The 138,196-nt window shown below is 51.8% G+C and overlaps 5 protein-coding genes across 10 annotated transcripts; 3 read left to right on the top strand and 2 right to left on the bottom strand.

Annotated features, from left to right (window-relative positions):
- The first annotated feature begins 17,012 nt into the window (after positions 1 to 17,012).
- On the top strand, positions 17,013 to 71,930 carry DAGLA (diacylglycerol lipase alpha). 6 transcript variants are annotated; one of them, XM_041410879.1, is made up of 21 exons: positions 17,022 to 17,128; positions 19,526 to 19,615; positions 40,982 to 41,120; positions 41,739 to 41,950; positions 43,899 to 44,000; positions 44,455 to 44,593; positions 47,842 to 47,929; positions 51,430 to 51,564; positions 52,231 to 52,308; positions 53,140 to 53,264; positions 54,197 to 54,353; positions 54,552 to 54,635; positions 54,748 to 54,825; positions 58,732 to 58,812; positions 60,087 to 60,229; positions 61,494 to 61,562; positions 62,514 to 62,586; positions 63,380 to 63,576; positions 64,395 to 64,524; positions 64,944 to 65,125; positions 65,768 to 71,930. In XM_041410879.1, exons 3-21 carry the CDS (start codon positions 41,026 to 41,028, stop codon positions 66,693 to 66,695), a joined length of 3,096 nt encoding a protein of 1,031 aa, XP_041266813.1. In that variant the 5' UTR covers positions 17,022 to 17,128; positions 19,526 to 19,615; positions 40,982 to 41,025; the 3' UTR covers positions 66,696 to 71,930. The 6 variants fall into 6 exon arrangements, with proteins under 6 accessions (XP_041266796.1, XP_041266813.1, XP_041266776.1 ...); XM_041410842.1 differs by having other exon boundaries at positions 54,194 to 54,353; XM_041410851.1 differs by lacking the exon at positions 17,022 to 17,128 and adding an exon at positions 17,631 to 17,653 and having other exon boundaries at positions 54,194 to 54,353.
- An 8,879-nt stretch (positions 71,931 to 80,809) lies between these two features.
- Positions 80,810 to 122,778, top strand: MYRF (myelin regulatory factor). Its single transcript, XM_041410829.1, is given in 28 exon segments — positions 80,810 to 80,986; positions 98,464 to 98,551; positions 99,296 to 99,622; positions 102,189 to 102,250; positions 104,836 to 104,956; positions 104,958 to 105,110; positions 105,469 to 105,641; positions 105,866 to 105,989; positions 110,919 to 111,114; positions 111,721 to 111,797; positions 112,275 to 112,385; positions 112,657 to 112,747; positions 113,576 to 113,776; positions 114,391 to 114,499; positions 114,908 to 115,017; positions 115,471 to 115,631; positions 116,053 to 116,125; positions 116,694 to 116,782; positions 117,120 to 117,188; positions 117,694 to 117,774; positions 118,902 to 118,987; positions 119,089 to 119,250; positions 119,936 to 120,214; positions 120,301 to 120,388; positions 120,677 to 120,751; positions 120,865 to 120,967; positions 121,482 to 121,556; positions 121,767 to 122,778. Coding segments are annotated over 28 exon segments (3,417 nt in total). The 5' UTR covers positions 80,810 to 80,940; the 3' UTR covers positions 121,854 to 122,778.
- Positions 122,779 to 126,357: 3,579 nt separating this feature from the next.
- On the bottom strand, positions 126,358 to 127,090 carry TMEM258 (transmembrane protein 258). The gene is made up of 3 exons (XM_041412599.1): positions 126,965 to 127,090; positions 126,780 to 126,889; positions 126,358 to 126,627 (listed from the first exon to the last, which is right to left on the bottom strand). The coding sequence occupies exons 1-3, from the start codon at positions 127,088 to 127,090 to the stop codon at positions 126,501 to 126,503; spliced, it is 363 nt and encodes a 120-aa protein (XP_041268533.1). The 3' UTR covers positions 126,358 to 126,500.
- Positions 127,091 to 127,103: 13 nt separating this feature from the next.
- On the top strand, positions 127,104 to 130,414 carry FEN1 (flap structure-specific endonuclease 1). The gene is made up of 2 exons (XM_041412586.1): positions 127,104 to 127,156; positions 128,549 to 130,414. Exon 2 carries the CDS (start codon positions 128,550 to 128,552, stop codon positions 129,708 to 129,710), a length of 1,161 nt encoding a protein of 386 aa, XP_041268520.1. The 5' UTR covers positions 127,104 to 127,156; position 128,549; the 3' UTR covers positions 129,711 to 130,414.
- A 3,580-nt stretch (positions 130,415 to 133,994) lies between these two features.
- LOC121339819 (cobalamin binding intrinsic factor-like) lies at positions 133,995 to 136,283 on the bottom strand. Its single transcript, XM_041411928.1, has 9 exons — positions 135,888 to 136,283; positions 135,624 to 135,806; positions 135,374 to 135,517; positions 135,142 to 135,285; positions 134,888 to 135,063; positions 134,564 to 134,801; positions 134,346 to 134,487; positions 134,150 to 134,268; positions 133,995 to 134,074 (listed from the first exon to the last, which is right to left on the bottom strand). Exons 1-9 carry the CDS (start codon positions 135,955 to 135,957, stop codon positions 134,013 to 134,015), a joined length of 1,278 nt encoding a protein of 425 aa, XP_041267862.1. The 5' UTR covers positions 135,958 to 136,283; the 3' UTR covers positions 133,995 to 134,012.
- Between the last annotated feature and the right edge of the window lie 1,913 nt (positions 136,284 to 138,196).

Below are 138,196 nucleotides of genomic sequence, written 5' to 3'. Positions count from 1 at the left end.
AAAACAAGGAATGCTGGGAATTCATGGCAAGCCGGGGGTGGAGGAGAACAGGAAGGCGATGGCACAGGGATGATGATCCACGGCCAGCGCTGCCACATCCGCTTGCTATCCAAACATCTCTGTCCCGCCGCAGGCGCCGGAGCAAAGTCCAGCCCCACGAGTGCTGCAGCAAATCCGGCTGGAAAAGCCTCCAGCACCTGCCTGTGATGGATGCAGAAAGGCAGGATCGGAGGGGCAGCAGGAGCAGGGAGGAGGGAGGCTGATCCCATGCCAGCTACAGGAAGAGCCAAGGTGGGAACCCACCTGACATCCCAGCCTGGAGATAAACAGATGCTTGTGGAGGCACTTAATGGCTGGAAGAAGGGATTTAATGGCCAGGGATTGTTGGGAATAGCTTGTGCCAAACCCCTCTAACGGCTCCCATGTAATCAGGGACAGAGATGAGTCTTAAGGTCGCTTCCAACCCCAACCATTCCGGGATTCTGGAATCTTCAGCTGCTTGGGAAGGGGCCAGTTTCTCAGTGTGAGTACCACAGCTGAAGATCACGGAATCCTGGAAAGGTTGGGGTGGAGAAGGTCTTAAACCTCATCTCATTCCAGCCCCCTGCCACGGACAGGGACACCTTCCACTTGCTCCAAGCCCAATCCAAGCTGTCCTGGAATGCTTCCAGGGATGGGGCAGCCACAGCTTCTCAGGGCACACTGTGCCAGGACCTCCCACAACCTCACAAGGCAACAGAAACTTCATCCCATCCTCTCCGCCAAAAAGATGTTACCCAGCAATCCCAATCCCATCTGATCCCTCCTCAAGACCATCACCAGAGCCTCTGGCACCCGATTTAGTGGGATGGGAGGAATTGTGTCCTGCAGTGAGAAAGGGGACACTGGAAAAGGCTCCTCAGGACGGGCTGGTCCTGCTCCATACCGAGTCCCCAGTGCTGAGCCCTGATCCAAACACAGCAGCCATCCCAGGAATGCTGTGTTGGATAGGGAGAGCTCTGGCTCCGGCTCCGGCTCCGTGCCAGCTGCTGACAGATGTTGGGACTATCAGCTCCCTGCACGCTTCCAGCAGCCCGCGGCTCCGGAGTCACGCACCGCTGCCGGTCCCCTCCTGCTCCCGCGCTCCCTGAGGCCGGGAGCAGATGTCCGGCACCGGCCACCTCCGGCACGCTCCACAAATTCCCAGCTCCTGGCACGGAGAGCGCCAGATGGGCTTCCCGATGCTCCAGCGCAGTGCGGGAAAGCAATTCCTGCCGCGGCAGGGAGCGCCGGGATGATGAACCCGCTCTCCTGCTCCTACCCGTTATTCCCACATGGATATGGAGACGTTCCATGGCACAGCAGGCTGTCTGAATTCCCAAAAAGGATTTGGAAGGCAGCAGGATCCCGCCAGCGCTGTCGAGCACCTGCTGCCTTCCCTGGATGTGAGATCCTTGTGGGTATTTTGGGAACGGGCCATTTCGTTGCCTGGATGAGGACTTGCAGCGCTCCAGCAGTGCCTGTCGCTCTTCCTGATTCCTCTCCAAGAGCTGGGAAGGAGAGGGAGGTCCTGGTGTTCCAGAGGCTCCAGAGCCGTCCCTGTGGCTGGGGTGTGTCTGTGATGTTCCATGGGGGCTTTATTGGATAGTGAAGACAAGGGCTGGAGGAGGAAATTGGGAGGGATTAGACTAGTGGGAGAATTTGCTCTTCCCTGCTTTCCTGCAGGGAATTCTCTGGGCATGGAGGCACTCCAGGCTCAGATGGGAGGAGATGGGACAGTGCCAGCACTTAATTGGGCTCCACTGGGTCTTGCCCTTGTTAGTGGCCTCTGCCCATACTTGGAGGGAATACTTCCCAGGGGAATGGGAAAGGGATGGGATGGGATAAGGGACAAGAATAGGGTGGGATAGGTTAGGAACAGATGGAAATGGATGAGGTGGGATGGGAATAAACGGGAAGGAATGCGATGGAATGGAATGAGGTGTGAAAGATGTGGGAAACAGATGAGAAGTAATGGGAAAGAATGGGATGGGATAGGATGAGAAAAGAATGGGATGGGATGGGATGGGATGGGATGGGATGGGATGGGATGGGATGGGATGGGATGGGATGTCTGTGCCCATCTAAGGAGCTCCAAACAGGGTTTTCCCATCCACTGCTGATGTTTTGGGGTTCCAAGTGTGGATGAGCTCCCAGTCCTTCGTGTCCAGCAGGAACACACCCAGGGCAGGTTTTTCCAATTGGGAAGTGCAGAGGGAAGCACTGATGCTGAGCTCAGCCCTGCTGGGCTCCAGGGAGTCTCCCCATCCCAGGGGGCTACAGGAAGGAGGCAGGAGAATGACACATCCCAGAATCCCAGCCTGACTTTCCTCCAGGAACAGGAAAGGCTCCTCTTCCCCTTCCTTCCAAGCTCATCCTGAGTGTCTCAGCCCTTCTGGGCCCCATCCTGCTCCGGGGAACTCCTCCCCGCGTGATTCATCCCGCCGGGATCCCCCTCCTCAGCCGAGTGTCACCGGCTGACGCAAATCCTCCCACCCCAATCCCAGGTGCCGGATTTAGAACTCCACCGGCGCTGCCAGGGAGGATCCGACAACCCGGCTGCCAGCAGGAACGGGATGGGGATCCATCCTGGAGGAGCTGGAAGTGCAAATCCCAGGGAGGGGTGGGATGGTTGGGGCTAGACAGGAGCGGGAATGCGGGCGCCCATCTTGGAGATGCTCCCACTTCCCTCATGCCAACACTCTCACCAGGGATGAGATGGGATATGGGGTGGGATGGGAAGGGAAAGGATGAGAAAGGATAAGATAGGATGAGAAGGAGTGGGAAAGAATGGGATGGGCCACTATCCCAGCACACAGGAGACATCCGTGTGGAAGCCCCAGGGCAGCGGCACAAGGCAGGAGCTGGAGCAGCTTCTGGAGAACTGTGGTAAAATCCCATTCTGAATCCAGCCCTTCCTGACTGGTTTTCCACAGGGATGAGATGTGGGTCCCGAGGTGGGAGAATAGAGCTGGGGAATGGAATTCCTGGAATGCAGCCCTGGGAATGGCTGTGAAGGGCCAAGGAGAACCAATGGCACCAGGAGCACTGGGACTGCTGGGATGGGAGCATGAGGAACTCCGGGTGCACTGGGAGGGACTATGGGGATGCACTAGAAACATCAGGATCCCAGGGAAGAGCACCAGGATACACCGGGAGCACTGGGAGCACTGGAAATGGTGGGAGCACTGGAATGCACCAGGAGCGCTGGGATGCACCAGGAGCATGAAGAGCCCTGGGAACAGAGGGGTTTACTGGGAGCACTGGGAGCATGAGGATCCATGAGAGGGATGCTCCAGGAGCATTGGGAGTTCTGGGAACAGAAGGAACACTGGAATGCGCTGCGAGCATTGGGATGCATTGGAATTGGGTCTCTTTGAAGAACAGGGATGCTCCAGGAACACCGGGAACCCTGAGAACAGATGGGATGACTGGGAGTTCTGGGAGCATCAGGATCCTTGGGGGTCCAGGGATGCTCCAGGAGCACTGGGATGCCTGGGAAGAGGGAGCACTGGGATGCAGCGGGATGCGCCGGGAGCCCCGGGATGCGGCGGTGCGGTCTGAAAGCTCCTCCTCGTGGCTCCCGGGGAGAACTACCGGGAGAGGCCCGGGATACACGGGAGAGCCCCGGGGCACGGGCTGGGCCTGGGCGCCGGGACACGGAGCGTGCCAGCATCCCGGGAAACATGGGACGACGGGAATTCCGGGATGGAACGGATGTCTCCGCTCCCGCAACCGGCCGGGATGGGACGGGGCCGCATCCCGGCTCACCTGCCATGGGAACACCAGCATTGGGGACCACTCTCCGCACCACCATCCCGGAAAATCCCGGAGCGCCACCGGCATGGGGGGATTCTGGGAAGGCTTGATGTTAATGCATGGGATGTGATTTCAGGCCACGGTCCTGGCTGATCCAAGTGTGGGAGAGGCGGGAGTGGAAAATCACTTCTGCTGCGAGCAGCAATTCCTTTATTTTTCCTTTTGCTGGCAAAGGTATTGAAAATGAGAGGGAGAGAGGAGGAATGGGAACATCCAGGACCCTCAGGGCAGCTGCAGCTGCGCTTCCAGACAGCTTTCCATGGATGGTCAAAAGGATTGCACCATGTTCCCAGCCCAGCAGCTTGCTGCTCCTCCATGGGAGATGTCCCTAAAGGGGTGGGAATATCCAGGAGTCCCTCTTAGGGAGCAGGGCCTGGCAGTATCACAGGAATGTCTGGGAAGGAGGGAGCAGGTGTGGGAGTGGGGTCGTTTCTGGAGCCAGTGGTGGTGTTGTGCTTTGCTCATCACCTCTTGCACCTGATCCAAGTGGGATGTGCCACCACTGGGATCACTCCCAGCTCTGTTATTCGGGAAAGGGTCCCACCCCCATTCCATGCTGTGCCCTCCAGTCAGAGCGCCACAAGGAAAAATCAATACCTGACTTCCAAAAAAAGCAGCTGCTGGTGGCTTTTTATAGCAACCTGTCCCATTTGCATCCTCCCTCAGCCCAGGCCCAGGGAGCCCGACCTCTGGCTAAATTAGCTGTGAATTCCCAAGGGAAACAGCCTTGGAAAAGCAGGAAGAGAGCTTGGTTGTGCTGGAATGTTCTACCGCAGTCACCCCATCCTTTGTTCCTTGCTGGATGTGGTTTCCACAGGAGGAAACTCCCTGATGGGATTGTCCTGCTCCTGGAGCACTGCTGGGCAGTGGGATGGGGTGGCTGCCAGCAGTGCCAGCCCCTCCTTCCCTTGGGATTACTTCCCAGAGGGAAAAAGGGATGTGGGAAGGAGAAGAATCTGGGGCTGCCCCAGAGTGGGAGCTCATGCAGGCAGCAGAGAGAGGGATGGCCAGGAAAACCCTGGGATGGGGAGATGCTGACCCTCTTCCCCTGCAGAAACGCCACTCCTGCTCCGTGGATGCCGGAGGTGCCGAGGCAGGCGAGCAGAGCACAGGGAATATTTAGGTCACGGTAAATGAGCTCCGTCATTAGAGCCTCTGGAGCTGCACCTACGCGGGGCTGGGGCACGGAAATCAGGAAGGGGATTTGGACACCCCTGAGTGGGAGGGGAGGATGGATGGGCCCATCATCCCCAGGAAACTGAGGAGGTGGAAGGCATGGCATTGTCAGGTTTGGATGGACAGGCCAGAAACAGTGGGAGGCTCCCAAAATACTTTTAATTCCTGAGAGGTTGGGGTTCTGCCCTTGGTAAAAGCTTTTCCTGTTTTCCCTCCCTGCTCATCCCAGGTGCTGCCCATCAGCCTCACAGCTGCAGCAGAAGCGGGATAAAAGGGGAATTAAGGGGTGCTGCCACCCCTTTGGAAGTCCTGGTGGGATCCTTGCTGTGCTGGTGGGATGGATGTGGGCTGGGGCTCTGGAGCTGCTGGAAGTGCTTTGGGAGAAGGTGAGTTACTTCCCAGATTGTGTCTGGAGCATGGGGGGGCTGGGGATGGACTGGGATTTTTCCTCCTTTTTCTTCCCACACAAATTTTTCCCTGGTGTGGCCAGCAGGTTCAGGGAGGGGATTTTCCCCCTCTCTCCTGCTCTGGTGAGATCCCACGTGGAATGCTGTATCCAGCTCTGGGTGCCTCACTATAAGAAGGATGTGGAGCTGCTGGAGAGAGGCCAGAGGAGGCCATGGAGGTGCCAGAGGGATGGACATAGGCTGGGAGAGCTGGGGGGGTCCAGCCTGGAGAAGGGAAGGCTCAAGGGAGGCCATGGAACCCCTTCCAGTGCCTAAAGTGTCTCCAAGAGCTGGAGAGGGACTTTGCAGTGACAGGACAAGGGGGAATGTGTTCCACAGCCAGAGCACCTGTCTAGATTGGAGATGGGGAAGGAATCTTTCTCTGTGAGGGTGGTGAGACAATGGAATGGATTTCCCAGAGGAGCTGTGGCTGCCCCATCCCTGGAAGTGTCTAAGGCCAGGCTGGACAGCAAGGCTTGGAGCAACCTGGCATAGTGGAAGGTGTCCCTGCCCATGGCAGAGGGTGGCACTGGATCGGCTTTAAGGTCCCTTCCAACCCAAACCACTCCATGATTTCCTGATTCTGGGTATCCCAGTTGGCCTCTGTCAAGGAGAAGAATCCAGCCAGCAGATTCAGGGATGCTCCCCCATAGCTGGGAGGTGTGTCAGGAATTGCTGCCTGATCCGGAGTGCAACCAGCAGCAAGAGCACTCCTGAGGATGAGTCAGTGTCCCTGAAAACCGGGCTGGTGATCCAGCAAAAAACATTTCAAGGAGAGACTCCTGTAAAGCTCTGCTCTGCGTCGGTGACGCGATTCCCTGGAGCTGCCTGCTCCAGCCCAGCCTCCCCCTGGTCCGTGGCTGCTCCAGGGGGCTCCAAGGTGTGTACTCACCGTGTCCAGCAGTGGAGAGAGCTGGAGCTCTCCCCGTTTCTCTTGTCACCTCGTGCCCATTCCATGTCCCAGGCTGGTGGCACTTCTGCTGGAAGAATCCTGGAATGGTTTGGGTGGGAAGGGACCTTAAAGATCACCTCCTTCCACCCCCTGCCACGGACAGGGACACCTTCCCCTATCCCAGGTTGCTCCAAGCCCCATCCAACCTGGCCTTGGATACTTCCAGGGATCCAGGGACAGGCACAGCTTCTCTGGGGCACCCTGTGCCAGGGCCTCTGTACCCTCACAGGGAGGGATTTCTTCCCAGTAACCCATCTAAATCCACATTTTTTTTGGTTTAACATAATTCCTGCTTGACTTTCCACTGCTCCATGCCTTAGGAATGCCCGTAGTAGGGATGAGTGGGAAGCAGCACCGGGCAGTGACTGCGCGTAATTGGTGTCACCGCGAGCAGCTGATGCTGCTGATTTTGGGATGAGTAATTCCAGCAGCTTAATTTGGGAAATCAGGCTCTTTTGTGTCTTGCCGGGCTCATTTGCAGGACAGCCCTGGCGCAGCCGGAGTCACTGTGCCGGCAGCCGGACATCTGGAACGCCGGCGTGTCCCTGGCTCTGTGCCTGCCAGGGGTGGACTCGCACAAATCCTTGGCTCTCTTCCCCCAAAAAGGGGGATTTGCTGCCTGAGGGGAAGGGAAACCCTCATTAGCACCTGGCAGGAGGGACAGAGGGTATGGAATTCCTTGTGGATGCAGAGGAAAGCAAAGGGTTTAAAAAGTTTGGGAGAGCATCCTTGGGTTTTTTAGGGTCTGTGTTTAGTGTTGTCCATGTGTGTGGGATCAGCTCTTCTGGAATACTTCCCTTGAATCTTAAGGCAGTTTTGTTCCTGGGAGATGTTCAGTGTCAGTGTCCCGGGATGAGGGACTTCAGCTTTGTGTCCTACTTGGAAGTGGCCTGGGTGACACAAATCCATCTGGCCTTGCTCCCACAGATTCCGTGTGGGGATGGGACAAGGATGTGTCCATGGGGTTTGTGTTCCCTTGGCTCCAGGAGAGCTGGAATTCAGAGGTGGATGCTCCTCTTCAAGCTCTACCACCCAATCCCTGGGCATTCCCACTGCATGGGAATTGAATTGGAGCTGCTGGCAAAGAGAAGGGGGTATGACCCCCTGGAAAACTCCTTGTTGCTCTGAGGGTCTGGGACAATCTGTGCTTGGTGACATCTCTGAATACTGGGATCACTGGGAGGGACAAGCTGGAGAGCGGCCAGCCTTGGGACAGCCCATCCATGCTGCTGTATTCCCTATCTCCCTGGCTTCTCCAGGCATCTGTTTGTTTCTGTGGGTTTATCTCAACAGCAGCCAGTGGCACCTTGGCACAGAATCCAGGAACTGCTGCTCCGAGCAGCTCCTTGGAATGTGGCTGCAAGATGGAGCTGCCCACACAGCCAGTGGAATGGGCTGGAAGAGCAACTCCCAGCTGGCACTGGCACTTCTCCTCGTCTTCTTCCCTTCCTGGGAATCTCTGGAGGCCCAAAGGAAGTCCAGAGGGTGATGGTGGCATGTCCAGTGTCCTTCCATCCTCGTGTGGAGCATCAGCTGCCTTATAAAGTTTCCCAGAGAAGCTGTGGGTGCTCCATTCCTGGAAGTGCTCTAGGCCAGGTTGAACAGGGCTTGGAGCAAACTGGGATAGTGGAAGGTGTCCCTGCCCCTGGCAGGGAGCTGGAATTCCGTCATTTTTAAGGTCCCTTCCAACACTAACTGTTTTGTGATGCTCAGATTCCATAGTACCCAGGCGTTTCCATGTTTTCCATGGCACTGGCTGCTCCTGGCAGGGCTTTGGAGGTGCTCTGTGGCTGGAGCAGTGAGGTGCCGAGGTGGCCAGAGCAAATTCCTCCTCCTCTTGGCAGCAGGAGCAGAGCAATCCCCAGGAGTGGATGATCCTGTCCTTGCTGCTCAGGACTTCCCTCAGTTTGTGTAGGATGCGGGATTGCTGGGAATGAGTGCCCAGTGAAGGTTCCCTGTGGGCTCTTGGTCACTGAATTTTGGGATCTGCAGCTCCTTTTTGGACTGCAGTGGCCTGTTTTGGGGTGATTTCAATCCAAGAGATGCCTGTGAACAGGTGGGACGGGGGAAACATAATTGCTGCTTCCAGAGCTTTCCCTTCAGAGAATCCCACAATAGTTTGGGTTGGAAGGGCAGGGACATCTTCCACTATCCCAGGTTGCTCCAAACCCCAGCCAACCTGGCCTTGGACACTTCTAGGGATGGAGCAGCCACAGCTCCTTTGGGAAATGCATTCCAGGGCCTCACTCCCCTTACAGGGAAGGATTTTTTCCCAGTATCCCATCTAAGCCGGCCCTCTGGCAGTGGGAAGCCATTCCTGTTGTCCTGTCTTTCCAGTTTGTCCAGAGTTCCTCTCCAGCTCTCTTGGAGACCTTTCAGGTGCTTCCTTCCCAAGTCCCTCTGTTTTATGCCCACAGAGGTGGCAGTGCCTGGGGACAGCCCGAGGTGGGCAGAGGTTCCCCAAACCCCCAGTTCTTCCCGTTGGATCCCTGAAATCCCAGCCCGGATGAGCACACAGTGCCTCAGCTTTGGAGCTCCACCACTTTTGCTGCCAAGGGATTTTCTCCCCTCTTTTCTTCCCAGCTGCAGCTTTCAGAGCCTTGTTTGTGGCCGTCAGGATTTGACACTCTTGGCACGTCTCCCGCCCCCACGGCAGCAGCGATTCCCGCCTTCTCCCCCTTTTCCCTTGCCCTGCCGCCGCTGTTGGAGACCTGTTGGGAGGGCTGAGTTTGCCGGGAAATCAACTCCCAGCCTTTTTTTAGAGTCAGAAAAGCCCTGGCACAGGGATGACAGCAGCAGAAGCCAAAAGGCTCAGATGGTTTTAAATGTCAGGGAGAGGTGTAAACGGATCTGGGAGACAGCATGTCCAGGAGCCATGAGATTTCACAGACAGCCGCTCCAGAGCCAGATCCTGCGGTTTTCCCTCTCTGGGAGCCCGGTCACTGTCCCGGGGCCTGCTGGGATTTGCCTGTGGGATGGTGCCGGTGGCCTCTGGAGAAGGAGAGGACGGAGGGCTGGCGGGGGGAGAGCTGCTGATGAGCAGAAGGGCAAATGCGCCTTGGCTCCCGCTGCCTCCGTGACCTTTTCCGCTCCGACGTGATCCGTCCTGACACTCGGAGCGGGGGGAAAGGGGAAGTGGTCATCTGGGCTTGGCCGCTGTGTGTTCGCCTGCTCGGCCCTGCCACTTCCCAAAAAAGAGTTTGGAGTCTCCGAGAGTCAGCAAGTTGCCGGTGCCAGCCATCTGTCCCATTTCCCTTAGCAACCATCCGTCCTTTTCTCCTTCATTAAGTGTCTGAGGCGGATCCTGCCTGGCACACCCTCTCTCGCTTCCCTTTTTGCCTCTCTGGCTCGTTCCCATCTCCTGTCACTGTGGCACAGAGTCCTGACATCAGAGCATGCTCCTCTCCCAGGAATTCTTGGACAAAGCTTGGACAGGGGTGGTTTGCTCACATTCCTGCCTGCTTCATTTTTTTTTTTTTTCCCCAGACTGATCTTTTCCAGTTCCTCTCCTTCAGGAGTTGTTCAGGCTGGAAAAGACCTCCAAGACAGAATTCAGCCACCCAGCTCTGCCATGGCCACCATTAATCCATGTCCCCAGATGCCACATGCATTCAGCTTTTAAATACCTCCAGGAATGGGGGACTCCACCACTGCCCTGGACAGCCTGATTCAACCTTTCCATGAAGGAATTTTCCCTAAAATCCCAAAGAAAAATTCCCCATAGGCAACTTGAGTCTTGTCCCTTGTTCCCTGGGAGCAGAGCTGACCCCCACCAGGCTCCACCCTCCCATCAGGGAATCATGGAGAGGGAGAAGGTCCTCCTGAGGCTCCTCTTCTCTGGGTAAAGATACAATTCCCTGCTATACTTCATGGACTTGTAGAGAAGAGAGCTGGGAACTTCTCCTTAGGATAATTATTCCCCGTTACTGGTCTCCAGCCTCTGCTTTGCTCTGAGGTCCCTCTCCTGTCTGCCTGCTGGGCTGTGATCCCAAGGTCTCTGCCAGGGCTTTGTGGAGGAGCTGTGCTGCAATTTAGGATTTGGGATCTCCACGGGCAGCGGTGTCTCCTGGTGAGAGCTGAGCTTCCCCCTCCGGCAGTTCAGAGCTGGGATGAAGCCAAGTGGGTTAGACAAGGCTTTGAGGTCCGGGAGAAGTGGGGAATGGCTCTGCAGCCCAGTGTGAGGAGCGGGAAAGGAGCCAGGAGCAGAGCCAGGACGTAATCCTTAATGGGAAACCTCTTGGTTCAGTCCACCTGCCTCCAGAAGCAGGAGCAGGATCCTGAGGAAGCAGAGGAGGGAGGGGTTTGACCTAATGAAATTATCCAAGTGCCTTGGCTCCAGCTGCTGCTCTCCAGTCGCATCCGACTGATGTCCAGAGACGTGGCCCGCGGGGAGGGATCGGATCGTCCGCGGAGCATCCGCATCCTCCATGCCGTGCCCGCGTGTGACAGCAGCATTCCAGGCTGCCCAGAGAGCCTGGGAGGCTGCAGGTGCTGCCTGGTGAGGGAGAGCTCTCCGGCACTGCTTCCCTGGAGCGCTGACAGGAACAACACAGCTGATCTGTAAATTTCCCTGTCCTGCCGCAGCCATTCCCAGCACAGGAGCTGAGCAGGCTCCTGGAAATCGGGGAGCAGCTCGTCCTCCGGGTAAATTCCTGTGCTTTGGAGTTTCGGCTGGGGAAGTTGTGCTCATGCCACAGGGCCCTGGGAAAAGGCCAGCGCTCCTGCTTGTGGGGGTGAAGGCATCCCACATCCCTAAAGCTCCTGCTAAAATCCTGATTCATTCCTGGGCTGGAGCTCTCCTCCCGAAGGAGGATGGAGCCAAGGGCATTCAAAAGGTGGGCGGGCAGGAGGAATAACATGAAGGAATTTTGGCGGGGGTGAAGCAGATGAGGAAAATGACACGTTGTTATTGCACCTGGATTAGCCAGGGCTGGGATGGAGCCGGGAATTCCAGTGGCTGCCAGTGCTGCAAGCACATCCCTGTGACTCAGGGGAGCTCGGGGGATTGCATTTTCCTCCCCTTGAAGCCTTTAGGGTTCATTTCCACATTTTTTCTGTTTTTAATTCCCTTCAGAACAACGAGGCTTTTACAACCCGAGGCGAAAAAGCTTTGGAAAGATGGGTTTGTCCAAGGGGGAGTGTGGAGGATGCTGGCAAATATCCTGACAGCCTGGAGCACTGCTTTATCCTCTCATTTTTCCCAAAGGAAAAGCCACCTGGAGCTGCCAGGCAGGAAGATGCCCTGAGCTTTGCTGAGCAGTGGTGAGAAACTCCAGTGAACTGTTATTTAATGGTCCTTTTCCATGGCAATGGCTCCTTCCCGGGGAGAAATTTCTGGGCTGAGGAGTCACAGCTTGGATAATGCTGGATAATGTCCTTGGGAGGGGGAAGTGCTGGCGGGATTGATAGCAAGTCTCCGAGGCTTGGCTTCCAGAGTTAGATCTGGCACCAATTTAGCAAAGCAGCTGGAAAGAGGAGTTTGTGCTTGGAATTGTGAGCAGCGAGGGATGTGCCGAATTCCAGGATGCAACCTGTGGGAGAAATCCTCTCCAGGCTTTTTCTGTGGAGTCGAACCCAGCCATGTGCGCACGGGCGTGTTTACTACGTGCCAAGAGTGAGCCCACGGCGTGGGAACCTCTGGGAAAAGGGAGGGATCCCGCTAGGAAAGCGGCTTTGAGGCTGGAAAGGGGGCTCCTAAGGAGGGGACAGGTCACCACCCTCTGCAGGTGGGAATGGGAAGAGCTGTGCCCGAGGGAAGGAGCTGGGAATGTGCCAGCCTTGCTCTGCAATTCTTACCTGCAGTGGGACCTGGCGCTGCCCACACCTTGGGAATTTGTGGAAGAAATTTTTCCCTGTGAGGGTGGGGAGGCACTGGAGTGGATTTCCCAAACAAGCTGTGGCTGCCCCATCCCTGGAAGTGTTCAAGACTAGGTTGGATGGGCCTTGGAGCAATCTGGCATGGTGGGAGATGTCCTTGCCCATGGCAGGGGGTGGAATGGGATGATCTTTAGGGCCCTTTCCAACCCAAACCATTCCAGAATTCCATGTCTGATCCCTTCAGGTGCCTGACGGAGGTTTCCCAATTCCTCTTCCTTTGGCTGGCATTCCAGCCTCCAGTGTACCAGTCTGAGCCTGAATTTAGGCTTCCAGCTTATCACTGGACCAGCTCTCCCTAGGTTTGGCTCTGACTGGGATGTCTCCCTTCTGAATTAAGTGCTTTTTAGGGATTCAGGCTCAGGGGTGGGGCAGCAGCTTGGGCCCCCCAAATCCTTTCCCGGTGCTGGAGGAGCCATGGAAAGCTGAGGCAGCTGGAGGGGGAGATTTTTCCGAACATCCAGAGTGCAGGAGAAGCCTCTCCATTAGGGAATGATTTTTAGTGAAGGTTTGAGTGATGCTGTTTCTCTGCAGAGCTGCAGCAGCTGCTCCTGCTGGGGGGACACTGCCAGCTGCTCATCCCTGCTTTGGGAGCTTCCCAGGGGCTGGGAATGACATGGAGGGTTGAGCCAGGAGGTGTTGGCTTGGGGGACATGGGGGAAGAGCAGGTTTCTGAGGAGTCCTGCTGGGATAATGAAGGATTTGAGGAGCTGGAACAGTCTGGAGGCACTGGATTAGCAGCGCTTTGGTAGGAGGTGATGGAGGCTGATGCCTCCAGAGAGTCGCGGGCGGGAATCATGCTGGGAAGGGAGGGAGGGAGAGAGGGAGGGAGGGCTGGGAAGGCACTGCCACCATGGGGATGGAAGCAAACACAGGCACTTCCTGCTTGGTGACATGGGGATGGGGGACAGGGATGCCTGTTGGTGTGGTTTTTAAAAGCGCTTCCCAAATTCTGGAGGGGAAATGTGTGGAATTACGGTCGGCTGCACAGAGGGAGCAGCCTTGGCTTGTGCCAGGGAAGGTTTAGATAGGGTATGGAGGCAAACTCCTTCATGGAAAGGGTTGTCAGGCATTGGAACAGGCTCCAGGGATGGAGTCCCCATCCCTTCAGGGGTTTAAAACCCATGTGGATGAGGCACTTGGGGACGTGGGTTAGTGGTGACCTTGGAACAGTTGGATTCCATAATCTTGGAGGGTTTTTTCCAACCTCAATTCTTCAGTAATTGATATTCCCTAGAGAGTGAGAGACAGTGAGTGAGGTGCTGGAATTTTTTGCCCTGGAGGAAATGTCGGGATAACGCTGTTGTCCACCTTTCCCTGGTGGCCTGTCCCCTTTGAGAAAGACAAAAGCACCTTCCCAAGACACTTGTTGCTGTCTCTCCTTGGAATTCAGCCAGCTGGAACAGCCTGTGCCTGCTCCAGGGGTGATGGAGCCCAGCCTGGTGTTTGCAGGGGTTGAGGAGAGAGGAGGTGGTTTGGATAACCTGGATGCTGGAATCCCTGCGCCAGGGAGACTGCTGCACTCCCAGCCTTGTTCCAGCTATTTCCCTATGATTTATTGTAATCCTAATGGAGCAGCTGAGGGAAATTGGCAGGGTTGGGATGGAGGAGGAGAGGGGCTCGTTACCCTGGGAGTAACGGAGCGTCTGACTCCGACTGGGAGCCCAACAGGAGCAGGATTTCGGAGCAGCGGGATTGGATGTGCTGCGCCTGGGGGCGGTGGCAATGACAACAAACTGAATAATAATAAAAAGCTTCCCATGTTCCCAGCTATTCCTGGAGCCTTGTTCCCTGTCCAAATTCCCTGGAGGAGGGGTTGGTTTGCTTTTCGGTTTAGGAGAATCCTTAACCCTGGAATCTGTTGGCTTTTTTTCAGGACACCCAGCTGGATGGGCTCTTTGTTGATGGAATCCTTCCTGGCACATTCCAGGGATCTCCAGAGCTCCAAGGCTGCCTACAGTGGTCTGGAGTCTTCCTGGGAGCTGATATGTAGAATTCCAAGCCTGTGGTGTGGAACAGCCCCGTGCCATATCCATGTGTTGAGGAATGATGCTCCAGCTGGAAGAACACCACAGAATTCCCTCTCCCTCATATTCCCAGGTCATTCCTGCACAAAGAGCACAGATCCACCCAGAGGTGAGTAGGGAATAACAATTCCTTAAGCCACTGGGGCCTTTGGAGGTTTCCTTGTGAAATGGCTGCTGATGCCCTGATGGAGATGCTGCATCTGAGTTATCCAGAGGGATAACCCAGCTGGTGGATGCCTGGGATGCTCTAACTCTCCCTTACATCCCTGTAAAGGTGTAGGATTCCCAGGAATGTGTGTACATCACCACACCATTTCCCCAGGCGTTTAAACCCAAACTCAACCCTTTCCCACAGGCTGGGAAGCTCTGAAATGAATGGATTTGCTCCAGAGGTTGGAGGTGGGGACAGATCCATGCGAAAATCATGGAAAATTATGTCTTTTGTGACAGGCTCAAATTAATTCCTTAATTCCCTTAAATGCTTCGCCACCCGCCCTCCGTGTCATGACAGCGGGGAAAAAAAATGGGATTTCTGAGGGCATTAATCCTCCCCTTAATGCTTTGGAAGGCATCCAGTTTATCCAAAACATTCCAAAATTTCCTGTAAAGGTGTCAGTGCCATACAGGAGTCAGGCAGCGGAGCCCTGGGGATCACTGGGAAGAATCCCGACCCTGGAGCTGGGCTATGAATGCAGTCTGGCCCTTGCAATTCGGTGGAGCCAGGCTGGAAACGGGCAGCTGGAGCTGCTGGAAGGCAGAAATCCTGAGCTGTATCGGATTAATCGCCTTGTGTCCCTTAATTGGCAGGATCAGGGCTGGGATGTGCTCTATACCGCGCCTTGGAAAGCCTCAGACGGCTTCCGATTGTATTTTCCTGAATAAAAGAGTAATTTCCAGTCTTCCTGAGCTTCTTCCCTCTGTCTGCTCCAGGTTTTGGGGCTTCCAGGGGTGCCTGCCTGGCCGGGAGCGGATCGTGAGGAAGGGAGACCTTGGAAGAGCCACAGGCTGGATGAAACGATTTGTTGGAATGCTAAATTTGGCAGCAGCTTTTCATCCAAACCGGAGCCACTTTGCACCTGTCTGGGAAGATAAAGGGACTCGGAATGAGCGTGAGGGGGATTTTTCTGCCTGAACAGGATACAAAGGCCTCGGCACAAATGAATTCCGGAGCTTCAAAGCCTTTCCTGAATGTTTTTCCACCCCTGTCAGGCTGTTTTATTTCCCAGGTAGGGTGATATCACCCAGCAGACCATTCGAAGGCTGCTCCACTTGCTTTAAGGAGGAATGTGCTGCTATTCCCTGCTGGATCAGCTTTTCTGGGACAGAGATTTTTTTTTTTTTTTTTTTTTTTTTTAATGCCTTTTTTTTTTTTTTTTTTTTTTTTTTTTTTGCAGTAGGAGCATCTAAGTTGTGTCCTTGGATGATGGCAGCCGCCGTGTTCAATGGGAATCGCTGTCCTTCCTCCCAGACGGGATTGTTGTTGTGGTGTGTCCATCCTCGCCAGGGTTTTTTTGGGAAGAGGGCGATTGGTTGGAAGGGACCTTCCAGCTCATCCAGTTCCAGCCCCCCCTGCCATGGGCAGGGACACCTTCCACTATCCCAGGTTTCTCCAGGGCTGGTCCAACCTGGCCTGGGACTCTTCCAGGGATGGGGCAGCCACAACTTCCCAGCAAAATCCATTCCAGGGTCTAACAATTTCTTCCCAGTATCCCATCTAACCCTGCCCTCTGGCAGTTTAAAACCTTTCCCCCTTGCCTTGGCACTCCAGGCCCTTGTAAATAGTCTCTTCTCCATCTTTCTTATAGGCTCCCAGCGAAATCCATTCCAGGGTCTAACAATTTCTTCCCAGTATCCCATCTAACCCTGTTCTCTGGCAGTGGGAAGCCATTCCCTCTTTTCCTGTCACTCCATACCCTCGTGAACAGGCTCTCTCCATCTTTATTGGGAACATTTTTTCCTGAGAGGAAAGCATTGCTTGAAAGCAGCGTGCCAGACCCGTCTCCATGAGGGAGACCGCAGTGCTGTGCTGGGAAGTTTTCCAGAGGGAAGGGATGTTGGGAGAGCCCCAGGTGTGGCTGAGGGGAGATTTTATTGCTCCCTGAATTCCCTGATTGCGGGGGAGGCAGGTTGGAGCCGGGCTGTGCTCCCAGAGAACAAGGCATGGGACAAGAGGAAATGGCCCCAACTTGTGCCATGGGAAGTTCAGGTTGGACACCAGAAGGAATTCCTTCATGGAAAGGATGATGAGACACTGGAAGGGGCTGCCCAGGTAGGTGGTGGAGTCCCCATCCCCGGAGGTGTTTAAGGAGTGACTGGATGTGGCACTCAGTGCTCTCTGGGTGGTGACAAGGTGGGGACTGTCACAGGCTGGACTCGGTGCTCCTGGACGTCTTTTCCAAGGGAACTGGTTCCTGTGGGACCCTTCCGTCATTCCAGTGGGATTTTTCCATGATGATATCGGTAGGGCAGGTGAGCACCGGCCCAGGAGAGGCCCCTGCCCGCAGCAGGCGGCGTTCCCTGGATCCCAGCGACAATTCCCCGCTGGAATCCGCGGCCGGCCCGGGATTGCCCCGCCCCGTGGCGCTACCGCCGGGCGCCACCAGGCGGCGCCGCCGCGCCCCGCACCCCTCGTTGCCGTGGCGACCGCAGGTTGCGTAGCGGCCCTTACGCAGTTGACGCAGTGGGCGGCCCCGGCGAGGCGGGGGCGGCCCCGGCAGGGCGGAGGCGGCGTTGGAGAATCGGGGGCCGCAGGGCCCCCGGCATGGAGGAGGCGGCGGCGGCCGAGGCGCTCCCGAGGCGGCGGCGGCGGGAGCGAGGTGAGGGACGGCGATGGGAACGGCGCGGCAGCGGGGGCCGGCGCTGCGGCAGGTGCGGGGGAGCCGGGAGGGCGCTGGCAGGGCCGGGGGTGCGCCCGCCGCCGACCCCCGCCCCGCTGGGCTGCAGGCCCGTGCCGCCCGAGGGGTCTGGATCCCGCAGGAAGCGCGGCGTTCCCGCCGGGAGGGCCCCGCTCCATGTGGCCTGCGCCCCCTGGGAAGCGGTGGGCTTCCACCTGCGCCTCTGGCAAGGCGCCATCCTGCCCCGGGCAGGTGCGAGGCGTGAAGGTGATCCCGCCGTTTGGGATTCGGGATCGTGCGGCGGGAGGCGGGAGCGGTGCTGCTGGATGTCCAGGGAGAAGAAGCTTCGGTGTGGGTGTGACACAGGGATTCTTGCTCCCAGCTTTTATTACTTCCCGCAGGGAATGGTACCTGACTTGAGCAACGCGGGCGGATGCTGAGCCGTGGCCGTAAAATTCCCAAATTTAGGATCGCAGGCAGCTGCAGAAGCGAGATATCCTTATAAAAGTAAGGGAGATGTCGCTCCGAGATCTTGGAGCTGGGATGCTGCCAGGCTGCTCAGCCAGAATTCCCGCTGTGCCCAATTCTGGGAATTAGTACCTGCTGGTGTATTTGGGACAGGCTTCAGTTGGCACTGGGAGTATGGGAATGGAGATTGCCGAGCCTGGTGCACGCCGTGGTCCTTAGAGCCTGCTCCAGGTGGGAAATCACACAGTGATTCACCAAGGTGGGATATAGAAGCCCGGGACATGAAAACAGCAAAACTCTGGGGAATGGTTTTAAAGGAAAGGAGTATTCCAAGGTGGGAATATTCATCTCCCCCTGGATGAAACTTAGTGGGGATGAGTTGCTGCAGCCTTCTGGCTGGAGAGGGAGAAGCATCCGAGTTTTTGTGGTCAGGCTGAGTGTTCTTAAATGGGAGATAATGAAATTGTGGGAAGTGGCTCTTGGAAAGCTTCGGACTCTCCGTGATTCTGGCATTGGCTTGGCTGAAGTGTGTATCCTGTGGACGCTGCTGGAAGAAGCTTTCCAAGTTGGAAACCTGAGCTGGGGGAAGGTGTTTGTTGTGCCAGGTGTTGGTTTTCAGGGTCATAAAAGTTGCACGGGGGTCTTAAAACTGCTGGGGAAATTCCAGCCGTGCCAGCTTGGAGTGGGAATGGCTGAGGGGGTTGGGAATGCCCAACAGGGACAAGAGACTTGGAAAAGCATCGGTTACGTGGTAAATGATACAAATAACCTGGAATTTCTGCAGCCAAAACCCTTCAGCAAGGAGCAGGATAAAATTCCCCCTTTAAATGGGAATTTAAATTGGAAATTTGGGAGTTGGCAGCTCTGCTCTCCAAAATTTTACTCTGGAGGGTCAAAATCAGGGATTTAAGGATATGGACTATGTACTGCAGGTACTGACTTTGTCAGTGCTGACCTAAAAATATCCTGATTTGACCCGAATTCCCATTTAAATTAAGGCACTGGGCACTTTTTGCCTGCTACCTGCAAAGCCAGATCCAAATCCTGGAGACAGGGAATGCTGTAAATCCCTCTGTGGTTGCTGGGAAAAGGGTGGTGAGAAAGGGAAACTTCTCTGGGCTGTGTCCACCCGTTCCCTTTCCAGAGGGCTGGGAAGGAGCAGTTGTGCAATGATGGGATTTAAGGGAAGTGCTGTGCCAGGAGGGAAAGTGAGAAGGGTGGAAATGCTCCTCCCAATGACCAAAAATGTGAGGAATAAAAAAAAAATCCTACGTTTTGGAAACTTTGTTAAAATTCCCTGGACAAAGAATTACAGCAACCAAAAAAACCCCACTGCTTGGGGGTTGTTTTTTTTTTTTTTTGAACTTTGTGTGGGAATCTCAGTCCTGCTCCTTCTGCTCTCCCTCCCCTTGGAAGTTAATTAATTGAGAGCTGGCTGCTCCAAATGAGGTCACTTGGATTTCGGAGCTGCCGTATCATTGTATGGATTTGCAAAATCAGGATTTGCAGCTTGTGTGCCTTAGAAATTTTTCCTTAAAGTGGCATAATCTTGGTTTTTGGGAGTCTTTTCCAGGCAGCTGGAAGCATGGTAGGGAGGAGAAGTGTTCAGATTGGAGGGTGTAAAGCTTGGGAAGCTGCTCAGTTTTGGATGGAGAAGAGTTTGGAGAAGCTTCCAGTCATTCCCAGGCCTGGCTGTCTTTTATGAAACTTCCTTGGACTAAACCAGCAGGAATTCTCTTCTGTCCCAAACATCCCTATCCTGTCTGAAGACTTTCTTTTGGGGAATTAAGCCTTCATACCTCCCCTCGACCACGCAGCTTTTTTCTGGGGAGCCTGCAGCCTGCTTTTCCTCCCCTCCCATTCCATCTTTCCCAAATAAATGACCCTTGGTTCCACCTCTGCTCCCAACAGTGATCCAGCTGATGAATAAGAACATCCCAAGCTCGATTGAGCCCTGGAGTTTGAGGAATTTCCAGTTAAAGACACAGCAGTTGAGATGGGGTGAGTGAAACCATTTTAATCTGCTCTTGGAGCTGCAGGGCTGGAGTTTTTCAGGAGCTGGGAGCAGATGAAAGTGGCCTTTGTGCCATGGGAAGTGTGACAAATGGACTTTTGTGGGATCTGCGGAGAGCGACGGGATGTTTATTCCTGCTGGGATAGATAGGAGTCAATCAGGCTCTTCATTCCAGGCTAGTTGGAGCTGATATTTTTGTTATTTCATGCGTGATATTGTTGATTTAGGTGTGTTTCTATACATTATTGTGTGGATTTTTAAGGAGAAATCAGGGAAAAAATCCTGGAAAATTTGCCAGGTGCAGCACCTGCCCAGCTTGGAACTTTGAAAATGGAAGAAATTAGAATATTCTTCCAGGCTTTGGTAAAAAATGGGAAAGTTTGCCCTACTGAGGAATATCCTGCCCTGGAATATGGACAAAAATGCTGCTGGACCCTAGCAGGGATTTTGGATACAGGAAGTAATTCCCACAGAGTTTCAGGAAAAATGTGCCCTGGACCTTCAGGCATTCCTTCTTTCTCCTTTCCTTGCTTCCACTCTTTCCAGTGGAAGGCACATGGATCCCTTACCTCTGGATTTCTTTGGAAAGATGAAATAAAAAAGCTTTGGATTATTTTCCTTTTCATTGCAGCAGGAGCTGGAAATCTGCACGGCAGGCAGAGGCTGTCAGGAATTCTGTCCTGGGCTCTTAATCCAGGAGTTTCTTCTTTAATTCAAATCCTTCCTTAACTGCCCTTGTCCCTGAAAATCCTCATCCTGCCCCATCCATTGGCATTTCTCCCTCTCTTTGAGGAGCCTTCTGAGCTCCTCTTCAAAGATCTGTGGCAATTCCTGGCTTTACATTCCCTTCCAGCTGAGATTTTGGTTCCTGCCTGTTCCCTTGGTGTGGAATTAAAACAAGTGGGTTCTTCAGGGCTGGCTTTGAGCTCAGTAGGAATCTTCCCCTGAAAACAGGATACAAGATGTAATTTAGAACCTTCAATTCCAAGTTTTCCTGGTGTTTTTCACTTGCCATTTCAGGAGTCAGAGGCAGATATCCCAGTGCAATTCACTCATAGCCATCAGTAGATATGGGAATGCCACCTTAAATGAGCATTTTCCACGACTTTTTTTCCTCTGGAACATGTTTCCTTGGGATTTCTTGGCCTGGAGGTTTTACTATCCCCACAGATCTGAGTGATCTTGATTTTACATCCAGGCAGGCTGCAGGACAGGATCCTTATCCTTGTTCTTTTGGAATAAAATGCTGAATCCCTCAGGCCACCTTAAAACATTTGAACTGGATAATGGGAAGAAACAGGAAAATTCAGGACATTCCTATTATAGTTCATTGCACCAAATAGAAAATGGGGAGGTTGGGATGGAATTCAGCCCTTTCTTTCCTGAAAGGTGCTTTTCTTCCCTGGAAGGTTCCCATTTGGATGTGTCCTGCTGCTCCATGTCTGTTGGAATTTGGAATTTTCACAGTTCTGCATTCTTTGGGGTGAAATTTATTATTCTGTCATGGCTTGTCTTTGCAGCCCATATCCCTGGTGTTGACACAGCCTGGATGTATTTTTGGAATATGGATGTCAGCTCCAAACTGGGAGCCTCTGGAGGCTTGGCTTTTCCCATTGGGTCTGCTAAACGATCCTGCAAATTGGTGCTGTTTTCTCCTGTGGGAAATGAACTGTTCCACCTCCCAGAAAATCAGAACAAGGCAGGTGCTGCTTAGGAGCTTCCAGCATCTCAGTCAGCTGGGGGTTGTCCTGAAAAAAAGTTTATCCTGCTCTGCTTGGATCTCATTATTAGAATCCTGGAACAGTTTGGGTTGGAAGGGGCCTTAAAACTCACCCACTATCCCAGGTAACTCCAAGCCCCATCCAACCTGGCCTTGGACACTTCCATGGATCCACAGCTTCCCTGGGCACCCTATTTCTTGGTGATATCCAGATCCTATAAATGTTCTTCATTTACCTCTGGGCCACGTTTAACCTTTGGAAGCACATTCCCCTTTTTGTGACTCCGGGTTTTTTCCGTCTGATTCAGTTGTTTGTCACCATCTCCATGGCACCAGAGCATCCGCTAATGACAACCAGCATTTCCCTAAATGAGAGCATTCAGGGATGAACTGGATTTTTCCTTGGAGAGGGGAAAACATATGCCCTGTCAGAGGAAGAAGAAAAACTTCCCATAAAAACAGGAATTTGTGATTTGTGCTGCTCATTTTCTTCCCTGGATAGAGTAGGGAATAAGGGAAAATTTCATGGAGAGATTCTGTGCTCTGTGAGATTGCTGTTCCCTCTACCTTTGTCAGTTCTCCCTTATTTTCTAGTGGAAAAAGAGGCATCCATATTCCAAAACTGGAAGGATTAGAGCTTTCCTCAAAATTCACTGATAAATCCAGGGGCAAAATTCCCTTTGTGGAATTGTGGTGTTAAAACTTCTGCGGGAAGCCACAGGCTGCTTTGTCTGGAAAACCTTCTTCCCTCTAAATTTTGTGGCTATTCCTGGATCAATTTGTTGCTTTTGGAAAAGAGTCTTTTGGCCCTTAAAAAAAAAGAAGGGATGCCATTTTCTCCCTGAGCTTGTTTGAATACCTCCAGTGCCATAATCAAATTTAGCTCAGTAGGAAATGGGCAAATCCCCAAATCCAGTGTTATCCATGGTTATTCCAAGGCCTGATAGAGCCTGAGATAAAGGAATTTGTTGCATGTAACTGTTTGCCTTATGGAATCCCAGCTGGCAAGGAGAATTTTGGAACTCTCTGGGGCCTTGCTCTGACTTTGTGTTCCCCTTGGATGAGGGCGGAGGAATGAGGAGAGGCGAGCTGGGAGGTGGGAAAAGCACGTGGGAAGCTGCAGAAAATGCTCGGGAATGGGCGGCTGAGTAAGTGTGGAGCCTCCTGGGAATACTGGCAGAGTTGGTGAAATTCCCTTGTGAGGTGGGGAGCAGGAATTTGGGGAGGGAAATCAGGAGCATGCCGATGTTGGAAGTTTCTCTGTTATCTAACGTGTGAGTTTGCAGGATGTGTTTTATTCTGGAGAAAAAGGAGGACTGGGGGAACTTCTCATTCCCTACAGCTCCATGCCTGGATGGGGGAGCCAGGTGGGATTGGGCTCTTCTTCCAGGGAACAAATGACAGGACAGGAGGGAGCGGCCTCAAGTTGCATCAGGGGAGGTTTAGGTTGGATATTGGGAATAATTATTTGTGGAATCAGTTGTAAAGCACTGGAAGATGCTGCCCAGGGCAGCAGGGACTGGTGGAGTCCCCATTCCTGGGGATTTAAAATCCTTGTGAATGTGACACTTTGGGGCATGGGGCAATCGGTTGTAAAGCACTGGAAGATGTTGCCCAGGGCAGCAGGGACTGTTGGGAGTCCCCATTCCTGGGGATTTAAAATCCTTGTGAATGTGACACTTTGGGGCATGGGGCATGGGGTAGTGGGTTGGATTTGGTGATCCTAGAAGTCTTTTCCAATCTTAACAATTCCGTGATTCTCTATGTGCAGGCCAGGCACTCCTGAGGGATTTGATGTTCCCAACTTTTCCCATGTCCTTCATACCATAACCCATGTTTTGTGTCCATGTCCTCCTTGCATGTTTGCTCCCTGGAACGGCCTGGAACCCTGCTTTCCAGCCATTTCTGGGTAGGAACTCCAAGGATTTTCACATTTAGCCTTTATTCCTTGAGACACACGAGGTTTAGTTTGGTTCTCAGGGGGATAATCCTGCCAGATTTTCCTTCTCTTGGAGGGTGACAGGACAGGGAAGTGAACTTTTGGAATCGCAACATCCACGAGCCCAGTAAGGACCCACGGTTCCGGGTTTTTGGGATACACTGAGGGGAATTCAGGCAGCGGAACTGATCCGAGGTGGCTTTTAATGACTCCGGGCTCACCCAAATCCTTCTGGCTCAGGAGAGCGGAAGGGAATGCGCTGTGTTTGTTCACTGGATGCTCATCCCAAGGGTCGGATTAGTTCAGCGTTCCGTGGCAGCTCCAACCGGGTGGACGAGGTGCTGGGGAGGTGTCACCTGGGCAGGCTGAGGAAAAGGCGGAGTCGCCCAAGGGAACGTGGGAATCTCTCCAACACTGAGGATCCTGGACTGTCCTCAGCCAATTATCCTCTTAAAACCGTGGGATGTTGCGCAATGGACAAGTCAATCATCGGATATCCCAAGTTGGATGGAACCCACAGGGATCACTGGAATCCAGCTCCTGTTGTCCTTGGTGTTCCCAGCTGCCATTGTATTTATCTGTTGTTTTCCAGGTGCTCTCCTAATTTTTCTTTCCGTGTTAACTCTTAATTGAACAACACTTGGAAGCAGGATGTGTATTGAGGAGAATGAGGGGCACTTCCCACTGCTAAGAAATGAGGCTTCTCATTACAGAAAAGCCTAGCTGGGGTGGGGGTTTGGAAGACCAGATGGAATGGGAAGAACTCATCCTGGTTCCTGTTCCTGTAGCTGCAGGATTTTGCCTTTTGTGTGCCAGAGCTGGGAAATGCTGCCCTTTGGAGTGCAAAAAGCGTGGAAGGGTGTGGTCGGAGCAATCCGGAACCTTTTCACCTGAAAGCACCTGATTTATGACACCAAAATCCCAATGTTAACGTGGATTTGTTTGGCGAACTGCTCGGCTCTGAGTTCCCTGGGGCTGGGCCAAAACACTCCCTCCTGCCTGGCATGGAGAACACAGCCCTGGAGCCTCTGCTCTGGAGCACGGGGGCTCAACATTCCTGAAAAACAGTGAGTTGGCCTTTCCGTTCTTCCAGCAGGTGCTGTTTTGTTAATATTTAGGGAAGTTTGTTAGGTGGAGAGTGGGAGCAAATCCCCTTTTCCTTCTGGAATGCTTTCACCATTCCAGTGTGTCAGGGCCTGGAAGTTTTACATGGCTAGGATGAAAGCAGATGGATCTGCTGCCTCAGTGTCCAGAGGTAAAAGGTGCTGGGCCAGAGGGTGTGATACTGGAATTCCTGGTTGTCCAGGCCTGGAGAAGCAGATCCTGTTCCCAGACAACGTGACCGTTTGTTGCTCTGTACTTTAGACAGCTGTCCTGGTGTTTGCTCAGCTCCTAACACCTGACTACAAGGCTTGTCCAAGGAATTTGCATTTCAAATTGAAGTTTTTGTTGAAACTCTGGCTTTTTTTGGGGAGAAAATGTGACAAATCCCATTAGGGGAGAGGAAAAGGAAGGAATTTAGGACTTGGTGGCCCCTGGGGCTGTGGCTGCTGCTCCCTTTTTGGAGGAGAAATAAGAGAAGTGTTCTTTTACCTTTCCCAGTATTTATAATATTCCAGCTGCCGAGGCTCCATTAGGCATTGCTGCTCTTGGAAAAGGAGATGAGGTTGGAAGTTCTCATGTTCCTATGGGAACAGGGAGTTGCAAGGCTTGGAGTTCTCATTTATAAGAAGATTTGTCAAGAAAGGTAGGAAAGGGATTTGATTTCTGACTTAAGTGGGAAACCAAGATTCCTTCTCTCCCAGTTGGGTCCTGACTCCGAGTTTTTCCATTCCAGGCTGCTCCGTGACCTCGGAGTTAATTACAAGTTGGATAAGGAGATGCCCGAATCCACCCTGCTGTTGTTTTGCTGACTCAGCAGCTCAGAGCTCCTTTTTTTAGGGAGGGGGGCAGCAAAAAGACCACCCTGGATTCTGGATGCTTGTGGAGCAGGGTTAGGAACCCCCTTAGGATGAGTTTTCCAAGCTGAGCTGTTCCTGAATCTGCTTTTCCCACCTCCTTGGAAGTAGGTAAGATATTCAGGAGAGAGAAATCTGGTTTCTATTTCCCCAGTGCAGCTGTTGTTTAAGTAGCTCCCAAGGAATATGGGACTTTGCCCAGTCCTGTCTGCATGCCTCTTCCTGGGAATATTGCCCCATGTGTGCTCAGAAAGGCTGGGGGTGGGTGAAATTCAGGAAAACCGCTGCGTTGTGTGAGGGAAGAGGAATTGCAGTCCCAAAGTTCACTTACAAAATCGAAACGGGAAAAAGATGAGAGGTCAATTAAGGAAGAACTGTGGTTTTTAAATGAGTTTCCAGCCAAATCCAATGGAAAACAGGCACCTGCCATGGGACAGGGCCTGGGTTTTGGTGTGTTGGGATCCTGACTGAAGCAGCTGTGCAGGTTTTTCCCTGTGGGAGCTTCCCTAGGGCTCTGCCACTGCACCATGGCTGGGTTGTGGTCAGTGCATCTGGGACTCTTGCCTGAGGGATCCAATCCCTTAATTTGTCATAAATCTGGGATTTGGGACTTCTGCCTGAAGGTTGTCATCGCTTATTTTATATTAATGGGGTTGTCTTTTTTTCCCCCTAAATTTGGATTTTCCATTAATTAGTGGCTGTTATTAATTATGACTTGGTACTTTAATACTTCAGTTTTCCATGTTTCCAGTGCTGCAGAATGGAATTTGAATTCATCTGTCCCTTTGGAGGGCAGGGAAGTTTCAGCTCTCCTGTTAAAGGGGAGCTCTCTCTTCCTTGGAGCCTTTTTCCTTGGAACTATTTTGGGAGCATGACTTCATCTTCCTCCTGGAGCGGGGGAAAAGCCCACCCCAGAAACGTGGGGGATTCAGAGCTTCTGTTCTTCCCTGCAGAAAATCACAGAATTGTGCCTCAGATTTCCCTGAAATGGGGGTGTTGGATCATTGTAGGAGGGAAAAGGGGTGAGTTGTGTGCTGCTGGTGGACGGATCTGTGTTCTCCAGAGGTCAGCCTGCTGGCAGCCCGGAGCAGGAATGGGATTCCTGGGTGCTGACAGCTGAGGGAGGGGTGTTAAAGAGGCAGCTCCTACTGGTCTCTTCCAGTGATTCCAATCCCTTCCCTCCTTGTTTTCTCTTGGATGTTTACCTCTGGATTCTTTGGCTCCCATCCTAGTAATGCTAAACCCTGTGGTGGACTTGGGAAGAGCTGGATGAGGGCAGAGGTGAGGTTTTATCCCAACACATTTCAGAGCCTGGATTGTCCCTCCCCCTCCCCCTGCTGATTTCCTGGTGGAAACACTGAATTTTCCCATTTTGCTGTGTTGTCTCCTTCCTGGCTTATCAGGGAGAGAGGGAAGAAGAGAGGGAAGAAGGGATGTGTGGGCTGCTGGTGCTGGAATTTAAAACTTCCTCATGGAAAGGGACGGGGTCATCCCTTTTTACCTTTTCCAGCTTCATGCTGGGAGCTGGAACACCTTGAAAATTCTGGCCAGGAAATCATGTAACTGAGGGAGGAATTATTCCTAGTGTCATTCCATAACCTTATTCCCTTACTCCAGAGGGATCATTTGGGCTTTTTTGCTGGACACCGATCCCAACTGGGAGCAAAAATATGGTGGAGGGAGGAAGAAACCTGTGGACCTGGAGTTTTTCCAGCTTAAGGAATGCTTGGTTCATCCTGTGCTGGACAATTCCAGGCTGGATGCTGGAGCTGGATATTCCCTGGGTCTGTGTTTCCCTCTTTGCAGTGAAAATAAAATTATTCAATATCCATGGGATCTTCATAAATCCTTAAATATCCATGGGAGGTTGCAAAAATGGACATGTCAGCAGTTGGGAGACGTTGATTGATTTCTTTTTTCCCCACTGGAGAGGGTGTGTTGTATGTGGAATGTGGGAAAGACTGTCAGGAACCTGGCTGGAAAGGTGTGTGAGCTCCTGGAATTCTGGGAGCTGTTAGGAGCACTCAAGAGATCCCTTCTCCAAGAGACCTTTGGAATTCTCATGGTATTTTGAAAAAAAAATCAGAGCCATCTGACAAGGCAGGTGGCAAGTGACACTTGAGTTGTGCCAGGGGAAGTTTTAGGTTGGATACTAGGGAAAATTCCTTCATGGAAGGGGTTGCAAAGCATTGGAACAGGCTCCAGTGGTGGAATCCCCATTCCTGGAAGGATTGAAAATCTGCATGGATGTGGCGCTTGGGATAGTGGTGGTGGCCTTTGCAGTACTGGGGAATTTTAGATGATCTTGGAGGGCTTTTCCAACCTGAACAATTCCATGATCCATTTGTCTGTGCTGTTGGACACACAGAAATCTCAGACTGGCATTTGAGGACAATTTATCTCTCCCGTGGGCTGTGCGATCCCAAAACATCTCCACAAGGATGCAGGCAAAATTCCTGTTATTCCTTATCAAAAAGACTGGGAATATTTTCCCTTGCTGCCCAGAAGAGAACTGTAGGAGATCTCAGCTTGTGCCTGTGCTCAGAATTTAAGGCTGAGGGAAGGAACTGAGGCAAAAAGAGGCACAGGATTGGGATGGAGAAGAGTCGGACCTGGGCAGGGATAATTCCTGATCCTTCAGAGCTTGATTATTATTCTTTAATGAACTGTGTTAATTACAATATCATATTGCTCCCAGCTGAGCTCTGATCAGGAATGAGGATGTGAAGTGAAAAAGATGGAATAAAGGAATTTTTTCTGTCTTTGGAAGTTCACTTGTCCTGGCAATAACGGAATGAGTCACCAAACCCCAACTCGGGTGCCTGTGATCTCTTCCCAGCTGATTACAACATTCCCACCAAGAGCTCTTCCAGGCATTTCCTTTTGAAGCTTAATTGAAAAAGCTCTGGATGATTGGATGCTTCATGGTTAATTATAAGATAATTAAAGGAAAGCAGGAAAAATCCACACCTGGACAAATCCTGCCGAAGGAATCTCTGCAAAGGCACTCCATTTAATTACCAGGATGGCCACGCGTTGCCTCGGGAATGAGAGGAAAAAGGAATTTCTTTTCCAGCAGCTTCAGACTGGTTGGGCTCAGAGCCAGGAGCTTGTCCTGAAGTAGATCCCAATGAACAGCTTTTTTTCCTTATAATCCTGTTAGGATTATAAATTCGAGTGTGAAATTCGTTTGGAATTTGTGTCTGCTGGAGGAGGGGAAATCAATTGCAAAATGCGTCCCTGCACTGTTGGAGCAGGGATCCTCCCCATTTTCTGAGGATTGCCAACTTCCCTGGACAAGATTTGAGCTCAGTTTGTCTTTGGAAAAATGGAATTGCTTTCCTTTGCTTTCCAAAAGCTGCGGAGGTGTTGAGTTCAGTAGAGAGGGATTGGGATCACCTGGCCATGATCCAGGATGTCCAGCAGCCAGGTGGGAAATCCAGGTACAGCCCTGAAGATGATCCTGCTGGGATGTGCTGCAGGAAAGGTGATGTTTTTCCTGTTCAATTCAGACATGGATTGAGTACAGGCTGGGATTGTGGGAATGTTCAGCCTGGACAAGAGAAGGCTCCAGGGAGACCTTAGAGCCTCTTCCAGAGCCTAAAGGGGTTCCAGGAGAGCTGAAGAGGGACTTGGGACAAGGGCCTGGGTGACAGGACAATGGCAATGACTTCCCGCTGCCAGAGGGCTGGGATAGATGGGATATTGGGAAGAGATGCTTCCCAGTGGGAACAGCAAGGCCCTGTAATGGATTTCCCAGAGAAGCTGTGGCTGCCCCATCCCTGGAAGCGTCCAAGGCCAGGTTGGACAAGGTTTGGAACAACCTGGGATAGTACAAGGTGTCTTTGCCCGTGGCAGGGGCTGGCTGGAATGGGGTGAGCTTAAGGTCCCTTGCTACCCAAGCCATCTGGAATTAGGGATAGTTTTACGAGGAACATTAATTTCATTTTTTTGGATCCTCCTATCTGTATTTTAGGAATCAAATGGTTGATTTAGGTTCTGGATCATCTCCTGCTGCTTCTGGTTACCTCCTGCCATAGTCTGGCATTCCCCAGCTCCAGAACTGGTGCATTCCCACATGTGGCCAGTTCATCTGTCCTGCTCCCTGTTTGCTTGGGAAGGATTGTTCCTGGTTTTCTGTGGTATAACCAATTGTTAGGAACAGTCAGTTCCAATCTGTGCCATTCACTTTGTGCCTGCACAGCTGCTTGGAGCCAAGGAATGCTTTTCCAGGGATTTCTTCAGCTGCAGCTCTGCTCTTGTCACGTGGGGTCTCTGCTTCTGCCTCACCTCCTTTCACCTCCCTCTTGTCCAGCTTATCCAAATGAATTCTGGCTCTGGAGCTGGTGGCTGAGAGGCAGGGACAGTGTCCCTGGAGTGACAACTCTCCAAACTCCTTCCAGGCTCTGCTGAAGGACTCCCCTGTAACAAGGGAAAGCAAGGAGGGTATGGAAACATGGAGAGTGGTGGTAACAGGGAGAAAAATCCCAGAATAGTTTGGAATGGAAGGGATCTGGAATGTGGTCCAGTTCCATCCCCCTGCCATGGGCAGGGACACCTTCTACTAGCCCAGGTTCCTCCAAGCCTCAGCCAAGCTGGCCTTGGACGCTTCCAGGGATGGTGCAGCCACAGCTTCTCTGGGAAATTCATGGTCTCATCACCCTGACAGGGAAGAATTTCTTGCCAATATCCCATCTAATTCCACCCTGTGGCAGTGGGAAGCCATTCCCATTGTCCTGTCACTTCATGCCTTTATCTGAAGTCCCTCTCCGGCAATCTTGGAATCTCTTCAGGTGCTAGAAAGAGCTCCAAGGTCTCCCTGGAGCCTTCCCTTCTCCGGGCTGAGCAAGGTCAGTGTATCAAGGAGACACCAGGAGTGTCAATTAGGGAATAAGCATGGAAGCAGGAGGAGATTCCTTGTGCCATGGCTGCAGCAAGGAATGTGTGGCTGTGCTTCCTGTGGCACCAAGTTTGCCGGGTATTGGAGAGTAGAGATGGCAGTTCCAGCTCCAGGATCTGTAGTGATGAATCCACAGGGAGAAGCAGGCACAAGGAATCTGTGTCAGCAGGAAAAACTTGGAGTAAATATGTATGAGTAATTCCAGGAGTCAGAGCTGGAAAACCTGTGGAAATGAAGGAGATGTAAAACTGCCTTATGGAATTAAATCATTCCTGAGCTTGAAACTAAATCCCTGTCTCCTGGGTGTCCCTGGGGAGCAGTGGGCAGGGCTGGATCCCTGCTGGGGAGGGATGGGTGTTGTGGCTGCCAGGAGAGCGCAGATCCCGAGGGCCTGGAGAAACTGCGGATCAGCTCCACGTGCAGGCTGTAGGTGGTGAGGAGGAGGGATGTGTATGCTGGGATTTGGAAATGCAGCTCCTGGAGTGTCCAAGGAGAAGGGAATGTGGAAAAATAAATATATTTAAGGCTTAAATATGACACAGGATCAGGGAAGCCTGGGCTTGATTCGTCCTTGCTTACATAAGCAAAAGGAAAAGAGGATTCCTGCTTTCCGTCACAAATCTGAGATTCAGAAAGTGTCTGGAGAGTTCAGCTTGGCAGGATTCAGCTCAGGATTGCAGTTCTAGGTTGCTTGGTTGTCATTAGGGAAGCGCTGGATGGGTAAGAATTCCTAGGAAAAGGAGAAGGAAGCATTTGGTCCATTGGTCCTGGTGGTTTGGAGAGGTGTGGGACCAGTGCTTTTTGTTCCCTGTGGTGATTCCAACATCTTTATCCCAAGCACCAGGTGGAGGAAAAGCAGGCTGGTAAGTCCCAGGATTTGATTTCCACGGGGTGGGAATTTGGGACTTAATTCCATAAACTTGGGAGAGAGCTGGAGCTGCATGTGCTGGACTGTTGGTGGTTTTCCATGTGCTCTTCCTCAGTGAGCTCCATGTTCCCAATGGACAAATGGGCCTTTTTGGGATAGGATGAGAGAGGAGCTGTTGCGGTATGGAAGGAGGGAACTGCTCCAAAGGGTCCCCGGGGGGCTGGAATTCTGGGGTCCTGCAGCCCTGGAAGGGGTGATTTATTCTTAGGAGCAAGCACTGAGGCAGGAAAAGTTTTCTCAAGCTGTCATTTGGGTGAGCTGGAGACCTGGAATCTGCCTCTCCCTTTCTCATTCCCTTCTTCCTTCCCTGCTCCTACTTTCTTTGGATTTGCACTGAAATTAGCAGTTTTACAGGAGCTGGGGCAGAACTGGCAGCTTCCTTTAGAAGTCTGTTCTCCAGGTGGGAATAAAGCAGGATTCTTCTACTGGGAATGCTCAGCCTGATGGTTTCTTTTCCTACCAGGGCTATTCCCATGTGGCGAGGTGGAAGGCACAGGATAGGAGGGGCAGAAGCACATTTCTTGGGAAGTTGCAGCTGGAAATCCAGAGTTAGCCTTGAAATGTTCCCTGTGAGCTTGGGAAAGAGGATGTTGTCCATGTCCATATCTGAGCCAAGAACATTTCTGGGCTGAAATTCCCACTTCTCTGCTGTTGTGCATTTAAAATTCCCACCTATAGAGGTGTTCCTGTCCTGGCCCTTCCCCAGACAGGATTTTTGTGTTTGATCCTTGCTTCCAGGGTAAAGAGGGAAGTGAAAGTGGGAAGTGTGGAAAGGAGCCCTTGGATAGCAGCAATCCTTTGGATGCTGATGATTAGTTCACAGGATCTTGCTGGAAAAACATCAATTCAGGATTGGTTTTTTAATCCATAAATATTCCTGTAGGTTGTGGTTTATCAAATGAGCTTGCAGAAATAACTGATTCCAGTTATCAGACAAACTGATTCCAGGGTATCCTGATGTTGGTTTTCACTGGAGGCTGGGAAAAATCTGGAATTGGGGCCAAGAAGCAGATTCTGCTTAATCAGGTGCAAGATTAATGCTTTCCAAGATATTGGAAAGTGGGACTATGGGTGGCTGTGGGGAGTTACAGGAAAAGACAAAGCACAGAAATGGCATTTTCAGGGAATTCATAGCATTCAGGAATGTTCCCTCTTGAACATACTCCCACAGGATGAGGTCCTCAAATAGGCTGTTGGTGGCTTCCACTGGAAGTTTCACTTAGACTTTGGGAAGTGTGACCTCCATGACCTCTTTCCAGGCTGATTTCTAGGAATGTGGGGTACAGGCATGTCCTCAGCCAAGGAAACAAGCAGGGACGCGGTAAGGGAAATAAACAGGCAGCATCAGGAAAATGGGAATAGGTCATGTCCAGGTCAGGTTTAGGCTGTTTGAAGCCATTCCCAAGGTTTTTGAGCCTGGAAATGTCACAAATCCAGGATCCCTGTTTAATGAGGACAAATTCTATTGAGAAAAGATGCATTTGGGTTTAGATTCCCAAAAAAACTTCCCAGATGGCCCTGATTCCCAGCATTTTAGACTTGCAGCTAGGTATGTACCTGCCTAACCACTTAGTAGTGGAATATGAGAAGGGCAAAACTCCTGAGATAAGCTGTGGGACGTGATACAGAAAAAAGGCCAAACTGGAAATGCTGGTGATCAGGAAGTAGAGTAAGAAGCTGGAGACCCTGAAATTCCACGTGTGTCTCTCTTTCCCCCTCGGTGCTGGGAGGGAGGGAAATAATCACTACTTTAAATTCCTTAGGATCATTCCTGGGAGATGAGCAGAGCCAGCCTTCCCTCCTATGCTGGCAATGCACGTGGAGGGAACCTCTCCCTGACGATTCCTGCGGCTCCAGAGCCTGGAGCCGCCTCTCCGGATGCGCTTCTCCTCTCCAGCACATTTGTGGGGAGGGGGAGCAGGGAAGGAGTGCCAAGGAATGGTGTTGACCACACAGTTTTCCCGAGTTTGGCAGGGATTTTGTGTTCTCCCACTTCTTTCGCTCTCCTCGTGTTGGCAGCGGTGGTCCCGGCACCGCTCCCGGTGGCTTTCCCTGCATGTGACTCATCCCCAGGGAATTCCTGAAGCAATGAGTCAAGTTATTGGGAAAACTGTTTGCCCACTAGTGTAAACTAGGGAGCCAAGAAGCTGCTTGCAGGAGGGGAGAGAGGCAATTCCTTTTTGGAATGACTGGGCTTCTCCTCTCTTTTCCCGAAGGCATCGCTTCCAGATGTGCCAGAGCAGGGATGTGCCTCTGAATTCAATATCTCTCCTGGATATTTGCTCCTTCTGCTTTTTTTCTGGCTTTTTGAAAATTAGGCTGAGCTGATAAGCATTCCAGGGTGGAGTAAAACTGTCAGGAATTTGCCAGGATTGTAGTGGAAAATAGCTTTTCCTAAAGAAATGAGGCTCTATCCAAAATGCTCCTTGTGTAATTACTGGTCACCTCTTGGATTTGCCCTGGCTGGCTTCATCCAGCCCTTGGAGTTTTGGCTATAAATAACTCAGAGGCCGTGTGCTTTCCAACCAGGAATTACCAAGTTCTGTGTGTAGCTGTGGGATATTCCAGCAAAACCAAGGATCGGTGATTCCCAGTAAATATATCCAGGGAGCTGTTGTTCCACACCTGGGAGCAGATTTGGGATGCTGGCAGCATTTATTGCTGTACCCATCACCTCATCCAGGTATTTCTTTTGCATTCCCTACCCCATTCCAGCCAAGCTTTCCTTGTTGTAGAGGATTTTATTCCCCTGTAGAACGTGGGGTTCTATTTCAAATCCCAAATTAATTGGAATTTATTACATTTTCCCCCGTGGCAACTTGGCCGTTATTTTTGCCGGAGCTTGGAGCGGTCGGGAAGCTGCCCGTGGGCTCTGCTGGCACAAACTGTGGGTGGAATTGCGGAGCTGCCGGCATCGAGACAAGGATTGGGGGTTGTTTTTAACTCAGTTCCTGGCAGCATACTGGGATTGTGTGTGACAGTTCCTTCTCCCCTCCCAGATTCCTGAAAAAGTGGCGGCTTCCCGTGTTTCTCAGCCAGGTGTTTGTGCACGCTTTGGATTTTCCATAAGCTGATGAGTCTGGAGCTCTGGAGTTAAGGTGTGCTTTTGTCAAGGTCAAGGAGAAAAGTCGTGGGAATCTCAGAGGTGTGTGAGTGAGGCTTTTCTATCCCTTTCCAAGCATTATCCTCCCTTTCATTTGGGAGGCTGGAATGTCTCACAGTGATCCCTGTCTCGATGGACTTATCCCTACAAACCTCTTCCTTTATGCCCAGGGATGGTTGCTGAGGTCTGGAATTAATGAAGCCCTGTGGATCCTTCACCAAGGGGGACATGGAAGTGCTGGACCGTGTCCAGGGAAGGGTTTGGATCACAAGGAGCAGCTGGGGGAGTCAGCGTGCAAAAAATGAGGATCAGGAGGGATCTTCTCACTCTCCATAAATCCCTGACAAGAGGGTGGAGTCAGATGGGATTGGGCTCTGCTCTCAGGGAATAAGTGGCAGGATGAGAGGAAATGGCCTCAAATTGCACTAGGGGAGGTTTAGGTTGGATATTAGAGAAAATTCCTCAATGGAAAAAGTTAAAGCATTGGAGCAGGCTCCAGTGGTGGAATCCTCATCCCCAGAGGGATTTAAAAGCCATGTGGATGTGGCACTTGGGGACATGGGATAGAGGTGGCCTTGGAAGTGCTGGAGAAATGGTTGGAGTCAATCTTGAAGGGCTGTTCCAGCCTTAATAGTGATGCTATGGACGAATCCTGACCCATGGGGTGGTGCATGGATGTGACTGGAAAGCCAGTGGGAAAAACCATTGGGATGTGCTGTGTCACTGGTTTGTTGGACTGGGATCTCTGGGCACAGTCTGAGAACTGGTCCCAGTTGTTTGGAGGAGGTTCATTCCAAAGTGGAGAATTTTCTTGTTTCTGTTTGATTCAGTGAATCCCTTATCCTGCTTCTAACTGAGAATAAGTGCTGGGAGTGGCACCTTTGGGATTTGCCCATCCTCTTGCACTAAATCCATTAGGGTTTGCAAGACAGTCCCATTTTTCCTGAAAACGCCACTGTCAAGTCCATGCCAAGGAGATGCTTTCCGGAGTCTCCTTGATTAAAAATTAATAATTTCCAATGTAACAGAAAGGAGATGTCGTGCATGTTTGGGGGAAATGTGGGATTCATGAGACCTGTTTCTACCCAAGGCAGGAGAGTTTGGAGTTTAGGAAAAAGGGGATGGATTTAACCAAGGAGAACATGCACCTTGATGTGTTTTTGGCAAAGGGGCTTTGGGAAGGAGTCTGAGGTAGGAACGAGGTGGGATGGAGATAGATCAGTGCTGGGCCAACTGGGAAGTGGTTACACCAATCCTGTGTCCATCACCATTGCAGTTACAAGGAATTTATTCCGGGGTTTCAGGGCTAAACTGGTGGGCCAACCATGTAAGTTCTTGTTCCCTGTGTTTTGAAGGTCAGTTGTTGACACTGCGAGATTATTTTGGGAATTTGTGTCAGTGGGCAGTGCTGGAGTTCCAGATCCAAGCTGATCCCATTAGCTGTGTCCCAATGACATTGCAGAGGTGATTGTGGTGCCATGGCCTTATCCCGAGGGAGCCACATCCAAAGTGTGCCAAGCCACAGGAGGCTCTTTGAACCTTTCCTGTCTCCAAGCTTCCTTCCCTGGCTCTGCCGCTGACTGATTTTATTCCATTCTCCTTGGAAAATGGGAGATTATCAAGGAGAATTTTCAAAGCAACCATGAAGATATCCCAAAATTGTAAACCCACTGATTTTTGCCAGTGATCTCTGCCTGGGATTTGCTTATAAATATGGCTCTTAAATGTTCCATGAATCCATGGAATATTCCTTAAAGTAGGGGTCTGTTCCCTTAATCACCTCCGGTGAGGGCAGAGCTCTCCTCACAAGCTTCCGGCAGCTGCTGTGCCTTCTTCCCCCTGGGAAGAGCTTTCCCTGCAATTCCTGCAGGCACTGCTTGCAGCAGATACTTCCTGCCTCTTGGAAAAGGCAGAAAGGACTCGCCTTCCTTTGGTGCGGTGGAATTTGTCCCCTCTTGTATACAATCCTGGAATGGTTTGGTTTAGAAAGGACATGGAATGCTCATCCCATTCTACCCCCTGCTGTGGACAAGGACACCTCCCGCTATCCCAGGTTGCTCCAAGCTGGGATTTGTCACTTCCAGGCTTGAGGCAGCCAAAGCTTCTCTGGAAAATCCATTCCAGGGCCTCACCACTGTCACAGGGAAGGATTTCTTCCCAATATCTAATCCAAACTCACACCATGTGAGTGGGAAGCCGTTCCATGCCTCCTCCCTCCCTTAGGCACTGGAAGAGGCTCTAAGGCTCCCTGGAGCCTTCTCCTCGCTGGGCTGAGCCATCCCAGCTCTCCCAGCCTGGCTTCAGAGCAGAGCTGCTCCATGCAAATTCCTCTGGCCAGCTTCAGGACATTCTGTGTGGATATAACCCACCCCCTTCTCCCTGGAAGGCGAGAACAATTCCCAGATTGTGAGAAACCAACTCAGAAACAGAAAGAGCCTCATTTAAAACCCTTCAGAACAGCTGGATGGGGCCTGGTGGGGTTGGATCCAAGCTGGAATTGATGATTTCCGTCAAGTCCAGTAAGTGCTTGGTGGGAACGAAAGGGTTCTGGGAGCTGCAAGGGAATGATCCAGCCTGGAGTGGGAAGCCCGTATTCCATGTGGGACATGTTGGTGAGGAAAGGAAGTATTTTGGGGTGATTGATGGGGCGACAATTCTGTTGGTTAGGGAAGTGAACTGTCTGTTATCCTGCAGAGTGAAAAAGCAGGATGCAGCATCCATGCTGTGACCTAGATCCGATTTCAGCCTGGGTTTGGCCTCCCATCTTTTGCTCTGAACAGCAGGAGGCTGGGAACCAGGGGAGGTTTTGGGGTGATCGAAGTGCGTATCCTGAGTTAGCCTGTGGATGCAGGGATGGGGAATTGCAGGGGGTTGTGAACCTGTGGGTGCAGGGATAGGGAATTGTAGGTGGTTGTATGTATGTGGATGCAGGACTGGGAATTTGGAGTGGGTTGTGAGCCTGTGGATACAGGAATGGAGAATTGCAGAGATAGAGAATTGCAGGGAGTTTTGAGCCTGTGGATGCAGGAATGGGGATTTGCAGGGGTGGGGAATAACAGAGGTTTGTGAACCTTTGGATATAGGGGTGGAGAATTGCAGGGGGTTGTGAGCCTGTGGATGCAGGGATGAGGATTGCAGGGGGTTGGAGTACTGGGCTGTGTGGGTGCCTCGGGAATCTGCAATTCTGGGAGCTTGGAGCAAATCCGGCTGGATTTGGGTGGAGAGAGTGGGTTACTCTGGGGGTGTTGCTGTGGTGTGGGTGGGCTCCTGGCATGCAGGATCCAGGCACAGCCTTTTTCCTTCAGCTTTATTTCCTGGTGTACTTCTCCCTAAGGAGGCTCATGTCAGATGGGATGGGCTGTTGGATTAGCCTAAGTCTCCGAGGTTTAGCTGGAATGTTGTCTCACTGTAGCGTTTTTCTCCCTTGCTCTTTTCCCTAAGCCTTTCCCTACAGACAGCTAATTCTCCCCTTCCCCCACATCCTGTCATAGCCCAGAGCATGTCACAAGGAATTAACGGCTGGAAAGGCCGGGAGAGGCTCCTCTGGAACAGTCTCTCCTTTCTGTGCCCGGGGTGGCCCCCTCTGTGTGTCCCTTTTGTGTCCCATCCAAGTCCCCTCCCCCTGGCCATTCACTGGAGAGTCCGTGGCCAGGAGCCTTTCCCAGCCCGATGCCATGGCTGTGTCCGAGGGCTCCCGGCAGCGCTCCCGCTTTCTCGGTGGGAAAAGGGAGGAGGTTTGTGCCGCTCCAGGGTTTTCCTCCTCTCCCGGCTCCGCATCTCTGACAGCATCGCCCGCTCTCGCTCCCAGTCCTCCTTCCCACAATCCACGTACAATCTCCTCAGAATAGGGATGATGTCACTTCCTTCCAGAGGGTGCTGGGGGGTGTGGAAGGGGGGAGTCACGACCTCTGGCTCTCGGCATTCCCGGTGGATAAATGAGGTGCAGGGAGGGAGTTGCTCTGAGGATGATGCCCGGCTCTGTCGGCAGGCAGATCCCAGTTCCCACGCCGTGCTTCCCTTTGCCGAGTGGGATTTTCAATGGCTGCAGGAAGAGTTTTCTGTTCCCTCCTGAGCTTGTGATGCCTGTCTCCCTGGATATGCACTTTTCCTGAAATACCCTTCTGGGAGAGAAGGATGCGCAGCGGCTGGACCACATGCCATGTAAGGTTCCTGCTTCCCTAGATCTTGCCCGGCTCTGAGGGGGCTCCCTGTGCATGTGCTTCCCTTATTTCAGTGTTGGGAGCTTGGGGCTGCTTGTACTGGGATTCAGCTTTCAAGACCCTGGGAATGTTTGGCTCTTTCCAGCAGTTTTAGGGAGAGTGTGAGGGTTCTTGCTGTCACAGAGCCGGGGTCAGTGGTCTCAGGGCTCTTTGCACTCCAGCCTTCCGGTTCCTCCCAATTCCTCTGCTGGATCATATCTTCAGCATCTTAAAACAGTTCCTGGGATTTGCTGTGCTGGGACGAACCTGAAGAGTCCTCACAGTGAGAGTTTTTTCTGGTGGGTTTTCCAGTCTCAGGCCTTCCTTCATTTCCCTCATTTCCAAAGCAGGGGCAAAGCCCCAAACCTCCTGGTTTAAATTCAGGAATCTTTGGGAATAAATTGGGAATGTTCCTGTCCTGGGAACCTGGTAAGTGGAGTGACAGTTCCACAGTGAGTATTCCCGTATGTGACAGTGAGTGACAGGCTTCTCTGCTCTGTCTCCATCTGTTGCCGTGGATAAGGAATCCACATTGGATATTTGTTGCTGTCGTTGATATCCTGCTTCTCAAACTGGGAGAGGGTGGTAGGAACTGGGAGAGCCCAACTGGAGGGGTGGAAGAGTTCCGGAAAGCGCGTTGGTGGGATGCAGCCGAGGGATGACGGGAACGGAGCTGGGCTAGGAAGTGCTGGAGGTGTATCCAGGGTTTGTGATATCCCAGCTGTCCTGGGTGGTGAATGACAGGCACGATGGGGCTGGGAGGGAGTCTCCAGATGGCCAGAGGAGTGAAGGTAGAGCTGGAATGTACCCAGTGCTCTGATTATTCTGTGCTGAGGAAGTGGGAATCCAAATGGCATTGGAATTTTGCATTTGCTTTGTTTGTGGAATGGAGCGTTTCCTTCAACTGAGTGACCGGCTGGAATTGGCCTGTTAACTTGAAATCCCCTGGAATTTGAGGGGATTGTGTAGGTTTTCAGTAATGGGTCACTGGAAGATCCGTTCCAGTGGCTGTGGGTGTCAGCACAGGAGAGGAGACTCTGGATTTGGGATATTCTGGGAAGTGGTGTGGTAACCACACCTGACTGCTGGGTTGGATTTAGTGGGACAGGGCAGGAATTGGTGACATGGGCTGTCTCAAACACAACATTTGTGTTACCTGAAAGGTTCAACTTTAGTTTAAATCATGAGCAACCTGGACTTGTGGGAAGTGTTCCAATCCATGACAGGGAGATGGAACTGGATCATCTTCAAGCTCCCTTCCTATCCAAGCTATGTTGGAATTCTATGGATGTCCTCCCCTTTCTAATTTGTCTTACCCACAGCACTAAATCAGGGGCATCATATCCAAGTGTGGGTTTTTTTTGCCTGGTACAGGAAGTATTGCAGGTGGTATTCCCTTGGGAATACTGTTGGAAATCCTGTTGTAAGTAACGGATGAGGACACTTTGTTGTTTGCTGTTGGGTTCACAGAGGCAAAAATCCAAGAGCACTTACGGATTTGCAAATGCATCTTTGGAACAGCATGGCCACCGCAGGCCATGGGTGGAGCACTCCAGCAGCAGTGCATGGATGTGGGAATTGGGAGATTGGTGGAGTTGGGAACTGGGATGGATCAATTGGGAGAGCTTGGAGCAGAGAGGCACAGGTGAGGTGGAGCATTCCCTGGTAGCACAGGTAAGAGGTGGGACAGGGATTAGGTCATGGAAAGAGGGACAGGATTGATCCCCAAATCCAGAAATCCCTGGTGTCTGTGGCAAGAATGCAAAGACACCATCCTGGATTCGGCAAAACCAAGGAAAATTCCTGGTAGTGGGTCATGTGTTGAGCCAGGAAGGCAGGAGTGGGATAAGGTGTGCTACCAGAGTCCCTCTGGAGCAGCTTGGAGTATAGCCAGCAGGGATGGAGTGGGATGGCTGTGCTGGAGGAGGCTGGAGCGCCCTGTGCAGTCTCGTGACTTTGCACCACTCCTGTTTCTATTTTCCAAAGGGTTTGGGAAGCCCTAAAAATAGGAGCACAAACAAAACCCAGGGAGGAACAGCAGCTCCTCAATATTCCACCGTGGAATTGGTCGTGCCTGTCAGGGCCGGTGTGGATGCGACGGAGATGTGGAGCTGGCAGGATGCTCCTGCTGGTCCAGGGGGAGATCTCCTAGGAGCCAATATCCTCACTGGAAGTGCTGTTGGGAGCCAGTCTATAGTTCCCCAGATGCTGCCACTGGCTGTTAATGGATGTTTTGGCTTCCTGAGCCAAGTGTGGGGGGGAGAATTGTTGGACAACAGCCTGGCAGCAGGTTTGTGCATGGAAATACACAGTAATAGAGTTTTCCAGAGATTTGAGGCCAGGATGACCTGTCCCAAATCCCACAGTGGCTGCTCACCATCACAGCCTAACAGGATTCCAGGTAATCCCATGAAGTGGATCTGGATGAGTTACACACCTAATACTTCCCACTCCTTCAACTACCAGCTCTCCTTTCCGAGCATGCCATGCCCCCTGGTGCTGGAAGGAAGCAGCTCTGGGATAAACCAGGATGGCTTTCAGGTTGTGGGGCTCTCCAGAGGGGGCTGGAGAGGCTAGGCAGCAGCTTTGCTTCCATTCTTTTCCAGGAGGTGAGTGCTGTGCCTGCTGAACTTCCCGGGACCCGCCAGCCATGCCAGGGATTGTCGTGTTCCGCCGGCGCTGGTCTGTGGGCAGCGATGACCTGGTTCTGCCAGCCGTCTTCCTCTTCCTTCTTCACACCACCTGGTAAGTGAGAAGGGCACAAGGATGCTTGGAATTCACCCAGGAATTCTTCTGGCTATTCCTGGCATGTCTGGAAATTCTCCCCGCACTTCTATACAGGGCCAGAAAGTTTGGCTGGGGCATTCCTGATGAGCACCAACATTTTTCCAGCTTCTGTTTTCTTGGCTTAGCTCTGTTCCAAGTTCTAGCCTAGTTCCAAAGAGCCTGACCAGAGCTTCTTGTTATCCTCCTGTGCTACGCAAGATTCTCCACTAGAATTTAGGGCCATGTTTCTGTACAGAAGCTCAGGACAAACAAGCATGGAATCCTGGAATGGTTTGGGTTGGAAGAGGCCTTAAAGACCATCCAATTCTATCCCCCTGCCGTGGGCAGGGATGGCTCCCACTAGGTTGCTCCAAGCCCCATGCAACTTGACCTTGAACACTTCCAAGGGATGTGGCAGCCACAGCTTCTCTGCAGTGGCAAATCCCATGGGATAATGTGTCATGGATGAAATGGCTTCTGGATGGCTTGTGGGGATTTGGGGCCCAAATGAAGATTAATGTAAGGAGCTGTGGGACACTGAGGAGGGAAGCAGCTGTGGGATCTTCCATGGTTTCCCTTGGCTTTCCTGCCCGGCAGGTTTGTGATTCTCTCGGTGGTGCTCTTCGGGCTGGTGTACAATCCCAACGAGACGTGCTCCCTGAACCTGGTGGACCACGGCCGGGGCTACCTGGGAATCCTGCTGAGCTGCATGATCGCCGAGCTGGCCATCATCTGGCTCAGCATGCGCGGGAGCATCCTGTACACGGAGCCGCGGGATTCCATGCAGTACGTCCTCTATGTCCGACTGGGTAAGCGGCCGGAGCCTCCGCGCTTCTGTGTGCTCTTCCCTGCAGCCTCCCCTCCCTGCCGGGTGCGGCTCCTCTGGCACGGCCAGATGGCTGCCAGGATGTGCCGTGCATCCCGATGAATCCATAGGCTGCGCCTTGTCACGGCTGTCAGACTGGCAGGCGGTGTCCCAAATAGCCTCCTTTTCCACTCATGGAGTCTGCTCCCCTTCTGTCTCTCTTTTCCCCCCTACGTTTTCCAAGGATAGAGGCATAAATCCCAAAGGTTCTGACCCCGAGGTGTTGCCTCTTGGCTCACTTGATCCATCCCTCCAGGCACTGGGAGGAAAATAGGTTTTCCACCTTCTCACTTCCTTTTTCTTCCTATAAGCAATTCCTGTCTTGCTCCGTCTCCAAAAACTAGAGCAGGGAGAATTATTCCTTGATCCCGCATTCCCTTTTAGCTTGTTTCCCCTGGATTCTGTTGCCTTTCAGGTACAGAAATTTAATCAGATTTTTCTGTGCCAAATGAAGGTTTTAAGAGAAAAATCTTTGAAGATGCAGAGCCAAGCCCATTCCAAACAAATCATCCTGTGGGTTTGCATCCCTGCTTTTTGCGTGTTGTTTTCCTCCAGAATCCACTAAAATAAGGATAACCTTGCTTGAAAGCTCAGTCTGGAAGACTTGGAATGCTCAGTGCAAGTCATTAACGCAAACAGCAAACAAATCTCCCTCTCCAGCTTCCCAGCCAGTCTCCCTAGGGAAGCATGGAGAGCCTGGCAGTTTGTATTAAAACCAGACTAAGCGGGGTAGAGGAGGTAGGGAGAATCCAAAGAAAGGTTTTCCTGCCCCCCAAAACATCCCTTCTTCTTCCGTAAACTCTCTGTGTGCTCAGGAGTGGGATTTCCTCTGGATTTTGGGTCTTGTGTTCCCTTTTCCCTGGGTATTTTGCTCCTGGTAGTTGATCAGTTGTGCTGATGGAAGTGGGAGCGTGACCAGTGCGTGGGCAAGGTCCATGTGACTATCCCAATTTAAGCATGTGCTGTTTAATGCAGAGGAATTTAGGGAATTAACTCTAATGTGAACCTGGGAATGTCTCATCCCTGCTCCTGCTGCTCCTGTCCTGCAGCAGGCAAAGGGGAGAAGAGCCAAGGGAAGCAAAACCTAACTCAGGCATAAATTGGGTTCATCAGGAACCAGTCCCAGCCCTGAATCCTTGCCCAGGAAGGCTCTGTCTCCTGGAACTGGTCTTTCCAGGTCTGTAGCAAAGCCACTTATGGAAAGATTCCATGCCAGCAGGAGATAAGGAGGGTGAGTGGAGTAAGCCAGGCTGGATTTAGTCTCAGCTCCACCAAAATTTAGGCAATCCCAAGCAAGGTATTCACCTTCTCCACACCTGTTTGCCCCCGTGTCCTTTGGAATTCTGGGGAGAAAGTGGGAGGATGGGCACTTGAGATCAGTTTCCCAGCTTTTTTGTTCCAGGGAAGCACTGTTAATCCCCAGTTTCTAGTTTGCTGTCAGTCACATGCAAAACTGAGGAGCTCCTTAGGCGCTGTCTCCTTGGAATTTTTATGGAAAGGGCTGCAAAGGTGCTGAGAATGTTTGCTAAGCATAGTGAGCAGGATTAATCCTGGATCCACACACTCACATATTTCGGATCTGTGAGTCAGGCCAGCTGTCTGAGGTAGTTAAGGTTTGGGTCCTGTCATTCCTGCTGCCTCAGGGAGTCTTTCCAGCAGCGTGGGAGGAAGGTCTGGATCTCTGATTCATACCTGTGACACAAACAAGGGCGCTGACCCCTCCACGATCCCATTTTTTTGGAGTAATTTGGAACATGTCGCCCTTTAGGTTCATCTCCTTATGCATCCCCTTCCAAGGTGTTTTTATACCTATTCCTTGTGAGAAAATGGGGAGAGGAGCTCATCCTTAGGGAAAAGGCTGCTGTCATCCATGCTGTTCCCATTTTTTCCAGCGATCCTGGTGATTGAGTTCGTGTACGCCATCGTGGGCATCGTGTGGCTGACACAGTACTACACCTCCTGCAACGACATCACAGCCAAGAGTGTCACCCTGGGTACGGAGCTGGAATGTGGCCTGGGAGCATTCCGACCAATTGGCGGGCATCCTTCATTCCTGCCTGTGCCGATTGACTCTGGGAAGTGGATGGGAGCTGTCAATGTGGGGCTTGTTTTCCTGTTTATTGCTCGGAACAGTCGTTCCATTCATCCGCCTGTGCTGCCGGCACTCAGGCAGGGATCCGTGTTCCCAGGGAAGGGCGGTCTGTAAATTCCCCTTTTTCCCTTCAGAATGGTTTTACTGTTTTCCTGGAAGCCTTTCCCAGTCTCCTGGTGGGGATGATGTTAATGGTGCAGTCCCAGATACTCAGGGAGCATTTAATGGCCCCATAAAACAGCCAGCACACTCATCCAGCTGTGGCTTAAAAGCCTTTCCAGAGGATTTCCTTTTTCTGCGGGAGTTTGGGGTAGGAAGTAAAGGCCGGAGCACGTGACTCCTGGTTTTTTTTTCAGGAATGGTGGTGTGCAACTGGGTGGTGATCCTGAGTGTGTGCATCACTGTGCTGTGTGTCTTCGATCCCACGGGACGCACCTTCGTCAAGCTCCGTGCCACCAAGCGCCGGCAGCGCAACCTAAGGACCTACAACCTCAGGTAAGGCAGCATTCCGTGGGATCCCAGAATTCCAGGGTGCCTTGGGTGCAAGGGACCTTAAAGATCATTGAATTCCAACCCCCTGTCATGTCCAGGGGTGCTTTTCACTAGACAAGGTAGCTCCAGCCTGGCTTTGGATGCTTTCAGGTATGGGGCATCCGCAGCTTCTCTGGGAAATCTGTTCCAGGGCCTCACCACCCTCACAGGGAAGCATCACTTCCCAATATCCCATCCGTCCCTACCCTCTCTCTGTCAGTGGGAAGCCATTTCTTGTTGTCCTGTCCCACCAGCCCGTTGTTCAAAGTCCCTCTCCAGCTCTCTTGGATCCACTTTAGGCACTCTAAGATCTCTCCGGAGCATTCTGTTGTCCAGGCTGAACATTCCCAGCTCTCCCAGCCTGTCTTCACAGCAGACTGAATTTCCCTTCTCTCCAAGGACACAAAGATTTAAGGGAAGAACCAGTGGAGGGTTTCAGGGTTACCAATGCTGTGTCCTCATTGCTGCAGGCACCCAAAGTCCTCCTCAAGCCAGGGAATTCCAGGATGGTTTGGGCTGGAATGGATCTTAAAGCCCTTTAAGCCATGGGCAGGGACACTTTCCATTATACCAGGGCTGTCCTGGAATACTTCCAGGGATGGGGCAACCACAGCTTCTCAGAGCAACATTTCTGGAAGGGTGTCCTGCTTTTTTGGGATCTTGCCCTTCTCCTTGCCTTGCTGCAGGGACCATTCTGCTCTGCTGAAGGGGATTTTGGGAGGATGTAGCTCCCTGTCAGGTGCTGTGTGTGGGCACCTGCATCCAAAGGAGGCAAAGCCATGCAGAATCCAGCTAGATTCTGTCTTAATGACTGGATTTGTGGATCCTCATGGACCGTGCTGACCACAACAACCTGTTTGTCCGTATCCCATAGCAGCGTTTTCCATGGAAACAGTGAGCGTGTACTTAAATTTTCCGTACTTCGAGGCAGCATCTCCTTCCAAATCCCCTTTCTTCCTTTATTTTCCTCTCCAAAATCCAACCTTTTGCCCTGAGGTTTCTCCTATTTAGTCTTGGCCAAGGAACAATTCCATTTGTGTTGGCAGTTGGATCTTTTAATTAAGAGTTGATTCCATCTTAGAGCTCCCCAGATGGGGAGAGAAAAAGCTTTTTTTCACCAAGCAAAGCTTTTTCTGAAGGATTTTTTCCAGTAGGGGACAACACAAACAGGCTTTGTTTCCTTTGATATGTGACTGTCCTTGAGGAATGTGGCTTTGGAGGGCATTGGGATCCAAGGGATAAAAAATGAGACTTCCAAAAACCACTCTGTACATTTCCCATTTTTCATTGGGTTTGTCTACTTTTTGTATTCCAATGACTTGGAATGAGGTCCCTTTTGAGGGAAAACTGGGCTTTTCTAAGGACAGTGCATCAAGTTCTGTGGGAAGGAGTCTGGGTTTTTTTGTGGAATGCCAGATAGTCCTCCTGACCTTTCCAGTGTGTTACAGTGGCCTGGAATATTTGGAATTAGTGCCTAGCATGGTGATTGCTGCTTGGAATCAGGACATTCTCAGGAACATAAGAAGCATGATATTGTGGATGTAGTACTGCATCCAAGGAAAAAAATTCTTCCCTGTGAGAGTGGTGAGGCACTGGAATAGTTTTCCCAGAGCAGCTGTGGCTACTCCATCCCTGGAAATGTCCAAGGCTGGATGGGGCTTGGAGCAATCTGGGACAGTGGGAGCTGTCCCTGCCCATGGCAGGGGCTGAGACTAGATGAGCTTTGTGGTCCCTTCCATCCCAAACCATTTCAGAATTCTGTGATGATTTTTCCAAAGCAAATCTGAGCTCCACATCTTGCACAAGTAAATTCAAACCAACCTCAAAATTCTCTCCTCTTTGGGGAATTTTGAGATCCCAGAAAGCTGAGTGAAGGCCTTTCTCCCTTGGCTGGGTTTTTCCCTCTAGGCCTGCAGCATTTATGGAGAGCTTGTTCCTGCTGTTCATGGATTTTCCCTCTGGAAAGGGAATGTTAACAGCTGTTAACAAGCAAACGCTGTGGGCTATGATGTGAAAAACAAACATCAAATGTGACTGTTCACTGCTCAAACAATTGTTTCCAAAGGATACATTCCCAACTTCTCCCTCTTGCTGAAAGAAATCCTTTCCAAGGAATAGATGAGGAAGTTCTCTGCCTGGCTGGATTGTGTCCCATGGTGGTTTTCCTTTCCCAGTGGCATCGTGGTGTATGTGGGCTGGGAAGAAGAAACAGCCCAATAAAAGGATGGGCTCGCTCTGCCAAGGCTTTTCCAAGGAGCTTCTGAGCTCCTACTGAATGTGTGGAAGTTAGGAAAAAAGAATTTGGGAAAAGATGGTGGGAAAACAGCTCAGAGTACACTTGGTTGTTGAACCCCACCGGGGAAATTCTGGAGTTCTTTGGAATCTGGGGAAGCAAAGCCCTGCTGCCACTCATATTCCCATTCCCCTTCTGAAAGGTTATGGAGAGCTGTTTTCAGATACTCAGGCAGGAGCTGATGGATCCCTGTGGGATCTGCTCCTTCCATTTCAAGCAAATATTCCTTTGCCAGCATCTTTTCATTCCAGGTGCAACCCACTTTCTGGGCTTGGGCTTATCCTGATGGGATACCCTGCCAGAAAATGGAGTGGTGTTTTATTTTGGATTGCTCTGACCTGGATTAAGTCTGTGTTTCCCTAAAAAAAAGAGGAGCTGTGGACTTCAGGGAGCTTGGCACTCTGGCACGGAATCAGTCCCTACTTCTGTGGCAGGGGGTGGAACACAATGATCCTAAAAGTCCCTTCCAACCCAAAGCATTCCTTGATTCTGTGACTGGGAAAAGTTGCATGTCTGAAATGACTCTGGTCTCTCATGCCATTCCCACTCCCTCACCCTGAGGTAACTTTTTCCTCCTGAGTGGTTGCACATCCTCGCACATGGAGCAGCTGCCAAATTGCAACAGGAACTTCATTCCATGCATCCCCTTCAGGCAGGATACCAGGTATCCAAACACAGTGCTTGATCCTGTGGATTCACACTTCTCTGGAGCATATCCAGGGAAGGGAGTGGAGCTGGGGAAGGAGCTGGAGCACCAGGGCTGGCTGAGGGAACTGAAGGGGCTCAGACTGGGGAAAAGGAGGATTTGAGGGAACCTTATCCCATTTTTCCAGGGATAGCACAGGCTGTGCCACTCCATATTGGATCCTACATCATGTTCTGCCTCTCCTCACATTCCTGCTCTCCCCTTTATTCCCAGACACCGCCTGGAAGAGGGACAAGCCAGCAGCTGGACACGCAGGCTCAAAGTGTTCCTTTGCTGCACACGGACAAAGGACTCCCAGTCGGTGGGTACCACAAATCTCCTGTTGGGTATCAAAATATCAGTGGGAGAAATCCGTCTTTTCCCTCAGGTTAGGATCACATTTGGCAGCACTTCCTGGGCAGCCCCCATTTCCCTTTATCAGCCCCTTCCTGAGCACTTTCTCCTGTTATTTCCATCAGTCTCACACCCTTAAGGGGGAGAATTTGGAAATGGGAAAACAAAAGCCTGGAAGAATCACCAAAATCCTTCTGGATCTCCTGACAATAAAAAACTGTCTAATCCATTGAGCCACGTGAAGATCACTGGGAATTTTCATGTGCTGCCATTGGGACTTTCCCTTGCTTTTCTCTAGCAGGGAAGGGTAAAGGCCTTGAAATTCCTTCCCCAAAAGTTATCATTCCGTTCTCCTTAGAATCACTGGGAGCAGGATTGTGCCTCAGGGTGGGATTCGCCAGCATTCCTGAGGACCTGCTGGAGAGGCAAGTCCAACTTTGGTGCTGGAAAAATTTCCTTTTGATTTAACTAATTTGGTTATAATTCTAAGGATTTGAGGACTCCTGAAGGAGCCAGCAGAACCAGGGACTTGTTCCCAAAGGGAGGAGAAAGTCATAAAAATCAGGAGATTTGTGTACTTGCAGACACTGAGCTCTGAATTAGTTACAACCTCTCAGGGAAAAAGCTGGGATTTATCAAGGACATTCCAACAAAACCAGCAGTGGCCAAAAAATCCGCCCAGACGTTTAACTCCAGTTAGAAGGGCACGGAAAATGACAGGGAAAACACCAAGGGACCGACCACAGCCGCCATGTCCTCACTAAATATAGCCCAGAGTTCGTGCTCCAAAAGGATGCAGCGGGAAAAGGAGCACATTGGAAGGGATGTGAACGTGGAGAGGAAGAGAAGTGAGACTTGGGATTGAAAGCTCCAAAGGGAAAGTGGAAATATAAAGGAGAGTCAGGTGAACGTTTGTTGTTCCCAGGTGATGAATTGGATTAACAGCACTTCTTAGGGAGTGCTGTGGAATTATTCACAGGTGCAGCTTCCAGAGTGTGGAAGGCTTCAGGAATTGTCACAGCCCTTGTGCAAAAATCCAGCACTGTGTCCCGGAACGCTGCCCCTCCCAGGATCCCTTTCCCTGGCTGAAATGCCAGCCTGTTCCTTGGGAATGTCCTTCTGGGAAATTCAAGCCCAGGCCTGCCAGCTCCCAGCTTATTTGCTGGGGAAATCCATCTGGAAAACTGAGACCAAGGGAGCTTTGTGCCCTGGCACCTCCCACAGCAGCTTTTCCTTGGTGCTGCAGAGCAGAGACACTTCCCTTCTCCCTGAGAGCACATCCAGGTCACCTTGCCCAGGTGCTGGAGACTCCTGCCCTGAGGTCACAGCATGGATGCTGCATCCTGGGAGAGGGAGCCCTTACAGGCAACAGAATGCCCTGAACAACTCCCATTTTATTCAGTATTGCAAAGTATTCCAAATATTTCAAGTTCTTTTTAGCACACTTTCCTTTCTGCAGTGACTGTTTCTCTTTTTTTTTTTTAAGCTTGGAATAAAAGTGGATTCCAAATGCCTCACATTCCTCGTGCTGTTGAATTTCCACTTTACATCCAGCTTTTGAGCAATTTCAAGCCTCTTTTCTCTGCAGGAACAAGCCCTGATGTTGTGTCCTGGCATGGCAGCGAGTGGAATGAATGAGCACATAATGGATCAGAAATGAATCCATTGCTGCCTATCCCAGACCCCATGGAAAAAAAAAATTGTAGCAGCAGAAGATCGTTGTCCTCTGGGCTGGAAAAGTGTTTTATGGGATGTACATGGCTTTGGGGAAAGGATCTGGGGTGAAGTCTGAAGCCTCAGAGCCTTCAGGGTTTGTAGCAGAGCGCTCCAGGTGGACAAACAGGAATAATGTCAGGTGTTCCCACAGAAAGCTGTTCCTTTGGAGCGGAAAATATGCTTTGAACTTCCATCAGGGCCTTTTTTTGTCACAGCATCCAGGGCTGTAGCTGCCACTTTGGATTAATGGGTGTTTGTCCTGTTTCCTTTGGAGGCTCTTGGCGTTTCTTGTGAGCTCACAGGAGCCATGCTAGGATTGATGAGGTCAGGTTTTCAAGGATACTGCGGTTGGAATGCCGTTGGCTCTCCAAAGAAACTGCTGGCACAGAGAGTTGGCACCTGGAGCCCCAGTTCTTAATAGGGATTTAACTGGCTTTTGTAGGGAAGTGAAAAACGACAGAAAGTCATCCCACACGCCAGGAGTTTGGCAGGGATAAAAGGATGTAGGTCATTCCTGCAGGGAAGAGAAGGGATTTACTGTCTTGATGGTCAAAGAAGGGAGAGGAGAAATCCCGTCCTGGAGTGCTCAGGGTTTCCACAACACTCCAGACTTGTGGGTTTTGATGCTGGATAAAGGATACTGTGAAAGCACAGGATAAAGGTTCAGGTAAGGCTGTGATCATTCTTGTAGGAAAAGGTTTGGATGGCAGGAGTCAAATATGGACCATTGGTGGGTACAGTTCCACATACTGCTTCAGCCTCTGAATCATCCTTGTCTTTAGGCTGGAGTAATGACAGGTCAGCACTGACCCACATTCCAGCTCCTCTCCAGCCTCCCAAAATATTCTCCTGTAAGGTCTTGTGGGTTTTGTTTTCCTGTAGCATAGAGCAAAAAGTGGGAAAAGGACATTTCTCTTCAAAATATCTTTGGCCCTCTGCTCCAGGGCTTTGCTTGAGCCTCTCAGGTCACTTCCATTTCTGTCCCTCCTTTTTTGGGTTTGGTTGCCTTAATTCCTGAGAATTCTGCATTGATTATCTCAGTTTTTACTTCTCATGCGTTTTGCTTGAGTGTCATCCAAAATAAACCTGGAAAAGCCTGAAATTATGGGCAAAAGGATCCCAGGTCTGGGATAAATTTGGGGAAGTTAAATTTGAGCAGAAAGATCCCAGGTCTGGAATAAGTACAGGCAAGTTAAATGTGGGCAAAAGGGTCTCAGGCCTGGGGTAAATCTGGGGAAGGGTTCCCAGATTGGGTTAAGTCTGGATCTCATGTCTGGGATAAATATGGGAAAAAGGGCAAAGTTAGAGTGAAGAGACTCTTAAATAGGACAAAATTAGCGTTTTTTCCTCATGGAATGGCCTTTATTCTGCTATAGAGGAGAAAGGATGATTCTGAGGTAGCAGTGGATTGGGATTTGCTTGGTTTTCATCCCATTTTCTCTGTTTTGTTTAACAGAGAGAGCCAAAGCCATTCCCTTTCCCTCCCTGTGTCCTGTGTGAGCTGTTTGGATGTCGAGGTGCCCACACACAGCACAAATCCAGCCCCCGAGTGGGACTGTGGAAAACAAACAAGACACAATAATCATGTGATTAGTCCAGATCCGGCATTCCCTGCAGGAATCTTGTGGCTGTTTCGGAGGCTGAGCTCCAGAAATGAGTCCAGTTCTCACTCTGTGTCCTGTTTTGAGGCTTCCCACACCCAAACCCTTCCTCCTCCTCCTCCTCCAACCTCTCTCTCCCTGGATTTTGCAGGACGCCTACTCCGAGATCGCCTACCTTTTTGCGGAATTTTTCCGGGACCTGGACATCGTCCCCTCTGACATCATCGCGGGGCTGGTTCTCCTGCGGCAGCGGCAGCGGGCCAAGCGCAACGCCGTGCTGGATGAGGTGGGAAAACCTGGGAATCTCTTCCCAGCTGCTCTGGGATTCCCTGGGAAACAGCTGCCTGGCTCTGCCCACCTCGTTTCTGGGCTGTTCTCACTCGCTGAGGTGGGAAAGAAAAATAATGGCGACTTCAGCAGCTTTCCCTGAGTTTTTCCATGTCAAAGGGCTCAGCTGGTGCTGAGTCAAGTCTGGAATCTGGGTTGATCCTCTCCAGGCAGGTGATACAGGAGGAGCTCTTGATCCCAAAAGGGCCTCCAAGGGGGTTGTAGGTACTTGGAAATGAATGGGAAGATTAATCCCACTGTACAAAGATATGGAGAAGACTCCAGCAATCTGCAGGGGGAAAAATTCCTAAATTTCCAAGCCGCTATTGAGGTTTGCATATTGTCAAGCCAGTAGGAAATGGATTTATTTTATTGGAGTTTTTTCCCTTGATTTGGGATTTGGGAAGAATTCCCAGTTTTCCAAGCTGCTGATGAGGTTTGCAGATTGTTAGCCCAGTAGGAAATTTATTTATTTTAATGATTTTTTTCCCCTCTTGAATTGTTATTCAAATCAGGCAGGAATAAAACCATTGGAAGTATTTGAGGGGCCTGGTTCGGATATTTGAGAGTAGGTTTTTATCTTGCTGTCACACAGAGGCATTTTTCTTGTATTTGTGACTTCCAGGCAAACAATGACATTTTAGCTTTCCTGTCTGGAATGCCAGTGACCAGGAACACCAAATATCTGGATCTGAAGAATGCGGTAAGTCCCTGGGATGTGGGATCCTCCAATCCCACCTGTGATCCTTGTTTTCTTTTCCTCACTGGCCTCTCTTATGCCTTTCTGCTCCCCTTTGAAATAATCCAAGAAATTCCATGAGAATGGAATAAAACTTGATCTCTGGAGGCTTGATATTGATGAAACTTGATCTCTGGAGGCAGGTGATATTGTTGCAAGAGAGTCAGAACCGTTATTCCTGATTTTTTCCAGATTTTGATTCATCCCTGATTTTGATTTATCCCTAATTTATCTCTGATTTAGATTTGTCTGACTTATCCCTAATTTTGATTTATCCCTGATTTTGATTTTCCTGCCTCATTTTCCTGCCAAATTTCCACACCCTCATTATCCCCCTGCCGTTTTCCTCTTCAGCTCTTCCTCTGATTTACCTCTGATTTCTCCCTGATTTTCCCCTCTGATTATCCTGCTGTGTTTGACTCCAACCCCCGATCCAGCTCTCTGGAATAACTGAGCTTTTATAGGATGCAACTGTTTCACATGACCCTAAATTGGCTTTGCGGCCCTCTCCAGGCATCCTCTGGCCTGCTGGAAAGGGGTATTTAGGGAGCTCATTTCCAAATCTGCAGGAAGCAGCTTCCTTGGCAGCATGTTGGGATACCCAGAGAATTCCTCAGGAAATCAGGCAGAGGAATCTTTGGGAGGGGGTAGCTCTTGCCTTGGCACCCTCACCTCGCTCTCCTCAGTCACTGCTGGGAAATGGGGCTGGCACTTGGCACGTGCCTAACTATGGAAAAAGGGAATGGGGAGGAAATTCCAAGAGATTCCAGGCTCAGGGAGTGCCGTGTCTTCCAGCAAGAGATGCAGCGGTACCGGGAGGTGTGTTACTACATGCTCTTCGCCTTGGCTGCCTATGGATGGCCCATTTACCTCATGAGGAAGCCCACATGTGGACTCTGCCGCCTGGCCAGATCCTGCTCGTGAGTGCCCACCCTCATCCCTTTTTTCCTGCCTGGTTTTCCCATAGCCTTTGTTTTTCCCCATATTTATTTCATCCTCTTGCTGCTTCCTCCCTGCTCGATTTCTTTTCTGCCTTTTTCTCCTCGTGTTTTTTTCTTTCCATCTCTCTGGGCTTCATATTCCAAAGGCTTTCTGAATTCCTTCCAGTTCCTGTAGATAAACCAGCCTGTCCTCTGCTCCATCCTCTCTGGAGCATGGAACAGCCAGCAGAGACAACTCACCTGGCACAACACCAAGTCCAAAAAGAGCTTCTTGGAGCTCAAAAATCAGGGAGTTGACATTTGGGTCCTGATTAAAAGACCTCCAAGATTTGCCTGGCTTGGGCTGTGCTCCCTCAGATTAATTGGATTTTTCCAGCTCAGAATTTTTGCCCCGGTGGAAGGGTTTGTTTCCAGCTGCCAGAATTCTGTCACTGGATTCAATTTGGGGATGAGTTTTTGGCACTTCCTGGGCTATTGGGAGGAATGTGATTCCTTGGGAATACTTTCATTTGTGAGAGATAAAGCAGGAAAATCAACCTGAGCTTCTCTTTTTATTTTGGGATGATTCTAAACCCATTTTTTACCTATAAATAAACCTGGAGCTCAGTCAGTGTTGGCTTTTCCACACTGAAGAACTGGAAAACTGTGCTTCCAAGGACAGTATCCTTTGAGGAGCCATCCCACCCCACAATCCTGAGATTCCTTGGGGACTGGCTGCATTGTAGCTCTCTCTGGTGCTCAAAAGGAAAACTGCACCTGGTCCCAGATTTTGAGGCTGTTCCATGGTTTTATCCTTCACTTGGCACTTGCTGCCACTGGGACGAGGTTTGGAGGGTCCACCTTTCCCTTTCCTCTAGGAATGGCACTTTAAATCCAGCCTTTTTCCCTCAAAGCCGTGCTTCCTCCAGCAGATGTTGCTGCCTGTGCCCGTCGCGCCCGCGCTACGCGCCCGGCGTCACCATCGAGGAGGACAATTGCTGTGGCTGCAACGCCATCGCCATCCGGCGCCACTTCCTGGACGAGAACATGACCTCCGTGGACATCGTCTACACTTCCTGCCACGATGCTGTAAGGACAATCCCAGACCCCCTTCCCAAGGGGATTTATCCGCTTCTGCCTGCAGTGGGACAAAGAAGGGAAATGAAGCCTTTTTCTCTTCCATTTCCATCAAAAAATTATGTTATTTGGACACAAATCCTGTCACGCACTCTGTCTCCTTTTCTCAAAGGATAATCCAACAGGAATGTCTCTCCTGATCTCTTGCAGGTTTATGAAACCCCTTTCTATGTGGCTGTGGACCATGACAAGAAGAAGGTGGTCATCAGCATCCGGGGAACTCTGTCCCCAAAAGTAAGTGGGATATGCAGTGGCCTCCCTGGTGGATATTCCAGAGAGTTGGAACCCTTCCCAGTTTGGAATCCTGACTCGGATTTGACTCACCTGAAGCAAGCTTTTCTTCCAGGATGCCCTGACGGATCTGACGGGGGACGCAGAGCGCCTGCCGGTTGAGGGACACCATGGAACGTGGCTGGGACACAAGGTGGGGAAAATAAAGGGATAACGATCCCAAACCAACCCAAAACCCCATGGATTTTTTTTTAATTATTTCACTTTTTAATTATAAACCCCCAAATGGTCTTAATTACTTGAAAAAGAAGTTACAGAAAGGGCTTTGAGGTGTTAAATAATTAGTGGGAGCAGTTAAAATCGCTGGGCGTGTAATTAAAAACTCTGTACAATTAGAGAACTCCAAATTCAGGAAGGCATCGTGGAGACCCACAATGAAATTCCTGGAGCCACTCAAATTACTTTTTCTTCCAACGACCTTTAAGGAATTTTCAATCAAAGCCTGAGAATGTGCTTAAAATTCTGCTGTGAAGGGAATGTCCTCAAAGGATACTGGCAGGACTTGGATCCCTGAAATTAGATGGGTGCTCTGTGTCTGTGAGCAGCTCTTGGCTGGCTAAATCCATTTATTCCAGAGCTGACCTCTGCCCCTGTCTGGCACAGGAACGACGTGCTGAGTTTTTAAGATGATCAGGAATTTGGCAGCTTCCAAAGCTGCAGTGCCAAGTTGGGAAAGGAAAATCCAGAGTGAAGGTTGGAAGGAACGGAGCAGTTGCTGGAAGTGCTGCTGGGGGGAATGAGGTGTTGCTCAAGGTGGGATGTGGAGCTTGGAAGTCCTTGGAAGCCATGAGTTGAACTCCAGCTTGCCTCATGGTGTCCTGCTGGAATACCAAACCTCTTCCCTCTGCTTCAGGAAATAGAACTACGGAATCCTGGGATGATTTGGGTTGGAACTGACTTGAAAAATCCAATTCCAATCCCTGCCACGGGCTGGGACACCTTGGAGAATGGTTCTTGGAGCAACCTGGATTAGTGGAAGGTGTCCCTGCTCTTGGGGCTGGGATGGGTTTTTAGGTCCCTTCCAATCCAAACCACTCCAGAATTCCATGATTCAATGAAATTCCAGGAATAGATCCTTGCAGAAATTGGCTTTGCTTTTGATCTTTATATGAAAATATTCCTCCACTGGTGACTTCCATGAAACATTATCAGTTTATTCCCTTTGTTCCAGACAGAGCTTTTATTTGTCCTTTGTGTTATTTCTTTTTTGGGATTGCTGCCAGGAGAGAAATATTCACTTTCTCTGGAATTATTATCAATATTAATCTGCAGACAATAATGTGCTGTTGATTCCCGAGGGAAAACTAAGGAAGATAATGGAATTTTAAATGCATTTTTAATGTCCAGGAGTCAAGTTTAATATCCAAACAAATCCAGTGTCTCACTTACACATTTAATTTGGAAACAAGGACTTGGCTATGTGGGAGCTTTCCCAGGATTTGTTTGATTTGGGGTGTTCTCCTGCTGATTCTGTCCCACCCATCCCCAGGGGTGTCTGTCAGCCATCCTAAAATTCCAAGTCTTGGTGTTTACATGAAATTTTTTATCACTCCACAGCTCCAATGTCACAATTAAAAAAAATATTTGTTGGGGCTCTGAGCTATTCTGGATCAAAAAATAGAGCTGGAACTAAAGTTTAGGGATTAGAATGCCAATAACAAAAAGGAATTATAACTCAGAGAAGAATCCAACTTCACTATTTTTGCAATAAAGTCCACTGATTTTATAACAAAGTTGATTTTAAAAATAATCCTCAGCCAAAGGGGTGAATCCAGATTTAATTGTTGAACTCCCAGGACAAAACTAATGAAAATAGGATGTTACAGAGCTTTGTTTCCTGGTGTCGAGCCAACCAGAAGGACAAGGAGCTGCTGGAAAGTCCTGGAAGCTCAGCCATGATCCCAGTAATGAGAATTTCCAACATTTTTCTCTCATAAATAGACCCTTCTGAGGGTTTTCCCTCAAAATCTCAAATATTCCAGAGCAGTTTTGTGCCTTTGGGATACAAAACAATGCAGAATATTTCCATTCCCTTTCTCTAAATCCTTGATCCATTCAGTTATTTACATGTGAACTTACAAAATTAAGCCCAAATAGTTATATTAACTTGAAATTGGATCTGTTTCCCAGAGAATTTACAGATGCTAGATCCCTGGAAGTGTCCAAGACCAGATTAGATAGGGCTCAGAGCAACCTGGGTTAATGGAATGTGTCCCTGTCCATGGAATGGGATGATCCTTAAGCTCCCTTTCAACCCAAACCAGGATTCCATGAAGTTTAGGGAATTTTTCCAATGGTGAATCTAAATGGAAGTTAACAGTCTCATTTCATAATAATTAAAATCCCTGTCTCCATTAGGATATAATTACCAAAAACACGTCCCAAAGGCTGACTAACATCCCAGCAGTGACATCACTGTGGATTTGGGTCACGATCTCTAAAAATAGAATCCCAAATTCGCAGTGGGAATTTAGATCAGTGGCCTGCTGCTCACTTCTCATTAGGATTGGGTGTGGAGACTCTTCTGGAAGCTGGGGAGCTGGGATGAGGCACAACCACTGTGGTGCTTTTTGGTGGTGGCAGCATCCCATTTAGCTCATTTCCATGGAGGGGGTCTCCTCTGTCCTGCTTCCCCTCTTTGGTATCCAGATTGGGATCAAAGACATTTCGGATACTGAGGACCTGGAAAATTCCATGTTTCTTTGCTTTATTTTCCTCACTGGCTTCTCTTACGCCTTTCTGCCCCTCTTTGAAACAACCCAAGAAATGGTACTATTTCTTTGTTCTTTATTTATTTCTTTATTCCATAAGAATGGAATAAAACTTGATCTCTGGAGGCTTGATGAAGTGATAATTGATGCAAGAGAGTCAGCACTGTTATCCCTGACTTATTCCTGATTTATCCCTGATTTAGATTTTCCTGCCCAATTTTCCCACCAAATTTCTACCCCCTCATTTTCCCCCCATCTTCCCCCTCAGCTCTTCCTCTGATTTACCTCTGATTTCTCCCTGATATTTCCCTGATTTTCCCCTCTGATTATCCTGCTGTCTTTAACTCCAACCCCCAGTCCAGCTCTCCAGGATAACTGAGGTTTTATATATTATTATTTATATTTTTTCTTTTGTTTTTGGAGCCAGGAATCCTTTTATATCTCTGAGATGGAGAGTGAGCCCCCAATAACATTCCCATTGTACTCACACCATTTTAAGACAGGGATTTAAAGGAGAACAGCCAAGGAGATGATTTTCCCCATTTCCCCCATTTTTTGGAGTTCAGGCTCACTTCCCACTGAGTTAAACTGTAGCATCATCAGGAATTTATGCAACAAACCAAATTCCAGTTGCTTGTTTATAACTGTGCTTGGAATTGTATCAACTACATTTGGAAACACCACACAGATAGATAGATAAACACTCCTCAGCAGAGAGGAGGAATGTTTAAACCCAGATATGATCTTTCCCATCTTTTCCCATCAGCACTCCTTGCCTTCTAGGGAATAAAAACTTTTAATAATTTGGGATTAATATCCTCTGACAGCCAAATTCCCTTAATATTGGTGGCTTGAGAAGGCAGGAACTAATTCCTAGTGCTGCCACTTTTCCTTTGGTGTTTGAATCATTATCTCTATTAGAATGATTCACACTTTTATTCCCAGACTTAAATGGAAAATTCCATCCCAGATTTACCTGGAATAGGATAATTTGGCTTTAAAACCACCAATATTTAGAATATCCAGGTCTATTTCTCTGTTTTGCCCCAGGTCCCTTGGCCTGAAGTACCAAATCCACAATCCTGTGTTTAAGTTAATTGGATTTGGGGTAGTTTTCCCTCTAAAAGCCCAGGAATAGGCCCGTGGAGTGTTCCTTAATTAAGAACTGTCTTTACTCCTTAAACACCAAAACTTTGGAAATGCAGAGGGGAATCAGTTCTCCCTCCACCCTGATCCATGCTGAGGGACATTCCAGAGCTTCCTCACCTTCTGGCTGCTGGATATTGAGATCCCATTTACAACCTGCTGTGTGTTCCTGCTTCCCACAGGGAATGGTGCTGTCTGCTGAGTACATCAAGAAGAAGCTGGAGCAGGAGATGGTGCTGTCCCAAGCTTTTGGACGGGATTTGGTGAGTACAAGTTGTCTCTGGACCGAGGATGAGATTTCCGTTAAAAACAGGGTTTTAAGGGAATCTCTGTGTCCCTGAGTCTGTTGTATTAATTTCTCAGCTCCTCCTTTAATTCCTGGATTTCCAGCTAGTTACTCATTTCATGGCATGGTTTGGGTTGGAAGGGACCTTAAAGCTCTTCACATTCCAACCCCTGCCATGGACAGAGAACATTCCACAAGATCAGGTTGCTCCAAGCCCCATCCAGACTTCCTGCAAGGCTTTTTTATTTTGGAAGCACCAACACTGCAGAGATCCTGATTATTTTCCTTTTTCCTGAGGCAGGAAGTCCCACATGGTGGCAATGAAGGACGGGGAGCATTAAAACCAAATCAGCAGGAACTAAAATCCCATTTTTATGGAGATTTTCTTTGGAATGCGGTGCTGACTGTCCCTGTGGGCACATTCTTGGTGGCAGGGAGATGTCACAGGACTCAAGGGAGATGTTGGGAAGCAGCTTACCTTGGTTTATATGTTGAAAATAGTTGCTGAAGTGTGCTGCCTTGGGATATTTGGTGGATGGAGGGAGAGATAAACCAGCATCCAGCTTTTTGGGATGGTAGAAAGGGAAAATGGGTGTTGTTCATGTTACTCAGGAGGAATATTTCCTGGCTTTAGGTCCTTAAGTGCCATCTCAGGTCCCACCAGCCCAGACCTTGTTTCTGACAGTAGCCAAGGACAGATATTCCAGAGAAATTGTCCACTGAGGTTTAGAGACACTTTCTGTGTGGGCTTAGATGTTATCAGGAGGGACAAAAAGCTCCCATCAAATCCTAAATAATTCAAATAGCTGGTGTGCCTTTCCTTTTTCTTCCCACCTTCTTTCTTTCAGGAATGTCCCAGTAGACCAAATGTAGAATTCAAGAAGTGAATGAATTCCATCCTCCAGTGAGGCCCTGGCATGGGTTTCCCAGAAAAGCTGTGTCTGCCCCATCCCTGGAAGTGTTCCAGCATGGGTTGGATGGGGCTTGGAGCAGCCTGAGCTAGTGGAAGGTGTCCCTGCCCATGGTAGGGGGTGGAATGGAATGATCTCTCCCTTCCTTTCCACCTTAAACCATTCCAGGATTCTGTGATGATTCCATGATTCAGAACAAGCAAGGAGCTATTCAGCTGGAATCTGGAGTGCTCATGTCTAGAAATAGACTCCAAAACTGGTGAAAGGGAGAGAAATGGGAGATAAATTCAATTTCATTTCCAATCTGACCTCGATTCCATGTTGTTTCCATGTTTTTTAGGGAAGAGGAACAAAACACTACGGCCTGATTGTGGTTGGGCATTCCCTTGGCGCTGGCACAGCTGCCATCCTGTCCTTCCTGCTGCGTCCCCAGTATCCATCCCTGAAGTGCTTTGCTTATTCCCCTCCAGGTGGGCTGCTCAGGTAGGTGGTGGGATACACCTGGGATACACTGGATCCTGCTTGTGAGGCTGTAGGGAGCACTGAAATGGACAGGCAGCCTGGAGAAGCTGAGTGTTTCCTCTGGGATATAGTTTGGTATTCAAGCTAGGATGGCAAATGGCCACTTTCCCAAATATTCTGGTTTATAACTGAATTATTCATGGCTCTAAATTTAATGGGAAATGGGTGCAACTTCCTTACTCTCTGCCCCCTCCCACTAAACAGATGGAAGTAAGGGAGATACTTGACCAAATGCAGATGTCTGCAGCAGCTGATCCAGTTGTTTGGGCTCCTTTTCCAAAGAAATGGGAATTGGGATGTCATTTCTGTCATTCTGCAGCCTAAAATGGCTCACAGGGATTGTTCTGGTTTCCCTCTCTTGGCTGTGGGGCAAAACCAGGGAGAGATTAATCATGAGTCCTTCCCATTGTAAATGGGAGCAGACCTTCTGGTCATGTCATTCCCAAACAAAACATTGCATTGGATTGCTGGGAAGTGAGGGAAGGTCTTCCTGGTCCTGACAGACACCATGGGGATCCTTAGAATCAGCTGTGGATCATGAGAAGCTCCTCGTGGTAGTTCCTGCATCATATTCCAGGAGCAGCCAAGGGTTTTAAACCATCCTGCTGCTGAATCTGGATGCTGGCATTCCTTGTAGTATTCCCAGGTCTTCTGCAGCCACAGAGCTACAGAGGAGGATAGATATTTCAGGAGAGTTGTGCAACCTTCTGCTCCAGACTTCCACTCCTGGATCTCTTGGTAGCTCCTGACTCGTGTCATGCCCAGGATCATCCCGGTCAGTGAGGCAGCCTCTGCCCATGGTAACTGGTTGATAATATCTCCAGGAAACTCAGAGTGGGAATCTTGATTTCTTTCTTCTTGTCTCAGAAGTCAGGTTGCTGCAGAAATTTGCCATTTGAATTCCCCCAAATATTGGGGTATTTCATCCTACATTGTAGCCTCAGGAGCACAAAATATCTTCTTCCTTGGCTGTCCCGCCATTCCCAAACTATTGGAAAATGACTATGACACATTCAGTTCAAGCATTTCCTTTCCCAGCTATATCCAGAATCTTGTGCAGGGAAATGATTGGGCTATAGCATGTGGAGATAAGGCTCTTTTTCCACAAAGCACAAACCCCCAAAGCCTGGAGCAGCTTGGATTGGGGTTTGTGCCCCTGGTTTCCCTGCCACTGAATAGAGAATGAAACACTGTTTGCTTCTTCTTGCTCCTGTTTCTCTTCCAGTGAGGATGCCATGGAGTATTCCAAGGAGTTTGTGACTGCGGTGGTGCTTGGCAAAGATCTGGTACCCAGGCAAGTGGAGAAGTGTCTGAATTCCTTGATGAATCTCTGCTGTTCTGTCCCAAATCATCTGTTTCCTGTCTGAAACACTTGGATCATCTCTGTCTCCAGCTTCCTCATTTTTCTGTCCTATTGTTGCCTGTGTCACTGTGTTTTTCCTGGACACCTTTTAGGGGTTTTTATGGGCAAATCCCTCCTGTGTGAAAGAGAAAAGAGGGAATGTCCTACCTCTGGAATCCTTCCTTGTGGTACCTGGAATATCAGGTGTGCCACCTTCCTGGTTTCCTTTGTTATCTTGGCCCTGTCCTGGATGTGCTGCCACCTCATTTGGACCAGTTTGTCCCAAAATCCCTGTTCCACGTCACCTCATCTCCAAACCAGATCATTATTTGTGCCTTGGCATTCCTCACCTTCCTCACCTCCTGGGATATGTTTTGCTGAGCAGGGATTTGGAACAGGAGCCAGGCAACCTGGGATTTACCTGGATGCCATGATCCTGTCCACCCTGTCATCTGTTCAGTGGTGTCATTCAGCTCCAGGACACTTTTCCAGCTTGCCTGTCCTGTGCATCGTCACCTCCCTCCTTCCCTGTTCACTGATCTTATCCTTGTTATTGTCCTGGTAATTCCCTGGGGCCTCTCACTCCTGGCTCCTGCTCCTGGGTGATGCCACACCTCTGAATCCATCTGCTCCATGCTGTATCCTTATAGTGTCCTTTTGAACACAATGTCTTGCTTACTGTGCTCCATATCCTTCTTGTCCTGTTCCCTGCCCAGGTGTTGTGAACACATTTCCCCCTCTTCCATAGCCATAATTTTCTTCTTTTCCAGACTCACTTCTTCTTTTCCAGAATCACATCTTAATCTCTTCCAGAATCACACCTTCCTCATTTCCATAACCACACCTTTTTTTTCCAGAGTCACATCTTCCTCTTTTCCATGGTCACATCTTCCTCTCTTCCAGGATTGGGCTCTCTCAGCTGGAGGGATTTCGCCGGCAGCTTCTGGATGTTCTCCAAAGAAGCACCAAACCAAAGGTAAGAGGGAGGAACCAACACCTGGAGATGTCTCTGAGCAGGGATGGGGAATTTTAGTGGCAGGAAGGGTGGGTTTCCTCCAGGCCTCCTCAGGATCATTATTTAAGGACCCAGAGGAATGATGGAAGAAGCTGGAGAGCCCAGTGGGATCATTCTGGCTCACTTGCTGAGACTTCACCATCACAGATCCCAAATAACTGATAAGGGAATTTTCTGTCTGAGCCTCTTTTTAAAGTCTGTATTCCAAGTGTGGATTTTCCTGACCAGTTAAAACTGGGAACAAGCTGGAAGTACAACAGCCACTGTGCTTGTCAGAACATTGGGATGATGCTGTTCCAGGATAAATGGTCTGCTCATGTCTTGGAGATGGGAAATGTGGGAAGTTGTCCCTCCCTAGTCTTTACCATTGCACCAAGATGGGAAAAAAACATAAAATAGGAAGATTTTTAGGGATAATACATGATGGAATTTATCTGGAGAGGGTATATAATTGAGAAAGGAAAAGCAACTTTCAGAAACATTTGGATCTTCTCTGTATCCAGCTTCCCTGTTTTCCTGTCCTTGTGTTGTTCTTTATTTATTCCCAGTGTCACTGTGTTTTTCCTGGACACCTCTGTTGGTGATCCACCAACAATTTTTAGACAAATCCCTCCTGTGTGAAGGAAAACTGGGAATATCCTGCCTTTGGAATTCTTTAAACCTCTCAAGTCTTACGAGGCAATTCTGCTTGTTTTTGCTTTTCTCTCCTCAAATCCTCCCTCCTCTCTCTCCCTCTCTCTCTTTGTGGGAACAGTGGCGGATCATTGTGGGGGCTACCAAGTGCATTCCCAAATCCGAGCTTCCCGAGGAGCCAGAGGAGAACTCGGTGACAAGCAACCGGCTCTGGACACATCCCAGTGACCTGACCATTGCCCTGAGTGCCAGCACCCCCCTGTACCCCCCGGGCCGCATCATCCACGTGGTGCACAACCACCCTGCTGAGCAGTGCTGGTGAGTCCTGCAGTTCCTGCTGGAATTCTTGCTGGAAAAGTCTCCCTGACACAAGGAGAAGGGGGTTTTCTTCCCCCCTGTCTCATGAGGACAGTGGTTGTGTCTGTGCTGCTGGAGTTATGGAATGGGTTGGGTTGGAAGGGACTGTGGAGATCATGGGCAGGGATAACTTCCACCAGACCAGGTTGCTCCAAGCCCAGTCCAGCCTGGATTTGAGCACTTCCAGGGATGGGGCAGCCACAGCTTCCCTTGGAAATCCATCCCAATTTCCCAGTCTCACCACCCTCACAGGGAAGAGTTTCTTCCAATATCTAACCTAAACCAGCACGTGGAATGCTGTAATGGCTTGAGTTGAAAGGGACTTAAGGATCATCCACTTCTGGCCCCTGCCGTGGGCAGGGACACCTTCCACCATCCTAGGTTGCTTCAAGCCCATCCAACCTGGCCTGGAACACTTCCAGGGATAGGACAGCCACAGGCTGCCTTCTCTGGGCAGCCTGTGCCAGGGCCTCTGCACCCTCACAGGGAAGGATTTTTTCCCAATATCCCATCTAAACCCACCCTCTTTCAGCTTAAAGCTACTCCCCCTTTTCCCATTATTCCAGGCCCTTCTCCAAAGTCCTTTTCCTCTTTAGATGATGATTAGCTCATGGATAATCATGTCCCCATAAAGTAGGATTTTGGAGCAATATGTATTTTAACAGCTCCTCCCTCTGTTTTTCCTCTTTTTCTCCCTCTTCATCCTGCTGTTTTCATATGCCAAAACACTGCCTTTCTCTTCCATCCCATTTTCCCTGTTGTCCGGACCCCTTTTCCAGCTGCTGTGAGCAGGAGGATCCCACCTACTTTGCCATCTGGGGGGACAACAAGGCCTTCAACGAGGTGATCATCTCCCCGGCCATGCTGCACGAACACCTCCCCTACGTGGTCATGGAAGGGCTCAACAAGGTGAGGCAGGGAATTGTCATCCCAAAAACCACTGGGACGGGCAGGCTTAGCCTGGGAATGCTGCTGGTTAAATACAGCAGGCCGTTTATTTTGGAGAAGAGGAGGAAAGGTGATGCTCCTGGTCAGTCTTGCACAGGGTCTTGGAGTGGAGTGTGATGAGGTGGAATGAAATTCCCACAGTCCCAGAAGCTCCTGTTTCCAAATTTGACATCAGAATAACAGGAGGTTGGGTGGTGATGGTTCATTCCAGGAGCTGTTATTAAATTGGAAACCTGGTGACATCCAGGGATGTGTCAGGATTTATCCATCTAATCCTTTATCTCCCTGTGCTTCCAAAAGGTTCTGGGAAGGAAGAGGCCAATCCAGCTGTTTGAAAGCCTCCAGTCAATCCCTGCTGTTCCTCTGCTTTCCTTGGACAGGTCTTGGAGAACTACAACAAGGGGAAAACAGCTCTGCTTTCCGCAGCCAAAGTGATGGTGAGTCCTACGGAAGTGGATCTCACCCCGGAGCTGATATTCCAGAGCCAGCCCTTGCCCAGCTGCCCCTCTGTGCAGATCGGGACTGGAGCCATCCCAGTGGACAGAAGGAACAGCAGTACCAAGTAAGGATCCTGAGATTTTATATGGAATATTGGCTCCAGGTGTGGGTTCTCTTCCTCTTGGAGCATTGTGATCCATGTTTGTGGGAAAGACAGATCCTGGGCCTTTGTGGAAATTAAAGCTTCAGGATGTCTTGAGGAATGTCAGGGGGAAAAATCCCTTGTGTTGCTTAGGAATTTGACTGCAGCAACGTCAGGAAAAGGTATGGAAGAGACTTCCTTTTTTTCTCCTTATCCAGACAGGTGGGGTTTTCCCAAGGTAAAAAAAAACTTGGAGCCAAGTTCGGTTTGGTTTGGAAGGGATTTAAGGATCACCCAGTTCCAGCCCCTGACGTGGATAGGGACACCTTCTACCAGCCCAGGTTGCTCCAAGCCTTGTCCAACCTGGAACACCATCAGGGATAGTCCACAGCCTCTCTGGACAGGAGAGAAGGATTTAGTGAGCCAGGAAAAAAGAGAGTAGGGCAAGAACTGGAGTTTGCAGAGGGACAATCCATTTGTGATATTTCCCTCTGGGAGGACAGAGCGAGAAGAGATTCCCCGGAATTGTGGAAGCCTCTGGTTGGAGGAGCTGTGTGAGGAACCCTCGGATCCTCTAGCTGTTCTGGAATTCTGCAGCCTTGTGTTCTCTGTTTCCCGTTGCAGGAGCAAATCCCATTCGGAAATCAGCCTGGAGGGATTCTATGAGACAAAGCCACTTTCTCCTGTGCAGAAGGACCCCGTGGAGCTGCTTCTCCTGGACACTAAGGAACGTCTCTCCGTGGAGCTCCAGGACCGCCGCGCCCCTCTGGCCACCATGGAGAGCCTCTCGGACAACGAATCCATCTACAGCTTCGATTCCCGGCGCTCCTCCGGTTTCCGGAGCATCCGGGGCTCCCCCAGCCTCCATGCGGTCATGGAGAAGGACGAGACGCACTGCTTTTATATAGACCCCGTTATCCCTGAGGAAAACCCTTCCCTCAGCTCCCGGACAGAGCTGCTGGCTGCTGACAGCCTCTCCAAGCATTCCCAGGAGACGCAGGCCCCGGAAAACGTCCTCAACAGCGGCGGCACCACCCCCCAGCGCCGCTGCAGCGCCGAGGGCACCGGGAGCGACGGGGAGCGCACGTCCTCGTCCCCTCGGGAAGAGCCGCCGCTCCACAACGGCCGCCTGGCCGACGTTCCCAGTCCCCAGGTGCTGGAATTTGCAGAGTTCATCGACAGCCTCTTCAACTTGGACAGTAAAAGCAGCTCCTTCCAGGACATTTACTGCATGATGGTGTCGGACAGTTCCAGCGACTTTGCGGAGATTCCCAAATCCGTCAGCGACCAGGAGATCCTGCTGAGGGCGCAGTACGAGCCTAACTTAGTCCCAAAGCCCCCGAGGTTGTTTGCTGGCTCGACGGATCCCTCGTCGGGAATCTCCGTGTCACCCTCCTTCCCCCTTAGCTCATCCGGAGAACTCATGGATATCACTCCCACGGGTGTGAGCAGCCAGGAGTGCCTGGCCACAGACAAAATCCGGACTTCCACCCCCTCCGGACACGTAACCAGCCCTGCCAAGCAGGACGACCTCATGATTTCGGCCCTTTAGTGCAGGGGAAAGGGGTGGAATGATCCCAGTGGGATAATCCATGGAGGAGGCTGTCATCGGGCAGTTGGGATCAGAGGAGACAGCTGGAAAAATCCTTTCTGGGGTGACTCAGTGGTGGTGTCTGGAGGATGGATTGTGCTGGAATCCTGTGCTTGGAGCTGGGCGAAGCTTTGCCCCATGGGGCTTGAGAGGGTCTGAGGCACTAAAGTTCCCTACCTCAGCCTGTCTCATTCCAGAGGCAGATTCCTTGCCCTGGGGCACCTGCTGAGTTTGGGAGTGAGATACCTGGATAGATGGAAGCAGGAGGGAGCCAGGCCAGATCCCTCTCCTCGGGACCGAGCCGGTGGTTTTGGGAAATGAGCGGATTGAGACTTTGGGCCCTGTTGCACTACCACGGATCCGGCCCAAGATCCAATTCGGCACACTTCCATGGGGATTGCTTTTGTAGGACACTCCCGTTTTAAAGCCATTGGGGCTGTATTCCCCCCAAATCCAGTCTCCCCTTCCCGGCCAGGCACAGCAGGAATGGGGCTGGCACCATGGTTTCTCTCCCCCGAGCACTCCTGAGAGGGAAGGACGCTGTTCCCAAGAGCCCAATCACTCTGCCTTTGGCAGAAAGTTCTCCTGGATATCACCCCCATCACTCCTCAGTTCCCTGGACCCCTCCAAGCTGGCGACATTCCTGTGGGACTGCCAGGATTCTCATCTCAGAGCTGCATGGATGTGGATGGATCAACTGCAAAATGTACCTGGCATTATTTTCCAGGCCCCTGTGGAGTCTGGGAGTCTCTCCTGGATCCCTGGGGGTCCTCACACCACCCATATGCAGCATCCGTGGATCAGTGCCAGCCTCTGTCATTGGGAATTCAGGGAAAAGATGGACTTTTCCCCAGTATTGCAATCTCTTGTATGTTTACAGAGCTGCTGAGCTGGTTGGAAGGTATTTATTAAGGAAATAGGGAGACTTTCCCAAAGGAAAATCCATGGTCATCCTCTCCTTCCTGTGCTGTTCCCTCTGGGGACTGAGGGAAGAGAGGATGGGCAGGCAGAATTCCAAGCCCCCTTCTTCCCAAGTGGCTTGGATTTGAGGGTAACTGCCTGCCCCCTCCCCACCTGCACAATTCCATGTAGGAAAGCTTGAGCAAGTTAGGAAAACTACCTGAGCCTCCGGGCCCAGAGGAGCCTGCTCTGCCTCTCCAGGCAGGTTTTCCAATGATGGGAGCAGGAGGAAAACTACCTATTGTAGGAAATGAAACATTCTTGGGACCTGGAAAAGGCCTTGAATTGCCACAACTCCCCCTCAAAGCTCAGCAGTTACTGATGGCTCTCCCCGGAGCTCCATCCTCCCTCCCTGGAAAAGAAATTCCTGGTTTAACTTCCTTAGAATCCTGTGGTTGCTCCCTTTTCCCCTCCTTAGCAGTGCTATTGTGGCAGGATGCTGTGTTTTCCAGGAGCTCAGCTCCTGGCAAATCCCAGGGCTTCTTGTTCTCCGTGTGGGCTGTGGAAGCGCCGGGATGGGCCAGGGCTGTGCTTCCCGGGAGCCAGTGGGATCCAGTGCCATTGAGGAGCACTTTATAACCGGTGTGCATTGATGTAAATAATCCTGGGTGCACGGAATTCCACTGGATTCTGAGTCCAGGTGCTGATATCCCACTCCATCCAGCGTGGGATGCTCCAGCCCCTGCTCCTTACCTGTTTCAGAGCTTTCAGAAGTGCTTCAAGCGGCCAGGAAAACGTTATCCCTGTGGTTTAAGGTTCCAAAGGTGACCTTTCCCTGAGTGGAATCAGAGGGAGGAAGCCCCTCTGGATTCAGAGGGATTCGGAGAAGGAAAAATCCTTTTATTCTGAGCAACCAGAAGTTCTTTTTGTTATTGTAGGTCCTTAAAAAAGGAGCAGAGAGCAAGTGGTTTGGGAGCACAGGGTAAGGAGGAATTCCTGCACTCAGGAAACACTACCGAGGTGATTTTTCAGGAATACGCACAAAAATCTTGGAAGGTTTGAGGGGAAAAGGGGAGCTGAGGGGCAGGGAGGCCGGGGCTAGCAGGCTAGCTCCCCTTCTGGCCCAGGGGTTGGGATAAGGAGCTCATTCCTGCCCTTAATCCCAGCAGGAATTAACCCTTAGCACTAAGGCAGAGCTTGGGATCTGCAAAGCACTTTAAAACACTAAGGAAAAGGATCATCTCTATCCCTGGGAGCGACATGGATACCTGGGATTAGATGGAACTACTGGTGGGAGGTTGCCTCCAGGTGAGGAAAAGTGGGATATCTCCCTCCTAAAATGATTCCAGTGGGAACCTGCTGATGTTCCATGACTCAAATGTTGCACTAGAAAGTCCCTTCCTTCCCTGAACGTGTCCCGGAAGACTCAGTCGTGGGGTGACTGTTTCCTTCTTTGTGCCATTGGAACTGTATCCCATAGGAATGGCCTTCCCTTGCCCTGAGGGGAAGCAGTCTGGAATGCTGCAGTTTTTTTGCTCTGTGATTACTGGACTTTGGAAAACCTGGAAATACGTAATTCCTGGGAGGTGGGCTTGCCACAGGTCAAGGAGTAAAGGCACAAAAGAGCCCCTTGAAGGCTCCCATTGTATCCTGTCATGGAAAATTGCTGGATTTTGTTGACAAACAGACCTGATCCCAGTCCTCCCAAATGAAATCCACGTTCTTGAAATTAATTCTGCTTTAAATGTCTCCGTGTCTTGATCCCCATTACTGTGTCTTGATCCCCATTACTGTGTCTTGATCCCCATTACTGTGTCTTGATCCCCATTACTGTGTCTTGATCCCATCTTGATTCTGTGTCTCCATTCCCGTCACTCCTTTGCTATCTGGGCATTTGGAAAGGCTGATCTCCCATATCCTCCTGGGAAAGCACACCTGGAATGCTGAAATACATGTTAAAGCTGCAGCTACCTCCTTCATCTGTACTGTACACACTTCCTGCTTTCTCTTCCTGCTCTCTCTTTGGGAATACGAAGCATCTCCAGTTTTCCAAATCTTCTGGCTTTTGCTTCTTCCTCTTCAGCTTTGTGCCTTCTGATCTTCGAATATTCCCGTGATACTCCAACAGGATGTTCCACCCTCTGCAGAGACAGTGCTGGAAGTGCCTGACACCCCAGATCCCAGACTGACCAAGTCCCCCATTCCATGCCTCATCCTTAAATCCATTCTGGTCCTTCTTCCTTGGACTGAGTGACCTTTAAAGGTCCTTTCCAACACTGCTGAGTGTTGGTATTCCAAGAGTTTCTTGGCAGAGGAATGGAGCTGAGGCTCTTCTGCACCAGTAAATTGATTTTATTGTTGCTTTCATTGCAGCAGTGCCAAAAATGTGGGAAGGATCCTGCAGTGCTGAGGATATACCAGCTCTTTTCCAATATCTATCATTACTTCTTCTCCATCGGGGCTGCCTTCTCCATTTGGAATATTCATTTCCTCCTAAAACTTCCCTCTTCTTTGCTGCCTGTTCTTCTCACCTATTTCAGGAGCCTCCCTTCTCTCAGGGCGCTAGTAGCTTGTTCCACATCCTTGGTAGCACATTGGAAACATGGGAAAAACTATTCCAAAGCAGTTAAATGAGATTCTTGGAACATTTTAGGAACCTTTTTCCAAAGCAAACAGGATTTGTGGGAGGTATTTTGGTCTCTGCAGAGGGCTGGGATGGCAGAGGGTGGGGAGTATGGTTATAGAATTCCAGTGATTCCCAGTTCTATTCTTTTAGGATGGTGGATTCCAGGAATAGTTGATGGTCCCATGCAGGATTAAAGTCGGAATTCTGTTTCCAAGGGCACGTAAGAAGGAGGAAAAGCTCCAAGCGTGGGGATACAGGATGAATATCTAACACATTCTCCATGCACTTTGATGTTTTCCCAGCTTTTGCTGCTCTTTTCCTGCAGGCAGATAATATTATTTCCATGGACTCGCCCACACAGCTTTCATTTACAAATTGGGACATAGGAATAATCAGGATTACTCCTGGCAATGGGAATTAGGTGGGATTAATTATTGCTGGAATGGGTGTGTTTGGATTTGTGTTTTGAGGCTGTATCCACGAGCCTCCATTGGGCAGCAGAGCCCTTCTGTGTTTGCCTTGGGAACTGCTGGGCTGGAGCTCCCCTCCATGCTGGGTTTGTCCTTATTCATTCTGGGATATTCTTCCCTTGGCAGTAGGACATTCTGGCTTTGCAGGATGGGAGCAGGAATATTTAATTCCAGTGGGTTTAGGGATAGTGGTTGTAACTGCACCTTTGAGTAACATTGCCAAGGGAGGTGTGGATTCTTCATTCCTGGAAATATTCCAGGCCAGGTTGGATAAAGCTTGGAACAGCCTGGGCTAGGGAAAGATGTTCCTGCCCACGGCAGCAGGTGGGACCTTCCAAATGATTCTGGAATTCTGTGATTCCCTGCTTGTAGTTTTACGGTGCTGCAGGAAAGGGAAGGTTGGAATTCCAGCAGAACCTCTGCATGGATTGCTCTGCTGAGAAATTCCTCTGAAGGAAGCAGTTGGAAAGCACTGTGTGGAACTGGGCTCATTGCTTTGTTCCCAGAGCCTGTGCAGTGCTGAATTTTGGGAAGAGCTGCTGGATTTTGGGAAGAGCCTCATTTCTTGTGCCAAAGCTCCCTCTCATGGCTCCTGTGTGGAAGAAGCAATGCTGCATGGATCCTGCTGGAGGCAAGCACTGCCCATCCTTGGCAGCTGTGGGAAGGAGGAGAGGAGGGAATATTGCAGCTGGAAGCTGGGATTCAGTCTGGGAGTCCTTTGCTCTCCAGTCAAATCCCCAGGGGAGTTATGGATGGAGAGAGGGATGGGAAGGGGGCTGGATCAGCAGTCACTGATGTCCTTCCCCTTCTTCTAGCTCCAAGGAGCTGCTTAAGGGCTGGAAATTCCAAATAGCCAAGGAATAAGGCAATTCCTTGCTTTGTCATAGGGAATCATCATGAGCCTCCAAATGCTTTGCTGTCTCCATTCCCATTGTTTTTTCCATGTTTCTTGAGTTCATACCTCTTGTGCCTTTGTTCTCCCTAGCTTCAGGTCCCAATTTCTGGGATCAGACATTTCCCACCTTACTTTCCCATTTCTCTGGGAGTATGGAAGTGTGGCCAAGGCCTGGTAGGAGCTGCCCTTGCTCCCGAGGTCTCCTGTTCTGCCTCAGCCAGGACTTCCCATATCTTCTCACTTTTCCCTGCTGCCTGTCCAAGTGCCAAAAGCAAATCTTGACCTGAGGCAGACAATTTCCTCCAGCCCACCATCTTCTCACTTTTCCCTGCTGCCTGGGGTCGTATCCAAGTGCCAAAAGCAAATCTTGACCTGAGGCAGGCAATTTCCTCCAGCCCACACCAAGTTTCTCCCTGGCTCTGGAGCAGCCCCCTTCCAAAGGTAAGCTCCCTGGGAATTTTTTCTGCTTTCCTTGTTGTCTCCAGTCCCTCTGACGTCACAGTGTCACACCATGCTGCGTGTCCTGACTTTCCCACCTTCCCAGTGTACACCTATGGGATGAGGAGAACCTGTCCCTGTCTTCACCTCTTGATTCCTGAAAATCCTTGCAGCACAGGAACAAGCCTTGATGTTGGTTTTCATTTGGATTCCACTTCCCTGCTTCCCATCCCGGGTTTTGTGCAGTTCCGATGGCTCAGAGTTGGAAATCCCAGCTGGGGGTGGCCTGGACCTGTCCTGCTGGGATATCCACTTTTGGGAAGTTTGTCCTAGGACACTGCCACACCCTTTGGGTCCTAACTCCTTTCCTGGGATGTCCCCAGCGCTTGGTGGTGGCAAAGTGGCCTCACCTGCAGCTCCAGCTTCCCACCTTTCCCTCCACAAGTCCAGGGAATACTCTCGACCTCCTATCCTGGCGCTAAGTGGAATTCCTAATGGCACAGGGATATTTGGGAATGGGCTGTGCCTCCCTATCTGGAATGTTGAGCCCTGTGAGCCTCTTTCCTTTGGCTCTGCCTCTCTGGAAAAGCCCTTCCTGCCTGTCACCTGTGTTCCATCTTGTGCTGGGGCAGCTCAGAGCAGGATACCTCTGGATTCATTTCCTGCTGGATCCTAATTGCCTCCTTAGATCTGAAACCTTTGGCATTTTTGGGAGAAGCAGCCCTTCCAGGGAGCTCTGAGGCACTCCCACTGCTTCTGGCAGGGCTCGGAGCACTTGGATATGCAACTGGGGGGGAAAACAGCCCAGCATCCTGCGTCCCCGTGCTCATCCTGGGAATGCTGCCCTCTGAATCCCTGCTCCGAGCTGCCCCAGCATGAAGATTCCAAGGAAACTCAAGCACTCCTCATGTGCCCTTCATTCTCCATGTGACTTTTTTTGTACCTCTGTACGAAAGATCTGAACTAATCCCGCTGTAAAGAAAGATCCGGATGAATTATAACCTAATTCCAGAAATATGGATGTATATAAATTTTCTGTATATTCTATGGCACTCTGTATAAAATGGATGTTGGAAGCATGGCTGGAGTACGTGACTGTTCCCAAGGATGTCCTGGACATGGATGGTTGGGAATTGCCTGAGGTTTCTGCCTTAAAAGGGTGGTGAGTGAGTTGGGAGAGGTGGGAAGGGCACCAGGAATTGGGTGTGCGGCTTTTGGGAAGGATCCAGGAAATCACTGGGGGTTGGTTGTTTCTTCTCCAGCTCTCTCTGCTCTGGATCTCAGCCTTTGGAGTGGGAAAACACTTGGGGGAACATGCAGAGCTTGTGGATTTGCCATCCCATGGCCAGGTTGGAGCAGGGTGGAAGTTGTCCTGGAAGTAGTGGGAGGTGTCCCTGCTCATGGCAGGGATGAAACTGGATCTTTAAGGTCCCTTCCCACCCAAACCAGTCCAGTATTCCACAATCCCTGTCCCTTGAGATGAGTTCTAGGAATCTCTCCTTCTGTGGAGAAGGAAATAAAGGAAGGAACTGGATGCTTTGAGTTATTCCAAGTTCAACCTGTCCTACAAAAAGAAGGATTTTAGTGCAAACAGGGAATTTTTTGGGAGTGGATGGGAATGACGGGGATAGAAGAGGAGCATGTGTGCTCTCAGTCAAGGATATATCCCAAATACTTAATTTATTGGATATTCCAGCCTGAACAGTGTGGCAATCTCCCCTTTGGATGAACAAGAAGGTGCTGGGATCCTTCTGTGAGCTGGGTGAGTCCAAACTGGGATTTTCCCAGTGTCCTGCAGGACATGGCTCTGGAGTTGTAAGGCAGGATTCTCACTGCCTGAGGGCTGTTCCCAGCTGAATAATTCCACATAATTCATATTCTGGAAAAGGGAAAAGATGCACTTATGGCTTACAGGGTCGGGGAATAAGGGCAGGAGATGTCCTGGAGCTTGCTGACCAGCCAGGAGAAATCCAGGGAGAAAAGGAATGCCTGGAAGTGTGTAATCTTATTAATGGCTGCATGGAATTGTTTTTTATGGCTGCTCCTGAAGGGACTATCAGGGAATTAAGAGCTCAAAGGTGGCTGAACTACTGAGTTCCTATAAAAAGGTCTATAAAAAGTGCTGGAATGTTGAAGTGACTGATGTTTTGGGATGGCTTTGTGGGATTTTTTTCCCTATCTGGAGCTATACCAGCCTCATAAAAGGATATTGGCTCTTCTGGAAACCCGTCCTCTCCTGGGGAAGGAAAACATCCAACTCTGGCTGCTATCCTTGGATAAACACGGAATAATCCATGTTTAGGAAAGGCTGCTTTAATTCAGTTTTTAAGGCTGAAAATATATGGATGTGGACACAGCAGGAGTGGGGGATGCTGCTATAAAACCTATTAAAAGCCTTCCTTAGGGATGTAGTCGTGTTTTCCAGGGAGATTCTCCAGCTGCTGGGTGGGTTGGTGGCCTTAGGGGAAAAAATCCCAGTTTATTGAGAAAAGTTGTTTCCAATCCATTGAGAAAATATCCAGAACTACAGAAAAAAACCCAAATTTTCCAACAATTTTTGAAGTGTTCCCCAGCAAGCAAAGAAAATGGGGGCGAAAAACGGGAATATTTAATTAACTAAAGCTGGGATCTAATTGTTAATTAATTCAATGGAAACCAGCATGGCACAAATAGTTCCTCAGGGTTTTTCCATGGATTCTGGGCTATATATGATCTGAGGGTGATGGTCCAGCTGTAATTCCTAGCCTGTTCCAGCAGGATTTGCATTTTCCTGCCTCCTCAGCAATGTCTCCTTGGATTTTCCAGCAATCTGTACTTATCCTTCCTGCCACAGAACTTCCTTGGAAAGCACATCCAGTCCTTGTGGCCTTTTTTGTCCTGGTAGAATGGACAGGAGCTTTCCATAGAGCCTGGATGTCCTTCTTGGGAGTGGGTGGGTGACACTTCCCTGCTCCAGGCCTGGGTTGAGTCCTCGTGCTTCCAGCTCCAGAGGTCTCCCAGGGTGCTGAGGTATCCCAGGACATGTGTGTTCCTCCCTGAGGATGGTCCTTTATTCCTTTGTAAATCAATGGAGGTGTTCTCTCTGTCTCGGGAATGAACCCTTTGGAGTTAATGGATAACCAGGAAGGGATTGATCCACACAGGTCTCCTGCCAGGAGGAGATAACAGAGGGAGCTCTGCTTCCGCCTCCAGCAGGGTGGGAGCTTCCCTGGGAGTTGGAAAGGATTTCCCAGAGAAGCTGTGGCTGCTTCATCCCTGGAAGTGTCAAGTCCAGGTTGGACAAAGCTTGAAGCAGCCTGGAATAATGGAAGGTGTCCCTGCCCATGGCAGTGGATGGAATGGGTTGAGCTTTGAGGTCCCTTCCCACCCAAACCATCTGGGATTTGGGGAATTTGTGCCTGGATTGGGGTGGTTTGTGAGTAGGAGATTCCAAGTATTCCAGCACCTCCAACAGCAACACAGCAGCTTCTTTGGGACTTGGACCCACCAGGAGAAATAGATCTTATTATCCACTGGATATCCCTGGATCCATGATCCTGGCTCAGCTGAGCCTCATGTGAGCCAGATCAATGATTCCGGCGCCCTTCCAGAGACTGAGGTGTCCGTGCTCAGAGCTGGTGGAAAAACTTTAAAAATGGACTCCAAGTCCTTCCAGTCATGCCTGGGAGTCTCAGCTGGAGGTTGGCATGTGGGGAGGGATGAGGTAAGGGAGGGGGAAATTCCTGAATTATTGTTTTGTTGGAAACTGGACTTTGAAATTCGGCGCCGGAGGGAGCCCCGGCCGCACCTTCCATGAGTAATATCCCGAGTAACATCTCTCCATCCCTTCCTGGCTCATGCTGCCTGTGAGCCACGTGGGATAGGGAGAGCAGGGTTTGCAGGGAGCATGATCCAGAGGGGATTGGTAAGGGGGGCAAATGTGGGAAACGTGGAGGGCAGGAGAAAGGAAAACCAATGAGGGACTGTGTTTAGACCCACTGGAGCTGCCTCCCTATGGATTAAAGCAATACCTTGGATTTTTTGGGATTCAGAGCTCTCTAGGATCCTTTGGGGATCACACAAGTCTGTGCCTGAAGTGCTGCATTCCCAGCTCACTGCAGGAAGGGAGTTGGACCATCCCATATGGATGAGGTTGGCTCCATCCCTTGGTGTGTTTTTCCACTGGGTCTTTTCCCTTTAATCAGGTCTGGGAAGGGAAAGAGCAGCATTCCTTGGGAGTGGGAGCTGAGCAGTCAGGAGCCTTCCAGTCAGGAGGCAGACTCAGGTGAGAAGGACGTGGATAATCCACACCTCAATTTAGGCACCAGAGGACGAGGAAAGATGGGAAGAAGCAAAGATTCCTTAGGGATATGTCCAGAGGAGGGCATTCTGAAAACGGCAGTCACTTTGTGAGGGCAGAACCCTCAAATTTGAGGATTTGAATCCTTAATGAGCCATTCCCAAAGGGATTTTCCTGTGTGGTAAGGGATGTGTGGCACTCCAGAGCTGTCTCACAAGAGGTTGGGGATGTGGGAATGTTGACATTGTCCCTAAGGAAAGGAGGGAAGTGTCCTATTTTTACTGTGAATTAGTTGCTCCACAGGATTTTACACTTAAGGATGGGAAATCCCAGGCCAAGTCCAACATGGTCAATCCAGAGGGATCCAAGTCCAGGCTCGGGATCCTTTCCCAAATCTTTTGATCATCCTTGGACCCATCTATATGGTCCAACACTGTCACAGGCAGGAACTTGTGGAAGTGCTGGTAGAACAGGATGGGCTTTAAGGTCACTTCCCACCCAAACTATTCCAGGATTCCATGATCCCTGTTCCTCAAGACCAGTTCTAGGAATCTGTCCTTCAGTGGAGAAGGAAATTAAAGAAGGAACTTGATGCTTTGAGTTATCCCAAGTTAAAGTCATCCTGCCATATAGAAAAAAGTATTTTAGTGCAAACAAAGTTGCATACAAGGGAATTTTTGGGAGTGGATGGGAATGACAGGGATAGAAGAGGAAGATGAATGCTCTCAGTCAAGAATATATCCCAAAAATTCAATTATGTTGGATATTTGAGTCAGAATGGTGTGGAAATCTGCCCTTTGGATGCTGGGTTCTTTCTGCAAGGAAGGTGAGTCCCAAATGGGATTTTCCCAGTGTCCTGCTGGGACATGGAAACATAAAGCAGGTTCTCATAGCCTGAGGCTATTCCCAGCTGAATAATTCCATGGATAAGCTTTAAGTTCCCTCCTAAGGCAAGCCATTCCAGGATTCTGGGATTCTAAATCATAGAATCATGGAATAGGATTCTAGAAATCAAATGATGATTTTATGAATCCATAAGAGTATGGGAAATGATTCCAGGATTCTAAATAACAGAATCATGTATTTTAGGATTTAATATCCTGAGCTGGAAAAGACCCCAAAGGATCATCTGGTCCAATTCTGACTTTAGTGCTGGGTTTAATCTTTATTTAAGTAAAACATTACAGACCAACATCTAACAGGGTTTAGGCTGGGCTGGCGTTCGGCTTCCCAGGAAAAATCCATTTTCCCTTAATTTCCTTTCCTTCCCACGCAGCTTGTGCCCGAAACAGGGGGCTGAGAGCAGGAACAAGGGGAGCAGGGAATAACAATTGTCTTAATGTGGAGAGAGAGGAGAAAAAAGGGCTCGTTCTCTCCATCCCGAAATAATAGACCCATTACTGTCCCCAATCCTCAATCCCCCTCCTCTCCCGGGAGAAGAATTGGTCACTGCACAGCTGTGGGAGCAGGATAAATATATTTATATATCCCGGAGAATCTGCCCTTCTCAATTGGGATGTGGGGCTGGACAATCCCTCATTGTGCCCTGGCTGGCCCGCAGCAGAAAGGCCCCACAGTTTGGGGCTGGCAGGGCCCCGGCGCTCCGAGAACTCGGAACTTCATGGACGTTATTCCCAGCGGGCCCTTATTTATTTGATTGGAGTCATTATGGGGTGGGAGGGGTGGGGGGGAGCTGGGCGTTATTGGGGATTGTGGGAACATCTGGGGAGAACAAACCACAGCTGGGCCTTCCCCTGAGGGGTCAGGGGTTGGGGTTCGGGGTGGGATTTGGGGCTGGATTTGGGTGATTTGGGGCTGGATTTGGATGATTCAGGGCTGGATTTGGATGATTTGGGGCTGGATTTGCTGGTTTGGGCTGATTTGGGGTGATTTGAGGTTGGATTTTGGTGGTGTGTAGCTGGATTTTGATGATGTAGGGACGAATTTGGTGCTTGGGGCTGGTTTAGGGTGATTTGCAGCTGGATTTGGGTGATTTGGGCTGGATTTGGGTGATTTGCAGCTGGACTTGGTGTTTAGGGCTGGTTTAGGGTGATTTGGAGCTGAATTTGGGTGATTTGGGGGCTAATTTTTGGTGGATTTAGGGCTGGATTCTAGTGATTTAGGGCTGGATTTGTGACTGGGTTTTGGGAGTTTGCAGCTGCATTTTGATGATTTAGGGCTGGATTTGGTGTTTAGGGTGATTTGGGGCTGTCTTTTGGTGATTTGACATTCAATTTTGATGATTTGGGGCTGTTTTAGGGTGATCTGCAGCTGGATTTTAGTGATTTGCAGTCGTTTTTGTGGTCTGTGGCTGGAATGTGAGGCTGGATTTTGGGGATTTCCTGGTTCTGTAATTTGTGCCTGGATTTCAGTGATGCCTTTTTTAAAAACAGGATTCCAGTGATTTGTGGCTGGTTTTGGAATTTCTGGGAGGATTTTGGTGGTTTGTGGTTGGATTTTGTGCCTCAGGGCTGGTTTTATGAACAGGTTTGCTGGTTTGTGGCTGCATTTTTGTAATTTGTGGTGGGTTCAGTGTTTTGTGGCTGGGTTTTGGTACTTTGTGACTAGGTTTTTGTAATTTCTGGATGGATTTTGGTCATTTGTGGCTGGATTTTTAATGATTTGTGGCTCTTTTTTGGTGCCTTATGACTTTGGGGACAGATTTGTTTACTTTGGGGACAGCTTTTGTTGCTTTGAGGGTGTTTTTCGGTGATTTCTGGCCAGATTTTGGTGGCTTGTGGCTGTCTTTTTTTGGTGCCTTGTAACTTTGTGGCAGATTTTGGTGTTTTATGAGGAGAGCTTGGTGCTTTGTGGTAGATTTTGGTGCTTTGTGAGTGTTTTTTGTGCTCTGTGAACACATTTTGGCTTTGGGGACAGATTTTGTTGCTTTGGGGGTGTTTTTCAGTGATTTGTGGCTGGGTTTTGGTGGCTGTCTTTTTTGTGGCTTGTAACTTTGCTTTGTGGCAGATTTTGGTGTTTTGTGAGGGGAGCTTGGTGCTTGGTGGTAGATTTTGGTGCTTTGTGCACGATTTTGGTGCTTTGTGCACAGATTTTGGTGCTTTGTGAGTGTTTTTTGTGCTCTGTGAACACATTTTGGTAGTTTGTGACTGGATTTTTTGTGGTTTCTGGATGAATTTTGGTAGCTTGTGATGTTTGGTGACTTGTTGCCATGTCTTAGTGCTCTATAGCTTTGGGTTTTTAGTAGTTTATGGACAGATTTTGGTAGTTTGTGGCTGGATTTTTGGTGGCTTGGAGCCAGCCTTTTTTCTTAGTGCTTTGTGGCTGGATTTTGGTGCTTTGCTGGTGCTTTTTTTCCAGTGGTTTGTGGCTGGATTTTGGCAGCTTTTGGCTGATTTTTTGATGCCTTGTGCCTTTGCTTAGTGGCAGATTGTGGTGCTTTGGCGCTCAGTGCACAAATTTTGGTGCTTTGTGAGGGATTTTGCTTTGCTTATTGGCAGATTGTGGTGCTTTGGTGCCTTGTGAACAAATTTTGGTGCCTTGTGAGGGGTTTTGGTGCTTTGTTCACAAATTTTGGAGTTTTTGAGGGGGGATTGGTGCCTTGTGAGGGACTTCGGCGCTCAGTGCACAAATTTTGGTGCTTTGTGAGGGATTTTGGTGCTTTGTTCACAAATTTTGGAGTTTTTGAGGGAGATTGGTGCTTTAGGAAGGGTTTTGGTGCCTTCTGCACAAATTTTGGCGGTTTGTGAGGGGAATTGGTGCTTTGTGAGGGATTTGGCGCTCAGTGCACAAATTTTGGTGCTTTGTGAGGGAGATTGGTACTTTAGGAAGGGTTTTGGTGCCTTCTGCACAAATTTTGGTGTTTTGTGAGGGGAATTGGTGCTTTGTGAGGGATTTGGCGCTCAGTGCACAAATTTTACTGCTTTGTGAGGGGTTTTGGTGCCTTGTGGGCAAATTTTGGTGCTTTGTGGCTGTTTTTGAGGTTTTGCCGGACAGATTTTGGTAGTTTGTGCCTGCTTTTTTGTTTTCTGATTGATTTATGGCTCCTTTCTTTTCGTGCTTTGTGCACAGAACTTTATGATAGTTTAGTAGCCAGTTTTGGGGGCTTTAGTGGCTGGTTTTTGGGGCTTTAGCAGCTGATTTTTGGTGGCTTGTGACTGCTTTTGGGGCTTTAGTGGCTTGTGACTCGGGGCTGGTTTTTGGCGGCTTGTGGCTGCTCTTCAGCGCTTCCCGACCGGATTTTTTATTTCAGAGGTTCCTCCCGGTCCCTCGCTACTGTTTTTAGGTGACTTTTGCCAACCTCGCGGCTCGGCGGCGTCTCCGAACCCTGTCGGCGGGGGTGCCCCGAGCGCGGTGCCGGGCGGAGGAGGAGCGGCGGGCGGGGAAGGGCCGGGAAAGAGGGAGGGCAGCGGGGAAGGAGGGAGGAGCGGCGGCGGCAGCCCGAGTCCGGGGCAGCGCTCGGCGGACGCCGATGGGCATCGGGCGGCCGCGCTGGGCACGGGCAGCGGGAGCCCGGCGCTGAGAGCGGGGCTCGGGGCTCGGACGGGGCTCGGGGGTCGCGGCGGGGCCCCCCGGGCCGGGGCGATGCCCCCCTGCAGCCGCACGGAGTGAGCCGGGGCCGGCCCGTGCATGGCCCAGCCATGGAGGTGGTGGACGAGACGGAGGCTCTGCAGCGCTTCTTCGAAGGTAACGAGGGCAGCGCCGGCCCCGAGTGCCGGCCCGCTCCGGGAGCGGCCTTGCGGCGGGCTGGGTGGGAAGGGAGCCTGGGGCTCATCCAGAGGCACCCCGCTGCCCTGGGCAGGGACACCTTCCGCTAGCCCGGCTTGCTCCAAGCCCGGCCAGCCTGGCCTGGGACACTTCCAGGGATGGGGCAGCCGCAGCTGCTCTGGGAAACCCATTCCCGGGCCTCAGCACCCTCACAGGAATTCCTTCACAACATCCCGTCTAACCCTGTTCCCTGGCAGTGGGAAGCCATTCCCCCTTGTCCTGTCACTCCAGGCCCTCTGTCAAAGTCCCTCTCCAGCTCTCCTGGAGTCTCTTTAGGCACTGGAAGGGGCTCCAAGGTCTCCCTGGAGCTCTGCCTTCTCCAGGCTAAACAATCCCAGCTCTCCCAGCCTGGCTCCATACCATCCTAGCCAGCTCTGGAATGGCACGGATCCCTGTCCCGGGGCACAATCCAAGGGCAGTTGTGCATCCTGCAGTGCACACCGTGGGTGCCAAGCTGCATATCCTGGGAATTGTGCTGTGCCGTGCCTTAGATTCCCACTGCGACCCCACCAAGGACCTTGGAATGTCCCTCACCATCCTTGGAGCAGGAGCAGGCTCATGGCAGTGGCTCTGGCCTACGGATCCCAGACCTTTTCCAGAGCCTGGATCCTTGTGGACACCGCATGGCTGTGGATCACTCTCCTTCCCACCAGGGTGGAAAAGTGGTCGGGAAGAGAACTTGGCCTCTGTTGGATGAAATGTAGTTGCTCATACCTGAACTGGGATGTGTTGGGAGCCTGATCCCATTGTTGTTCCTGCCTCGGCTCCGTGTTCCCTTCCCTGCTCTGGCCTTCTTGGCACGCTCCGCTCTTCCTTGTGGAGTGGCTGGTTCCTTCTCTTTCCCCCTCGTTGCTTTGTTTCCCTCCCTTGTTTTCCAGTGGGTCGCTTGCCAGGCCCAGGTTTAGTTGCCACAGGCTGTGTCCTTTGGGATGAGCCCCTGGCACATGGATGTGCTGCTTGAGGGAATAATGTGAGGCTGTGTTGCCCCAACAGGTCCTGGGGTGGATCCCAATCCACTCTGGGTGAACTCCAGAGCTGGGATCCCCTTTGGAGCAGTGGGATTGTGCAGTGAGCCCCCAGAAGCAGTTGGGGCAGGACTGTCCCTGTGGATTCTTTGGCTGGTAGAAGGATTTATCCTGGAAAGTGGGAACAGAAGATGTTCTTGGGAGCGAGTGGAAGCTCCAGCTGCTTCCTCCTTGTTTCCCTCTCTCCTGGCATCCCTGTGACCTCTCAGTAAGGCATCTTTTCTTCAAAGGAAAAAGCACCCCCTGTTAGTTCCAGCCATGATCCCAGATTCCCAGGAGCCCCAGGATTAGCAGGGATGGGAAGCCTCACCACGAGGGCTCTTATCAGCCACTCCCAGCCCGTGTTCCCTGCAGCCTTCTGGGGTTTCCTTTGATTTTAGGATTTCACTGGGCCAAGCTCCTAAATCCTCCTTTCCCACTTCCCATGCTGGGGGTGCTGAGCTCCTCCTGGGAGTCCTGCAGAGCTCTGGCTCAACATCCCGATGTTATTTGTGGACCAGCTCTCTGTCTCTTCAGCTGGAGATAGGGAGTTTCTCCATCTCCCCAGAGCATCTTTATTATAATGTGGAGATTTCTTTCTTTTACTGTTTTCCTGTTCTTTCCGGGATGTGGGGGGATGATCCTGCTCGAGCAAGATGACTCCAAGAGATCCCAGACAACCTCAGCCATCCTGGGATTCTCCCTTTCTGTTTTCCTCCTTTCTTTCTTTCTTCTTGCTTTTCTCCCCCTTTTCCTCCTCCTTTCTCCCTGTTGCGTCTTCCTTTTTCCCTTTTTTAATCTCTTTCTCCTTCTTTCTTTTGAATCAAAACCATCCTGTCCCTGTAAAAACCCAGGATCAAGGAAACTGTGCCTGAAGGATATTTCTTACCCTCAGCTATAAAATCCTTAAAACCTCTCTGAGCCAAGTATTCCATAGAGCACAACTTTGTTTGGGCAGCTCGATCCCACTCCTGTTGTTATTCCAGAGCATCTGTTCCGACATGGAGCTGGAGGGGGAGAAGGGAAGAGAAGAAAGTTTTGCCACCAGGAATTGCTGCTCAGTTTTTCCCTCTTGTGCCAGGTTTAATTGTTGTGCTCCGAGGAATTCTGTGGCCAAAGTGTTCTCTGGTTTTTTGGGAGTGAAGGTCAGTGCCTTAAATCATGGCATGGAGTTAGATTTGCTCTGGAATCTGGCCCTCCTGAGGAATTAATGGTTTTTGGATGTGGTAAACAATAGATCTGTTAGAGTTTAATAATTTACTGGAATAAATTAATTATCCCATCACTCCTTTAAAGTTTATCACTGAATTCCCATCATAAGGAAATAATTTTCCAACCTATTTGTCACTTGGAGTGAAATATTTTCTTCTTCTTATGGATCATCCCACCCCTGAAGAGATTTCTTCCTGCAGGCTGAGAAGCCTGGAATAACTTGGGAATTCTCATTCCTTTGCTTGACTCTGATTTTCCCAGGATTTGAGCCTGGTGTAAGAAATCCCAGAAAATTTAGGCAGAATCCCTAAGCCCTTGTGTTTTCCAGTGTCAGACAAGGATTAACCGGGGTCCTCATGGAGATGTTTGGGAGTGGGGGCTGTGCTGGTGGAGCTGGGGAAGAATCGGTGCCTGTGGTCATTCCAAATCCTGGAATTTGGCTGGTCCCATCTGCATAGCTAGGCTTGTTTTCGGAAGCAAATGCTTCCAAAATCTTGGGTCTGGTTGGTGTCCCTGGTTTTTCTCAGCTGTGAGAGCTGGACCTCGATTTTCCTGAGTTTTCCTTGGTGTTTGTTTGGGCAGGATTTCCTTATTTTCCTGGGTGTCCTTTGTTTCCCTGGGTATCCTTTGTTTCCCTGGGTGTCCTTGTTTTCCTGGGTATCCTTGTTTTCCTGGATATCCATATTTCCTTGTTGATTTCTGTTTCCTAGGTATCCTTGTTTTCCTGGATATATTTATTTCCATGGATGTCTTTGTTTTCCTGAGTATCCTTGTGTCCCTAGATAGCCTTGTCTTCCTGGATATATTTACTTCCATGGGTATCCGTGTTTCCCTGGCCATCCTTGTTTTCCCAGATATCCTTATTTCCTTGGAATATGGCTGTCTGCTCTTTGTGGGTGAGATCTGAGGTGTATGAGGATGGAGAACCAGAAAAGTGATGGGAAGGGTCCCAGGCTTTACTCTGGTATTTGGGATGGGCTAGGGAAAAGTCTCTGAGGGAAAAGATGCGTTGGGAATAACTTCACGTTTTCCTGGGATGAAGGTGCTGGGAATGCAATCCTGACTTTTCGTATTGAGTGTCCTTAGGAGCTTCTCCTGTGTTGGGAAGATTCTATTGTTGTCCAGGCACATGGTGGAATTTTTGGGATTGTCCTATGCAGGGCCAGGAGATAGACTTGGATGATTCTCATGGACCGTCCCTTCCCACTCAGGAATCTTCCCAAACTCCATGGTTTGTGTTAGGACAGCTGATCCATGTGTTTGGAGGTCCCCAGGACCATCCTGTTAAGGAGAGCTCAGGCAAAAATCCTGGAGCAGTGAGTGTGGGATGCTGGGGGGTTCTGGCCTGGGAGGGAAAGGAGATTTCCATGGGTTTGGGAGTGTTCCTGGAGCGTTTGTGTTTGGATTCAAAGGAGAAGGAGGGAGTTGACAGCGTCTGACCCTTGGCTGGCATCCTGCTCCCAACCTTTCCCTTGCTCCCGCCCACCCCTGCCTCAGGGAAACGCTTACGCCACGGCTCAGCTATTTGGGATCCCTCTCCCGGCTAATTTATGAGATAAGGGCTTGGGGAAGAATGTACAGCGGGAAAGATGTTCCGAGCGGGGCCGGCGGGGGCTGGGAAGCGGGAATTGGGAAAGGAGCAGAGAAAGGAGAGCAAGTGCTGGAAGCGCCCCAGGTTTGGGGTTGAGGTGGAGCTGGGAAAGACAAGAGTTGGTTCAGCAGAAGGGGAAGGTTTCCATGAAGGTTATCCAACAGCTCCACGCGTATTCATGGAGCACAAGTGGCTGGAACACTGGGAATATTGTCTGTGGAGCAGCCGTGTGTCCGTGCAGGGGTTGCTGGGCTGTGTGTGCACAGGAATCTCCAAGCTTGGAGTTACCAGGAGTGGATGTTTTTGCCCGTGGGAATGTTTGGATATATGTGATCATGGAACCCTGGAATGGTTTGGATGGGATGGGACCTTAAGGATCATCCAGTCCCACATGGGCAGGGACACCTTCCACTATCCCAGGTTGCTCCAAGCCCCAGCCAACCTGGTCTGGGACATTGCAGAGATGGGGCAGCCACAGCTTCTCTGGGAAATCCATTCCAGGGCCTCACCACCCTCCCAGGGAAGGATTTCTTCCCAATATCCCATCTAAACCCTCCCTCTGTCATCCAGAACTTCTCTAGACAACCTGTTCCCGTGTTCCTGATGTTGGTAACACTCCTGGTGATTTTGATTATGGAGCACTTGGTGCCTGTGGGGAGGAAGTATCGCCCTGCAGGAAGAGGTCTGGAAATTTCTCTGTTTTCCTTGGATGAAGGACTGTAGAATACTGGAGCTGATACAGTGAGGTGACCCCAGGACAGCTGGGATTGCCCCTTGACCCACATGCTGGGCCATAAGGGGGATTTGGTGGTGGTGGGAATGAGTGAAGAAGGAATTTGCTGGTCAGACTCCTGCAGGTGTAAACATCCATGAGAATCCAGGGACTGCTCCCAAGTCTTCCTGTTGCTTTGGGATGTCTTGAGGCTGAAAACTGGGAGCAGAAACAGTAGGAGACCAATGGAACTGGGGGAATCTGTCCTGGTGTCCCATGGTTTAGGTTCCTGAGCTTGACACAGAAATGCAGCTACATGGATCAGAGCATCATTTTTCATGGAATGCCTTAAAAAAATGGCTCTTTTGGGGCTTCCTGCTCACTCATCACCCTCTGCCTGCCCCCAAATCCATTTCCGAGGCTTGATGCTGGAGAGAGCTTTCCCACACGGAGCTGCTGTGGCAGGGAGAGAACACCTTGGAAAAGCCCAGCGTGATCCCTGCCGGGGGGCTCCTGGCCGCGGGAGGAGCGGCTTGGGGATGAGGTGGCGGCGCAGGTGACAGTCGCTGCGGGGCCTGGCTGGCTCCGCGGGAAGGTAAGAGGCTTTGCCCGGAGTTCTTTGGGAGCCGGGAGTCAGCCCGTGCCGGAATGGGCCCGGGGAAGCTGGTACAGCACAAACACATGACCATCCCTGCGGGTAATCCCCTCGCGGTCCCAAATCCCAGTGCGGAGCAGCGGCCGCCCGGCCGCCTCCCCGGCCCTCCCACTCTTCCCGGAGGGAATAGAAAAACCAGCAGGCAGCGGCAGCCCTGGGAGCTGGAGGAGCTGAGCTCAGGGAATAATGACACAGGGAGAGAGCAGGGATACGGCGGGAGCTTGACATCGGCTCTCACCATGCTCAGGATGCGCTGGATCCGAGCAGGTAACGGCATGGTCCCCCCAGCCCTTCCATGGCTTGCCTTGCTTTCCCCTCTGCCTCTCCATTTCTCTTCCCAATGGGATTGTTCCCTGGTTCTCCTCTGTCTTCCCTCTGTTTGAAGCTTCTCTGCTCGCCCTGCTTGGTCAGCTCTCAACAGGAGCAGGTGACATGAGGATGCTGCTGAGTCCAGCTCAATCCCAGGGCCTGAGCAGAGCAGGGAAGAGACAAAAACATTCCCTTGAGCTCATCACTACACCCAGGTGGCATTCCTGGACACTGGGGGAAAGCTGCCACGTCCATCCTAACAGGAGATTCCTGGAGTCTCTTCAGCCAAAAGACTCATCCTCGTCCACTCCTCAGGGAAAGGCTGGTGCCAAACACCCCCACTGCTGGCATGGTCTTATGCTGGTTTTGCTGGTGCTTCTCCCTCCCATTTCTCCAAAACTCCTTTATCCTGGACCCCAAAACTCCTTAATCCTGGGAAAAGGGCAAGAGACATCCAGGTGGAGTAAGGCCAGAGAGCTGTTCATGAGAGGGTGGATCCGTAAAGCCTGATAAAGGGCAGGCTGGGATTTGGAAAGGTGATGTCAGCACGAGGCTCCATGAGGAGGAACTTTGCCCGTGTCCTGGGTAATGCCCCTTCCATAGGCTGGTGCCCTGGGAGCAATGCCCGGACACAGACAGAGAGAAACTTGAGGAAGAGGTGGCAGTTGGGGCGGATTAGAGGGAGTCGTTCTGGAGGTGTGACAAGCATGGAAATGGTGACACAGAGATCTGGCTGAGCCCATGCGTGGGATGGGGTGTGGAAGGGCTGCTGCTTGCAGGGAGATGGGAAAGGAATCCTGGTCAAGGAGGAGCCGTGGGATGCCGGACAGACAGGTTTCCCTCTGCTTCCTCACCCTTATCAGGGAGAGCCCTTCCAGGACAGAGTCATCCCAGCTGCCAGAAAGAGGGAATTAAACGGCTCCTGGGCATGGTTATTTCAAGGAAGAGAGATAGGATCCTGCTCTGCTTTCCCTCTTCTGGATAGGGGCCTTATGGATTCCTCCTGCTGAGAATGCCTGGAGTGATCTGGTGGTGAGAGTGGTGGAACAGGTTGCCCTGAGAAGCTGTGGCTGGCCCATCCCTGGAAGTGTCCAAGGCCAGGCTGGATGGGCTTGGAGCAACCTGGGATAGTGGAAGGTGTCCCTGCCCATGGCAGAGAGTGGATGATCCTTACAGTTGCTTCCAACTCAAGCCATCCCAGGACTTCATGATCTGGAGCTGGGAGCTGTGCTGGGAAGGTGCAAGTGAACCCATGGGCACTTCCCAGCTGATGCCTTGGATCCCTCTCATGTATCCCAGCCTGAGGATGGCGTTGCTCCAGCACAGCTTTGCCGCCCTTGCCGGGGAACCCTCTTGCCTCTTCCCAGTGGTGTTGCTGACTGGACTTTGCACTCTCCGATAAGAATCCCAGGACACTGAATGTGCCTGAGGAATGATTAACCAGCGTGTGCCGTGCCAGAGGACAAGGGAGCAGCTGTGGCTGGAGACACAAACAGGAACAGTCTCGTGGCTTTTGGGGCCAAGCCGGTGCTTTCTGGGTGCCCATCCCGTGCTCCAGCGTCATTCAGGAGGGACAACCATCAACACGGGGCATTCTGGAGGGATAGCAGGACTAGGGACGGACAGGCAGGGACAAGACAGTGGCAGAGAGCCAGGGAGGTGTCCTGCTGCTGTGGAGGATAAATGGAAACTCTGAGAAGGGGAGAGTGGATTGATCCCTGGAAGTGTCCAAGGCCAGGTTGGACAGGCTTGGAGCAGCCTGGGCTAGTGCAAGGTGTCCCTGCCCATGGTAGGGATGAGCTTTAAGGTCCCATCCAACCCAAGCTACTCCAGGATTCTATGATTGGATACCACACTTGGCTATCTGGTGGCTCTCACTTTTATATTCATGGACATATCCTTTTATTCCAACTGACTGGTGTGCTTGGCATGCCCTTGCTTATCCAACAGACCTTCCTTCTCCCCGTTCTTCCTGCACAGCCGGACATGTGGTCATGGAATGCTTTGGGTTGGAAGGGACATTAAAGATCATCCAGTTCCACCCCCATCCATGGCATCTTCTCCCTGATCCAGTGGTGGTGGGTGATGTGGCCAGCCCAGGATCCCACACTCCGGGCCGGCTTCCAGCAGCACCTGGGGCGCGTTCAAGGCACATTTGAAGGAAAGGCCTCCTTCCCGAGGGAAAATGTAACGTGACACTCAGGGTCCACCACTTATCTCACTGAACTTTGGCTGCTTTGGGGCAGTTACTCCAAACAGGGAGAGGGAAAGGTGGGAAGAGTGGCCAGGCCTGGCTGCAAATGGAGTGGACAGAATTCTTGTGGAATTCCCTGTCCACAAATATTCCCAAGTGCAAACACTTGTGTATTTCCCTGGGTTTTGAAGTGGTGGGGAGGAGAACTGGTTGGAAAAGCCAAGGCTAGAGTTTTAAACAGCTTCAGAGTGCTTGGATCCAGCCTGGGTGTAAAAACTAGGCATTAAAGGGATTTTTCCTGGGGTTGATTTGGTTTTCCCTGTTTTTTTTTTCCATGGAGTCTTTGGTATCACCCCAACTTTGCTATGGAGTGGCAAATTGTTCTGGTTTTCCTACCCAAGTAGTTTGGTGGGGAGGAGACAGTGTGGAAGTTGTGGGGTGGTCATGGAACAGGATTTTTGGAAGACTCAGGTGTGATATCCAAAGAACTGGAGGCTTCATTCATTGATTTATAGAATCCTGGAATGGTTTCAGTTGGAAGAGACCTTAAATCCCATCTTGTTTCATGGGCAGGGACACCTTCCACTATCCCAGGTTGCTCCAAGCCCCATCCAACCTGGCCTTGAACACTTCCAGGGGTTGGGGCATCCACATAATTTATGACTTTTAATCCTGAATGCCGATTGCTCAAAATCCACATAAACAGGAAAGCAAACATCTTATCAGCCTGCTGGATCTTGGCTTATCTCCTGTGTTATGACTAGCCAGGGTTTATGGACATTGATTCGTGGAAGCATTAGAAAGGATGCTTTGACTTTATTGGGAATGAAACACCTGCTTAAGTAAAGGAAAACTTGGAAAACGGAGTTTTATAAGGGCCATCAAACCTTTTTACAGTTGGCTGCTTGCTGATAATGAGGTCAGTGCTCCTCTCCTGAACAGATGTGGGGTTTTCCCTGATGAGATCCCATTTATCCCAAAATCTGAGGAGTTCTGGGCAGGGGGAATTCCTACCTGTCCATGTGCCCTCCTGTCTTGGTTTAATTCAGTTTTTGGGAAGGGGTATTGGAATGGACAGGCTGATGTGTAGGGAAGGCCAAGCCTGGATTGGACAGGGCTTGGAGTGACCTGGACTAGTAGGAGGTGTCCCTGTCCATGGAAGAGGTGGCACTGGATCATCCTTAAGGTCCCTTCCAACCCAGCACATGCTGGGTGATAAATGATATTCCAAAACTCACCTCACGGTGTTGAGGAGCCAGAGGGATAGAGGGAACAGCCCTGTGAGGACCTGCAGGCTGGGAACAGCTTTCACAGCCCGGAATGAGGAGTTTGGATGCTGGAAGTTGTGCTGGTGTTCTTGGAAAGAAGAACTGGACAAACTCAACCCAGTCCAACAGGATGGGCTGTGGAATGTCAAGGTAGGGACTTTTTCTACTTCCTGGTTTTTAAGCACACATAGTGTGGCTCTGGACATCCAGTGGGCATCTGTGGATGCAACAGGTCAGGAATGATCACTGAGAGGGATTTTTACAGGATTTCCAACCCATAAAGAGTCGGGTTTAAGTTGGAAAACCCTGCAGGATCACGGAGTCGAACCATTCCCCATTCTCATGTTGTTAAGGTGTTTTTCCCTCATTGCCAGTTGTGTTGCAGCAGGGATTAGCTCTGAAGGTTTTTCCCCACTGCCACAGAGAGTTTATCCATGAGATTGAGGTCACCATCCCAGTTTTGCCAGGAGAAAAGGGCTTTGCCACCTCTTCCTTTCTTGCATCCATATATTCCCTTACAGCGGCGATTTGAGCAAAAACAAAAGGCCTGGAATCTTGGGAGTTTCTTTTGCCCCATGTGAGCAGAGATCATGGAATGATGGAGTCATTTGGGTTGGAAAAGCCTCCTGGGGTCATCCAGTCCAACCATTCCCCTGGTGTTGCACTACCAAGACAACCACTATCCCACGTCCCCAATTGCCACACCCACACAGGTTTTAAATCCCTCCAGGAATGGGGGCTCCACCGCTGGAGCCTGTTCCTGTGCTTTACAACCCTTTCCTTGATGGAATTTTCCCTTATACCCAACCTGAACCTCGCCTCGTGCAATTTGAGGCCTTTTCCTTTTGTCCTGTCCCATGTTCCTTGGGAGCAGAGCCTGACCCCCACCTGGCTCCTGTCAGGGAGTTGTGGAGACCAGGAAGGTCCCCCTGGAATGTTTTTGACCTCAGTCCCTTCCTGGGGGTCTCTGCTAGGAAAATCCTTGTGTCTGGTATTTAATTTGGACACGACTCATTCCCACCCATTCCCGAGTGACCTCCTGATCCTCTCCTCCCCATGGCACATCCTCAAGCATCATGCCAGGAGCCTTCCCTCTGGATTTGGGGCTCTCCAGCCAGCCCAGTGCTTTGAAGTGATCCCAGGAACACCCAGGGAGCGCACGGGATGGACGGGATCCAAGCAGCATGTTTGGTATCTCGGCTGTATTGTCTGGGAAGTGTTTGCTAAATCCCTGGAGCAGGAAATATGTTCCAGGATGGCTCAGAGTTGGTCAGAAAAGGCAAACAAGGGGTTTTTTTAAAAAAAAGAAAGAGACCTCAGTTCCCTGTGAAAAGTGGGTGTGGGAATAGCCAGCATGGCAGTAATCCCTAGGGAATTTTGGATTTCAATAGTGAGTTCAGTTGCATAGAATCCTGGAATGGTTTGGTGTGGAAGGGACCTTAAAGACCATCCAATTCCACCCCCTGCCATGGGATCATGGAGACAGAAATGACAGCCCTGGGCCTGTCCCGTGTCTACTGGTCATGTTATATCCTGGGAAAAGTGGGATTCTCCTTGGAAGCTTTGTGACACGTGGCTGAGGAAGCTTTTGACGCCCCTTGTTATGGTTTCCTTGGGAGACAGTTCCGGAGCAAACGTCCCAGATGTGTGGAAAACCCTGGTGACCCAACGCTCCTCCTTGTGAAAGATCCGTGGTGGTTGCACAAAACTTGGGATGGCCCTTCCCAAGCCCTGGAAAAAGTCCCATCTAGATAAATGGCTCTGCTTTTTCCTCCCAGTCTCCTCTGGAGATTGTCCAGCCTGGACAGACCTTGGTCCCTCCCAGTTGGAAGGGAGGGAATGATGTGTTCAATCTGGACACGGTGTTCCTGGCGATGCTTGGCTGCCTCTGCTCCTGTATCCTGGTGCTGTTCTATTCTTAATCTCCCTCCCTAAGGATTGTTTTGTGCTGGAGGGGTTTCCAGGGGAGGCAGCACTCCTCCAAATCCTGAGTTATCCCAAATTCCCTCTATATGTAGTGTGGATGTCTTAGAGTTGGGCTGATCATGGCTCATCCTGGCTCTCCAGATTCCCTAAGAGCCTTTCCAGAGCCACAGTCTTGCCCTTCAGCGAGGTCAGTGTCCAGGGACTGCATCCCTGGCTTCTTTCCTTGGAGCTAGAAGAGCAGCAGGACCACAGCTCAGAATTGCCATCAGCTCTGTCAATTACTTGTGGTTCCCTGAGTTTTCCCTTTCCTGGTCATTGCCAAGCATGGGAAAGCTCTGGGCAGCTGGATCAGGTCTCTTCTTGGTACTGGTATGTAGCTGGTAATTATATTATTAATTTTTTATCCTTTCTGGCAATAATTCTCTCTGAGGGAATGGTGTGGGATATGGATATGGACCTTCACCACCACGGCAGTGTCCAGGAGCTCATCCACATTGTGTTATCCTACGGAAAATGTCCCTCCTGTCCCCCCAAAGCTGCAGTCTGGATAAAGCAAGGTCAGATGAGGCACCTCAGCAGCAGGGATCCTCAGGAGCTTTTCCCCATCCCTGTGATCCCCAAGGATGAGGCCCCAGCCTCGTACAGCGGGAGCCGCCAGATGAAGTGGCCTCCTCCGGTCCTGTTGTCCCTGCTCCAACACCCTCATCCCGGGAAGGGAGATAAAGGCGTTGTCTCCAAACAAACAGGGCAATGTGCCCCCCTGGGCAGGCACCTTGGAGCCTCCCAAATGGAGCCGCTGTTCCTGCCCTCGGAGAGCATGAATGGACAAGCGCGGCATTGACGGCCGCGGGGACAGGGACAAACGCGCCTCTGTGTCCCTTCTCACACCTTCCCCTCCTCCTCCTCGGCCCCCGTTCTCCCAGGACAATGGCTCCATCCATGCCAAGGTTCACAGCTGGCAAGGGCGGGGGAAAGGCCAGGACAAGGGTGGGGAGCTGCCAGGAGAAAGGGATGCAGGAGGGAGAACAGCTTTGGTGAGGGGAGATGGGAGATGAGGGGAAATTCCAGGAGGGTTGGAGGAGAGAAGGTGTTCAGAGGGAGGGCTCAGGGAAGTTTGGAAAGAAGGATCATCCTTTCTGCCTCCTTTTCCTGCAGTTTCCCAAGGAACATGCCTATGGCCTGCCATGGCACAGCAGGATAATTTCCTCTGGCTCCTCACACTTGCCGTGCCTTGGGATGTCTCCCACCAACACTTTGTCTTCTTGGGAATGGGGAATGGAGGGTGTTATCTCCTTATCCCTGAGTTTGGGATGTTTCCCAGTCCACCTCATCCAAAGGTGCTTTTGCCAAGTATATTAATCTGTGGATGTAAGCTAAGGAGTTGTGGGATTATGTAGGAGCAGAGAGAGCTTTCCAGGCAAGAGAGTTCCAGGCTGCTGCCTCTGGACACTGGGTATTTAGGGAATCCTGGAATGGTTTGGGTTGGAAAACACCTTAAAGATCATCCGGTTCTAACCCCTTGCCATGGGTTTGGTTGTACTTCCCACCTGGCCAGTTCATTATTCCAAGTGTTTTGCCCCTGGAGCTGGCTCACTGTTACCCAGGCTGTTGCTCCTGAGCATTCCTGGACACCCTGTAAATGCTCTTTTCTCCCTCAATCTGGGAGTCTGGCTAAATCCCACTGTCCTGTATCCCTGTCCCTGATCACTGCCTTCCCCTCACCCTGCCCTGTCTGGCATGGGATAGTTTGTCTAGGAATGCAGAGGGGTTGAATTTGGGGTGTTGGCTGGGAGCTCACCAAGAACTCCCAGGAAGGAGGGGGTCAGGTACTGGGAACAATCCTGGCCCCTCCATGTAGAAAGTTAGGTGGGATGTGTCTGTTCCTAGCCCGTATCCATTGCTCTGTTGATTACTTAATTTAAATTCCATGACAACCAAATTCTCATGAACCCCCAAATCCTTACTCCTCAGTTTGGTGTTTTCTGTGGGGTCTTATCCCACAGATGGCAGAGCTTATCCTTGGCTGTGTTTTTGGCATAGAATTAGTTGGAATTTGGACCTTGTGTTTTTCTGGTCTGGTATGAGCAGGGGATGCAGGAACTGCCCCTTTACTTTGGAAGGACAGGGCTGTCCTTGGGGATAGGCTGGCTGGGGAATGTCCCCAGTATGGGACACAGGGGGTGGATGAACCTCAGCATTGCCTGGGACAATCCCACCTTTTGTGATGGGAAGGGACACAGGCTGGTTTGGGATGTGTAGGGACCAAAAGTGTCCTAATCCAAAGGAAACTTCTCAAGGGTGATATTCCTGGGGGGAGCAAAGGATGACAGTAATGGGATGAGGAGAGGCTATGGTTCAGAGGAAAGGCCTAGGATCCCCTGGAAATGCCTTGGACAGCCTGGACTTCGCTCTGGGGTGGTCTTTGGGGAGCTGTGGGAGCGCTGGCTCTATGTCCCGCTCCGGTTACAGGAGCCCTGTTTGGGGACTGGTTATCATCCCAGTCAGGTAATAAAGAGCATTAATTAAGCAGGAATGCTGGGCTGGGATCCAGAGGGAGCCAGGGGCTCCTCCAGGGTCACCGGAGGGGATGGAAGCAGCCCAGGGTTGGGTATGTGGGGCAGTAGGGACGTCCTCCTGCTGTTCCGTATGGAAGCAGCGTTGTCCGGCTGTGCAGCCCAACCTCTGATTTTGCTGAGGTGGCAGGCATGGGAGGGATGCTATTCCCAGCTGGAGCGGCTTCTCCCTGCGTGGCAGAGCCATCCAGGATGGGAAGAAGCTCCGAAGGCAAGCACTGGCCCCGCAGCTCCCCGGGCTTAGGCGGTGTTTGGTTTGTTTGCCATGGCCCGGATTCCTGGTGCTCGCGGCCAGGCCAGCAGCCAATCCTCCCGGGCCGAAGGATAAACACGGCAGGAGGGAGAAGGGGGTGAGGAGCGGCGCGGGGCCCCGGGAATGTGCCGATGCTGCAGCCTGGCTCGAGGATTGCACAACCAGCCCTGGTGCACGGACACAGGGATGAGCCCAGGGATGTGCCGGGGCTCTCCGCCTCGCCAAGCACTGGCACTGCTGTGGCATCCCAGGTCATTCCTGGTGGAGCTTTGTGCCACGTGTCCTGCTCATCCAGGTATCCCACTGCTGCTCCAGCATGTGCTGGAGGACCATTAGGAGAGGGACCACATGGAACCAGAAGCTCCTGGGGTTTCCTGATCCTATTCTATCGTGCACCAGTTTGGATGTTTTATCACCTCCCAGGCTGTTCCATGCCTCAGTTTTCCCTGAAAATTCTCTGGTACGTGGCTTCAATGGCACTGGGAAGCTCTGAGCTTGGCGCAGCCTCTTCTCCTGCTCCTTCTCCTCCTCCTTCTCCCGGGTGTCCCCCCACCCCTGGCTGATGTTCCCCAGCCCCTGCAGAGTGCTGACCTCGTTGTCATCTCCAGCTTCCCACATCTGGTTCTTGTTAGCGCATCCCAGGATGAAGTTCTCCAGCTCTCTCCCTTCCTCCCACCCCCAGGTGACCCAGGCAGGATTAGGGGTGATTTGAAGACAGGCAACAGAGTAGGAATTGAAGAGGGAGGGGGGACTGTTATAAATAGAAATTCCATAAACTTCTCAGCCTATCACTCCAGGAAAATTCCGGGTTAAATCCCTCAGACCTGTAAATATGACAGTTCACAGAGACCAAGCTCTGTTAACTCTTTCCAAGCCCTATGGCCCCGTGCCCATCTCTGGGAGCACCCAAAACTGGGACAAGGAGCTGGGAAGGTGCCACCAAGAGGGATGAGCCGGTTGGAGCAGGGGCAGGGAGGAGGCAGCGGGGTGGGAAGCACCTCTGTTGGGATGTGGAGCGTGTTTGGAGGTTTGGGGAAGGCAGAGAAAACCAGTCCAAACATTGGGATTCCTGACATTCTCACACGTCCGGGGGCCTCAGGCCGCCCGGCTCCGCTCATGAGGAGGGTGCTGAGGGTTTTAACTTCTTGTTCTTCAGGCAGAGGCTGAGGTTTTTTGGGATTGCCATGGCTCTTTTCTCAGAGAAGGGTTGGAAAGTGGAGCAGTGACATGGTGGGAGAGCAGGGTGACAATGCCAGGGGCAGGAGGAGGACAGGGCGTCGGGACCTGGTGGGATGTAGGTTTGGGATGGATGAGATCAGTGCTTCCCTGAGCTCCTTCATCTTTCTTTGCTGGGATGAGATGTGGGAGTCTGTCCCGTGTGGAGCCATGTGGGTGTTGAGCTTCCCTCCTTGGTGGCTTCCCACTAATCCCCACTTGGGAGGGGGAGGGAATGCCGGTGCTGTTTGGATCCCGTGACTATGGAGCAGTATTAGCTTTTAATTAATCACCTAAGCTGGCTTTGGTAAGAGCCTGGCTGCATGGAAGCTCCGGGCCGTGGGACATTCCTTGTCCCTGCCCTGATACCCCTGGATTTGTGCAAATCCCACTGTCCTGCAGCAGAGGAAGGTCCTTGATTTCTGATGGGCAGCCACATCTCCCCTCCAGCCCTGACGCACCTCTCGCGTCACTGGGCTTATCTCGCCCTCCTCAAGGTGACTTCAAGGAAGCAAAGGAATCCTGGAATGGTTTGAGTTGGAAGGACCATAAAGCTCATCCAGTACCGCCCTCTTGTCACAGGCAGGGACACCTTCCACTGTCCCGGGTTGCTCCAAGCCTCATCCAACCTGGCCTGGAACACTTCCAGGGATGGGGCAGCCACAGCTTCTCTGGGCACCCTGTGCCAAGGCCTCAGCACCCTCAGAAAATTGGGAAGCACAGCATCCTACCATCTATAGATGGCTTCTCATCCTTCCTGGAGGGTTCCTGGGCTCCTCTTCCACCACGGAGCAGCTCCTGGAGTTCGGAGGTGTGAGGGAAACCTGCTGGGGTTGGTCTTTTCTTGGACAGGCTGAGTCACAAAAATTGGCCAAGTGCTCTTTTTGCTGCTTTGATCGTGGATCCCAGTGCTGGAAACTGGGACGAAGACAAGTTTCCTGATGGCCTTTGGGGTGGGTGTCTGCAAAAGGCATCCTGTGATTTATAGACCAGGGGTTTTTGGCTGAAAGGGAGGCAGTGGAGCCTGGGGAGGATTCCCACCCTCCTGGAGTGCTCATCCCTGGCAGGAGGTTTCAGGGATGTTATGGAATGACAGTGATGGCTTGAAGAGGTGCCTTGGGAGATGTTTGTGGTGAAGTGTTGGGAGTGGGCTATGGCAGAGGTCCTTAGGGATAAGCAAGGGACACACAGATGGCCATCAGTGATCTCCCATAACTCCGAGGACAAGAGGGTGGAGCTACCACATCCCAGGAACTTCAGGGCAGGATGTGGCTGTCACAGTGGAAGGACAGAAGCCACCCCTCTGCTCCCCTGGCATCTGCAACTCCATTCAGGATGTGCTGGCACAGCTGCAGATCCTGGAGGCTCTGCCTGCTCCATCCTTTCCTCACCTCAGTGCTCACCTGGAAGCAGCATCGTGTGTCCCTGCTCCAGATGGATCCCGTGTTCACATGCAAGAACACCCTCACCCTGTCCCCCAGGTCCCGGCCACGGAGATGTCCCAAAAACAAACCGTTACCCAGGATCTTCCCCACCTCCAGCCAAGGCTTCTAAGGCAGAGATCCCTTCATCCACACACACCCTGTCCGCTTGGCAGAATTCCTAGCTGGATTTATTTCTGCCGATTTGCCTGTCTTGGTATGAAAGGGATTTGCAGAGGGAGAGCTGCAATTGGCCGGGGTGGGCTGGAGCCCCCCGGGCCGGCCTTTGCGGATCAGCGGGTGACCTTTCCCGGGAACCTGGGGGATCCAGGCGGGCAGGGGCTTCTCCTGGGCTTTCACGTGGGGTCTTTCAGGATGGTCTTTCACTGACTTCCTTATCGGAGCAGGGGGAGTTGGATCTTCTCTTCCACTTTCTTGGCAGTGCCTTTGGCACCGTGGGCTGGCTCCAGCCCTGGCAGCCTCCGGACTCCCACTTGGGAGAGACAGATAAAGGAAGGATTTTCTGTCAACAAAACCCTGCCCAGCTTCCCTGGAACAGGGCAGGGAGGGGAGGAGGAGCCCTCTGGAGAAAGGACAGGGAAATCCACCGCCTGCCCATGGAGCAGAGGAGAGGGAGGAAGGTCGAGAGTTGATCCAGGTTGTGGTGGAGAATTTCAGTGTTCTGCAAAGGGTCCAAAGGGAATCATAAAATGTCCTGAGTTGGAAGGGATCCCAAAGGATCTGGTTCCCACTGTGTGTCTGTGTCCTTGCCCTGGCTTGTCCCAAGTGCCCCATCTCCCAGAATGAGGCTTTACACCGGGATGCAGTGGGTGTAGACAGCTGGCAATCCCCAGGGATCTGCTGATCTAGTGAGTCATCCCTGCCCATGGCAGGGGTTTGGAATGAGATGATCTTTAAGGTGATCTTAAGATGATCTTCCAAGCCATTCCGTTATTCCATGATTCTCAGATCAGTTCCTTGACTGTGTAAGGGTCTGGTGGTGTTTCCAAGGTCCTTTCCTGTCCTTCTCCCAGCTCATGCTTCCACCTCCTCTCCCCTCCAGGCCACGACATTAATGGAGCTCTGGAACCATCCAACATCGACACCAGCATCCTGGAAGAGTACATCAGCAAGGAAGACTCTCCAGAGATGTAAGTGCTTCCCTTGCTCTGCAGCAGGAACAATGTTCCTTGTGATTTTCCATGGAGAGGTCACAGAATCCTGGAATGGTTTGGGTGGGAAGGAGCCTTTGGGTCAGAAGGGACCTTGAAGCCCATCGGCCATGGGCAGGACACCTTCCACTATTCCAGGTTACTCCAAGCCCTGCCCAGCCTGTCCTGGAACACTTTCAGGGATGGGGCAGCCACAGCTTCTTTGGAAACCTGTTGAGCAGTTTCCAGCCCTGAAATTTGAGGAATCATTTAGGAATCAGCTCTGCCTCTCCAGAGTCTTCCTGGATTGCTCTTTTCTCCTTTATCATTTCCAGCTCTGTCTCCTGTCTCTTCCTGGCTTCTTACCTTCAAGTTTTCCCAGTCTTTTTTGTTCCCTCTCTTCATCAGGGCACCATAAACACTTTTTGTTAATCTGAGCACTGGGAGCTCAGATTAAATCCCCAGGACTACAAACATTTGGAGAAGGGAAGGATCTCCCTGTGTATCCCAACTTTGGGAATAAGGATGGAGTAGACCTGGAGAGCACCAAGGGAATCTGGGAGCAGGGTGGGGATCTTTGGCACGGCTGGTCTCTAAAGCTGGAGCAGAGTGAGCAGATCCTGCTGGCTACACATCCCTTGAGGTTGCTGTCCTGGGCACTGCAGAACTTCCTGGGTGGATTTTGGACTCTTCCATCAGTCCCACTGACCCGTTGCCCTGATGGTGTCCCGTTTTCTCCCTCAGCTGCTTCCCTGAGATCCCTGCTCCCACCAGCTACACACACCCCCAGCCCTCCAGCTCCGCCGGCATCCCTGCACCTCCCGCCAGCTCCATCAGCAGCGTGAGCAATCCCTCTCCCAGCGCTCCCCTCCACCTCCCTCCCGCTGGCAGCCAGCTCCCCATCCGGCATGGTCCTCTCCTGGCCAATCCCTGCGGAGCCGCCTACGGAGCTCACCTCAACTGCAACAACAACAATGGCATGGTGGTGCCCAAGGGCTTCCTGGCTGGCCACTGCCTGAACAACGTGGTCCCTCCAATCAAATCAGAGCCCAAGGCCTCCTACGCGCCTGGGTAAGTGGGAATGGGATGGCGGGATAAGGGTGGGTGCTGGGATGGAGGCTCCTCCAGGCTGGTGGCACCTGGAGGGTCCCACGGAGCTGTGACGTGTGGCAGCGCAGCTCTGTGGTAAGTCCTTGCTTATGGACGAGTGGAGCTCCTGAAGCTTCCCAAAAGGTTTTTTGGGACCATCACCCATGCCATCGTAGAGTACTGGATACCTCTGCTGGGCATCTACAGGTGGGAGGACACTGGAGCATTTTTTTAAGGAGGAAGAGACAGAATAAAGTGGAACAAGACAAAATTCAGTCTCTGGGATGGAACTCAATCTCTGGGATGTTGCCATGACTATCCCAGAGGATAATTCGCTACACTGGGCAGGGAGATGTTCTTCTCATGGCCTGATGTTGTAGATGCTGTGCTCCAGAGAAGGAGAAGATGGATCTGAGGTGGATGTGTCCTGTTCAACAAGCTCTGGGGAAGAGGAAGGGCAGGTTTTGAGATTGCTGATGGACCCAGTTGGAGAATTATTCCCAAGAGGGGAAAGGATGTGGTTCCTGCTCTCTGGGATGGAAGGAAGGGATCAGTAACATCCCAAGGTGCTGTGCTCTGCTCCAGCCTGGATCTTTAGGTGGTGGTGGCCCCGGACAGCCTTCTCCCATGGGATTATGGATGTAAAGACAGTGAGGCCAGGATGGCTCTTCTCCCTCTGCCTTGTGCCCTCTAGTGTTGCCAGCAAGCACAACGTGGGGATTCCCAAATTTGGGAACACTCAAGTCATCGACTTTCACCCTTTGGATGAACTTGGAAAGAGATCCCAGAAAGCTAAAATGAAAAATCTACCTTTCTTTTATTCCCAGACCAGGGGGTTTTCCCTTGCAGTGATCCCAGAAGGATACCTGGAGCTTAAGGGCAATCAAAAGCATGAAGTGATGCCTTGTTATGTCCTTTTCTTCTGGATGCATCTGGAATTCTGCAGGATGTCATGAGTAAGGATCACACCTTGCTGTCAGAGGAGGAGACCTCATTTGGATGTAGCTGAGCTAGATCAGCTTTGATGGCAGCATTCCCTCAGTATCCCACAATGACTCTTCCCCCTTGTGTCAGGCTTTTTCCAGTGGAGAATCATGGAATATCCTGGAAGGGACACATAAGGATAATGGAATCCACTTCCTGGCCCAAGCATCCCATCATGTGCTCAGGGACAATGTGGTGGATAACAACAAACCCTTCCCTTGGACTGGGCACAGCCACACTACCTCCCAGTGGGAATTCTGCAGTGTCCACCTTTTCCAGCCTTCTGGATTCCTTGAATTGTGCTGTTCCCTTTTGTTACTGGCCGAGATTTGGCTTGCTGGTGCATAAATCCTGATAAATCCATAGGAAATACAGTATGAACTCAGATCCTGCATGGCAAGGAGCCTGGAAATAAGGCTGGGAATAGATGCTCCAGCCAGGCATGGGAAGGGAATGATGGAAAGATGCTCCAAGGGAAGGTGGAGGATGAGGGAAGTATGGTGAGGGGTTTTTTGGAATCAACCTACCTCATCCTTCTCTAGCCCCTGCTGTGTGCAGCTTCCCATGGAGAATCCAATCAATGGGCCTTAGGCTTCTCTGGTCTAGGAAGATCCCATATCCTGGTTCCCAGCTGGAATTGTGGGTGCTGTCAGGAGCAGAGTTGGTGCAGTGTGTCCTGTGCTTTTCCTCCCTTTCCCAAAATTCATTTGCTTTTTGGCTGGCTTTCATCCAAGAAGCACTGGGATTTGCCTGGGATTATCTCACATCCATAAAGCTGATGGGGTAGGATGGGTGAATGGAAAGGAATTCCTGTGGAAAATGGGAATGTGACATGGTCTCCCTCCCTGTCCCTGCTGTGCTACCACGTGCAACCTGGTCCTGCCATCCCTGGCCATGGATGTGCTGGAAAAGGCAGCTGGGAGCTCCCACTTTTTTTTGGATGGTGTTTCACAATCAGGACCAAATCCTGCTCCTGGTGATGTTGGAATGTATCCAGGGGAGTACAGCAGGAGCTGTGGTGGAGTTTAGGTTTGTACAGGCAAAATCTGTTCCATGGGCTTCCCAGATCCCCCAGAGCCTCCCATTTCACAAAATCATGGAATTGTTTGGATGTGAAGGGACTGTAAAGCCCATCCAGTCCCAACACTTGCCATGGGCAGGGTCAACTTCCACTATCCCAGGTTGGTCCAAGCCTTTTCCAACCTGGCCAGGAACAGCTTCCCGGGATGGGGAGAGAGAGCTCTGTGCATTCCACTTGATCACTGACTGACATTTCCATGGGAAGCACACCTTTCCCTGCGAAGCAGATAAATTTGTTTGACTTCTTTTCCCTGGAATTCTCACTGTCAGCTCAACAAAACGTCCCTGTTTCCAAGCTCCAGTGGAACCTGTGACAGTGATGGCAATCCCAGCTGGACCCACTCAGGGTATCCGGGATCAACTGCAGGTGCACCTGGGATTCCTCTGCCAGATCCTGGAGGTGCTTAAATCCACCTGGACCTCTTGGTTGTGCTGGAAGCTGGATTAAAATGACTTTCCCTTCTCTTTTCCCATTGCTCCACAGCACTTTGCCAGATTCTCCCCCGGATTCTGGATCGGAAGCCTACTCCCCTCAGCAGGTGAATGGTAAGTGCTTCAAAAAGGGAGAAGGGGGGGGAAAAAAAAATCCTAATCCAAACCCCAAATCCAGCATCCACCCCCTTTTTATTCCGTGAAAGTGGTTGGCTCTGCAGTCTTTATCAGCCGGGAGAAAACAGGCGGCTGCACTACGTGGGGAGATTATCAGTTAGTAAATATCCCTCAGCTTTCGCCCATTGTTCTGCTCCCGGCTGTGGAAAAGGGGAGAGGGACCGGCACAGAAGGAGAGCTGGGAGTCCACGGACACAGAATCCGTGGTGGGAATCCAGAATCCACGGACACTGAATCCGTGGTGGGAATCCGTGGGCGCGGGGAGATCGTGGCAGGGTGGGATGTGGAGCCCGCCATCCCCCTCGTCCTGCCCTCTGCCTCGGGAACACGGAGAGGGAGCGCGTCCCTGACATGGAACCTGGCTCTGGGAAGCAGCCATGAACCCGCCATTCTCCAGTAAGTTCCTTCCCAGCCTTTCCCTCCCCTCCACTGGTCCCAAGGATCTTCTGCTCCCACAGAAATGGCACAGGGAGCTGGGACCGACTCCAGGGTCTCTGCCGGGTACTCCTGGCTTCCCCCAGGAAAGCCACCGAGGGTTGTTTGGTCCCTCTGGTGACCTTCACTGTTCTACCATGGAAAAACTCCTTGGGAAGGAAGGAGGGAAGGTTGTCCTAGTCTCCCTTCCCCCTCAGCAGGAGCACCCTCTTCCCCAGGCTCCAGCCTAGTCCCCACCGGGAACAGCGCCTGTTCCTCTTTTTTTTTTTTTTTCTTGATGGAAGAGGTCAAGAGTTCTGTTTATCTTGCTAAAAAAATCCCTGGAATTCCTCCTGGCCCTTCCTTAAATATAACAAAGAGGCCGGGTTGCTCTCCATGGGGAGAGCTGGCTTTGGAGTGCTCAGAGCTCAGCTGGGAAGGAGAGGAGGCTCCGGAGGGCACCCACAAAGCTGGGATTGCATTTCTGGAGATGATTTTCCCTGGTTTGGGAATGCCTTGGGCAAGCACATCACTTGCCCATCCTTGGCTGGGCTGTCCCTGAGGCAGCTCCTGAAGGAAGGCTGGCCCAGGATTGAGCCTGGAAGGAGGAATCCGGTTCCATGTGTGTGGAAAAGGAACTGAGAGGTCCCAGTGGGAAGCAGAACACCTTAGAAGGGAGCAGGATGGGGGAAAGCAGCCCTGCCCTGGCAGCCTTCAGCAGGATATCCTTGGCGGGGCTTTCCCTGAGGCAGCTCCTGAAGGAAGCCTGGCCCAGGATTGAGCCTGGAAGGAGGAATCCAGTTCCATGTGTGTGGAAAAGGAACTGAGAGGTCCCAGTGGGAAGCAGAACACCTTAGAAGGGAGCAGGATGGGGGAAAGCAGCCCTGCCCTGGCAGCCTTCAGCAGGAGGACCCAGCGCAAACACATTCCAATTTTCCAAACCTTCTGACGGGAGGAGTTTTCCCATTCCTGGTCAAGCGCTTTGGCCTCATTACTCAGCCCCTGCCTGGGTGTTCTGAGGCCAAAGTCCATCCAGCTCAGCCTGGAAAGATCCAACAGGTCCTTCCCTGACGTCCCTCTCGGTGTTCCCAGAGGCTGTGCCTGGCTTGGCCAGTCCCTGGATGTGTTTTCCAGCCGGTTTTCCACACTGGAGCATGAAGAAGCTTTGTCTTGCTTTTAAAATAAGGTCACTTTCTCTTCCTGCCCCGTGGTTTCCTCACATCCCAGGAGTCAGTCCCTCATTCCTGCTGGGATTTTGGTGTTCTGTGGGGACACCTGAAGGCACAGGTTGATGCAAATATCAGGGAAAGGCTGGAAAAACAGATGGGCTTTGTCCTGGTGAAGAAAAAGGAGGCTGGAGAGGGACTTTGGACAAGGGCATGGAATGTCAGGATGGGGGGGAATGGTTTCCCCTCTACCAGAGGGACATTGGGAAGGAATTCTTCCCTGTGAGGGTGGTGAGGCACTGGAATGGATTTCCCAGAGAAGCTGTGGCTGGCTCATCCCTGGAAGTGTTCCAGGCCAGATTGGACATTGCTTGGTGCAACCTGGGATAGTGGAAGGTGTCCCTGCCCGGGAAGGGAGTGGATCTGGAATGTTGGAAGTGTTGAGGAGCAGGGCAGGAAGGGGCATGGATTTGCATGTCCCTCCACACCCGAACCATTTCTGTTGGTGCTGGTGTAGTCAAATCCACCCTAATTATAGAATGGCTTTAGTATCCCATTCCAAATGGAGGAGGAGAAAGGTGGAATCGCATTTGAATGTCCCTTCTTATCTATTTAAATTCAGGGATCAAAATCTCCTCCTGGTTTCAGTTAAAATGTTTAAAAGTGCCCCCTCAGAAATCCTCCCTGGAAGTGCTGGGGGTGTTCAGGTAATTCCATTGACTCTTCTCCCTCATTGTCCTGTGTAATGATAGAATCTTGGAATAGTTTGGGTGAAGAAGGACCTTGAGGCCCATCCCATTCCAAGCCCCTGCCACGGGCAGGGACACTTTCCCTAGCCCAGGTTGTTTGAAGCCTCATCCAGCCTGAGAATCCAAGATAACTGGGTCAGTGCTGCACCTGGGATCAGGACACTCCCAACTTTGGCTCTTTCTTCCTTTCCAGATCCTCACCTCCTCCGGACCATGACTCCCGAAAATATGTGTCACATGACTCCGCCTTCCCGCCTGGAGCACCCTCCTCCTCCTCCGCCTCCTCCTCCACCCCCTCACCTCCAGGGTCCCCCTTTCCCACTTTCCCGGCCTGCAGCGGGATATGTTCCTGAAGGCCGAGCCCCTGATGCCTCCCTACAGCGTCGGGCCGGGAATGGCGCCCGCCGAGCTCCACCATGCCCAGCAATCCCAGATGCTGCACCAGCTCCTCCAGCAGCACGGAGCAGAGTAAGGCCTGGGAATGGCGAGGGTGAGGGAATGGGAGCTGGAGGTGCGTGGATTGCCTGAAGTGTGGGGTTGGGTGGTAGGAACAAACAAGGGAAATCTGTGGAAGGTTCCCTGCCCGTGGAGTGGGGTTGGAGCCAGATGAGCTTTAAGGTCTCGTCCAACCCAAACCATTCTGGGATTCTGTGGAATTAAAGATGTGGCTCAGCACAAGTAGTGACCCAGACTCTGCAGTGTGGGATAAGGTGGGCCAGTGCTGTGGGAATGTTGTGTTTTCCATGTGAGATCCCGCTTGTCCTGTTGTGGGATTGTCACCTCCCGACTCTCCGTTCCCTGCTGAGTGTTCCCACGGTGTCCGCAGCCTCCCGGTGCATCCCGCCAAGAAGCGGAAACACTCCGAGTCCCCCCCCAACACCCTCAATGCCCAGATGCTCAACGGGCTGATCAAGCAGGAGCCGGGAATGGGATCGGTGCCGCTCAATCCCGATCGCGTCCAGACTCCTCCCTGGCACCAGCCGGGAGCGCTCTCTCCAGGTACCCCCCTTACCCCCAGAATTCCAGCCCCGCTCCCGCCGGGCCAGGGGTGTGGGAGGAGGGAAGGTGGTTGCCAGAGGTTGCCAGCCTGTGGGATTCTCCCTGGATCTGGTGTTGCCCAGAAGCTTCAGGCAGTGCCGGTCGCTTCCTTGGGCTCCCACCCCTCTGGATGTTCAGGCAGCGAGTAAAATCGGGATTTAATCCATTTTAACTGTTCCCCACAGGCCTGATTCAGGATAATGACAGCCTGAACGGCTCCTACCTGGACCCCAACTTCCAGTCCATCAAGTGGCAGCCACACCAGCAGAACAAGTGGGCAACTCTGTACGATGCCAACTACAAGGAGCTGTGAGTAATTCCTTCGCTGCTGGGGAAAGTGGGATTCACATTCCTTGGTTTGCCCCTGGGGCTGGGAGCATCCTACTCGAAATATGGGATAAGGATCTCCCTGGGCTGGGCTTTGTGGTGGAGGTAATGCTTGAAGTAATGCTTCCCACTGTCCCTTTCCTACTGGGAATGTTACTCCTCCACACTTTTTATGGATTATTGAGGAGTAGCAGATGACATTTCAGCAGCTTTGGTAACAATTCCAGAGCCACTCAGACCTTGCTCACCATGGAGGGCTTAATTGGCAAGTCCAGCCTTGTCCTGAGGAAAGTTGAGATGAGGATTTTAAATTTAGGATTGAGAATTCCTAGTGTGGGAGGCTGGAGGTCATCCAGAACCACTTCAGGGCAGCTTGAGCAGTGTGGAAAGGAGCTGGAGGAGGAGTGGAAGTGGTTGGGGGGGCAAGGGAGGAAGGAAAAAGAGGAAAGGGGTTTAGGAAATCTAGGAAGTGGCAGACAGGCCAGAGAGGAAGGCTGGGATCATCAAGACAGGGAAGAGAGAAGTGGGAAGGTGGGCTGGGAATTAAGGCAGCAGAGGGTGGAGAGAGCACACCGCAAAGGAGGAGTGCTCAGGAGGAAACCACTCTGGATCCTCCCTGCATTCCTGGGGGGTGACAAAGAGCTGGCAAGCAGTGGGATGGCTTCCAGAAACCTCTCAGGGACCCTCTGTTCCCTCCCAATTCCCTCCCTCCTCTTTCCAAACAGCCAGCTGGGGTCCTGTGGGGGACATGGAGCAGGGAATGCTCTGGTACCTGTGGATAACCTGGGACTATGATCACACTTTGCCTGGGAATGGGAGCCAAGGACTCCAAGGGTGAGGGCAGAGTCCCAGCTTTCCCACGCAAATCTGCTCATCCAGTCTTTATCCCATCTTTCATGGTGGTGCCAGGTCAGGGAATTCTCTCTTGGAGCTAATTGTCTCTTCTGGACGCTGTGGCTGTTTTCCCCACCCACAGCAAGAGAGGGATAATTTGGGAAGACAATTCCTTCTGGTTTACCAAGCCATTTCCATAAGAGAATATCAGCAGCTCCAAAGCCATCCTGCACCTTTCCCTGCTCTCCACCACCAGTTTGCTCCCTCTGGATGTTGGGATGGGGAAAGCTGAGCATCTCCCATGGATCCTGTCCCCAAATCCCTCTTCCATGTGCAGGAATTCCACTGCCACCTCCTCTGACCTCTGTCTGGACACATCACCTCTTATCCTTTGGCTTTCCAGCCTCCCTTTTCCTTCTCATCGCTTCCCGCTCTGGGAAAATGTTTTTCCATCCCAAACACATCACAGCCTGTCCCGTGCCATTTCCAAGCATTTCTATCCCAGTTCCAGAGATTTTCCATGCACCCTGCTGTCCCCAAGTGGATTGGCAGAGACAAACTCCATGACATTTTCTGCTGGGCATGGAGGAGTTGCTGGAGAACATCTACAAAACCAGCCCTGCCCTTTGGATCTTGGGATCACTTCCCTAATGCCTGCTTTCAGGATTTAGGGTAAAAGCCAGAGAAAACCCACTTCTGCAGCATTGAGGTCGTCATCCTGTTGTGTAAGGAATAAATTCCATTGAGGTGACTCCATGGGGATTTGAGGAAGCCACGTGGGCTTTGTTGTGGTGCTGGATTTAGCAGAATTAAGGGTTAAAGGTTGATTGATTAATTTTTAGCTCCACGTTACCTCAGGGGACTCTTCCTGCTCCTGTCCAAGCTGGATCTACATCTCTTTTTAAATAGAATATCCCTTCATTCTCCTGGTGCAGCACTTTCCCAGGATAATCTATGAGAAACACACAAAAAAAGTCCATGTTTCCTTGCTCCTATAATGGCATTTTTTAGGTTGGTTAATTCAAATTTGACAGGTGGGAATTGTCTCCTTCTTTTCTGCTTTTGGGTGTCCTCAGCAAATGAGCAGCATCCACACTGGAATCCATAATTATTTCCCCAATTTAGCTTCAAAGGAGCAGCCATTCCCAGTCTGGTTTCTGCTGGAAGCTGTCCCCAGTCTCAATATGCTGTTTGAGTTCCCTGTGATCCAGGTGCTCAAAACCTTTTCACAGCTTCAGGAATGTGAATCATCTGAATTATCTGATTTTTCCTACTCTTGATCCTAAGAAAAGAGTCCAGAAAGGAGGTGAAGGAGGGAGAGCATGGGAAGCTGTCCAGGTTCTTACCAGATTCTTGGGAGTGATTACAGGGCAAAAAGTACAATTAATGCTATTCCATGTTTTCCTCCCTTTGCACACAAAAAATTAGGTTCCATAAAGGGATGGGGTAAGGATTAGGTTCCATTCCAGGCCCGTGTCTCAGGTTTTGCCAAGGAATCTGTGTTGTTGAAGGAGACAGAAATCCCTGGATTAATTTTATGTATAACATAAAATGTTTTTGGCCTTTTGCTCTGATTTTGTGGTTTTAGGCTCAGTGAACATTTCCAGGGATGAGCTGGTTTCCAGCAGCGGAGCCAAAGAGGCCTGGAACCAGGCAATTCCCTAATTTACTCCTGGGAGAAGGAGCCATTCATCTCCCTGACAGCGGGCTCCGATAAATTCCAGCTCCCTCCTCCCTCTCGCAGTTTGAGGGAAGGCAGCTGGGAATAGTGCAGCCCTTCATGGAAGCATCTCCATGCTGAGGCCAGAGCCTTGGAACTGGGAGCTGGGAAAACGGGAAAAGGTGCTGTTCTTTTCCCATCCAGCAAACTGGTGCTCTCTGGGGGCCAATCCTGGGGTTTTGAGGTTGCACCCCTTGGCTGGTAGGAGTGTCTGGATAAACAGCTCCAGACTTGGCTGTGCTGCACATCCTGGATCTCACCAAGGGAATGGAGACCAGTGAGATGTTGTCCAGACCTGCTGGATGTGTTTTGGGATATGTGATATGGGGTGCTGGTGATGGATCATGGATGTGTCCCGGGAAGCTGAAGGGAATACACAGTATGGACACACAGTGTGGGAGATTGTGTGGGAGAGATGACAGTGTCCTGCTTCTCAGTATCCTGGATGCAAAAGAAATCAAGGAATGTCTTTGGATTAGGGGTCTCCCAATATTACATCGTAAGAGTGGTTTAGATATGGGGAAGCCTGGGTGGACAGAAGGAAGGAAGGAATGGGGGAACATGAGCATTCCTCTGCCATCTTGCTCTTGGCCAAATCTCAATACAATTCCCTGTGGGGAGTTTGTAACCCCTTACCCTCACTGGGATCAGGAAAACCTCCTCTGATCCTGCCCTTTTTTCCTGCCTTAATCCACCCCTGTCAGTGGGGATGTTCGGGATCAAATAATCCATTTGACCCCAGACCTTTTATTCCTGACACTTTGCCCTTTGGCCCCTGCCCTGTCCCTGGAAAAGCCAGCATGAAAAGCAGCTTCTTCCCTCTGATCAATCCCAGTGCAGGGATCCCCATTTGGGGGATGCAGCAACACAGCCATTTGGAAAATGGGCAAATCAGTGAAAAGGAGCCTCTGGAAGGGGATTGTGGAAGACCTGGAATCTCCAGAAGGCAGAGGAGGGGGGCCTGCCTGTCTCCCCTCTGTCAGCACACGTTTAGCAGCCATCAGTTTTCTGATTTGGGAAGCATCCATGGTTTGAAAGTTCAGACAGACCCTCCCTCTCCTTGGGGCTTTGCCAGTTAAAAAAGTGGGAAGAGTGGTGAACACTCAGGAGCCCTAAAAACAGCCACGAATGGCTTCACTTGGGTCCCCTTGGGATGAGAGTGCTTGGGTCAGCTTCAGCTGCGTGTCCCAGTCAGGAATATCCAGATGGAGAATCCAGGGGTGAGGCTGGGAGGAGGTTGGGGAATTCCTCTCGTGCCTCTGGGCTAAGGTAGTGCTCTGCTCCCACCGCCTGGTTTGTGTCTGGAGCAGGGCACAGCATTCCCGACTCCCTGGGGCGTAAGGAGTGAGTAGTTCCTCGTGGCTATCCCAGAATTACTCATGGCAACCTGGAATCACCCCAGCTGTCATCCCCATTAACTCCTCAGGTGATTGCAGGGGGAGAATGGTTTTATTCCAGAAAAAAAGGAGGGATACACGTGAAGAATCCCTATCTCCTGCTTCCCAGAGTCTCCTGAGTTCTGACACATTTCTTACTGTCAGTCTGTCCATCTGCCATTGCTCCAGTCCTTCTGGAGCTGGAAGTCAGAAGTGGTTTGGTTTTGGGGGAAAAGTACTCCATAATTTTTAAACCTGAGATCCAAGGCTGGGCTGAGCTTCCCCCTTTATCTCATCCCTTGTTCCTTAATTAAAAACAGTGGGATTTGGGTGTTCTGCGGGATGAGAGGCAGCTCCTTCCCCCCTTTTGAGGGCCCACCAGCCCAGGACTGGGCTTTATGGATGGTGAGGAAAACAGACTCACTGCAAAGGCCACATATTTCCCTGATTCCCATGGAAACCAGCCCATTAAGGAGATGTAGATTAAACCTTTCCAGCTGGTGTGTGTTCATGGAGCAGCCAGGACCCCTCCTCTTCCCTCCCTCTCCTCCTTCTCCAGACCTGTCCGTAGGGAGAGCTGGAATCTTTTCCACAGCAGCCACAGCAGGTGGTTGTGATTTCAGCAGGAATTCGGGATACAAGGGTACAGCTGGTAGAAGGTAACATTGGGAATGCCACAAGGTGTGGGTCAGTCTGAGCTGCTACTCCCAGTGAGCCACGTTGAAGGGATGCTCCATGCTTTGGGCAGGCTTTGGAACTTGGGATCTCCATATTCATTCCCAGTTGAATGGGAAGAGCTGTTGAATGATGTGGGTCAGAAGGGACCTTATAGATCATCCAGTGGTGATCCATGGGCAGGGACACCTTCCGCTAGCCCAGGTTGCTCCGAGCCCCATCCAGCCTGGCATGGAACACTTCCAGGGATGGGATATCCACAGTTTCTGTGGGAAATTCCTGTTCTCACCTGCTCCCTCTTCCCAGCCCGATGCTCACGTACCGCGTGGATGCCGACAAGGGCTTCAACTTCTCCGTGGGAGACGACGCCTTCGTGTGCCAGAAGAAGAACCACTTCCAGGTCACCGTGTACATCGGAATGCTCGGCGATCCCAAGTACGTGAAGACCCCCGAGGGCCTGAAACCTTTGGAATGCTTCTACCTGAAGCTGCACGGAGTGAAGGTAAGCGGGAGCTGAGGGACCGTGGCGAATCCAGCTGGGAAAGGAGGGGTTGGGAGGTGGCTGGGGACAGGTAACAGCACCTCTTCATGTAGTAGAGGAATGTGTGGATTCACACAATTATGGAATTGGATAGTTTGGAAAAGCCCTCTGGGATCATGGAGTCCAACCCTTTCCCCAGCACTGCCAAGGCCACCAGTAATCCATGTCCCCAGGTGCCACATCCATACAGCTATTAAATCCCTCTAGGAATGGTGACTCTACCACTGTCCTAGGCAGCCTGTTTCTATGTCTGACCACCCTTTCCATGAAGGAGTTTTTCCTGATATCCAGTCTAAACATCCCCTGAAGCCATTGAAAGATGGACTCAGTCTGGCCATCTTCAGGATTGCTTCCCACTCACCTTTGACTCTGGAGGGATAAAGGCACTTCAGGAAGATCCTTCCACCCTCAACTTTTTTTGACACTTGGACAATGCTTGCTCTCAGGCTGGGTGTTCAAAGGTGGATGTACCCTGTCATGGAAGGGTGGGCAGAGAGCTGGGAGGGAGGAGGTGGAAAGGGGAAGGTCTCTGTGCTCTGTGCCACATTCCCAAATTGTCCTCTCCAGCTCGAGGCCTTGAACCAGTCCATCAACATCGAGCAGTCGCAGTCAGACCGCAGCAAACGGCCCTTCAACCCCGTCACGTGAGTATGTCCTTGTGGGAATGAGCATCCTGTGCTTCACAGAAATAAGCAACAGCAGGAGAAGGTGGGGAAATGGTGGAGTTGGAGGTCTCCCACTCCATTGTGTGTCACACTCTCCAGTTTTCTCCTGTTTTCCTCTCTTTGTATTCCCAACCTTGCTCTGTGCCCAGGTCATAGACTGGTGGAGCAGGCCAGAAGATGGCCATTCCCAAAAAAGCTCTCCTCTCCAGGTTGTGGCTCCAGCCTCTCCATACCTGGTTCCTCAGGGCATGAAGTATGTGTGGCAGGTCCCAAGACAGGACCAGTGTGCAGTTGGGAATGAGGAAAGAGTGTTGTTGGGCTCAGGGCCTCCAGGTGCAGGAAAACTGCGTACTTCCCACCTAAGGAAGGAAGAGATAGGAGAGGAGTGGGAAAAGACAGGCAGCATTCCCAGATAGCCACCATCCTCACTCATTCCTTTGTTTCCTTTCCTTCCAGGGTGAACCTCCCCCCAGAGCAGGTCACCAAGGTCACTGTGGGGCGGCTGCACTTCAGCGAGACCACGGCCAACAACATGAGGAAAAAAGGCAAACCCAACCCGGACCAGAGGTGAGGGAGAACACAGGGGCCTCCTCCAGAACATCCTGAGAATCCTGCAGATCTGCCTGTCCCTGGGTTGGGCAGAGTGGCTGGAGTGGGATGTGGAATAGGGCTTGGATTGTGGACACCAGAAGGGTGTCCCTGGTCTGGGCGGGGTTGGGGGCACGCAGCACAAGGAGAGGGGGTGCTGCGAGCCCACCGTGGTGCCCAGTGCTCCAGAGGGGATGGAGATCTGCTCTTCCCAGCACAGGATGTGTCCCTGAGCTGTGTCCCTCTGCAGGTACTTCATGCTGGTGGTGGCCCTGCAGGCACACGCCCAGAACCAGAACTACACGCTGGCAGCCCACATCTCCGAGCGGATCATCGTCCGGGTAAACCCCTGTCTCCTCCCTCCATCCCCACACTCCTTTGCTGCACCATCCTGGGCTGTTTCCCACATTCCACATCCACAAAATGTGTGGATGTGGGTGGTGGTTTAGTGGTGAATGTGGTGGAGGTGCTGGGTTGGCTTTGATGTTCTTAGAGGTCTTTTCCAAACTTGATTTCCCACCTTTCCCACCTCCTCCAAACTCTTACTGCCTTGCTTGTAGCTTTCCCTGTCCACACTTGGGTTCTGGCTTCAGACTTTCCAAACCTGGTTTAAGAGCCTGTTACAGGATAAGGAAGGAATCCCATTCTCCAAATGGGATCCAGTAGAATTGTTGGGAATGAGGGAAGAGTGTTGTTGGAATTCTGCAGCAGAAACAAGATGTAGGAAAATTGGGCACTCTCCCAGAACACCACCTTTTTGTGTCCTAAGGCAGGGGAGCAGGAAAAGAAAGGCACCATTCCCATGCTCTCCCAGGGTTTCACTGGAGCACTCAGCTCCAAAACATGAAAGCAGGTATTAAAACCTAAACCTCAGACAAGAAGTCCACGATGGATTAGGCAGCTCCCAGGATGGCCAGCACAGAATTTCAGGGAATTGCAGGCAGCCTGGAATGCTCTGAATGTGGAACCCAGGAGTATCATCCATGTCACTTGGTTTCCCGCTGTCCTGAGTGGCTGCAGCACTGATAGCTGGGATAACAGCTGAAGGAAGCGAGGATATTCCTTTTGGAAGAGGAGAGGAGCAGGAAGGGCCAACCTTCCCCATCTCTGCTTCCCAGCATTCCCCTCCCTGCTTTTCAGTCAGTCCCTGTTGTCCCATTTCTCCACAGGCTTCCAACCCGGGGCAGTTTGAGAGCGACAGTGACGTGCTGTGGCAGCGGGCGCAGCTCCCAGACACCGTGTTCCACCACGGCCGCGTGGGAATCAACACGGACCGCCCGGATGAAGCCCTGGTGGTCCATGGCAACGTGAAGGTCATGGGGTCCCTGATGCACCCTTCGGATGTCCGAGTGAAAGAGGACATCCAGGAGGTGAGAACCTGGAAAGCAGGGTGGGCTTGGGGTCACCAGGAAGAACTCCAGTGGTTCTTGCGGATCCCTTCCACCTCGGGATATTCCATGATCCTGTGACTGTAGAGCGGATGGGAAGTGCCTTAGGATTCTTTCTGTCCCAATCACAGCCAGTCCACTGTGTCTTAGGGAATATTGACTCTTCCAATGTTAACCAGAAGTAGCAAACAGTGGGAAAATGGTGGAAAATGAGTGAAAAAAAGGTCAGTGTGGCAGGTACCACAGTGGGCCTTGCCAGAGCCTGGGTGAGAGGCTTGGCTGTGCTCTGAATTCCTCTGGATTTGCCTGTCCAGAAAAGCTGGATATAATCATGTCACCTGTCTTTGGGAACTGTCTCTTTCCTGTGTCTGGTTCTGCAAAGAGACTCAGTCTCCTGATTTCCCTGTCCAAGGATCTTGTCCCAGCCTGGATGTTAATCCCAGTGTTTGTCCTTGTGACTGCTCAGAACAGGGTTCAGGGCTGTCTCCCAAAAGAATTCCCATGGGCCGTACTGGGTTGTTCTGTTTGGATGCAGAGTAGTGGGGATTTGAGAAACAATGTCCTGTTGGGAATTCCATGTGCCTGTTTTGTCCCAGGTGGACACCACGGAGCAGCTGAAGCGAATCTCCAGGATGAGGCTGGTGCACTACAACTACAAACCCGAGTTTGCAGCCACGGTGGGCATTGACAGCACCTCTGAGACAGGTACATCCCATGGGAATGCACCTCTGAGACAGGAATGTTCCAACAGGAATTCCCTGCCTTTCCCAGGGGCTGTACCCAGCTCTGTACCAGGGCAGCCCCCAGGTGTGGGGTGGGCAAGACGGGCCTTCTAACCTCCCAAATTAAGGAATCTAATGAAATTCCCTTTTTGGTGAGCGGGAGAGAAGGTTGCACTTCCCACAGGGAAAAGATTTCCCCAAGTACACTATGGTGGGATGATGATCTCTATCCATAGAATTTGGGGAACAGCCTTGTCTGACCATCCTCTGCCCTTCAGGGTCTCCAAGGGGCCCCGCACAGCTTGGAATGAGGAAGGGACACCCTGGTGTCACTCCTGGAGTATCCAGAGAGTGCAGGATGATCCCATCCCACTGTTCCATCTCCACACAGGCGTCATCGCTCAGGAAGTGAAGGAGATCCTGCCAGAAGCTGTGAAGGACACTGGGGACCTGGTCTTTTCCAATGGGAAAACCCTGGAGAACTTCCTGGTGGTGAACAAGGTTGGTGGCAGCCAGGAGGTTGGGGAAGCTGGCTTGAGGGAATTGTGGAGCTGGGTATGGGAGAGGAAAAGTGGGATGCCTGGGAAATGCTCCCAGATGAGTTTCAGACCTGGCTGGTCTTCCAGAAGTCAGGAGCAGCCCTGGGTGGATATCGGATACCGGCAGGGAGGAACCAGCCTGACGCTGGTGAAATTTGGCAGCATCTCCCTCGGGAAGGGCTCCTTGTTGGCAGCTTCCTGCAGGGAGGCTCCCAGTCCTAATCTCCCCTTCCTAGATAAGATAAGGTGCTTATGTCAGGATAACCTGGAGCACCTAGTTTCCTGACCTTTCCCAACCTGTGGCAGCCTGGTTGCTGCTCTGGGAATCGAGAGGACAGTCTCCCATGGCACATATGGAGGGCATGGATCATCCAGGTCCAGGTGTGCCTCAGCCTGCTGCCCTTATTCCTGGCAGGAGCGGATCTTCATGGAGAACGTGGGAGCCGTGAAGGAGCTGTGCAAGCTCACGGATAACCTGGAGACACGGATTGATGAGCTGGAAAGGTGGAGCCACAAACTGGCCAAGCTCAAGAGGCTGGACAGCATGAAGTCAACTGTGAGCTCTGGAGCCTTCAGGTACCCATGGAGCCACAGGGAATGTGTCTCCTTTCATCCCAGGAAGTTCCAAGGGGCAGCTCAGATTGGGAACAGGGAGATGAGGAAGGACTGGGATGTTGGCTGGTGTTGCTTCGCCTGGAGTGGATTTAAAGAGCTGAGCTTGTGGATGTTTGGAATTCCCACAGGACCAGCCCAACAACACCCAGGATGAAATGGTCTCCATGTTTCCCTAAAGTCAGTGGCTTTGTCATGGCAAAGAGTTTCCCATGCTTCCAAAATCTTTATCCTGACCCTGCTTATGCCAGTTTTGGGGCAAAGCACCAAAAGGGTTTGTGACTGTCACACCACAAAAACATCTTTTCCCTCCCAGAAAATCCCATTTTTGCCTGGGAAAGCTATCCCTGCCTAGCTCAGCTCTATTCCTCCTTTCTCCTTGCAGCCAAACTGGGAGCCAGTTCAGCCGGGCAGGAAGCGTGCCCCACAAAAAGAGACCCCACAAAGTCGCCAGCAAGGTAAGGGATGGATCCCAAAGGAGCCATGCCGGGAGCAGAGAAGGCTCAGCCTGGAGAAAAGGAGGATCAGGGGGAACCTCACTGTCCACAAATCTCTGGAAGGAGGTTGGAGCCAGGAGATTGGGCTCTCCTCCCTGCTTTATCCAAGAGGAAACGGCCTCAGATTGTCCCAGGGGAGGGCTAGGCTGGATATTGGGGAAAATTTCTTCATGGAAGGGGCTGCCAGGCACTGGAGCATGCTCCAGTGGTGGAGTCCCTGTTGCTGGTGGGATTTAAAGACTGCGTGGATGTGGCACTTGGGGACATGGATTAGCTGCCTTGGCAGTACTGGGGGTAGGGTTGGACTCCATGATCCTAGAGGGCTTTTCCAACCTCAGTTTCCCCATGTTCTTCCTTTCTATCTCCTAACGGAGACATTAAATGACTTCGGTAGTTGAGGATTTTCAGGGAGGCAGGAAGAGAGCTCAGGATGGGCTGGGGGAGATCCGTGCAGGGACCAGAGCAGTGAGGGAGCTGAGCTGATCCAGGGCATCCTGAATGAGCTGATCCAGGATTTTTTCCATCGCAGTCTCCGTCGGTTGTCCCGGAGCAGGCCTGCATCAGCCAGCGCTTCCTTCAGGGCACCATCATTGCCCTGGTCATCATCATGGCATTCAGGTGAGATCCCACTCCTGGGCTCCTGCATCGGCTCCCTCCAGCTCATCCGTTGGGACCGTGCTGTCCATGGGGTGTGCAGCGAGGGGCTGTAGGTCTATGGCTTCTTCCAGAGAATCCTGGAATGCTTTGGGTTGGAAGAGACCTTAAAGTTTATCTGGTTCCAACCCCCTGCCATGAGCTGGGAACTTGCACTATCCCAGTTTGCTCCAGCCTCCACAAACACTTCCAGGGATGGGGCATCCATCTCTCCTGGGCTGAAGTCCCGTGGAAGTGGATTGATCCCATGCCCTATCCTTGATCCCTGCTCCTCCTCACCCTGTCCTTCTCTCTTTTCCAGCGTGGTGTCCATGTCCACGCTCTACGTGCTGAGCCTGCGCAGCGAGGAGGATCTGGTGGACATCGATGGGTGGGTATTTTGGGAATCACTGGGAGGGGTGAGGTCACCTGGGAGAGGCTGGAGCACAGAGACTGGGATTACTGAGCACAGTTCCAGAGCTGCGGACCCTGCCAAGCACACGTCCCAGTCTGATGGTGGTTGAATTATCTGGAGCAAGAAGTGAGGAATAGAGAAGGAAAAGGGAATCTCTTTTTAGGATGTGCTGACTGTTCCTTGGATGCCTCCAGCTGGACTAAAACAGCCTCATCCCACTGGTGCAGCAGGGCTGGCTCAGCTTTGGGAGCTCGTGCAACCTGATAATGAGTCTTTTTTTCTCCCTCTTTTCCCTCTCCCATTTTTCTCCCTCCTCTCCTCCTTTCATCTCTCATCCAACCCATTTTCCTTACGCTTTGTCTTTGATTTCCCCTTTTTTGTCTTTTCCTTCCCATTGTCTTCCATATCCTCTTTCATTCCCTGTCCTCCTGGTCATCTTCCCACTTTCCTGTTCTCCTTGTCTCCCTGCACTGTCCTGTAGCTCCTTTGCTGTACCCACTGCCTGTCTCCTGGCCCTCTTTCGGCACGGGGGTCCCGGAATTCCGGTCGCTCTGTGTCCACGGTATGTGACTATTTCATTATTTAATTATTTAATTCCTTCATCCCTTTTCTTAATTCCTCTTTTTTTTCCTGCACCACGAAAGATCAAGAAACAGAGAAAGGGATGTGAGACTTCCAGTGGGATTCCAGGAGGAAGGGTTATGGGTCTTGTCAGTGAAGGGAAATTAGGAGTAGGAGATGGAAAAATTAATTAATTAAAGGTTAAATAAAGAACTTGCATCCTGCAGGGAGAACAGGAGCAAGATAAAGCTGTGTAAGGAGAAGGGATGAGGCAGTGGAGGAACTTCAGGAATAAGGGCTGGATTTAGACTGGAATGAAGGTGAAGCTCCAGAGGCTTGTGCCCACACTCTCTTTGGAAGACTGGCATTGAGTCTCCTTTTACCTGGAAAACAAATCCCTCTATTTAGACAAATCTTGGAGATGACAAAGTGGTTTTTTTAATTCCTCTAAATAAGTGAAGCTCCATTAATCCCACAGAAACCTGGAGCGATGCTCAGGAATAGGTAAGACATGGACACGGGTCCAGAAGAGCTCCTTGTTCCGCAGACATGAGAGAAAGATTCCCTCCCTTTCCCATCTCCCTTACCCTCAGGAGATGTGGTGTCCTCAGCTCAGGTCTTGGATAGCTGCAGTGAAACATCTGGAATTCCATGGGATGAATTTGGTGGGGGGGGGCGGGGGGATTGTGTGTGTTTCTGAGGAGCAAGGTCTGGAGCAGTCTGTCTTCAAGGGATAAGGGGCACATTCCTTAGGGAGTGGTGAGAGCTTGAAGCCTGTTGATTCCCAAGCACCTAAATCCACCCAGGTGATTCCTGATGGGAGTCAAATCTGCCATGTACACCATGTTCTAGTAGGGTTGCTGGTGTCCTCTGAACCAGCTGGAACTTTTCTCTGCCAGACATGGAACGGCCACACAATTCCCTGTGGAATTTCTGAGCTCTCCTTGATGTCTTCATGGCTCATGTGCCTTTCCCCTGCCTTTCCCTGATAACTCTGTTCTTCTCCACATCTCCACTTACTCCATGTCCCTCTTGCCATCCTCCTGCTGCAGCCACTGTTCCCCCCAGCTACAAGTGGCCCCATTGTCCACACCCAGGAAGTTTCCAGCATCTTTTCCTGCCTTCCAGGTCAAGCCAGAACATTGACAAGACGCAGATCGTTCGATCCACGGCCGCATCCAACGGAGCCGGCAGCAAGACCCCCCCAGAGCACGGTGGGTGATGGATTGGGATGGCTCTGGTTTCGTGGAAGGGCTGCAGGACACTGGGTGCTGCTCCTATTCCATGCCTTGACTTATTCCTTGTGTCCCTGCAGTCCCAGATGAGACACATGGAGTAGCCCTTGGCATTCCCAGTCGCGGTGTGCTGGCCTGTTTCAGCCCTCCCTGTTTTTCCACGTGCTGCTCCGTTGCTCCCACTGACATCTCCTCCACTGTCCCCTCGGAGACCAGCCCTGCCCATGCCACCAACCGGACAGGTGAGGGCCAGCCCAGATTCCCAGAAATGCTGGGACATCTCCAAGGTTTGTGTCACCTCGTGACCTCCTTGTCTTCCTTGTGAGAAGGTCTCCTCAGTCTCCTCCAGGATGAACAATTCCAGCTCCTTCTCCCCTCCAGATCTTTCATCATCCTCATTCCACTCCTTTGGAAGCTCTCTGATAACTGATACCCTTTCTATCCTTATCCTTGGATGTATCCTTTATATACTTCTGGGCCCATGTGGTGCAGTTTGGATCCTGTAGCCTGGGATATGTGGGAGCTGGAAAGGATTTGGAGCTTCCCATGTTGCCAGCAAAAAGTCATGGGAAGCTACACCAGGCACAGCTCACCTGAGCAGCCCTACCTTGAGGTTTGATCTCATTCCATCATCAGCTCCATCAGGCACAGAGGGAATAGAAGCACAGAATCTTGGAATGTTTTGGGTCAGAAGGGACCTTAAAGCCCATCTGGTTCCACCCCTGCCATGGGCAGGGAACCTTCCACTATCCCAGGTAGCTCCAAATCCTGTCCAGCTTGGCCTGGAACAGTTCCAGGGATCCAGGGGCAGCCACAGCTTCTCTGGGCAACCTGGGGAGCATCAGGAGGTGACATGGGTACAGGGTGATCCCAGTGCTCCCAACCTTTCTCTGCCTCTCAGCACAACCTTCTCCCGTTTTTCCGCAGACCAAAGCCAGCCCTCCCTCCTGCCAGTGACAAATATCAAAGCCAAATCCAGGGGCATCACCGGGAAATCCACCTCCTACACCAAGTGGCCAAAGACTCCTGACAGGTCTCAGAGCTTCGGCAGCCCCAATGCCAGCCCCTCCTCCCCCTTCTCCCACATCCAGGGCAAATCCAAGTACATCTCCAACCTCTCGCTCTCCCGCAGCAACTCCCGGCAGCAGCGCAGCCTCCGGCAGCCGGTGAGCGAGCGGCCCCGCACGGAGCAGCCCGGCACGGATGGTACGTGGATCCCATCTTCTTTCCCTTCCAGCCTCGGGATTTTCCACCCCTTGCCGTTCCTAAATATCTTGTTCTCTCCCTGGTAGGGCCAAGCCCGGTGCTGCAATCCATCCGGATCCTGGAGGTCAACCTGGCCATCCATTCCCAGTACTGTGCCGCTGCTGACGCATGCAGGTGAGTGGGAAGAGCTGGCTGGTGGCACTTTGGTGTGAGCAGCAAATAGGAAAATCTGGGATTTTTTCCAAGATTTTCTTGGGTGTTTCCTGCCATCACCTCATGCTGCTCCATGGGAAGAGGAGCTGGTGCTCCCAGCTTTCCCTCAGGGGTTGTCTTTGGTGGTGGGCTTGTCCTTGGGACATTGGGAGGTTCTCCCCTCCGAGTTCTCAGCCTGCCAGGGATTTTGAGTCCTGTCCTGACCTTCCCACAGCCTGGTGACATCTAATGTTCTTTCTGTGTTCCCAGGACTGGGAATTTCAGCTACCGCATCCCTGTGAGCCAGCAGACAGCTGTGAACACCAACCTGACCCTGGAGATGAAGTGAGTGCCCATGAATCATGTCCTTTGGGAGCCCCTGGAGTGGCTAATGTGGCCGTGGTGGGAAAGGGACACTTGTTCCCCCTTCAGGCTCTCATGGTGTCCTCTCTTCTCAGCTCCTCCTCCACTGTGTCCATCTCCCTTTGTGACCTTGTCTCCAGTGATCCCTGCCAGGATGCTGTGAGCAGGAACAGCTCCACTGACTCCACCGATGCACAGGTAAGGAGAAGGGGACAGCTCACAAAATACACATGAAATAATTGAGGTTGGAAAAGTCCAACCATTCTTCCAGCACTGCCAAGGCCACCGTGTCCCCAGGTGCCAAATCCACACGGCTTCTAAATCCCTCCAGGAGTGGGGACTCCACTGCTGTCCTGGGCAGCCCTTCCCATGAAGGAATTTTCCCTAACACCCAACTTAAACCCCCCCCGGCACAGCTTGAGGCCGTTTCCTCTCATCCTATCCTTGGTTCCCTGGGAGCAGAACCTGATCTCTGGCTGCCCTGTCAGGGAGTTATGCAGAGCCAGAAGGTCCATCTGGAGCCTCCTTTCCTCCAGGCTGAGCCCCCCCAGCTCCCAGAGCCCTTCCTCATCCCACTTGTGCTCCAGGAAACGTCCATGGGGTCACTTGACAGCACGAGGCCGTGGATTTCCTCACAGTCTAGATCCAGCCTGGAGGACATCCCCCAAGCTCATCCCTGACCTCATGCCAGCTGTTCCCCTTCCTTCCCCAGGACACCACGCACCGCTGGCCTCTGGTGATGCTGTCCTTCCGGGAGTTTTCCTACCACTTCCGAGTGGCGCAGCCGGTGAGTGCCCGCAGCTTGTCCAGGGCCACGTGGAAGGAGAGAAATGTGGGATTTATGAAATGTGGGAAATGCAGGTTTAGCACCAGGAGCTTCCCACAGTCCTGTAGGTGGTAGGAGGATGACCTGTCCCTGCCTCAGGCCATAATCCAGGCAGAATTCTGCCCTTGGAGTCGCACCCCTGTCTCTCTAAGCTGCTTTTCCCGTTCCTAGGGCCGAGCCGACTGCAGCACTTCCCTGGAGCAGCTGGGACACCTCTTCACTGACTATTACTTCCAGTTCTACTGGCTCTGTGAGTGAGTCCCGGCAGCACCAGTGCCCTCTGCTCAGAGACAGGAGGGGAACTGGTGCCACTGGGAGCCTCCCGAATTCCCTGCTCCGCTGGCCCCCAGCCCCACCTCCTCCCCGTGTCCTGCGGCAGCTCCGGAGCTGGAATGGTGATGGCTGGAGACACTGAAGCTCAGGACAGACAGGACCTAAAAGCCACCACCAGCCCTGTGGTGGCTCCTGAGGAACCGATTCCCAGCATCCCACACCCCTCTCCTTCCCTTAGGGGGATGTTTGTGTCCTCCATCATTTCCCCCTCCCCTTCCAACACTGGATTTGGAAGCATCACACCGGACTGAGCGTGGACAGCTCTCCCACATCTCAGAGGGATGCTCCTTCCATGGACAGGAGCCCCACCCGGTGCTCCCAGATGTCCCACATCAGTTTTTCACAACACTGGAATTGCTTCAACACTGGAGCCCTTTCCAAGAGCCAAACGCTGGAGTTTGGCCTGGAAAGGATGGCTGTGCCTGGACCTACTGGAAGTTCTACACTGGAGTTGCTGTTCCTTCTGCTTGGCCTAGGGCCACTTCCCACAGACTTCCCAGACACTCCTGGACCTGCCAATGGACACGTTCCTCTAGGAACAACCGGAGAAGGAGCAGCTTCGACGTCATCCCCCCTCTTCTTTGTGCTCTTAAATCCCATATCCATGTGGGATATCCAGGTCTGGATGGATAAAACCCCCACTCAAGCTGCTGCTGAGGCCATGCCACACCTGGGGACACTTGTCCCCAAGCCAGGGGTGACAAATGACTGGGACTTACCCACATTTAGTGTGGTAGGATCCGTTTTTATCCGCTTGGAAGCGGCGTGTGCGGAGCTGCCTGGTCGGCTCTGGAGCCAGTGCCAACCTCTGCCCAGATGTGCAGCACTGGCAAAGCCTGGAGTGCCCTGCAGAGCAAGGCCAAGTCCCTGGGAACACCAGGATCTGTGTCCAGGCAGGATCTCTGCCTCAGGAGAGGGGTGTTCTCCCAAAAGTTGGGATGGCAGCAGCTGCAGGCTGTCCCTGCCCTCACAGAGGTCTGCTGGGGGGATTTGGGATATTTTACTGTTACAAGTCCTTAAATTGCTAAACTACTGAATTCTTGTGGGGTTTAAGCCGTAAAAAAACAGGAATTTCCTTCTGGCCCCATTGAGCCACGTGTGTCCTGTGGGAAAGCCAAGTGGTTCCCTGTGCTTCCTCCTCCCCGTCCTGCTCCTCGTGCTACAGAGGAGATGTCTGTGTTCCTGGAGGCTCAGCCACCTCCAGGTTATTCCAAAATGGATTTCCCTGAGGAAACAAGTGAGGGGGGAATGCCACATGTTGATCCTAAGGACACTCTAAATCTGCTCTGGAGAAACAAAGATGGATTTCATCCAGGTAAAGTGATGGTTCCTGGGCACGTCTGGTTTTATCTCCCATCATCCCCTCCTGCGCTTATCCCAACAGAGCAGCCCTGAAATTCCTGGTTGATGTCACTTGGATTTGGCATCTGCCCCCAAGAAGCTGTTTGTAGGGAGGTTTCAAGGCCTGGAAACACTGAATTATAGTTACTAAAATCCACTGAATCCTGGGAAGCAGAGAATAGTGGGTGAGCAGGGCATTCCTAGCAGCCAAGCAGTTGGAAAACCTAGTTTTGGGAAGCTCAGTGAGACAACAGGATGCCCCAAGGCTTGGAATACCTATGCACAAGGAGGGGGGGCTCCATGCTCAGCAGGATTCTCTGTTTTTCCCTGAAATTGGGAAGGAAACACCTGGATGTAGCTGAGTGCTCTTCCCTCCACCTGCCCTGAGCAGTTTTTCCTGGTTTTAAACTGGGAAGTAACTTCCTTGGCAGATTTGTTGTTCCCTTGGCAATCAGTGGCCCAGGCTGGCACGTCCTTCCTCAGGTGAGTGATGCCGAGATGGGATAAAGCCCCTGGAAGAGGAAACAGGGAATGTTGGGGGGGCCAGAGCCTGCAATCACCCCCCCTCAGCCAAGACACCCCAGTACACTCCAGCTCACTCCTGAGGGAAGGAATCAATCAGTGGTGGCCCAGGAGGAAGTTGGGATCTCTCAGGTTTCCCCAGGATGCTCAGCCATGGGATTTAGGGAGATTCCCAACAAACCAAGTGCCTGGATACATCTCTAGTGCCTTTTTCCTTATGGAACAGCCCCAAGGAACAGTGTTTTCCCACATATATTCCCAAATGCTGCCTCAGACATGGTGCCCAGGTAGTTCAACTGGGATGTGGCAATTCCTGGAGTGCCAAAGCCAGCCCTACCCACATGGAGCTGGCAGCAATCCCTGGGATCAGGAGAGGACAGGGATTCAGGATGAAGTTTTTAGTGTCAATAGTACCTTATGTCTTAAAGTGGCACAGGTTGCCCATAGAAGTTTTGGATGTTCCATCCCTGGAAGTGTTCCAGGACAGCTTGGATGGGTTTGGAGCTGCCTGGATTAGTGGAAGGTGTCCCTGCCCATGGCAGGGAGTGGGGCTGAATGGGCTTTAAGGTCCCTTCCCACCCAAACCATTCCAGGATTCCGTGATAAAAATCATCCATCGGCTGCTGCCCAGCGAGGCAGCAACGAGCTCCAAAGGGGTTCCGAATTGTAAAGGAGTCATGGAATTGCTTCCAGGCCCGTGGAAACAGCTGTCTGCATGGATTTCCCCCCCCCAAAAACGCATCTCTGCCCCTTCCCTGTCCCCAATCAGTACCAAGAGAGTTCACAATCAGGCCTTTCCCTGTGTGGGATGGAGGGAATTCTGAGCCGACCTCTCCAGCTTGGGGAAATCCCTCCCTATCCAGCGGCAAAGAGACATTCCTGGCAGGAAGGAAGACAAAAGGTGGAGAACGAGGCTGTTTGGGAGTTGTTTCAAAAGCAAATTCCCAACTCTTCTGTCCTACTGTTGGAGCTTAAAGCCTGTAAATAGAGACTATGGCACCACTGGAAGAATTAAGGAAAAAAAACACCACGTAAAGCACTAATTTTGTTGGTTTAAATGTTGCTGCCACAGCTTTAATCACTGTATTTTGCCAGCCAGTTCGTAGAGTTGCATTTGTAGCAGGTTATTATTGATTCCTGGTTTTTATTTGTGGGGAACAAGCGTGGTTTCCCTCTTTTCTTCCTGATTTATATTTATATTTTGCTGAATTTGAGGGCTGAGTTTCCGGATTCCCCGGATTTTTTTTTTCTTTGTTTGTTTGTTTGGTTTGTTTTGCTTATTTAGACTTTGTTTTATGCTGGAGGTAAATGTGCCCATATGAATAAAATATATAAATACTGCTTTGTATCCAAGGATGGCTCCTGGTGTTTTCCTCCCTTTCTGAGGAAATAACTCAGGTGAATGTCTGTAAAACTGCCCACGGGATGGAGGAAATTCCAAGTCTTTAGTCGGTGGAAGTTTCTGGATATGCCCAGTCATGGTTCTTTGGAATGGGGATAAAAAGGAGAAAGGAAGGAGGAAAAAGAAATTAGGAGGGGAAGATGAAGGAACTGGGAGAAAAATGAAGAAAATAAAGAGGGAAATAAAAGGTTAAATGGACAAGGGGAAAAGGAAGAAGAAAGCAGAAGGACAAAGGAAGGAGGAAGAAAAAAGGAGGGAAAAAGAAGAAAGAAAGGAAAAGGAAAACCCACCTCTGACCTCTCATTGCTCATGTCAAAGGGCAGACTCAGATCCAGAAGGACCTAAAAGTCCACAGAAGGAAATCTTCCTTCCCTGGGGCTTGGAGTTGTGATTTGGAAGTGGAATGGTTTGAAAGCTGGGCTAAAATTCCCATCTGCCTCTTGAAGACACATACATCAATTCCTTGTTTCTAGGCCAGGCAGTTAATTCAGGAATTAATGAAGGGCACATCCAGCACCACAAAACTCCTGGTTAGAGATGAGAACAGGCACAGCATTCCCCAAAAAAGGGTGAGGGGATGTGACGGCAAAGGAGACTGAGGGATTAAAAGCAGATTTAAGATTTATTTTGCACAGCCTTGCTGCACCAGGACACAAGGTGGCACTGGAACACCTGTGACCACACAGAGCACAGAAATCTGGGATAACAGTGGCCATATCCCAAAGTACCTGGATCTTGTGCCAATATGGAGAAAGGGAGGCTGAGGAGGGACCTTTCCACTCGGCTCAGCTCCATGACAGGAGTGTGCAGCCAGGTAGGATTGGTCTCTTCTCTCAGGGAAAGTGACAGGACAAGAGGAAACAGCCTCAAGCTGCACCAGGGGAGGTTTAGGATGGGCATTGGGAAAAATTCCTTCATGGAAAGAGTTTTAGAGCACTAGAACAGGCTCCAGAGGTGGAGTCCCCATGCCTGGAGGGATTTAAACACCTTGTGGCTGTGGCACTTGGGGACACGGGTTAGTGGTGGCCTTGGCAGTGTAGGAGGAGTGGTAGGACTGCGTCATCCTAGAGGACTTTTCCAGCATTAGACCTCCCATAATTCTATCCAAGCTCTTTGGGAAAGCCAGGTTAAAAAAATAAATAAAGACAAACCAGCAGTCCCCAGGCCGGTGTGTCACAGAGCCACTTTTATTCACCTGTGGGTCACTGCCTGTCGCAGACCACACCTGCTACAGGCGTTTTCTCCTTGAAATACAAAAGAAAATATAAAAAGAGCTTCCCCGAATCCCATCCAGGCCCCCCGGGGGCTCAGACGTAGATCCCGACCCAGAGCAGCAGGAAGAGGACGCCGAAGCCCATGAAGAGCGAGGCCACCAGCGAGATCAGCAGCTCCTTGTAGATGTCCCGGGTGTACTTGGTGGATGTCACCTCGTAGCTGCCAGGCCGGGGGTTAAGGTGATAACAGAGGCACAGCAAGGCGAGGGGACCCCCACCCTCTCCCCTGCCCCCGGGAATTAGGGCGACAATCCGGGATTGCGAGGCACGGCAAGGGGACGGCACCCCCCGCCCGCTCAGCCGCGGGGATACACGAAGAACCAGGCGGTGAAGAACATGCCGATGGCCAGCAGCACCACGGTGAGGTGCGGGAACACGGCCGGGTTCACCGGGCTCGTGTATCTGCTCATCGCCTCCAGCTCCTGCGGGGACACGGCGGTGTTCAGCGGGGCCGGGTCCCCTGTGGCAACCCCCGGTCCCCCCATCCCCACCCTCACCATGTCGCCAGTCCCTGCTGCGACACGTCGGCTCCGCTCCCGCCGCCGCACGTCCGCCCCCCTCCGCCGCCGGAAGTGGAAGTGAGGGCGGGAACGAGGCGCGGCGAGCGCGAGCTGCCTTCCCATTGGCCGGCGGCGGCTCCCGGCGGGCTCGGCGGCGGAGCGCGGGAGCGGCGGTGCGCGAGCGGCCGGGGAATGGCTGAGGGATAACGGGGATGTGAGGGGAAACGGGAGCTCTCAGAGGTAATGGCTGAGGGATAACGGGGATGTGAGGGGAAACGGGAGCTCTCAGAGGTAATGGCTGAGGGATAACGGGGATGTGAGGGGAAACGGGAGCTCTCAGAGGTAATGGCTGAGGGATAACGGGGATGTGAGGGGAAACGGGAGCTCTCAGAGGTAATGGCTGAGGGATAACGGGGATGTGAGGGGAAACGGGAGCTCTCAGAGGTAATGGCTGAGGGATAACGGGGATGTGAGGGGAAACGGGAGCTCTCAGAGGTAATGGCTGAGGGATAACGGGGATGTGAGGGGAAACGGGAGCTCTCAGAGGTAATGGCTGAGGGATAACGGGGATGTGAGGGGAAACGGGAGCTCTCAGAGGTAATGGCTGAGGGATAACGGGGATGTGAGGGGAAACGGGAGCTCTCAGAGGTAATGGCTGAGGGATAACGGGGATGTGAGGGGAAACGGGAGCTCTCAGAGGTAATGGCTGAGGGATAACGGGGATGTGAGGGGAAACGGGAGCTCTCAGAGGTAATGGCTGAGGGATAACGGGGATGTGAGGGGAAACGGGAGCTCTCAGAGGTAATGGCTGAGGGATAACGGGGATGTGAGGGGAAACGGGAGCTCTCAGAGGTAATGGCTGAGGGATAACGGGGATGTGAGGGGAAACGGGAGCTCTCAGAGGTAATGGCTGAGGGATAACGGGGATGTGAGGGGAAACGGGAGCTCTCAGAGGTAATGGCTGAGGGATAACGGGGATGTGAGGGGAAACGGGAGCTCTCAGAGGTAATGGCTGAGGGATAACGGGGATGTGAGGGGAAACGGGAGCTCTCAGAGGTAATGGCTGAGGGATAACGGGGATGTGAGGGGAAACGGGAGCTCTCAGAGGTAATGGCTGAGGGATAACGGGGATCTCAGGGGAAACGGGAGCTCTCGGGGTAATGGCTGCTGAGGAAGCACGGGGGCCCCGAGGGGGGTAACGGTGGCTGAGGGAAACGGAGGATCTGAAAGGGACGGAAGAGGGGTTGATGGCAGGCCTGGGGAGCTGGGAAATAGGGAGATAAGAATGGGGAGGTGGTGGGGTCTAGATGGTTGTAATGGTAGAGGTAATCGGATTTTGGGGAGGGGGATTGGGATGGGAGGGACAGAGGTTGGAAGGGGAGTAATGATGGGCCGAGAGGGGAGTGTGAGGGATAAGGGTGGCCTGAGGCAGGATTCGGGATAAGGCTGCCAGTAGAGGCCGCAGCCCTTGGAGTGATGGTTTGCAGGGGAAGCATTGCCCTCTTTGCTTCCCCCTCCTTGGGTGGCCCAACGTTCCTCAAGCAGAGCCCGCTCTCAACATCCCCCTTTTCCCTTCCCCAGGATGGGAATCCACGGCTTGGCCAAGCTTATCGCCGATGTGGCTCCCGGGGCCATCCGGGAGAACGACATCAAGTCCTACTTTGGCCGGAAAGTGGCCATCGACGCCTCCATGAGCATCTACCAGTTCCTGATCGCCGTGCGGCAGGGAGCTGACGTGCTCCAGAACGAGGATGGGGAGACCACCAGCCACCTGATGGGAATGTTCTACCGCACCATCCGCATGGTGGAGAACGGCATCAAGCCGGTGTACGTGTTCGACGGGAAGCCCCCGCAGCTGAAATCCGGGGAGCTGGCCAAGCGCACGGAGCGCCGGGCCGAGGCGGAGAAGCACCTGCAGGAAGCGCAGGAGGCCGGGGAGGAGGAGAACATCGAGAAGTACAGCAAGAGGCTGGTGAAGGTGACCCCGCAGCACACGCAGGAGTGCAAGAAGCTGCTGACGCTGATGGGAATTCCCTACGTGGAGGCACCCGGAGAGGCAGAGGCCAGCTGTGCCGCGCTGGTGAAGGCCGGGAAGGTGTACGCCGCCGCCACGGAGGACATGGATTGCCTCACCTTCGGCAGCCCCGTGCTGATGCGGCACCTCACGGCCAGCGAGACCAAGAAGCTGCCCATCCAGGAGTTCCACCTGAACCGGATCCTGCAGGATCTGCAGCTGACCTGGGAGCAGTTTGTGGACCTGTGCATCCTGCTGGGCTGCGACTACTGCGCCAGCATCCGCGGCATCGGGCCGAAGCGCGCCGTGGAGCTCATCCGGGAGCACAAATCCATCGAGAGGATCGTGCAGCAGCTCGACACCAAGAAGTACCCCCTGCCCGAGAACTGGCTGCACAGGGAGGCCCAGAAGCTCTTCCTGGAGCCCGACGTGATCGATCCCGACGCCGTGGAGCTGAAGTGGAGCGAGCCGGACGAGGAGCAGCTGGTGCAGTTCATGTGCGGGGAGAAGCAGTTCAACGAGGAGCGCATCCGCAACGGCGTCAAGAGGCTGAGCAAGAGCCGCCAGGGAAGCACCCAGGGCCGGCTCGACGACTTCTTCAAGGTCACCGGATCCATCACCTCGGCCAAGCGCAAGGAGCCGGAGCCCAAGGGAGGGGCCAAGAAGAAAGCCAAGACCAACTCCAAGCCCAACAGCACCGCGGCCACAAAGACTAAAAAGGCAAAATAACCGGATTGGGCGCCCACAGACCTCTGGGACTGGGTTTTTGGGGGGCTTAATGAGGAATTTTAGACTAATGGCAGTCAGTGCTGTGTGTTAGTGCTGGGAAGGAATGGGTGAGGCCAGCAGAGTGGAACAGCTTCTGGGCACAAACACCCCCACATTTCAGAATTCCAAAGCTGAACAGCTCCAGAGCAGACTCAGGACAGATTAGATTTCAGCCTGATCCCATCCATCCCAGAAAAGGTAGATGCAAGCAGAAACTGGAAAGATAGGAGTGGAAGGCAAGCTGGAATTGGGAAGGAGGCTTCAAGTAATGAGGTAAAATTCCCCCTTTAAAGAAAGTTCATTAAGGTTTTTCCTTTCCTTTTTGTGGTCACTCTCCTTATTCAAAACCCAGTTGTGATCTCAGTTCCAGCAATGCCCTGGCCCTCTTTTAGTGCATAACCCCAGGAAAGCTGAACCCAGACTGCAGCTCTCCCAGTGTGAAATTTGCTTAGAAATGCTTAAAAATAAAAATACCCATAAGCCTAGAACTGCAGCCTCTTCAGTCCCTGAATTCCAGAGGCATTTTTCCGTGTTGTACACACTTACAGGTCCCAGGACGGGAATTAAAACCTTTTATTTCTTATTTTATTCTGTATTTTCTATAGTGTTTTCCTTGTCAGAGCTATGGGATGGGTTTTGTTTTCAGAATAAAATTTGAACACAAAGACATTGTTTCTCTTTCTCCAGAGAAGTGGCTTAAACCGTGGTTTTAAATGAAAATCCCGGTTTTTGAGGGAATTCCATAACAGCCGACAAACCAAACACAGTCTGGAACACAAAGAATTCCAGTTTTGAGCTCTCTGGATGCTTCGTAGACATCAAAATCCGTGAGTCTGCGCTTTGCCAGTTTGGACAATAAGAAGGCTGGCTTGTTTTCTGGGGAAAGGAATCTTTATTATGCATTAATCTTGCTAAAATTGGGATTTTCGTTTCCTTGCTGTGGATTCTCTCACATGTTTCAATCCATAATCGTTTTTTTCCCCCAGAAGTTTTTAAATTAAGTGTTCCTCTTTTATCTCCAGATACCTTCATAGGTACAGGAATGGTTTTGTGGTGAAGAGACAAAAAATTATTTCACAATAATAATATCTGGAAATAAGTCTGGGAAATTTACCAATTCTAAAAGCTGCTTTTCCAGCAGCTTTTCCTTCTTCCTGCCCGGTGCTTTGTGGTTTTTCACTCCATTTCTCCTCCATTTCTTATTCCAAACAAAGATTCCCACTGCTTCTGACACTTACATTATTATTAATGATTTCCAGTTCCACTCTTTATCCTTGGAGCAAGTGCTGTGGGAAGCTAGGGACCCAGCAGAGCCAATCAGAGAGAGCACAGGGGATTTGGGGCTCTCTGATGTGAGCGGTCTCCCCATGGGAAGACTGGAATACTTTTCCACCTTTTCCATCTCTTAGTTCTAATTAAATGAAATTTCAACTTCTTCATCTGAGTTTTCCAGCTGGCTGGACCATGACCCATGTGTTACCCACAGCATTCCCATGCTGAATCCAAGCCCAATATGTGCCAGCTCCTGGGAAGAAAGAAACCCTGTCCCAGTGGAAAGCAGAACAGTGGGAACTCCCAGACAGCTTTAGAGGAAACCCTGAATTTATCCAGCACAAAGAACGCTACGGAGTGTGCCAGCTGCTGCCACGAGCTACATCCTGGATCCGTGAGAGCCATCTCCTGAGAACTCCCTTTTGTCCCCGTTCCCGCTGGAGCCTCTTGTCCAGCGCTGCCCGCAGGGTTTTCTCCTGTGGCACTGCTGCACACCGTGAGCTGTGCATGGGGCACCGGCGGCTCAGGGACACTTGCTGCTGGGAATGCTTTGCTGGAGTGGCTTGGGCTCTCACTTGTACTTCCAGGCTTTTCCTGGCTGTGGGTATCTGGTGAGTTCTGTGGATAGCCACGGCTCCAAGGCGACAGGGAGACCTGTCCATGTGGGATTTTCCATCTGGAGTCCAGCAGATCTCATGGAGGCTCTGGCAGGGATGGAGACCTTTGCTATAAATATCCCAGGTGGGGAGATCTTCCTTAGCCTTGTCCTTCACAGCCAACTCCAGGGAGCATCCCTGATGGAACAGCTGCCTTTGCCGCTGGAGCCTCTTGTCCAGCAGCGTGCGGAGAGTCTGCCCAGGTGGCTCTGCCGCAGGATCCTGGGAGCCGTGGACCGGGCACCTGCGGCTCCAGGACACTTCCACTTGCTTCTTGGCAGGAACGGGCCAGGTTCCAGTTGGAGCACAACACAGCTCACAGAGGGTTTGGATGGGAATGGAGGAGCCTTTCCGAGGGATCGACATTCTTGGAAGGGGGGAGGATCTCAGCCAGCGTCGGGTTCTGCGGAGGGCTGAGCCTTTTCCAGCGGCAGATGTTTTCCGACAGATCAGGGGTCTTGTTGGGCTCCTGGAGGGCCGGGGGCTCCCAGAGGAGCTGGAGGAGGCGCAGCAGGGCAGGTGGCCTCGCTCCAGCAGCTGCTCCAGGTCCTCCCACCACAGCTGCCACATCTCCGAGTCCCGCGGGAAGGACACCTCGGGCCACAGCGGCGTCAGCAGGCCCTGCAGCTCCCGGGCCGCCGTCACGCAGGGGGTGCAGCAGGGCCCGCAGCGGCAGGGGATGTACGGGGGGCTCTCCGGGGCAGCCGGGCCCTGGGGAGGGGTCTCCTCAGCCCGGGGGGAACCGGGAGCCCCCGGGGCCGCTCGGCAGCGCCGCGAGGCCCCGGCCCGGCTCCCGGGGCGCTTCCGCGCCTTCCAAATGCGGGCGGCCAGCAGGACGGCCGTAGTGGCCACCAGCAGGACAAGCGTGGGGAGCAGGAAACTCATGGCTTCATCTGTGTCCCATCGTGGCCACACTGGGAGCCAGGGGTGGTGGCACGCGTCCTGTAGAGACACCGTGCCGATGTCACAGTGCTGCGGGGGGGACACCTGTGTGACATCACAGCCCCAGTGCTCACGGCCCCAGGGCACCCCAGTGCTTCCGGGGGCGAGGGGCTCCATGTGGGCACTGGTGGCCCTCTGGAGCAGAACAGATGGAAAGGTTCTCAGGCAAGTAGGACACGGTCATGAGGAGGAGGATGATGGTCTCACCTCCTGGCTGACAGAGCTGGGGGCATGGATTGTCCCATGGGACACTGCAAGGTGCTGGAGAAAAAAAAGCTCTTCTCAGTAACCACTAAAAGATGTCTGTTATCCACAGCATTCCCATCCTGAATCCAAGCCCAGGGCTGTGCCACACACAGTTCAAGAAAATGAACCCTGTGAATCCTACTGAAAACAAACCACCAAAGCACTGAGGTGGAGCAGCATATTTTCCATGGAGCGTGGTGGTGATGGAGAACTGCATCAAGATGGGATTTAGCAGGGGGGAGAGGGACAGACTGGGTAGCCGGGACATCCCATGTAGCACAGGGCAGAAATGTCATCTCCAGTGGAGCACCTGATAACCTACACCAGCTGTGGCACTGCCACATGGTGCCAGCTTATCTGTGTGGTCATGGAAGGACCTGGAGGGTGGCACCATCACCATGGGTTGAGTCAGACTGGTTTGGTGTCTGGGATGAGACCACATGTACAGGAGATGGTGGAAGGTGGTGCGTGCTGCTTTTCGGGCTGTTGGGAAGAGTTTGGATCTTGTCCCTCCCAGCTCCTTCTGGAGACAGTGTCTGTGGAATCATAGAATGGTTTGGGTGGGAAGGGCCCAAATGGGAGCAGGTCCAAGCTGAAAGTGTGGCTGGACAAGGCCCAGTGGGAGTAGGGAATGGGGCTGGCTGGAGAGCAGTTGGGACCCAATTGAGAGGTGCTGGTGACTCCTGGCCAGAGATGGAGTCACAGAATCGGGATTAGAATCAGCTGCAACCCCAGGCCACCACCTGTGGAAAATGCAACTGGTGGCCTGAGGCTGATGCTAATTGGGGTTGTAATAATGAAATTGAGATAATTGCGTCTGATTCGTGCCGTGAGAGCTTGTGTGAGGATCAGAATAGGTTGAACTGGAGCACAGCAATGTGCCTGGAGGAACAAGCCCGTGGCTGCTGGGGAAAGGCTTTGTTGATGTCCAAGAGGGAATTGACTCCATGGAGTTTGGGTGAGGCTGTGCTTGTGTGTGGTGCTGGGGAAGAGGAGGAGAGGAGCTGAGCTCATGGAATTAAGCAGGAAGGGAGACAAAAGGGGCGTGAGCTGTGTTTTCTCCCAGAGATACCCACACACACACACAGGGATATGCTGGAATGGCACTTTATTGCTCCGTGGAGGGGTCCAGGGTGTCTTGGTGGTGTCAGTAGGTGCTGAAGACGGCCTGGATGTGCTCCCCGTCGTGTGGTTTGTAGGTGCCAACCCCTGCAGCACAGGGATGTGTGAGGCTGGGATCTGCAGATCCCCACCACAGGCTCCCCTGCGCCATCCCTGTCCCACCTTTATCGAGGGCATTCCCAGCACTGAGGAACTGCCAGTAGGTCCTGTCCTCCGTGCTGCCAGCCATCCCGTGGATGGAGGTCACAAAGGGACCCCAGGATGTCTGCTCCATCTGGAAGCTGCGGGAGAGTCGAGGAGGCTCAGGCCTGGGTGGGGAAATGGCAAATCCCACCTCCAAAACCACCCTGGCTCTCACCTAAAGGTTTTGGGGTCCTCCTCTGCTGCCACCTCCATCACCTGGAGCAGAGTGGAGTCACTTGGGACTTCCACTGAGGTGGAGAAGTGGAAGTGTTTTCCCTGGAGCGTGTTGGTGATGGAGTAATGCACCTGGATGGCGGCTGTGCAGGGAGAGAGCGGCAGGGTGGGAACATCATCCCTGTGGGGTCTGGGCGACTCCAGGTGGGATCAACGTACCTCTGGGAATGCCGTGTGCTCCCAGCACCGGGGGCAGGGGCAGCTGTCGGCCTGGGGACATATTCTCGGTGGCAGCACAGTCCAGGCCAGCCACATCCAGGTAGGACCTGCCCACCAGGGCTGGCAGCACCTGGGCGATGGCCATGGGCTGCTGGTAGTGGTGGGCGTGCACCACGGAGAAGGCCTGGGCACAGTCCCACTCCCGTGGGGCGTAAAACTTCCTTGTGGCCTCCAGTGCCTGTGGAGCACGTGGGATGTGGAATGACACATCTGGGAATGGGACCAGGTGGCTGCGATGCCACACTCCCCTGGCGCCTCCCCTACCTGCAGGGCCAGCCCCATGCTGTAGATATTCCCGATCATGCCATTCCTCTTCTCCTGCTCATCCAGGAAGCTGTTGCTCACTGTCCAAAGTGCCTCCCGGAGCAGATCCTGCACGTCCTGGAGCTCCACGTAGTTGTAGACACAGGCCAGCGCCAGTGCCACCATGGCCTGGGTGTCTGTGGGATCCTGGAGTCACTGCCGAGGCTCAGGATAGACCCCAGGAGTGGGAATGTGGGAGCAGAGGAGTTCCTTACCCACGGAGATGTGGCTCTCTGGGTTCAGCACCTGCTTGGCCAGGGCCACCGATGGCCCTTGAGCACCGCCCGCCTCAGCCAGGCACAGGGCCAGGGTGTCCAGGCCCACGCTGTACAGAGTCGTTTTGGGAATCCCCTCGGCCTCTGAAAGCAAAGAGTACGGCGTACAGGGAAAGCAGGATGGCAGGGTGTGGGGACAGTGGCACCCCCAGGCCCCCACGTCCCAACAAACCCAGTTTGGCCATCTCCTCATCTGTTTTCTGCTGCAGGACACGGATCAGGTCGAGGGTCTGCTCCAGGGCATGGACTTGCTGGGGATCCTGGCAGGAGGAGAGGAGGGCGAGGACGTGCAGAGCCACCTGTCCCGAGGTCATGTCTGTGGGGACAAGGGGGCAGCCAGGCTGTGCTGGGCTGGGCACCCCAAGAACTGGCAGAAACTTGGTCCCCCAGGAGCTGGTGCCTTCCCTCCTTTCCCTCCCTACCTTTCTGGGCTCTCCTCACTGCCTCCTCCTTGATCTCTTGGAGCAGCCACTTGTGGATGGGACCATCGCTGTCCCCCCCAGCCAGGTTCATGGCCAGCAGGACACTGGGATTTGCCGCTTCCTCGAGATTTACAGATTCCTCCATGCGCTGGAGAAGCTGGGAGACCTTATCCTGCGGGGCCGCTGGAAAGGGAAGGGCGGTCAGCGGGATCCTGTGTCCCATCCGTGGGCTCTCCTGGTTCTCCATGGGTGGCTGACACTCACCACAGTCCTCGGTGGCTGTGCAGCCTGCCAGGGCCAGCAGGACCCCGATGCCCAAAGCCACAGCAAGCATCCTTCCGGAGCCAGCTGACCCACGCAGGGTGCCGGAGTCTGGGAATTCGGCTCCCTGGGCGTCCTCTCTGCTTTTAGCTGTTCCCAGTGTCCTTGTGCCGTCACCTGCCCTCCCACAGCCGCCCTGGCTCTGCCAAGCACTGCTGGCTTATCTGTGTGTCCAGCGGGGGAGGAAGGGCGATGATTTTCCACTTGGGATCACTGGGGACCACTTGGACCACTTCAGTACCCATGAGGCTGTGATGTTGTATGGGATTCATCCCAGTATGTCCCAGAAGGAACCACCTCAATCGTCCACCCAAGGTCCTGGAAGCCTGAGGAGCTCCTTTGCTGGCTGGGCATTCTCCAGTTGTATCCCACTTGGACTTTTCCAGGAAACTCCAGCGCTGATAATCTAACTTCAGTACCAAGAAAACTGGTGGAAAAGGTCACACTGGACTCTGCTGGGAAAGCAGTTCAAGGACAGTGCCTGCGTCAGGCACAGGCAGCTCAGGATAACGGAGAGAAATTCCCGTCTAACTGGTTTCTTATCCTGCTGCCATAAGGTCTCCCGGCTCAGAGGTGATGGGAAGGCAGAGCCTGTTCATTTTTAGGACTGTAGTAGGAGTTTTGTCCCTGTCCCTCACAGAATTCCTCTGGAGGTGTCCGGCTGTGAGATGAGCAGGGACAGGGTGTGCTGGATGCTGTGCTGGATTTAACTGGGATAGGGAACTTTTTGTTTCCTGGATTTGGATTCAGAACGGTAATGGTGTGGATAACACACGGGAGGTTTGGTGGCTGTTGAGCGGGGCTTGCCCTCCTCAAGCACTTTGCAGTGTCCCTTGGGACAATCCAGGACGAGGCACCATCCTCAGGGGCATTCCCTGCGCCTTCTGTGGGTGGGGAGGAAAAAGGGGTGGGGGAGTCTGGAGGGTGATGGTGTCACTTGGCACAGCCCATTGTGGTGGAGGACCCGGTGAGTGAGGGATGAGGGGGCCCGAGCGAGACCCCTCCAAAAAAAGGGAGGTTACAGCCCCAAAACGCCTGAAAATCGTGAGGGGTTTGTGTGTAAAATACTGAAAACTGCAAATATTTCCATTTTTGTATATTCTGAAATTTTTTAATGCATTTAAAAACTGATTCCGAAATAAAACCCTATGTGTGCTGTGTTATAGGCAGGTTATGGACAGTAAGGAATTCTGATTACGGAGCTAGAGGGTTTGAAAATACAAAACATTTCTCCACCCGGGGCCGCTCCCGGAAGGAAACGCCGCAGCCCCCGGAGCGCAGGCGCGGAGCCGGGAGCGGCCATGGCGGAGCCCGGGGAGCGGCGGGGCCGGGCCGGGGGCACCGGGGGCGGCGGCACCGGGCTCGGAGGTGAGCGGGGCCCGGGGACAGCCCCGAGCGGTAATTTTTAAGTGATTCCTTTGATAAATCATCTAAATTTGGGAAATTAAATTTGAAAGGAAACCATACAAAATAGATGCATGGAGAGACCATGGAATCATCCAATGGTTTGCATGGGAAGGGACCTTAAGGATCACCTCATTCCATCCCCTGCCATTCCATCCACAGCCCAGGGTGCTCCAAGCCCCATCCAGCCTGGCCTTGGGCACTTCCAGGGATGGAGCAGCCACGGTTTCTCTGGGTTTGTGGGCACAGGAGGAAAGTTCCAGCAGGAGCTGAGGATTCCCTTTGCTCTGTCCAGCCCCAGCAGGGCTGTGGGAGCAGAGGATGTGGGAGCAGGAGCTTTGCCCACTGCCTCGGGGGAGTCTGTGCTGTCCCAGCCCCCAGAGCAAACGTTTGTGGTTTAACATCCCGTTCCAAGGAGATGCCCGGCCGGGAACGGGAATGGGCCGCGGAGCAGGGATGGTGCCGGGCAGAGGGGTGACATCCAGAGGGTGCCACCAGTCCGTCCCTGCTGCCCAGCTGGGGATGAGCAGGCTGGTGACTGTCCCTGTGCTTGCTCTGCAGGATGAGGAAGGCAGCCCTGCCGAGGAGGATGATGAGGAGGTGTGGGAGGATGGAGAGAGCGGCCACCAAAGGCTGGGAACGGCACAAGTCCAGGTGGGAGATGCTGCCTTCCAAGGAGGGATTGGGGCAGCCCCCCATCCCTGTTTTTGTGTACAGCTGGAATGAGACCTCAGCTGCTGTTACTGGCCAGCTCACAAGTTGTGTGGCTCAGAGTCTGCAGCCCTGCAGGGCCAGGCTGTGTTTAAACACAGAGCAAAGAGCTGGAGTCATTTCCTAGCAGGGAACTT

The sequence above is a fragment of the Onychostruthus taczanowskii genome, unplaced genomic scaffold, assembly GCF_017590055.1.
Source record: "Onychostruthus taczanowskii isolate IOZ18803 unplaced genomic scaffold, ASM1759005v1 scaffold101, whole genome shotgun sequence".
NCBI classification, from domain to species: Eukaryota; Metazoa; Chordata; class Aves; order Passeriformes; family Passeridae; genus Onychostruthus; species Onychostruthus taczanowskii.
Note: the sequence above shows the minus strand (reverse complement) of the source record. Positions and strands in the feature narration are given on the sequence as shown.

What these genes read in the sequence shown, in the direction of transcription:
- DAGLA (XM_041410862.1), top strand. Translation starts at nt 41,026, where the DNA reads ATGCCAGGGATTGTCGTGTTCCGCCGGCGCTGGTCTGTGGGCAGCGAT. An exon ending in TTCCTTCTTCACACCACCTG is followed by an intron (nt 41,121 to 41,738) that starts GTAAGTGAGAAG and finishes CCTGCCCGGCAG; the next exon opens with GTTTGTGATTCTCTCGGTGG. An exon ending in ACACTTCCTGCCACGATGCT is followed by an intron (nt 54,354 to 54,551) that starts GTAAGGACAATC and finishes GATCTCTTGCAG; the next exon opens with GTTTATGAAACCCCTTTCTA.
- TMEM258 (XM_041412599.1), bottom strand. Translation starts at nt 127,090, where the DNA reads ATGGGAAGGCAGCTCGCGCTCGCCGCGCCTCGTTCCCGCCCTCACTTC. An exon ending in CAGCAGGGACTGGCGACATG is followed by an intron (nt 126,890 to 126,964) that starts GTGAGGGTGGGG and finishes GTGTCCCCGCAG; the next exon opens with GAGCTGGAGGCGATGAGCAG. An exon ending in TTCACCGCCTGGTTCTTCGT is followed by an intron (nt 126,628 to 126,779) that starts GTATCCCCGCGG and finishes CCGGCCTGGCAG; the next exon opens with CTACGAGGTGACATCCACCA.
- FEN1 (XM_041412586.1), top strand. Translation starts at nt 128,550, where the DNA reads ATGGGAATCCACGGCTTGGCCAAGCTTATCGCCGATGTGGCTCCCGGG.
- LOC121339819 (XM_041411928.1), bottom strand. Translation starts at nt 135,957, where the DNA reads ATGCTTGCTGTGGCTTTGGGCATCGGGGTCCTGCTGGCCCTGGCAGGC. An exon ending in GAGGACCCCAAAACCTTTAG is followed by an intron (nt 134,269 to 134,345) that starts GTGAGAGCCAGG and finishes ACTCTCCCGCAG; the next exon opens with CTTCCAGATGGAGCAGACAT. An exon ending in TGGGAATGCCCTCGATAAAG is followed by an intron (nt 134,075 to 134,149) that starts GTGGGACAGGGA and finishes CCTGTGCTGCAG; the next exon opens with GGGTTGGCACCTACAAACCA.